Source organism: Cololabis saira, chromosome 22 (assembly GCF_033807715.1).
Source record: "Cololabis saira isolate AMF1-May2022 chromosome 22, fColSai1.1, whole genome shotgun sequence".
In the NCBI taxonomy this organism is placed as follows: domain Eukaryota; kingdom Metazoa; phylum Chordata; class Actinopteri; order Beloniformes; family Belonidae; genus Cololabis; species Cololabis saira.
The window spans coordinates 17,437,582-17,581,760 of NC_084608.1; the positions used below are offsets into that span (position 1 = coordinate 17,437,582).

Sequence of the window (144,179 nt, forward strand, 5' to 3'; positions counted from 1 at the left end):
AGCAGCATCTTGACGCAATTGTATGAATCACCTCAGGCTATGCACACTCTGCTCATGGTAAGTTAGTCTCCTGTTCCTTCTGCCCTGCTAAAAAGTCACTGCCAACTTTGTCCACCCAGAGGCTTAGCGCTAAACGTGCCATACCACAAGACTCAGTCAGGAACATCTCTGCATACGTTGAGTCTCAGTTGAGCATTTGAGCTGCATCCTGCTGTATTGGTGTAATTATGTATTTTTGACACAACATGACACAAAGATATGGCTGCACATGTAGTAAAAAAATTCAAAAATGTGTCAAAAGGCTTTTAAGAAGTCAGGGACCCCTTTTTCTATATATTTCTATTCATAATACATTTAGGTTTTTCCATTTCATCCCCAGCATCATTGTAAGATGAAGCTACAGTATATTGATTAAATTATTATAAGAATTATTATTATTTATCTATTTTATTTCATTTTTCACATTTTTGAAATTCCTCAGGTTTATTTTTCAGAAAAATAATATTTGTACAAACTTGAGCATCCTGAAGTGTGAAAACTTTCAGCTCAGCATAAGTGAAAGACTGGTGTTGCGTCTCTTTTCAAATCCCTCATCTAATTAATGTTACATAAGTGCAGGTAATGCAATTCATGCCTGCTGATGTTGAGAGGGTTCAAGGAGCTCGGGGAAGCCCATCTGAGTTGCTGCCGTCGTCGGGCTGTGTGGGCGTCGTGTGCACAGACCAGTGAACTGGACACATCAGGAGGGACGGAGAATAAAAAACAAACAAAAAACAACCTAATTACAAAGCACTGGTCAGAGAGCAATGTGGTAGTCAAACGGATAATAGTGAACAAATAGACTATTATAAAGTTTGTGAAATACTTAAAAACTTCTAGAAAGGATTGAGGATATTTGCTTGCCACATCCACTCTAATATAATTAGCAATAAAATTAATTTGCATTGAGATAAGTATGATAAAAAAACAACTTAAACCCTGAAGCTAAGTAATTAAACAAGCATTAGTGATTCCAAACAACAATTATCTCAAATGAAGGTGCTCAAATATAATATCCAAGGATTAAATAATTTTCTTCTTTTTACGGGACCTTACAGCTAGTTGCGTGAAAACCTCACGCAACTAGCTGTCTATTGCACGGCAACCTTTACCCCTTGTGACGTGAGTTATTTTCATTTTGTTTTTAAGGAAACCAATTAGGCAAACATTGTCTCCACCATCTAAATGAATGTTATTTCACTTCATATGAAGTAATTAAAGGATAATAATAATGAGAAATTCACATACAGTATCAATGAAAAATATTTTATAAGAGTAACACTTTTAATTTGACTTGAGAATAGTGCTACATCAAAGTATGAAGTTAAAGAAAAAAACACTTTTGGGACTATACCCCCCCCCCCCCCCCCCTGTATTCTTACTCATGACCTAATCTCACAACAAATCATACAGCAGGGATATTAGCCCACTGGCCAGGCACAAAAATCATACAATTGTCCATTTCACTTTATCAGTTTACACTGGTGACCTGCACTTTATGCACACCATGTTGTCTCTTTCTGTCTTTGTTATTTTTTGTTGTGTACTGCGATGTGCAGTATTCCCTTTGTCCAAGACAAATTTCTCCCAAAGGAGAAAGATAAAGTTAGAAATTAAAATGAAATGATTTCATTTCAGTTTAAACCAATTTTATTTATACAGCATCTATTGTCTCTCCGCACTTTTCAGCAGTGGCAGAACCAGGCAGTTTTCAATGGGGTGGCCAGGGTGGGGCCAGTCGAAATTTTAGGGTGGCAAAGAAACACCTTCATATTGAAGTGAAGATGTGTGTTACCATAATATTACCATGTGAAAAACGTCTCCGCAGACCCTTCATGGGATACAGGACAGGGCATAAGTGTGTGCTTCCTTAAAATACGTCTTGCTTGCACCTTGCTGCTGAAAACAAAAGGATTCTGCCTCCCCGAAAAGAAAAAGAAAGTCATTGCATGCGGGGGGGCCAGTATGGTGGCTAGACACGCACTCTGGTTGGCCACTCCCAAAAGTGAGGCTGACAAAACCTGCATCCGAACAAATCACAAGCCTTTGGAACAACATCCTTGAAAAAGATGAGACCAAAGTGGAGATGTTTTATGTTTATTCCCTACACCTTATTTCGCACAACCAAACCCTAAGCTAAAGCTTGACTGAAACTGAGTCATGCAAAAGGACTATGTCTTTCGAAACACACAAGCAAATCTATAACAGAATGACTGAAAAATTAAAGAAGGGGGTACTTGAAATGGCCAGGTCAAAGTAAAGACCTCAATATAATGTTGTAGCAAACAAGACAGCAGTGATTGATTGATGGATAAAATCCTCATGAATGTTTTAAGATGGCCAGAATTCATCCAGAAAGATTTCAGAGACTGAGAGTCTTATTGGAAATTACTACTTCAAGTTATTGCTGTAAAGGGTGGATCCACAGGCTACTGAACTATGGGGATACTTAGTATTGCCTGCATAATTTTTCCATTTTGACTTTAGATATTTTCAATACTTTTTAATATACTTATTGCACACATAATGGCACTTGAAAATGAGACAAATATTTGATGTTTATCTGAAGTTACATTTACCTAAGACCACTACGATCATCCATCAACGCATTATCTCCATCCTTTAATTCTTATTCGGAGTTACGGGGTTCTGTTGGAACGATCTGTTGGAATCTCATCTCTCCTCAGGTGAATACAAAATTCAAATTTAAAAACACTTCTTTAATCCTGGAAGGGAAAATTATTTTTGCAGTATTATTCATGATTTAAGTCTCTTCAGAGATTCATCATAGAGGTGCATTGCTGTGGGCAGAAAGGATCTCCTGTAGCGGTTTGTGTGGCAGCAGATCTGAAGAAGCCTCTGTTGCTGAATCACTAAAGTGAAGCTCAGGGTTGTCAATGGTCTTCTTCATTTTATGAAGTATCCTTCTTTTCACAATCAGCATCAGAGGCCCAAGAACAGCGCCAATCTTTTTATCAGCGTGTTCGGTTTCTTTAAGTCACCGGCTCTCATACTGCTGCCCCAACAGATGACTGATTGCACTCTTGACAGACTTGGCCTCATTAAAATCAGATGAGTTTAATTAGGTTCTTCACACATTAAAAGAAAGGGTTCAAACTTTTGTGCATGACTGTATGTCGTCCTTTTTCCGTTGCCAACTGATGAAAATGCAGTGACATTTATCTGTAACGTATTTCTGCACCACAACAACAACCTTCACCTGTGACTTTCACTTTATGGCACTTACACAAATTGTAGACTGATCTTTTTGTCCCCTCTTTTTGATTAGGAGTAAAATCCCATGTTAAAGGTTAAAATTGATTTGGGTTAGAAAAATAAACATGGTTATACAAAGAAGCATACATAGGGGATCACATATTTCACTGTTTATAAATCCCAGTGACTGTGATCTCATGTGAACGCTACCCTACAAAATACAGTATGGTGCCACCATGATCTTTTCTCCTAAATCTTGAACCCGATATTGTTTTGAACATGTGGATAAATGTGCTGTACCTATGACATGTTTAAGTAAGTAAGTAAGGGCTCATACATTTTTGTGGACGCTCCAAAGTACCCCCCCACCCCCAAGTATTAGGAAATCAATATTTTGGGTATCTTTCAGAAAACAGCAGATTTATGCGTCGGAGCAAGTTGTGGTAAGCGGCTTAGACTAAATGCAGGGGGCAGTGTTAGCTAGCAAATTGACATGCTAAATCTAAAGATAGAGGCTTCTTAACTCTCCCACAAGATTCAAAAGTACATAAGATGTCTAAGATGAGGCAAAAAGTAGGATGTGCAGTGATTAAAAATAGATCCTGAAAGAGCCAGCTTAGCATTAAGGTTCAGTGCACGGACTAAATTAATCACAATGGGATGGCAGAGGTTTCAAGGAGAAGACCTTGTCAAGCTTGTACTGATCTGTGTGACGATCAGCGTCTGGGATTAGACAGTAGTATTTAAATGTTCATCTATCCATTCATTCCTTTTTTTGCCATTTCTCCAGCACAAGGTCACATGGGCAGCAGCCTGAAACAGAGATCCCCAGAGCTCCACTCTCCTCCTTCAGCTGTCCCCCGCAGACAGAGGGACACCGAGATGTTCCCAAGCCAGCCATGCGGTAAACATTTCTCCGGAAGTGGATCTGCCTTGAGGCCTCCTCCCGGTGAAACGCATCCAATACACCGCCCCCGTAAGGCGTCTGGAAGGCATCCAGATCAGCGGCTCAAACCACCTCAGCCGGCTGCCTTTAATGTGGACGGGCAGTGACTACTTTGAGCCACTCCTGGATGACTGAGCACCTCACACTTTCCCTAAGGGTGATCCCAGCCACCCTCTGGAACAAGCTCCTTTCCGTCGCTTGCATTTGTGACCTCAGTCTTCCGGTCCCAGAGGCAGGATGACATGGTGATCAGCACCGTCACAGTGTCCAGGGTTATTTGTTAACTCTTAACTGACTGTAAGAGTTGATATGGGGGGCCTCGGGTTGGCCTGATCGCGCTGAACTGGTGACCTGTCTGATGTACCCTTCCTTTATCTCCCCTGCAAATTCTGCAAATTATTGTGTAATATGGAATATAAACAACAAGGAAAGTTGGATGCCCCAGTTCTTTCTAGCTTCAAAGAATATATTGACATTTTGTTGAATCATTGCACCTGCACAGTAAGTTGTGAGCTTCTGCAAGCGGCAGGCTAGCATAGCTTACCCACTGGTGATAAAATCTCACGATTAGCAGATCTTTGGTGACATTTTCAAAGCAGTAGATGTTAGACAAGCCTGGCTTTGAACTATGGGTGGGGATGAATCTAGGGTTGCCACCTTTCAGAAATAGAAATAAGGGACGCCCTGATTTCAGCAGCGCAGGAGCCAAAAAAAAAGCCCTAAAACTTCTAAACTGAATAAAAATGTGTTTATTTTATATGAAAAACAAAATGCTTTGATTTAAAGTTTGAAATGCTTTAATAGCATTGAACTTTCATGACTGTAGAGACAGCCAACCATATAGCAACTGAAATAGCCTCCTATGCTACGTATGTCCACATCAGCCCAGATGTATAATATACATACAGGTGAAGAATATGGTGTAAAAGTTAATTTATTTCAATAATTCAACTAGAATATGGTGTAAAAGTTAACTTATTTCAATAATTCAACTAGAATATGGTGTAAAAGTTAATTTATTTCAATAATTCAACTAGAATATGGTGTAAAAGTTAACTTATTTCAATAATTCAACTAGAATATGGTGTAAAAGTTAATTTATTTCAATAATTCAACTAGAATATGGTGTAAAAGTTAATTTATTTCAATAATTCAACTAGAATATGGTGTAAAAGTTCATTTATTTCAATAATTCAACTAGAATATGGTGTAAAAATTAATGAAAATACGGGACAAATCGCGTCCCATATTAGTTCAATACGGGACGCAACATTTTTTTCTCAAATAAAGGACAATTCCGTATTTTACGGGACGGGTGGCAACCCTAGATGAATCTCCACTCGTCTGGTGACTGGCTGGTACGTTTTGGTGTTAATTCTGCCAGCCTTTGTTAGTTCCCATGATGCCAAGCGGCTGTTGCTCAAAATGTTGAAAACATTACAAATCCTACATACATCTGGTTTTTGGGTTTGTCTTCATTCATTGCTCCCAACACAAGACCTGTCTATTGCTAAATGCTGGGATGACCTCTCATCCGTGCTGAATAAAGGGGAAAGAGTGAAGGACAGTCTCGAAATATCTCCCCAGGCCTCACAATCTCTTTTGCAATATTCATCCTAAGAAATGGTTCAAGCTGGCAATCACTCAAACTGATGAATTTCCGAGATGGGATCAGCTTTCATGATGATCTGCCCACCACTCGGTACCCGCATCTTCCTGCTCTCCATCTCCCACGTACGTCCCCGCTTCATCTCTGACCGCAAAGGCCCCCCCACTGTGTTTTCACTCACCTTTCCTCAGGACGTTTAACCCCGTTGCTGAAGGGTGTTCTCCAGATTAATGTGCATATCTCTGTTGATTGATTCATTACATTAGTTGTATTCAACTGGTACTGCAGATTGATGCTGAAGTCTGGAGGCTTTTAAATTACGGCCACTCAACTGAATTAATCACAAAGAACAAAGTTCATGCCTGCAATGATGTCCTGACACAGTTAATGCTCTCAAAAGAACAGCGCGTTTATTAAAAACATGCAATTAATTACACAGGAATAAATATGAATTTGCATTTTTCAGGCTGATTTCCTGGTCTCGTCAGTTTGGTGTAGACTGGATGGACATCTTCTTCCGAATGTTGCTTGCCTGGTGTGATTTGCTCATCTTTGACGTTGGTTTGCTGCCGTTGTGTGATGAGAGCCTGTTAGCGCCTCATTCAGGATCAGAGAGAAACCAAAAGGGGAACAGTGACATCTACACAAACACAAGACGTAGGCTTCACAAGTTGCTGTAGCTTCAGATTTCAACCAGATAAAAGGAAAAAACAAAGTATGAGTCATTCAGTTTACTCAAGAGTAAAAAAAAAGAAATGCATTTTGAAGGTTAATTATGTACGGTATAACAGGCCTTCTTTGGAAAGACACTTAATAATAAACATCCAAATCAAAAGCTTTGCTGAGTTTCTCCTGACACTATTTTAAATACAATCTTGGACACACAAGAGTGCATCTTGTCTTATTCAATCACCGCAGACTTCATCGCATCTTCACTGGCCTGCATCTCATCTAATGTAACGGTGGACATCCATTATTATTTGTTCTACAAGGCAAGTACACAGCATGATGATCAGAGAGCCCCCGGGGCTTTGTGCTCACGACATGAAGAGGAAGCAGGACGCCCCCTGCTAGCGTTCATTCACATACACTGAGAACAAGGCTCATTTGGAAACTTAGTCAGCTCGATGAAGCCTTAACTACCGAGAATATTAATGCAAAAACTTTGATCTTTTGCAGACAAAAGCTGAGAAGCAGACTCATTGATATCCAATTGTCGTTTTGAAGAGTTTCAACTAAAGCAGTTCTGATTGTGTTGTGATAAACGTGCTGACTTTTGTCTCGTTAAACCATAATTTACAATATATTATTTAGTCTTAAAATAAAAACAAACTTAATTAAAAACCATATTCCTTAAATGTTCCTCAGGAAACACAATAATATCTTTATAAAAAGGAGCAGGCAGTCCCTTTGAATCTGCACACTGGCAACTTTCTTGCTCTGCTGAACTTTTCCTTGCCTTTTATATAAACGTGCTTGAGTTCAGCACAGATCGCTGTGAGACAGACCAGAGTGACAAACATTCACAACGACAGGAGGAAACCTGTTAAGTCATTTCAGCCTTTGTGTGTCTGATTGTTACACACTACAAGGCTGTTTTAGGAAGAAGAATTTTTAGAGCCGCTGACGCTCAAAGACAACCCCGAGTTGACTTAAGCGTCTATTTTCTCTGGTTGTCCTCTGTCACTTTGATTCATATTGTAGCATGTAGCATGTCAAAAGCAGTCATTCTGAATAGAGAAACAACTCAATTTCAATGTTCTGTAGCACTGGTAGCACTTTACTGCTGCAAAAAGATTTGATAAAATTACTTTATTTATAAATTAAACAAATGTTGTCTTGAGAGTACAATGGAAAAGCAGTATCAGCAATATATGTTGGGATTACGGAGCTCCAAATAGAGTGTTACGTGGAAAATGCATTATCAAACAGTAGCAAACTGGGTTACAATCTTTGTAGAAAAGCTTTGGCCTAGATTTCTCTGGAGACTTTTTTTTTTTTTTTGTAAATCACAATGAACCAGTCTAAAATTGTGCATTTTTCTGCCTGAAGGTTATGCACAGCTGGAATTAAATATCCCTTAATCACATGAAGTAATGCACAGAAGCACAACATTTAGTGCTTCCTAATAGAGAGGAAGCCCCTTTAAATATTTATAATTTTTTGGGCATCGCATAATAAGGATAAAGTAGAGAAAATGAACTTGGCCCCACAGAGGACCAAAGATCTTCAATATAGATTAATCAGGTGAGGTAGAGAGAATAAATGATCCAAACAGACATAACTGGAAATATCACATTCAGACACCGTGATACAAAGTTGCTGCCCAATGGGATTAGGAAAAGGAATGGTTAAACAGCCATCCATCCATGATCTGTACCTGCTTCCTCCTGTTTAGGATCTACTCGAGCCTATCCCAGTCAGACCTGCGGGCAAATCTGAATCACCAGGTGACATACATGAGTTTGGACTGCTGGAGGAGACCAGATTTCCCAAAGGAAACCAACCTAATCATGGAGAAAACATACAAATTCCACACAAACAAGAGATCTGTTTCTGAAAATCAGGGGGGAAAAAATTATATATTCTGGTGAGACAAACCTAAATTCAAATTTAAAATTGCCATGACAACAGTTTCTCCCGTTCAGACCCAAGGATGAGGCTGATGATATTCTATATTTTCCTCATCTTCAATTATTTTGTGAAAGGCCAACAATAAACCAGTCATCCTCACAAATGCCCCTTATTTTTCTAAAACTGCTGCTGTTTGTCTTGTAGAAAACCATAAAGCCTCACTTTTGCACTTCCCTAACGCGCTCTCTCCTAAAATCAAACCTGGCATTTACCACAGTCACCGTCGTGATGCTGTAAACCAGCAACCATCAAATCAAATAAAATCTCCAACAAAAGCAACATTTGCTCAAGTTTAAGTAACCTTTGATCAAAATTACAGTACCCAGCTGCTGTAGAAAATCACTGAGGCCTTTATAAAAAATGAAACCATCTATTTCAGAGATGTTTTAAAGGATTTTCATCCTCATAGGAACAAACAGGCACACGTTGGACTGATGACACAGACAGGGTGGCAGATAGTGATGTCAGACAGGAAACAACACGTACATGGGTGGATTTATTGATGTTTTCATGTGATTTACTGTAAAAGAAGAAAGATTTTGACACAACTTCAAAATAGTATACCTCAAATAACACGTTGTTAGATTTAAGCACCACTTTAGACTCAGATACAAATTATGTTTTATCACTTTTTGTTGAAAATAGTGGCTTCATTTCTAATTCACATTTAAAAACAGGAATTTCTTGTAGGAAAAATAGAAAGAAGAAGAATTGAAAGAAATTAAAAAGAAATAGGCAAGTCTGGTATGTAAGCTCAGGTGTCGAACCTTGGCTGTTCTCCTTATCTTATTTTTACATAACATCATTGTTAAAACCTTTCATTTAAACTTCCTGTTGGTATTCTGTTGTTACTGACATGTTCTCCTTAATTTTGTTTTCTTTCAATGCACCTGCATTTAAATAAAAGTAGAAAAACCAACGTGTTTTTTTTATTTATATATAAAAGGATTCAAACATTGAAATTAGACTTTCAGTCATAGTTTGTATGATCCTTTAATTTTACAACCCCTGTATGTTAACGCAAAGCATTAGGGAACTTATAACATCAAGCAGCCACATTTAAAACAGAAAATGCAATTTCTTGCTTTTTCTTTTCTTTTTTTGTAGGATTAAAAGACCAGACTCTGACATCTTCGAGCTGTTTTTACAGCAGCTTATATCACTGGGCCATAAACCAGAAGGACACCTGAGCTAGGACGCTGAGCACAGGTGCTGGTCTTACTCGAACATCGGAAAATGATAAAAAACAACCCAAAAAACACACACACGCACACACGCACGCACACACACGCACACACGCACGCACTCATGCATGCATGCACATGCACACACACATAACTCAGTGATTTCCATGTGACTTCATGTGAAAGCCACTTGTTCCCTGCTTGTGAAATAGGAACAGATCAATTAATGAACGTCCCGCTGCAGAAAACGTGTTCTTGTTGTATTTGTCTCGATACATTTAAAGCAAGCTGCTGTGTCTGTTGTGAAAATTTGACTTTTGACTTTTTTCCACCTGCATTTCAGAAAGAGAGGTCACAGAATCATTAAATCTTTATTTTAATCATCTAAACAACCTACTTTAATTGAGGAAACACGGGGATATAAAAATGAAAATTAAAATTAAGCCCAAATTTCCGGTGTGGCGTCACAGGAGTGGATTTCTCCCACAGTGATCTCTTTGGAGACAGTGATTTGAAAATGAGGTGACGTGCATTGTCCACGAGCAGTCACTCATCTCATCTGGTGGGTTTTTCTATTTGTGTCAGGCAACATGTGTTTCTCATGATGGGACCTGACACCTCCCCTGCAGCAGCACGGAGCATTAGGAGCAACAAAGTGAAGAGGTCGTAGGAGAAGCAGTTTTCCCCTGACTCCAAATTACGCTCTAATCCACACAGATTCCTTATATGTGACTTCTTGAAGATGGTACTTATTCTGGGGGGAAAAAAGTCTCGCCTTGTACTCTATGACTACATTTATAAAATCAAACTTTCATTTCTGCTCCTTACTCAGATTGGTTGTTTTTACTTGAGTGCACAGAGTCCCTTTAATTTCTGCATATTGCACGTCTGGAACATACTTTTTCTACTTCCCAAGTGTTGGTAAAATGCATTAACTGATTAGGATTAATGGGAGGGGTTATTTCACCCTGTTAAGAAAGTGATTTAACAAATATGCTGAGGTTTTGCTGAAGTGAGAAAAGTACCAACTTTTTCTTTTCATCAACATGTGAGCTGACAGTCATCCCTATTAGGAATCAGACATCACTTTATGGTATTACACAGTAATTGGAGTGAGGGTGGAACGGACAGAAACTGAAAAGTTAAAGATTCAAACTGATTTAAATTGTAATGGACTATCTGACAGTGGGTTATTATCTCCATCACAAAGCATGAGCTGGAGGCGAGCCCATGTGAAACAAGGTGACCAAAGTAACCCGTGGGCAAATGCGCAGCACCAATGAATCACTGGGAGACATTGCCTCTCATCCTGAGCCTGAGGTGTTTGCAAATTGACATTTAAGATCAAATGCAGTGCTGCTTCTCAGTCATGACTGATTATATGTGTGTAAATAAGGTCAGTTCTGTGGATTGCATTAAAATGCACCTGCTTCCCTGCAGGTATCCATTCCCAATATGTAGCCAATTTTTATAAAACATCTGTTAAGGAAAAGCAAATACTTGGACATATCATTTGTAAATTGAGCTGTGAATGCACACTTAAAAGAAATAAAGGAAGGCTCCTTAGAATCCAGGAGCCCTGCCATTGTATCCAAGTAACTCATTCATGTGAAAAATGCCGGCAGGTGTGGCAATAGGCCTATTCAGAGAGCACCCAAGTGGACGCTTGTGCACCCGCACGCACGCTCACATATGACTCATCTCATCTAAACTAAAGCACTTTGTCAGAGGCGTCCATTCACGTTACACCCATGCAAGAACGCGCAGACTCATTCTCAGCTTGAAGCGGGCGCTCATAGTGAGGCTGGCTATATAAGTCCATTCAGCGTCCAGCCTTTAAGTAACAATACTCATTTCTCCAAAGAGGTGAAGGAGGGCGGCATCTCGCCAACTACCTGGCAACTTACACGGCTGTCCTGGACTTCCTGCACTAAAGGTATGAAATGCTTCATGTAGTTTATCCATGTTTAGAGTTTGCCATGGTTCCAACTCTCATCATTTCGGTCCGATTTTCTACTTTTTCTAAAGAAAAAGAACAACAAAAAAACGTTTGGTTTTTTTTTTGCAAAACTTTACTAAAATGAGATTTTAAAAGATAAACTAATGTTTATTTGTTTTTATTTCTGCAATCATATTCTTCTCTTTGTGCTGATCTTATTTTGTAGTAAGGGAGAAAACAATGCATCCATATAGAGATACAAGTCCGAGTTTGTAATTACGCGCTGATATTGGTCCAATCCCAGTGTACTCATTGAAATTATCAATAAGAAAATAATGGATTAAGAAAATATCTTAAAATACTAAATAAACGATAACGCCAATACATACAAGTCAGTTACGACGGTGCAACGCGTTTTTGTCTGTGCGTAAATGCCTGTTTACGCACTATATTTCACACTTGGGAAAGGGAAATATTGATCTGAAATGTTGCTCCTTTTTTTCCTCAGATTCCAGCTGATATCTTGACATGAAGCTCAATTTACTTGGTACCACCGTGATTCTGCTTGTTGCCTTTTTGCCGCGCCTAGAATGTCGGGCTATTGAGAGCCCCGGCGGTCCCCTGCGCGTCCCCGCTCCCCAAACCCAAAACTCCCAGCAGCAGCAGCAGCATTCTGGCCCCATTCTGGAGCGACTCGGGGAGGAGTATTTCATCCGACTGGGAAACGGGGACTCGAACTCTTTCCCATCAGCGCCCTTGTACTCCGTCGGATCGCCTGCCCTCTACAACAGAGCGCTGCAGCTGACGCGGCGTCTCTTACAGGGGAAAGTTGGGAACATCAGGGCGCTGCTGGACGGCTTCGGAGACCGCGGGGACGAGTCGATGGAGCGGGGAAGGAGGTCCGAGGACCCGCCGATATCTCTGGATCTGACCTTCCACCTGCTCCGTGAGATGATGGAGATGTCCAAGGCGGAACAGCTGGCCCAGCAGGCGCAAAATAACAGAAGAATGATGGAGCTCTTTGGGAAATGAAAACCTCTCTCCACCCGCCAAAGATCTCAGTTCTCTTTGTTTTTTTCTTTTTCTTCAGCATTTTTAACCATCAGCACAAATATGCTCTGTGCGATAGTGCTGCTTTATCACTCTATTATTTAGAGCTTTAACCTCAAATTATGGAGCGTAAACGGGCTTGTATGAGCCGATTGTACCTTTGCCATTTTATTGTTGGTGTCAGATCTGTAGTTTTACGCAGTTTCTTCATATTTGAGATGACACACTTTTGGTTAACACATGGATTTCACTGAAATAATTTGTATTTTGTTTTAAATTATGAATCATTGTATTTATGATATTTATGTTTGTTAATAAAATCATGAGCAACCAGTCATTTTCTGTTGTGCAGCAGGACGTCTTATATCTATAATTTTTAATAAAAACAGACTAAAAGCAATGCTTACACTTTTCTGTTGATATCCTTATGACTCAATAACTTTTTTTTTTTAGTAATTTAAATTACTTTAAATCCCTTATGTTACTTGATATGCACATTTTTAAAAAAAAGTAAAGATACTTTTAGGCAAAAAAACTAAAGAAAAATTTTGACTATAGAAGCCACAAAGTTCCCCCTGTGACAAAAATACTGGTTTATGGATAATGCAACATATATAAGCCCATTGTTCTGCAGATTGTATGTATCAACAACACACATGCACAAAGACAAATGCTAGGAAAACTTTGCCGATATGAGCATGTTGCAGGAGCACCTGCAACTGTTCAGGTGAAGGGTCAAACAGCATCCGTTTCTTCTGCAACTTTAATGTTTAAAAGGCAGTTCTCATTATACCTGGAAGAGACACCCTAAGTCAGTTCTAAGATGCTCCACAAATAACTGAGAGTGACATACCGTGTCTGTTTATGTTGATCTCTGACTTATAATATCAAGGTGTATGAAACAAGAACTGTGGCAGTGAGTCATCCTTTTCCCTTTTCTCACATATTCAACTTGAGGTGTAATTCTGGATTGAGTGAAATTGCAAAGAACTCAGCAGCGAAGTTGAAAGACTTCTGGAAAAAGGATAGAGTTAGGGTTTATTCAAATGTTTTTAAAGTCACATAACAAAGAAAATATGCCCTCAAATGGCAAAAAAAATATCTAAAAAATGGGTCGTAATAGGAAAATATACTTGTTTAACACGATAGGAAACAACACATTATACAGATAGTTAGAAAAGGGTACCGCACTCAAAAAAGTCCACGACGTCCACTTTTTACGCAGTCTAATGATGTAGTTTAAGCAGTGAGTTGCAAAAGGTCAGTGCCATGAAAAATGTATGAGTACAACTGAATTCTGGAAGAAAACCACAAGACATTAACGGCAGTCTTTTTGCCACTGATTATATCTAAAATGAAAAGGAGGAATCAAACAATATTCAGTCAAATGAAAAGAAATAACAACAATAGGTATCGCTGTCTTCTTTCAGATCTACCTTCCATCCAGTTCTGTGCATATCTACATTTCACTTAGCCTACGTTTCTTTCGGTTCTCTGTGTGAAAATGCATCAGAAGAGATCTGAACTCAATATCAAAGAGCAACAGTTCTACTGCCCTTGGTTTGGGCATCGTCTTGAACAGCAGATGATGTCTAGCTGGAGGGAGTGATCCTGGTTGCATCAGGTGAGGAGCTTACGTTCAGGGGTGCAGGAGGCTGGTTGGGGCTGGCTAACACTTCACTGCCAGCAGAAACAGTCTGTGCCCCTTCCGTCTCCTCAGCACCTGCCTCTGCATCCTCATCCTCTCCATCCTCCTCCTCATCTAATGAAAACAGTCGCAGGGACATAAAAGTCAGACAGCTATAGAAGTCATGTATTAGCAGCACATTTAAGCCATTTCAAATCTCCACCTTGCATGAAGTCGATGCTGCAAAGGGCCTGGCTCTCTTTCTTGAATTCCACGCTGTAGTGATCCATACTCTCATAGCCAAGTTCAACTTTATCCAAGTGTGCTGTACTGGATGCTTCTGCAATCCTGAGTACAGGATGTAAAAATAGCATATTTGTGAGGGAAATCAAGTCTCACATAGTCAAGATAACACTTCGTAAATATATTTATACATCTGTGTTGCTGAGCACATTCCACAAGTTATTTCAGGATTCCTCAGCTGAAGACAGTGATTTGCAACGTTTCAAAGACACTTCTCACAGCCACCAGAAAAGGTGCGATCTTGCTGTGTCAGAGTTGTGGCCTTATGTATGCTGGTTAATTTGTTAAATAATTCACAAGAATATTAAAAGAGGGGAAAAAAATCCAGAAAACTGCAAAAGAAATCAAAAATGAGTATAGCTATGTCCATTTTCTTTAACACTGATAAGCGAGAGAGGATTGTGACCCTACAGTTATCTCTGTTTTTCAGTGTCTTTATTTCAATGTCTTTATAAATGTACTAAGGATTAATAAAAACATGTACTCACTTTTTTAAGAGTGGCTTTGTGTTCTGAAAGAGACAAGAAAAAAGACCAATTTGTGTGAGGAAGATAGTCAGATTTGGGGGGGTTTATTTTTAAACCCTACATTATAATTTGAAACTCCATTCAGCATTAACTGTGACCTGAAGGAATAAAGCCATTTCTGGCTCCTCCATAGTCTGAATCCCCATCTCCACAATCTTGCAGCTCTCCTCCAGATGGTCGCCGTATTTCCTTGTCAGGCTTCGGATATAGTTCACCTTTTCTTCTTGTTCGGCTGTCACCTTCTGACTCATTGCCCTTTTCTTCTCCTCCAGGACGGAGTACAGCTGGTCAAACTTCTCGCACACCACAGTCTTCTGTCTCCGGCTATTCTCCTGTACGTGCAGAAGATGGTAAATTTAGAAAGGCAGTCCGCATTAATGATTTACAATGGAGGTCTCGGGGTGAGAGCCATTCCTAATGAGGAGTTAGCAGTCTCCACAAGAAAAGACAATGGTTGTTTTTGTAACTTAACCTACAAATGCTGCCGTTGGTCTGTCTTCTTCCACAATTGCTATTACAGCAAGGAAGCAAGTAATGCTCCTTATTGCCTCCCCCTTTTTTTGTAATCAAGGAAGATATATATATATATATATGTGTGTGTGTGTGTGTGAGAGTGTGTGTGTGTGTGTGTGTGTAAGCGTATAATTTGCTGTAGAGGAAGTTGTTTTCTGATTACATAATGCCTAAACTTTCTAAGCAAAAAACAAATGATGAATTGGGTCCTCTTACACCTGGGGAGGCAGGGAAACACTGTGAGAGTTTTTGATTTCGCCAGCACTTATCCAGCCAAGACTCCTGATGGATGTGCCGCGGCGCCCTGACATCACCGCCTAGATCCTGGACCAGCACAGCAGAGTGAAAGGCTGCGTCTATGAGGTGGTTGCAACCAGATGCCAGAGCATCCCAGCGAACTGCTCTGGTTCCATTTCTCTTCACTCGCTACACTTCAGACTTAAAGGAGCTGTATGTAAGAGCAATAATAAAACGAATCATAAAATGACCCCGATATGTCAACAGACATTTAAAAATCATGTTCATTTCAAATACTTATGTCACTGACAACAGCACTCAAGCCAGGATATTCCAGTTTAAAAAGAGGAGTTGCAGCCCTCAACTGATGTTTATGTTGTCATTTTTTGTTTTGGCCTGAAGCTCCACCCTCCACCTATCTCCCAATCACCAAGTCAGTATTGTTTCTGAAGCTCCACCCTCCACCTATCTCCCAATCACGAGGGTCAGTAATGTTTCGGCATCCGGGTTGCCAGCTCGGCTCTAATTATCGCAGCCATGGCAGCCTACGTTCCTGCTGCATTCTGCAGCCTACCTGGCAACCTCTGGTCGGGGGGAGGAGGGGGAGGGTACACGCCGCTCAACAATATTTTTAAAGTGACTGCAGTACCAGTTTTGGCCATTTCTTACAGACGGCTCCTTTAAACTCTGGCTCGCATCACTTCCAGAAGTTCCAAGGCAATTCTTCTTTGACTGAGAGCATCAGCAAAGATAATGAGCAACTCTTCATAGGGCTGAGAGAAAGCTCAACCAGCACCTGAAGCTCAGGATCAGCAAGACCTGAGAGGTTTTGGTGGACCACCTCCTGCCCTAGTCATCATCCAGGAGGAGGAAACGGAGAGGGTGGACTTATACAAGTATCTCGTGCTCCATATCAACAATAAACTGGACTGATCTCACAACACAGGTGACCTCTTGAGGACAGGACAGAGCAGGCTGTTCTTCCTGACGAGACTCAAATTGTTCAGCATCTGCAGCAGGATTCTGAAAAGCTTCTTTCAGCCTGTGGAGGCCAGTGAGAGACTCGTACAAGTGATTAAAGACTAAAGAAACTAAAAAAAGAGAGGGACTTAACTGTTGCAAACAATCCAGTTGCCTATTTTTTTTTCTCTATGTAAGCATTGCAGACTGAAATGAAGAAAGCAGAGAGAGTGGTCGTGGCAAGGACACATTAGAGCAGTTTGTAACTGTACAGGTGGGTTAACATGTAGAAACGGTTCTTGCCATGTGAGGAAGGAGCCAGGCACCGTTTCAGCCGGACACTGACCTCTATGACACGACAGGCTTCATCTAGCTGACTGATTATGCCTTGTATCCTGTCATTGCTGCCGACGATCATGGCAATCCCATCACTCAGCTCCGTCTGGAGACAAAGGTACAGGAGAGTCTTATAAATCCAGTCGTAACTGTGATGAAATATGTTTACCTACTGACGGATTATATTATCACTTATCAATAATAGTTTTTACGATCTCCATGAGGTTTTCAGGCCTTCACCTTCTTTGTCTGGTAGATGCTGCTGATGGGCTCCACCTGACAGTCTTTGTGGGCTCCGAAAACCTTACACATGGAGCAAGTGGGCACGCTGTGGGTCACACAGAAAATGTTGAGCTTCTCCTCCTTGTGGACATCACAGATGGGCGTTTCCTCCTTTTTCTCTGGTGCTGGCTTGTTGCTGAAAGCAGAAGTGTCCTCCTCGTCATTTCAGTGCATACTGATGTGACATGTAACATTATCTGTTTGATAATGTCACTGTTATACACCTCAGTAATGTATTGATAGTCTACCAGACTCGCCTCGCTACACACATGTATGATGAGCATGGCAATCAATACATCAACATTACGCCAAATACATACATAGGGATACAAGTTGTTTTTTTCAATTGCCATAAGTTAATTTTGTTATGGTCTAATACTTACCATAACAGGCAAAGCCAGCATTACTCAAGTACATTTTTAATAAAACAAGGCCACAAAGTCTTCTTAAACTTCTTGAGTGCATGCAGCTTATAGTTTAAGCCAAACAAGTCTTTTGGCCATCCAGTCATTCACTGGATAAATCATTTGTACTGTGTCTGGTACTACAAACACCCTGTCATCCGTTCCAGCGATTGATTCAGAAGCCACCGTTCATCCCCTCTTGTCATTTACTATCTCTGTTCAATAGACGTAACAGTCGATCAATACAAAGTGGAACACGTGAGTGCTGCCATTTTACATCAAATGTCCAAGGTTTTTAATTGTCAGGTAATATTTGTGGAGTTGCAGCTCAAGAAACCACGACACTCCCTGAAAATGTCTTTTGAACAGATGAGACCAGCGTGGAGATGTTTGGCCATAATGGACAGTACAGTTATACAAAACCAAACCAGCACATAAACTTCAACTACCAAGCATTGGGATGCAGGTGTGATTGTTTTGTGGGCTTGTTTTGCAGCCGCAGGACACTCAGATCAATACAGGGCATCATATCTATAGTGCAACAGAATGTCGGAGAAAACCATTAATAAATCAGGGAGTAGCGATGATCTAGTGAAAATCCAAAATGCTGAAAAATTGAAATGTGAAACCTGAAGAATATTAAGCGATTTTAAAGATCCTGTCCAATGAGTTATTACTTTAAGCTGTTTCTGCATTTTCTCTTTTATGCCATGAATAATAACAGTGTAATAAGGCACCTGTTTTTGTTGCTCTGATGTTGTAATAACTTAATTATAAGACATGGTAGGGACCATATTTATTATATCCTGATGGACCCAGGATGTTTAAAGGATGTTTTCTTTTTTACATGACCATACTTCCGATCAGCCTCACCTAGTGGACTCCTTGAACATATCAATGATATTCTCAACCAGCAGGTTCCTCTGCAGGCCGTAAACGCCATGCCTGTCCAGGACCACCTCATGTCGGCAGGACGGGCATCGGAAACGGCCACCGGATGTCAGCGAGCCACTTCTTGTCGTAAGGTATGGGTTTGAAGACTGAAAGCAAAAACAATTCAGAGGAAATGTGGTCTGATGACATGATTGTGATGATAGACTGATCTCCAGCACAAATTGATGAAATGGTTTCACTCAGCAATTATGAAATATTAATCCAACGGATTAACTGTCCATAACACAACAGATGGACCCCATTTTTGAAACTCTAAATTTGTTCTCAGTAGTTTGGATGGGTGTAAATAGAGGGCCTAAAAGTAAAGAATAGTTCAATCCAAATGTGAATTAATTCATTAATACATATTTTGCAACAGAACCTGTAAATTGTTTGTTTATCCTCTCCCAAATACAACATTAGATGAAAATATTAATTCAAATAACAAAGAGTGAATTTGAGATACAGATAAACATCTGTGTTCCTTGAAATTGTGGATGGTCTTCGCTTGTTATGAGAGAAATCAATAATATCTGTTAGGTTACTTACCTGGAAAACATCATTGGCACATTTTCTGCAGAGGTTGTGTTGACAGGGTAGAATGACAACCGGCTTTGTAAATATTTCCAGGCATATAGGACAAATCAGCTGCTTCTCCAGGTTTTCCATGGTTCTAGATTTGAACAAGCAACTTTAAACTCCACCAAAACTTTATATGATAAGACACGTAAAGCTGAAGCTTTAGTGAGGACTCGGTTTGTGAAAGTAGCACACAGTGGGTCTACAGTCACGAGGTAAAGAGTAGGCTCGCAGCTCTTAGTCTGAGGGTGTAGGGTCCTATCTTGTTTGTCAGTTCTTTTTTTAGCAGCTACCACCGTCACGTCAAAGACTGCCATTTTTACCTTGCCCTTATTTGAAATTGAGCAAGGCTATACATAACAGCTGCCTACTGGCCTCCAGACCACTATCTATGTCCTCCAGGGGGTGACAAAGGGCTAAGATATCTGAATTTACGTAAACTTTCTTTCAGCTCCTCTAAAATGTACATTTTAAAATGTGAATTGATATCAATAGCGTTGCTCAACCACTAAGAAGTAAAATCTATGAGCAACACCTGCTTAAAAATATTTAGATTTAGATTATAACATCAAGTCAGTTCAATTTCAAGTCAATTTATATTGGCTTCATTGTTAAAAAAAGAAAGAAAGAAAAGTGCTCAAATATGCTCCTTAATTATAATATTACAGTAATACATTACAATAATACAGTAGGCTATATGCCCTTACTTTGACCTGGGGCTTACTTTTGACCAATCATATGTGACATATAAACATTTAAAAATATCACCTGACATGCAATAATTATGTGCACATTTTGAGCGAAGCATTGCTGTTAGCTGGAGTAGTGTCATGATAGACATTCAAATATTGGCATTTCATGTTTTTAAAAATGTAACTAGGTACTATCTAAAGCGACTTACATCTGAGAGAACAACACAAGCACAAAATCACATAGCAGGGTACAGCTGGATCAGTGCTGGTCAGACTGCTGTGAGTCCAGTTGGACACAGGTGCTGCCATACCAGTGCTAGAATATATATATATATATATATATATATATATATATATATATATATATATATATATATATATATATATATATATATATACACATATACGTATATATATATATATATATATATATATATACACACACACACAGTGGGGAGAACAAGTATTTGATACACTGCCGATTAGAAGTCTGTAATTTTTATCATAGGTACTCTTCAACTGTGAGTGACAGAATCTAAAAAAAAAAATCCAGAAAATCACATTGTATGATTTTTAAGTAATTAATTTGCATTTTATTGCATGACTTAAGTATTTGATCACCTGTCAACCAGTAAGACTTCCGGCTCTCACAGACCTGTTAGTTCTTCTTTAAGAAGCCCTCCTGTTCTCCACTCATTACCTGTATTAACTGCACCTGTTTGAACTCGTTACCTGTATAAAAGACACCTGTCCACACACTCAATCAAACAAACTCCAACCTCTCCACAATGGCCAAGACCAGAGAGCTGTGTAAGGACATCAGGGATAAAATTGTAGACCTGCACAAGGCTGGGATGGGCTACAGGACAATAGGCAAGCGGCTTGGTGAGAAGGCAACAACTGTTGGCACAATTATTAGAAAATGGAAGAAGTTCAAGATGACGGTCAATCTCCCTCGGTCTGGGGCTCCATGCAAAATCTCACCTGGTGGGGCATCAATGATCATGAGGAAGGTGAGGGATCAGCCCAGAACTACATGGCAGGACCTGGTCAATGACCTGAAGAGAGCTGGGACCACAGTCTCAAAGAAAACCATTAGTAACACACTACGCCGTCATGGATTAAAATCCTGCAGCGCACGCAAGGTCCCCCTGCTCAAGCCAGTGCATGTCAAGGCCCGTCTGAAGTTTGCCAATGACCATCTGGATGATCCAGAGGAGGAATGGGAGAAGGTCATGTGGTCTGATGACACTAAAATAGAGCTTTTTGGTCTAAACTCCATTCGCCGTGTTTGGAGGAAGAAGAAGGATGAGTACAACCCCAAGAACACCATCCCAACCGTGAAGCATGGAGGTGGAAACATCATTCTTTGGCGATGCTTTTCTGCAAAGGGGACAGGACGACTGCACGTATTGAGGGGAGGATGGATGGGGCCATGTATCGCGAGATCTTGGCCAACAACCTCCTTCCCTCAGTAAGAGCATTGAAGATGGGTCGTGGCTGGGTCTTCCAGCATGACAACGACCCGAAACACACAGCCAGGGCAACTAAGGAGTGGCTCCGTAAGAAGCATTTCAAGGTCCTGGAGTGGCCTAGCCAGTCTCCAGACCTGAACCCAATAGAACATCTTTGGAGGGAGCTGAAAGTCCGTATTGCCCAGCGACAGCCCCGAAACCTGAAGGATCTGGAGAAGATCTGTATGGAGGAGTGGGCCAAAATCCCTGCTGCAGTGTGTGCAAACCTGGTCAAGAACTACAGGAAACGTCTGATCTCTGTAATTGCAAACAAAGGTTTCTGTACCAAATATTAAGTTCTGTTTTTCTGATGTATCAAATACTTATGTCATGCAATAAAATGCAAATTAATTACTTAAAAAACATACAATGTGATTTTCTGGATTTTTTTTTTTTTTTTTTTAGATTCTGTCACTCACAGTTGAAGAGTACCTATGATAAAAAATTAGACTTCTACATGCTTTTCAAGTGGGAAAACCTGCAAAATCGGCAGTGTATCAAATACTTGTTCTCCCCACTGTATATATATACACACACATACATACAGGACTGTCTCAGAAATTTTGAATATTGTGATAAAGTCCTTTATTTTCTGTAATGCAAAAATGTCATACATTCTGGATTCATTACAAATCAACTGAAATATTGCCAGCCTTTTATTATTTTAGTATTGCTGATCATGGCTTACAGTTTAAGAAAACTCAAATATCCTATCTCAAAAAATGAAAGATGACTCTGCTAAGGATGTCTCAAAACTTGTGACAGCAAAACTGCCTTTTTGTGTTATGTGTGTTGGGTTTAAATGATTTAGGTTTGGATATGTTTTGTTTTGGATTAGCTTCCTACCACTCCAAGTGGTAGAAGGCTAACCCAAAACATAAGATAAATCATTCAAACCCAACACAAATGGCTCTTACAGGTACCTTTCAGATGACTATAAGTAACAGTACGTTTCTTATTTCCATTCAGAAAATGTATGCCTATGCAGTTTTTTATGGCCAGTCAACCAGACACTGTCGGAGGAGGCAAAGAGTCTTAAAAATGTTGGGTCTGGAAAGCTAAACCGGAAGAGGAGGTGTTGGCAGAGGCCAGTACTTTTATCACTGGCCAAGCTGCCAAGCCCGTATTACTGGCTCATGATGCGCAGAGATTTAGATGGTTCCTTGAGGAAAAGTTTTGGCTATGCACTATAGTTAGCACATAATATTTCAGAGGAAAGAGCACAGGCAACCCCTCCGTCAGAAAAATGAACAGCTGTTGGTGCAGTGCACTTCCCCACATCAGAGAGTGACGGACAAATAAGTTTAGGAAGAAGAAGGAAATAGAGGCTAAAGCGTGGGAAACTGGAGACCCGGGATGTTTGATGGTGGACTTTGTAGTTTCCTCCAGCGTCTCCATCTGCAGCCTCCAGCGTCTCCATCTGCAGCTCCATCTGCATCTTCCAACTTCTCCATCTGCAGCCTAGAGCGTCTCCATCTGCAGCTCCAGCGTCTCCATCTGCAGCTCCATCTGCAGCTCCAGCAGCTCCATCTGCAGCTCCAGCGTCTCCATCTGCAGCTCCAGCGGTTCCATCTGCAGCTCCATCTGCAGCCTCCAGCATCTCTGCACCTTCACTAAGAATCCAAACTGGCGCATGAAAGCACCGTTGGCGTGTGAAAAACATTTGTCAGCAGTTAACATTTATAACTTCATCACTTTACCTGACCACACAGACTTGTCCACTTTTTTTCAGCTCCAGCACCACAGTGCTGGCAGGTAAGCCTGGCCGAACAGCAGCTTTCCCCTTCTGGTATGTTTGCACCATCTTGAGCACATTTGTCTCCGTGTGTTGTTAACAGTAGGCTCCGGCTAATAATTTTAACTTTTGTTCTCCGGGCACTTCTGAGGATGATGATGAGGAACTGGCATCTGCTGCATCGCAATGTAAAGCACAGCTAAATACAGGTGTGGAAGATGACACAAATGCAAATATTGTGAGAATGTTAAGTGACAACATTAAAAAGTATCACTTTGTGGAAGATTTATATGTTTTAAATATATTTTTCATTCACAATACTGAAATATCACATCAACTGGTGTTGTGACTTTACTTGATTTGACTCAAGCAAACAAGAAAAAAAGCTACAAGTCCCACCGGTAACAGATGACGCGTCTCCTTGGGCAGCATGTCAGCGAATGATTGTCCATAAACATCCTCTGTGATGCTCAAAAAGGGTATTTATTTGTACACAGGAGCTCCTTTCTATACAACGAACTACATGCACTTATGAAGCTATAACTTTCATGAAACCAGTAAAACTGTAAGACCAAAAACAATGCGACGCCAAAGTTAAGACGTTCAAAAAACTGTGTGCCCAGCACACCTCCCCATGATGAGCCTCACCTTTATGAACCCTATCCCCCCAAACTCCATGTACCACCTACTGTGCAAAAATGGCACTACAACATACCTGTCAAATCTCCCGTTTTGGCCGGGAAACAACCGTATTTTACCCCTCTTCCTCGCCGTCCTCCCGTATTAAAATTTTCCTGTAAATTTCCCGTTTTATAATATAATAATTTTTAAACTGCAAACTGAATTGCCACAAGCCTCGCGAGAACTGCCCCCTGCTGTACCCTGGGTGGCAGTTCTCGCGAGGTTAGCGGCGACACGGGAGCAACAACAAATCAGAGATGGATGTTCAGATAAAAAAAATAAACATTTAAGTCTCAGCATGTGAATCTTTTAAAAAAATCTCCATATGGTCCAATAGTCTTTAAGACACATTTTATTGTTATTATCATTATATTAACACAAACTAATCATCATACAAGTCATTGCCTGAGCGAATTCCCCTTGAAATACGTTCGTAGGGACAAATTAAATCATGTAATGGGCAAAGTCAGCTATAGCGTGTCATTATTAGGCTTGAAATAACTTATACAATAAAGAGCATAGCGTCAATTTATCTTTCCTCTTTCGTGAAGTAGTTCATCTGAAGCTAACCTACTTCAACATTACATTATATGCAATAAAATGGGTGTGATTCACACGCCAAATAAGACGTTTCTTCATATCCCTGTGAGGTGAATTACATAAAAGTATACCAATGAAATCAACAATATTTTGAAACAGTGATCGGTTCCTTGTTTAGTTTTAAAAAGGCCACATCCGGCGGTGGGAGTACGTCCCTTCGATAGCTCAGTTGGTAGAGCGGAGGACTGTAGTGGTCTTAACAGGCATCCTTAGGTCGCTGGTTCGAATCCGGCTCGAAGGAGATATGGTTTTTTTTCTTCCGGCCTCCTTTATTTTTCTCTACAACTTTATATTCATTCGTAACGGAGTGTTACTTTACTATCTTGACAATATACATAATCTGCCTTTAGAAAACGTGGTTTACTCTCATAACCATTTTAATAATTATACTTACTGCCAGGCTTTTGATTTCTACTTTCTGCAGACTTTTATATTATATTTTAATACTAATTAAATGTTTTTGCTAAGTCAAAAGGTGATAATTTAGTATCTGATTTGCTTAATACCAGTGATGAAAAGAGGCATTAAATGATGGATGATTCAGTGTTGATAATTAGCAGTTATTCAGGGGACTGAAACAAGCTTATACTGTCACAATCTTTGTTCATAAACCCAATATAGTTCTTTCTGTTGTTGCAGACCTTTTATTTGGCCATAAATCAATTTAAATTATAAATTAAAATGCCTGTAGTGCTCAGCAATATGAATCTTTATGAACTCATGGACATGTAGCCTATACCAGCATTCCTAGTTTATTGTAAATGTATTTCACTAGATTTGTGGAAGATAACGCAACAAAGCAACCACAATTATTTAATGCCCATGGTTATATTTACATACAGTTTTCCAGTAATGAGCCTCTCAGCCTGTTAATGTATTAAACATAATTTGATTACATATGTATGTTTCTTTTGGCGATAAACTTTTTATATTCTTCAAATATTCAAACAAAGTCTAATATTCAATGCCTTCTAAAGTATGATTAACAAAACAGTAAATGAATAATATCAAAGCCAAAATGACAGAGTAGCCCTGACCCATCTTTGCATCTGACTTATACAAGATGACATCTCTATCTTGCACCTCTGTTCCCTTTATAGCACGGCCACATGGAAATGCATGCGGTGCTTTTCACACAGGCACATCAGAGTCAGTGAGTCATGTTTAAACATTTTAGACAGATGTTGCTGCTGAAAATAATGAATGTTCTCCTGCCCCTGTGTAATTTGTCTCTCTTTGTTGTCATTAGTCCTTCCACGGACACCAGAAAGCCGGTTTTGAACCACAGCTGCAAAATAAAAACTTGAAAAATAAAAAACATCAACATCTTTAGATCCTACTTATTAGTATAAAGCTGCTTCCGCGCATAAATTGCGACTCTAGAAATGCAGAATATCAGACATTTTAATTTTTGTCTTTAAGTATACGCATGTGTGTTTCACATAACCCTGCTTCTGCTTAAGTGCTTTTCCTGTAATGCATTACGAATATTTTATTTTATTTTTTGGGTGATTTCATGATGTTGTGAAACAGCCACTTAATTCAGCTTTATGATTCGTTTTTAAAAATAGACGAATTAAGATGATTACATATTCATTAACAAGTGAGGACTTCTCTGATGCTCACCATTTAGATGACGCCTAAAAGTGAATTCAAATTAGATCAATTAAGAGGTTCTGCTTTATGTTTCTGTAACTGAATACATAATTTTAACTCTATTACCAACTGACTCATAACATTGCAGCAACTTTTCAAAAACCCAATAGAGACTGAAAAATTATGAGCATTGCTTTTATTAAGAGATAAAAGGCCAGTATTAATGCAAGGTCATCCTGCCTTTGAGGTTAAAAGATACCACTTTAAACAGCACGTATCAAACTAGTTTCTTAGTGCTGGTATGCAGCACTTAGTTTATGTACAGTGAAAGAGTCTGGAGGCACATCCAAGATTCACAAGAGGAAGTTTATGCATGCATGTGGCTCTACAATTTCAGAAGCAAAATAAAAGTGTATAAGTGAGCAGAACAAAGGGTGCCATCTGTTCACTTGTATGGGTATTTCATTTAGGTGGAAGTCAAATGGAAGGTAGTCCCTGTGAATTGAAAGAAAACCTACAAAAATATAAAATGTGTAGCTCAGCCTCTACTATATACAGTATGTAAGCCATTAATTGTACCCCGGAAGTAGAAGTTTTCATCTCAAAACATCACATACAATTAAATCAGTGTATGAAAAAGCATCTGATCAGTTCCAGTATTAATAAGGTAGTATTTTGGCTCATCCTTGGAGGTATATCAGAGGTCAGCATCAGAGGGCTTCTGTTAAACTGCTAAAGTTTTCTCCCAGTTTTGGGCTCACAACCCCAAGTACTCTTAATACTGCTGGCATGGCTGTTATCATTACTTTCCACCTCTTTTATATCTCTTCTTTCTTGATTTTGCTGTTTCTCTGGACTGTTAAATTTATCACATGGACTTTTTTTTGCCGTTCATCAAGCGCCACAATGTTCAGTTCACCAGTTTATCGTCAGTTTATTAGTCTAGATTAGTTTTATTAGTCTAGATTTGAAAGTTTTTCTTTGTGTCAGCTTTTCATATATACATAGATATATAGCAAGAGAAAAATCAAGCAGTGCATGTTTATTATAGACAGGATAGGGATATAAATCTGCAAAGTAATCTATATCATACACATCATACAAAACCAAGAATTAATGCTGTTAATTTCAGCAAAGATAGAAAAGAAATAATATGATGACATAACTAAACAGAAATCTTACAATCCTATTATCCAAAGAGCATGACAGAAGAGTGGCTGTGAAAATCCATTGTTTCTGCGATAACCCGGTTTAAGTATAAAAGGATGCAAAGATTGATTTGCATGATGGATGTAACACGAGTTGACCGACTTTTTGTGAATAATGAACATCACATTTCACATCTACTTGCTAGATTCATAAATAAAACGGAGACAAACTTGCATTGTCAGATTTCCATATGCAAATTTATGTAGCGTTGTCTCCCTTACAATGACGTAAAAGAGACGTCAGTCTGTCTTAACAAGCCTCTGTGCTGCTTGTGATTATGAGAAACTGAGATGCACTCAGTATTCAAGCGTACGCCTTAGCCTGGATTAAAATCTCAAACCCTCTGAACCACAAAAAAGTGCAGTCCGCTTTCTTTATTTCAGAGTCAAGTGAGGCAGGGTGGTTTTGAACATACAGTACTGGATGTTCTTATAGGGAAATATGCCTGCAAAGACCAGATAAGGCCTCAGGCGTAGTAAACAATTCGTCCAAATAGTTGCACATTTGAAGTTAACTTTAATACATGATTAACTGTGTAACTTATGAACACAGTAGATACACTGATGCTACCATTCACAATGTTGAAGATTTCTACAACAGAACCAGTTTTCTACCATGAAAATCTGTGACAGTGACTGACTTTTTGTCTTTTTGTCTCCATAAGTGTTAGAAATTCATAGTTTACAACAAACTAGATATTCTCCACATACATATCTTTACAATCCTTAGTGCCAATTTATCCACTGGTCCATTTTGTGTACAAGCTTTCCGATTCTGCAAAAGTCGGTAGCCTGTTACACAGCAAAAGGGTGCTATCTAGTGGCAGAAAAAGGGCAATCTATGTCAAGCTTCACATCAACATCACTGCAGATGTCAAATTGGAAGATGCTTTCGACTCAGTGTTAGGCATGAGAATATATATATATATATATATATATATATATATATATATATATATATATATATATATATATATATATATATATATATATATATATATATATATATCACTGGTTGACTTGAGTTCTGTATTTCACCTTGCAGCAATGATATAATACACATGTCATCAAGCAGTTTTGTTGTGAGTTAAGAGTAGTTTCAGAGCATAATACTATCATTCTACACAAATAGTGCCTTCTTTTCTCAAACCTTGCAAAAGCACTACTATTTCAAAGTTTCTCAATCGACAAGCACACTGGCATTGTAAGAGCTCGTCTTCTCCACAAGATGGCGCTATATTCGTGGAGGAATACTGCTGTCGGTTGAAATATTTTATCATACTAAAAGTTGTTTTTTTTTCTTCAGCAGCACAAATGTTTTGCATGTACTTGTCACGAATTGTAGATATATTAAAACATGCATGTGTACATGCACACTGTTTACTGATATACACAAAGATAATTCCCCAGGGGAGAACTATATGTGTAAAACTGCTGCATAGTTAATGAAGGAAAAATAATAATTACTCCAGTGACGCTCACAGTGTCGTCATAGAGTGCACGGTAAATCAATTAGTGTGCATTGCAATCTGTCTCCAGTGAGTTTACAGCAGCAATAGAGCCCAGAGGAGTGAGACACAAGGGGATCTCACGATCATGTTCTACACCTGTAAGCCTAAGGGAAATAAGCAGGTATGCAGCTCAACTGTCTACCCTTGAGACTGACATTAGAGCACTCAGACGCTTGCTTCAAAGGTGTGTCTCAATAAGCTTGTTTGTGTTAGTTTACATGTAGACTGTGTGGCTTGAAAAAAAAGAGAAAGAAATTAATTAGAGGAAATGCAGCTTCCTGAATCCCTGCTCCACATGCACAAACACTTAAACTAGTCAGTGTGAAATATAGACTGCCATGAGCACACAACTGATGTGCCAAAAGCCAGGTCTTGTAACTCTCAGGCAGCAACACACGTTTGTAAATTCAGTGTGTAAGAACCAATCCCTGTTGTGTTCATTATTTTCACCAAGTTTAATACCACATGAAATACCATCAGTTTACATTTAATTGTCTAATTTTATCTTCTTCCTCAACCCTATGGTGGTCCACCTTCAACACTGTAAACTAATCGGGTAAAAGTGCAGGTATTTTCTGTAGGGTTTTAAATAAAACGTTATGAACGATCAACGTTCATAACATTGCAAAGATTGTGTGTTTTCACTGAGCATCTTCAGGTTTCCAAAGGGCAGGGTTGGTGTGGAAGCTGGAGTTGTGGGGAATTCAGGAGGATATTAAGTGGAAGCTTTACATATCCTCTCTTCCTTCAGAGCAAATCCTCAGAAGATTTAGTACTTTGGGAGATATCAGTAAATTAGTTCAGGTTTGCCTGGTATGGAGTTGTGAATTATCATCAGATTAAACACTGTATCTGTTCACTGTTTATGTTAAACATAAAAAATGGTTCATTTGGGCTCCCATAAATATAGTTATTAGAAAAAATGTCTAATAGACAAAGGGCCTCTTGTTGTGCGGCTGTCATGACGGGGAACCACATTCAAGCCCATAGAAATGGGGAGTGAGGGGATTAACCGTGCCATTGGTCCAGGGCTGACTGTTGCCATGGTTCACTCTCTGTCCCCCAACACATGGGGATGGAATGAGAAACCTCCACTGAAAATGTTCATAATCTGCATGCCTGGAGTAGTTTCAGTGGCACTCAGCTGAAGCAGCTGTCGTTTTGGCCTACTGACAAACAAACAAAAAAAATGAAAATGAAAAAGAGAAAAAAAAGCTAGTAAAGTGAGTAACAACGGTTGAATTCTACTGTTGTATCATTACCAGGGGCGAAAATCCCGGGGGGGACAGGGGGGACAAGTCCCCCCCATTAGTAAAGCTGTCCCCCCCATAGAATAATTTGAGACAGAATTAATAATTTTGGAACAATGCAGTAGTATTTAGTAGTGATGCACCAAAATGAAAATTTGTGGCCGAAACCGAAATCGAAAATAATAAAACAGTAAAATCTCATTAAACTTAAAACAGGAAAAATCTGCCAGTGGAACAAGATTTATCTTCTCATTACAAGCAAAAAAATCTTGTTCCATTGGCAGATTTTTCTACCTATTTTAAGTGAAAATCTACTTGAAACAAGTGAAAATTGTTGTTTTTTTTCCAGTGATGAGTCTTGTTTTAAGTGTAATGAGATTTTTTTAACTAAAAATTACTTGATTTTAACTAGAAATAAGACAAATATTCTTGTTAAATTTGGGGTTTTTGCAGTGTATTATGTCAGATGTGCCATATTATTGCCACCTTCCACCTAATACCATTGTTTTGTATTGCTCTAAGAAAGGTCTTCTGCCTGTTTGCGAGATAGAGATGAAAATGTCAAAATGCTGTATTATAGGAAGGCTAAAACTTTTATTCCTTGTCCCCCACTGGATTTGAACTCTAAAATTTTACTGTTTATTGTCCCCCCCAACTATGAAACGGGATTTTCGCCCCTGATCATTACTCACAACGTGCAAACAAATGGAAAAATGATCAGTGCTTAGCAGAAATGCAACATTTCGAAGTGCTTCCTGTGCTAAATTTCAAACTGCGGGTAAGTCTGAGCTCCAGAGTTGTATGAGTCATGAGAGGAAGGTAATCACAGGCAGTGATGTGGACCGCTGCAGGGCAAGCCCCGTTGTGAAGGAATACCCTTGAGAAAGTCCACGCCGTCTGCAAACGCCTGCAAAACGCCTGCAAACGTCTATGGGTCGTCCTGGCCCCCTCAACCAATCACACGTCTCCTTTCAAACCGGTTAAGCGTGTCGTCCAATCAAATCGCAGCTCACATTCGCAGCCTCCCCCTCATTGGTTGATCGTAGACAACAGCGTTTTTTCTCCCCCTGTCGCTCCAACAGCACCATCTCTGGCAGGTGGTGAGCGCTTTAAAAGCATACATAGGCTAATGTTTAGGACCATACGCAGGTAGCTGTAGGGGGAAATACACACTTTAGGACTTTATTTTTGTGTTTTTTTTTGTTTTTGTTTTGTGGTTCATAGTGTTGCGTTGCGTGCATGCAGTTTTTTTCCCCAACAAAGCCTCTGGAGTCGCGGCTATAATGAGATAAGCGTCGGGGTTCCCCTCTCTGTTTTATACGACCAGCGGTGAATTAGACAAACTGCTCCTTCTTCATTTAGCTGCACGAAAAGACTGGGGAGGGGGGAGAAAGAGACACAGAGAGAGAGAGAGAGAAAGCCCTACATGTTGATTATGCTGAAGCCTGAATAAGGTCTCCACATCCTGGAGCCTGCTGGCTCCATCCGCCGCTGATGCGCTCCTGCCTTTTGTTTTCATATGCGGAGCCGCAAACGCCACGAAACCTAAACGAGGGGACGGGTTTTTTTCTCCCTCTCTCTCTCTCTTTCTCTCCCCCCACCTCTCTCTCTCCCTCTCTGTGTGTGTGTGCTTTTGAAAATGAGGAAGCGATTTCATAAAGACCCAGAAAATGGCAAGAAGGTCTCGTTGTCCGTGGGCCCGGATTTGAGCAAAATGAGAAGGAAAGGGGCAAATGCAAACGCGACCGCGGCGTGAAAACCGTTCCCCCACAATGACACTGGAGGCAGAAGAGACGCTGCATCGATGAGGAGCGATCTGGACAAGTTTTGGAGTCGCTCATAATGAATAGAAATACTTTACAGCTTCGTATCAGATCGTTTTCACTATATTGAAAAATATTTTCGCCTTTTTTTGGGGGTGGGTGGGGGGGGTCCTAATTCACCAGTCATTGTTTTTCGCATTGCATCTACTACTACTATAACTACTACTACTATTATTATTTTTTTTTATTTTTTATTTTTGATCCGGATCCTGCCCTGGCTGTTCAATGGAAGTATGTTATCAGCTGCCGGTGTTGCCTCTGGACAGGCCGGTTCCCAAGCATGTCCTCAGCCGCAGAGGGGCCATCAGTTTCAGCTCCAGCTCTTCTCTGTTCGGGGCTCCTGATCCCAGGCAGCTGTCACAGGTAACTCACAATGCTTTACATCCACCTCTGTGTCTTTAACCTGCTAAAACTCTGTGTTTTTTATGCTTTTGGTGATCACACAAGTCTTAAACTGTGTGATACATGAAATAATCCAGAGGAATCTTGCAGGTGGTTACTGATATTTAGGCCTAGGGCTGTTCGATTTTGCCCAAAAATAAAATCTCGATTTTTTTTCTCTCAAAATCCGATTTTCGATTACGATTACGATTATTTTGTGAATTGACAAAAGGCAAAGAAATGATTTCAAATATGCTGTTTTTTTATTGAACATTTGCCCCATCGGGCTTTAAGTGCAAACTTTGCTCTTATTAAACCAAAAATGAATGAATAAAGTGCAAAACTCTGTAAAATAAGTTGAAAAAAAGTTTTAAAAAATATAATAAAATATAAAGTTTTATCTCTGGGAAAAAAAAAATCAGCAAATCAGCACTTGCAAACATACAGTAAGTTATATTTCCAATTAAATAAAACAAGACATTTTCTAATTAAACTAAACTGGGTCTTTGCATGATAAATAATAATGCAACCCATGAAGGAGGTAGAGGTGTGTAATGTCAGTCATTACATTTGCTATTCACATTTGCAAGTTTTTTGCAAGGAACACGAGCCGGTCTAGCGCATCTGGCTTGAGGGATGCCCGGTGGCATGTTACAACGCCCCCTCCTACACTAAAGAGCCTCTCCGATGGGGCACTTGTCGCAGGTATTGAGAGGTATTTCCATCAATCATTAATATGTGTGCAGACAAGGTAAAAAAAAAAAATCGATTTTCACGTTTTAACATCGTTCTAATTACATAATCGCGATTACGATTTAAAATCGATTAATCGAACAGCCCTATTTAGGCCCCATCACAAACACACACAGCGGACCACTCACTTGCACAGAAGCCCTAACCGTATCCTTATCTCGTTGACCTAAAGCACTCACAACAAGTAATCAGCCAACTTTGTGTTTGTGTATGTTGCCCTCAGATAAAGGCTCTGCTGGTTTACACTTTAGCACCTTGGTCTTCTCCTGGGATTTGTCAGAAAGGAACCCACCGCTCTGTTATTTATGTTAACATCCATTGACACACTAGCACAACATAAAGCACTGAGTCATACTTGAACTTCCTGCTTTCTTGTAATCTCTTGAAAAATATCCCTCTGGTGAGCATTGGCTTTATTTGTTTCAGCTGCTGTGTGAAGGATAAAAGGTGGGCAGCAACAAGAGTCTTCATGCTGTGAGGTCACATTTCTGCTTGACTTTCATGCACACGGAAATACTAGCACGGCAGTGTAGTGCATTTACAATGCATTAGCCTATTGAGTCATTTTTTTGGAGCATTTATCTGATTTACTATCCATGAAACAGTTTCTCAGACTGTAAAATGTGTGCCTGCAATAGTTGCTCAGGGAGAAGTTGCTCATCAAGTCATGGGCCAAGTATATTCTTCCCCAGAGTCTTACAACTTTTTTAGGCATCCTCACTTCAGCTGCAGTGTTTTTGGTTAAAAGCAGCTGACTGTAATCTTGTGTCACATCCTCCTTGCTGCTCATGAAGAGAACAGCGTTGGATGATATCTTTAAACCATCTCTTTTCTTCCTCCTAACTATTAAGTCACTGTATTTCGTATGAGCGTCCTCTTCAACTGGATGTCCCGTAGTGTTTCGTGCTGGCCCCTGCTCCACGTAACCATCCATGTGTGTCTGCTTTGAATTTGTCACCCCTGGTCATAAGCAGGCCCTAACAAGCAGATTTTATTTTGTTTAGTACTGATGAGTTGGTCGGACCCTCTCCTGTGCGTTCATCCGTCATGATTTTAAAACTTTCAATAAGACTCGATCGTAACTCTCCGTCTCAGCTAGGAGAAGTGTAAGTGTAAGTGTCCTGGTTCCTGAAACCTGACTGTCAGAGCGAAGCCAAAGGAGAGGAAGTCTCCCTCCATGAGCAAATCTACCGCATCATGATTCAGAATTGTTCATCTGATGCATATAAACAGAAGTAGTGTAGAGTGATGGCGTCACAGTCTCTATGAAAGAACAGGTTCGTTTGCAATCAGCAGGGCAACATATAGTGTTAAAAAAAGATAAAAAAATACCTGTCAACTTTGTGGTGAACTCATATAATCATAAGTTGGCACGTGCTTCATGCACAGTGTAGAAATTGAACATAGGCAGCGAGGCAGTATTTGGGATGAGATACTTGCAGTAATTTCACTTTTCTTCAGTCTGAACTTTGGCAGATTTGCAGGAATATGCATCTGAGTATTCATCAGCGTCCCTCAGCGTGATTTTGCCCAGCATTTAGACTATCCAAATATTGTGTTCCTGCCCTTATTTCTGACCATATGGGTGCGTTTGTCCTTGGTGGCTGCTGTGTGTTTGCGCGTGGTTCCACAAGCCCCTTGTTGTGGAGGCTGGGCTGGACTGCCATTGCAGAAAGAGGCAGTTAGGCATGTGCCGGGCTCTGTGGGCAGTGGTTTGGCCCGCAGCCAGACTCACAGATGGCCGGAGTCTCAGTCTTTTTCTTTTTTTCTCTCTGGCTATCTTGTTCCACTCACTCACAAGCTCCCTCTCTTTTCTTTCTCTTTCTCTTCTATCCCCCTCCTCCACCCCTTGCCTCACAGATAACGACATTTCCTCTGGTAAACAGAGGACGAAAGAGTAGGCTTGAAGACGTGAGTGAGTCTCAGAAGAATATGTCACTCTGTGGTTGTGGAATGCTTCTCTGGCTGGGTGTAAATATGCTGCTAAAGAGGCGTTCAAAACTGCATCAAACAAATGGGCTCTCTTATCCATTACAATGCCCAATGTGTTTTTTAGTATTGACTGATTCCCAAATTGATCTGGAGGTTGAGTTAGACAGTTGTTGGAATGCTTTGAAGGATGCCAGCCACGTCTTGTGCTTCTTGAAGAATTGAAGGGTAAACGCAGGAGTCGGACGGATTTGACTGGTGCGATTTGAAAGGACCGCAGGAGCAGCAGACAAGGGACAGGACAGGACGTAGAGACCAGTCATGTGGTTCTCGCCTAAGCCATAAAATACACATGGATTTGCACAGCTTGGCATGGCTGCACACTGTTTTAGAGATGATGCCTTGTGGTTGGTGATCATAGTTTGGCACCAGTAAAACACACACACACACTCGCACAGTCACATGGTTGTGATGTGGTTATGCAGTTTACGCCTCTCCAAAATAGGAGCGAAGAAAGAGGCAGACATAAAAATGTCAATAAGCAAATGCCTTATATTGATGTGACCTGCACGGTCGCGTGCCTTTTTAGTGATAATGGGTGGAAAGCAGCTTAGATTAAAAACACTGATCTGCAATCACCTCGGTCTTTTAGTCCGCAGACGGACATACCATCAAAAGTATAATGTATACAACACTGATCCTAGATCAACCCTTTTTAAAATTTGAGATGTTTAGGAGAGATGATGATAAGCGTCTGCATTAGGGTGGATCATTTCAGTGCTTGTTCCAGCCACACCATTGATGATCCTTTGCACAGTCGGATAAGGGAATAAAGCACCACGCTTCTCTGTGGGAGTAACTTTGTTGATTTTTGAACTGCCATCAGATTGACGTTGTGTCAGGATGTGGTAAGAATACTGAAGGAGCCTTTATGACGCATTGCAAAGTGTTTTGCAACCTTTTGCAAAAACTTTAAGCACTATGCCACAAAAAGTTGTTGTTTTTTTTTGTTTGTTGCTATAGGGTAATATTCAGCATTTATTAGATAAAAACCACCCTGTCTTCCCTGCAGTGTATGAGCTCCCCATGTTTCTCTGCACGTTCTGCCCGTCTCAGTAAGGGGCCCCTCTTATCACATGACCGTGATGCTTTTTGTGCTGCAGTATCGAGTGCAGTCAGCCGTAAGAATGTGGCTCCACATGTCAACACACTGCCAGACGCATCTGCAGCTGCTTTGTCTGAATCACACATCCGTCTATATTTTATTTATTTTTCCAACCCACCTGTCTCGTTTTTAATTCATAGAGCAGACAAGTTGGTGACCTGGGTTTTGTTTTGCCCTCCTCAGAAGATTCCAAGGAAGCTCCAGGAAGCAATTAGAGCCTGGGGATGATGTTTGAGATGAAGGAAATTCCTGCACTGGGTAGACGGAATGCTGTGAGAATATGAAGCAATGCTTAGTTGATACAGTAGTTGCTAAAAGCTCATGCATACAATGCCCACTTAAAAAAGGCCCTTTATCATTTTATGATACTATAAAAACAGTACACAGGTTGCAGATATAGCTCTGCCTGACAGGCATGTAGTAGTTGCTCATTGATAAGTCTCATTGTCATTTGCTCGCTGAGGCATCGGGCCAGTTCCCCCTTCCATCCCTCCTCACAGTCCTCTTTTCAAACCAGCAGCCTTCGCTCACAATTCACTGCAGCTCGAGTGTGTCACAGCGGACAGTGTGCTCATAAAACACTCCTCCAACAGGTACACTCTATGTAGTGCTTTTGTGTATGCAACGGCTGGTTCTCAAACACACAGAGCCACTCACTCACTCCAAACCCGCTTGTGTTTATGGCTTAGCACTCAGTTACTGGAATGTGGCAACCCACACAGCAGAGTGCTGCAAGGGGTCATAACTCAGGAGGAAGCTTTCAGTTTATGAAATGGCACTGGATCCAGCTGCTTTTATCTCCAGAATTTACATGTACGCGAGCGCTGGGTTTGGTTCCTGATAACGGCAGTTTGTTGGAATACCGCTGGCGCTCGTTTGCTTAACCCCAGCTGACTTGCACGCAGCTTTGGGCCTGTTATTGATTAAACCCCATTTTAAGAACGCAATTACTCGTAAACAGCCAAGTTTTACACCTGTGTTTGAAACAAATGAGCGTAAGAATGCAGCGGAGTTCACTAGGCTGTTGAATGCTGTTCAAAGGGCACTTTTGCTGTTATTAGAATGTTAATCACAATCCTGTGATGACAGAAAAACCCACAAAACTGTTTTCATGCAAGGGTTTTATGGTTTGAACATGACTTCATTGATATCCTTTTCTTTTAAAGAAAATATATGGGAATATAGGAGTAGAAATAAAGATTTTCCATCCACCTTCACAGGCAGAATCCAACCCAGCTCCGTAAAGGTCTTTGAAGTCCATGTTTGTGAATCCTTGAGATATTATTAGTATCCACTGTGCTAAATAAAACTACAGAAAGTGATAAACACACAAGCCCTGGGGGGGATACTCACTCAGTCAAGAATTTTGTCATCAGGTCCTGACCTCAGAAACCTGAGTGGTACGACCTGAGGCAGCGAGATTAAGCTCAGATAAGACACAAAGCCATATGTAAACGAGCTTACATGCAATTGCACGAAACACAAAAAGCAGGCTGTTGCGCTCGCAGCAAATTCCAAACAAAACAGAATTTGGCTTGTTTTTGGAAAGCTGCAAGCAAACACCAACTAGGGGCAAACCGTTTGGTCAAATGCATAAAATTGTAGATTCATGACTAAAAGTGCTCGAAAGCAGAAATAGTACATAAATCTTATGTCCAATCCCATATTTTTCCATGATTTCTTTAAACAATTTATTCATCCATTATCTGCACCTGCTTCATCCAGTTCAGGTTTGTGAAGGGCTGGATCGCTTCCCAGCTGTCCCTTATTTATTTACTGCTAAACTGAAGCTGTATTTACTACAAGATCTGAAACTAAAGTGAACCTCAAAGTGGCTCAATTGGAAGCCAGCGTTCCACACTAGTTGGTAACACGACATTGCTTTCTGTTAACTGCCACATAAACTGTGCTGTTATTTAGTAAGCCAAAACGATACCCTTCTGACCTTTCTACATAGTGCTTTTCTCTGCTTTGTTTTGTTGCTGTTACTGCCACAGCTGCACTTCGTTGGGAAGACACGCAATACACAACTTTATAGTTGAAAAATGTGATATCGATATGACTTGTGCTATAGAAAAGTGTAAAGAGTCAGTCTTTTTGCTTTGTAGCTAAAATTGATGGTAAATAGGCGATGAAGACAAAAAAATAAATTGTATTGTTTCCATAACAGTAAAATGGTTTTCTTAAAAGTAAATGAATGAGTAGAAAACTGCTCCCTGCAACAGTTGCAACACCAAAAAATGTATACTTATACTAATTTAAAAGCTATTTTCATGTAAACTGTGTGAATTCATAGTTTTGAGTGTGAAATTGAGGGTAAATGCATAGAATTTGGAAAATAAGGCTACTGTTTTATTGCAATTGTTTTTGTTTTGTCTTTGCAATATTGATAATGCAGTAATGACACATTTTTTTTATTATATTGTGGAGCCCAAGTGATCTCCCTGAGATCCCTGATCTCCCCCGCCTCGGGGTCAAAAGCAGAATATTGGTGTGACAGTCCTGCCTTAAAAGTAGTGGATGTTAACTTAGAAATCTACACTGACAAAGTAAATTTGCTTTGCAGATGCGTCTAGCTACCATCTGTTGGAGCTCATTAATTATGCTCAAAAGTCATGGGGAGCTGATTAAATCACCCTATCTTTGTGGAGAGAGTCTCTGGGTGGGCCCAAACGATAACAGAGCGACAATGTAATCTGGATGTAAACAGGGTAGATGATTAGGGGTGCAATGATTAGTCAATGTTGTCGTCAAAAATAAATAATTAAAAATAGTTGTTAACAAATTTAATTATCAACTTTGTTGGCCCCAAAAAATGTCATCAGAGTGAAGCAGCTTCCTTCCTATCTCTGCTGAGAATTATGCACAATAGTGTTCAGGTGCTATTGTCACCACAAGGGTTTTTGAAAAGAGTGAGGCATCTTCCTCCTTCCTATCTCTGTTAAGAGTTGCACATGCGCAATAGAGTACAGCACCAGGTAAACAATATGGCTGCAGCCGATGCAACACCATGGCAACTGACAGCAAAGTTCATTAAAATAAGTATTTTTAAATGAAGTGTCCATCTTTCTTCTATTTTATTTTTAATTAAAACATCCTGATAGTCGACTAGATGACTAATCAGAATAATTGTTAGTTGCAGCCCTATAGATGAGCACAGCTGAGGATTAAAGGTGGTTTTTATTCAGGCCTTTTCTTTGAAAATTGAACAGAAGACTGTACTAAAATCAGTCTTTTGCCAGGTTGATGTATTTTCTATTTTGCTCACAAGCTACGGCAAAAGTTTGATTTACTCTTCTACACAAGAAGCTCTCCCATTGAATCGTTTCCGTTGCTCAGGATAAGCCACCTCATTCCTTGTTCTGATAACCACAACAAAGGATCCCTGCTGGGGCTTATTGTATGTAAACAATTATTTAAAAGAAAGTATTTAGATTATGCTGATAAGAAGAAATCTAGTTGGCTATATATTTGATGTCTTCTTCTTTCTAGAGAAATTTTAGATTTCTATTTAAACTTCTCAGGATTGGCTCGATTTGGAAAAACTGTTTGCTACTTTTAAATGCAACAAAAGTGTACGTGTCTTGACAGGCTGGTTGAACTCTTGGTTTCCACATTTTGTGGTTTTAATTCCAGTAATTTATCTACAATTAAGATATTAGTTAGTTTTACAAAATAATCTTCATAATATTTAACAGGAGGTATATTTAGAAATTTTACCAATTTTCTTACTTTTTCTGCTGTTCATCTTGACAGGTATATTAGGTGGACGATAATATTGATTGAATTTGACTGGACTAATTATAAAGTGAAGCTTTTAGTGTCTTTATGTCCCCCAAGAAGACTTGCTGTATTTCTGAAGTTGCTTCTTCAAGATTATTGTCATTATTACATCAGAGATGGATGAAAAATCATTGCTTCAGAGCTCACCGCCCAGTGACATTTCTTTCTTCACACCTCTGGTTAGCATAAGACAAATTAAAAAATATAAAAGGTCCACAAAAGAAAAAAAACACCAATTTAGTCTTCATAATACATGGGAAAATGTTGATCCTATTTAAAAAAAAAAAAAAAAAAAAAAGAAAAGATATCAGCTTCTATCTGAACTCAAATGTCACAATTTTAATCTGGTGCTTTTATGTCTCTTTATACAGAAATGGACAACAGATTCAAGTCTTGCAAACATGCATTAATCAAAGGCATGGTTGTAGTATTTATAAAAAATGACAAAGAAGTTGTCACATTTCTCTTAGAAAAACATGTATATTTTATCTCTCTTTTCTGTCATCGTCCTTTGACCTCTGGTCATCTGGCAGATCTCCATGAAGCTGGATACCTTCGCTATGACGCACCTGAGAGCGTCATTGATCAAAACATCTGAAATAGATACGCTACAACCCGTGTTTTTAGTTTGGAGGTTGAACAGCTTTAAGAGGGAAAGTCCCAGATCTCTTATAAACGTAGCTTTATCAAACAAAAAGTGAGCAAATAGTTGGAAGTTTCAGTATTTATTTGGCCCTTGGACGGCTTTTCCTGTTAAGCAGTTGTACAAAGTGTTAAGCTCTCCTTAGTTTCTTGCATAATACATTACTGTTTAGCCTTAATGAAAATGCTCTAACCCCACAAAACCACCATTTATGTAACTCAAGAGAGCTCTCTGACTTAGAGGGCAAAACATGATCTTACTTGCTAAGTGATGCAAACGTGTAAAATGCAGTGTTTTAAACAGTCGGGCAGCACCTCTTTGCCACATTTGCTTTCAAATGACTGAGATCTGCCAATTCAGAAAACAACTGCAAATTCTTTTTAACAAATGTTTATATTTCCAATAGATGGATTGTACATCCGTGACCTTGAGCTCAAGTTCTGCTTCTGACAGCCTCCATAACTCGTCGCCTAACGCTGTGAAGCGTGATTGGCAGAAACACAATGCTCGACGACATTCAAGTTCTTGCTGGACTGTGACAGAAGAACTTGGGTGAATGGTTTCGTTTGTTTATGAGCTGCGAGGTGTGGCAGGGGCGTGTGCGGTTTGGTGCCCATTTCCAGGGAAAAACAGGGCTTTCTCTCCGCGTTCACGGACACACGGAGAGAAAACGCCAACTTTTTACCAGGTTACAAGGAAAAAACCAACGCCTTGAAGAGCCAAGTGGTGGTTGCCGCCTTTTTATATGTGAGTGAGCGTATTTCCAGCTTACTCTGGCCCATAAAGTTGCTTCAGTATTTGCAGGGCTGGTCACTCTTCATTCCTGGCAGTGCAGCCGGCGTTATACAGCTCTCATGCATCTTCCAGCTAATACCACACCCTTACACATTCACACACACACATGCAGCCCAAGCATACAAGCACACAATCTATAATGCTCACACTAAACACCGGTGCCATGTGTAAACACGGAGTCCTGTTGACACTAAAATACAGCTCTGCACACTACCCACCCTGAGTCAAGCTGTTTGCTAGCTGGTAAAATATTAGCCTGGGATTGGCGGCTGTCATCGGCTTAGGGGACAGAAATTGTCAGGTGTGTATGCTTACTGTGTGAAGTAGATTCATGGTAATCCTGAAGATATGAAGTAATACCTACATTAGCTACTACTTTTGTGTTTGCATGTGCACGTATTTGTGGTGTAACCAGATGGTTGTCATTAAATAATCCCCGATTTATCAAGGCATCACTGCACTTCATTGGAGCTGAGGTTTCAGAGTTTTTTTTCTACTTGTAGAGGATTTAAATTGTATTTAATTTTTATTCAAGAAGGGATGTTAACAGAGCCTTTCAGCTAGAATTAAAAAAAGAATGAATAAGCTCAACAGACCCTTAATATTTAGTCCATCAAACAGTCAAAAGTGTGATCATTAATTGGAAAAAAAAAGGTATTCCCTGTAAGTCTTTCCTGTCAGCCTCCGTCCTCACTCTGGAATGGGTAATCCTAGACGAGGGAAGCCCCAGAAAGCAGCGTGGAGAGATGGCCTGGAGGGTGGCCTGGATGTGTAGAGTACATAGTGGGGAGAGCCAACACCTGAGCAGCTGTCTGTCGACAGAGCAAATATGCAGTTATCACAGTGGAGCCTGGACTGGGGGAGAGACGCTGCTGCAGCTGCCGCTCGCTCGGGTTATTGCTGCAGAAATGCAGTAAGTGTTTTGCTGGATTTCCTCTTATCTATATCTATAGTTTTGTGCCTCTTTCCAAGGTTTCCCCAAGGCGCTAATCATTTATTCAAATAATCCATCACCCCATATTCTATACCTGCTTGCTTCTGTTCTGGGTTGTGGGGTGGGGATGCTCACGCTCAAACCGACGGACGATTTACACTATGGCTGCAACGATTCCTCGACTAACTTGATTACAAAAAATAATCGAGGAATTTTCTCTGCGTCGAAGCCTCGTTTTAATTAAAAATTTAAATTTAAAGTTCACATTTTGCACGGATTCCTTTTAAGTGTGACTCAAAGACGGCGGGCTTTTCGTGATGTGTGTGAACAGTTTAGCTGTAGGCTACAGACGCCAGCCCGGGACCGAAAACAGTGACAGCGACGATGAGCAAACGCATCAAAGCGAGAGTAATAAGAGATGAAGAGACAGAAGATGATGAAGGTGCGGCGTCATTTTAAATTAAAAATGAAGGTCCCGGTACACAACCAAGCACTGCCGTTTAAATGTTGCACAATTTAAAGGCAGCGTTTAAGAATATTTTTTTATTTTATTAGATAAACAAACGAACAATTGTTTCCCACTTATTTTTTCCGTCTAAGGAAATGTTAAGTTTGAAGTACCAAAATATTTGATAGCTGCACCCTAATTTACAGTCACAAATTCAAGGTAACATGGAACACACCCATGCAGGAGAGGGGAAAACATGAGAACTACAAAGAGACGGGATAAAAACCAGGAACTTTCATGTTGTAAGGCAACAGTTGTCTAACCACTACACCTGCTCTTATTTAAATCATTAAATATCAGTTAAAAAAAAAAAAATGTTGGGATCATTTTTATCTCTGGCAGAAAAGGGTAGATTCTGCACTAGGTATTCAGGTCCATGACTAACTTAAAGCTTGCAGGTGGGGGACAGTGATTAAAGTCACACAATGTCCGCGTTAAATTGCCTGCTTAAGTGCGTTTTGTTGTAAAGGTTTCTGTGATAAGTTATAAATGCGTGTGAGGATGAAGAGATGCAGCCAGAACTGCTCTTCTTCCATTTTCTACATTACTACAGTGGCCAGTTCTTCCTGTACGATCAGGTGCCTGATAAGGGGAGACGGTGACGTCACTCGTGCATTTCTGAAGAGCTCAGATACGGTCTACGAGAAACAGTTGGTGCAGACACACAGACGAGAACAGAGTGTTATGGGGGAAAAAAAAAAAAAAACTGTGATGCTGGGTGTAATGGTTTTTATGTGGGTGTCTGGTTTAACTTTGATCTTCAGGAATCATTGGGAAGAAAAAATGCCAGTGGTCTGAACTGGTGTATCTGTAATATTTTTTTTTTTTTTCAATTGCTGGTACCTTTTTTAAAACCATATATATTGTGGATATATCAAAAGCAATGGAGATCTTTGTGCACTATTTGCCAGTTTAAGGCCTTAATATTTAATAAAATCCAAAACAGCCACATTAAATGTTAAATATTCATATGATTTTACTATATAAAATTGCAAGACAGCACAAATTGCCTTTTATTTATTTCAAATTATGTTTTATTAGATTAAAAAAAGTACCCTAACTACAGTATTGCCTCTGAGATTTCTTGTTTTTTAGATGTTGTAGTGTGTTGCCTTGGTGACTTGGCTCGCTCACATCCCTCCCGGTTGTGGCCCATCACAGTCCACCAAATGAGTGCAAACTTGTTTTCAGACTGGTGAAGCCCCAGAACGAGTCCTAAAACAGAATAAGCACGACTTGGATGCCCGCCTTCAGAGCTTAATAATATCTGCTCATTCTGCTCATTCTGCAGTTGCCTCGTATGTGATGGCTGAGAAGATTTGAGGGGGGAAAAAAAACAAATCTAAAACGTCCAACTCAGGATTTAGATCAGCTTTTATTAAATAAACAGCCAGCAGATGGTCAATAAGCCAGGTGGAGTTTTACTTTTGGACAAGATCTTCTTGTTATTCAGCTACCAGACATTTTAAAGTGTAAATTATAAGAGTAAACTTCTCTATTGTAACTGTCAGTTGTCAGTTCCTCCAGAGTATATTTAAATACAAATTCAAATGCATTCAAATAACATAACCAACTGACGTCAGCACAGGGAAGTTTTTTTTTTTTTTTTTTATCTATACTTTTTGATCTTTCTGCTCTTCTGACTTAACGTTTTAAGGGACGTAAACATCAGAAACAATTGTCTTGGGTGGGGTCAGATTTGGATCGGACATGATAGCCTCTATTGTGGGAATCATCGAGTGCGTTCGTGTGCGTACTTGTACGCGTGTTTGTGTCAACATTGTACATGTGTGTCCCACATGACTGATAGTGGCGCTGTATCGGGCCGGCGATACGGAGCTGGAACATGTTTATCAGTGTAACAGAAGTCTGTGCACACTCGCTAAGACTCGTTGCAGATTAGAGTCAGCAGTCGCAGTATTATGCCACCCTCTACTTGTCAAAGACTGCGTATACATTCAATTCACATTCAGATTCAAAGAAATTATGCCTGTATTTGTGTTTGGGGGAGATTAGGTAATAAAACCATCTGTATCGGGATTAAATGACAACATTAAAGTGATGCAAATCTGAAACAGTTGTTATCTTTCTTTTTTAGAGACGAGGGGCCATCTCCTATGACAGCTCTGATCAGACTGCCCTCTACATTCGTATGCTCGGTAAGTGTTTCCCTGCTCTCAGTGCATACCACCATGCAACATCAGTAAACGCACATGAACACTCTTCAGACATCAGGGTCATCCCCTCCACGATCATGTCCATTTCTTAATATGCAACGGATTAAAAAAAAACAAAACAACCAGTGAGATGAAAACTGGATTCAGAGATTATGAAGAGAAGAAGTGAGGTGCACATGTTAAATGTTCTCAATCCCCGGTCCTTTTTCTAATCATTGAATCGCAGCAGGCTTAAGACTGCGTGTATCTGAAAGAATTATGAGCCTTTGAAGTTTGGTCGGATTTGTACCAGATTTCATTTAAATCCTAAACAGAATGAAGGCTGATGTGCAGAGTTCATTTCTGTGTTCATGCCCTTGTGTCTTTGTGTACATACCGCACGCACACGCATGTGTGTGTTTGTGTTTGTGTTTCCATTTGCCCTCAGCAACTCCAAAGAGAGTAAGCAGTTTAGAAAATGGATGAGAGGATGAAGGGCTCATTGCCATGCCAGTCAGACGGAGTCAGTCGCATCCGGGAAGCAGTCAGTTTGGCCGTGGCTTCCTGATCAATAAGGTTATTGGGGATAGATGTTATTAGAGTTTGGTAAGACCCCTGAGATCTATCTACTTATGTGGATAAGCCCTTGCCTGCAGCTTTTGTCATTTAGTGCAATAGTTTTATCATTTTTATCGAGAGATGTCATTCCTTCAACATGGTTTGCATAGGTATCAATCAGTGGGGGTTGGTTTAAAGTTCATGAGGTACATTTGAGCTTTATGACTTTTGTTATTTGAGTTTCATATAACGGTTATACTTTTGTTTTATTCCCAGCTTGACCATGAGCAGGCTGCGTGTGTCTCATCACAGCAACAGAGTTTTGTTGAGCCGACTGAAGGAGCTTTAGCGCTTTAATCATTTTAGTTAGCTAAGTATGATGGCAGTCTCATACGTCACTGGCATAAACCATCTGTGTCTGTACGTTTTATAACAAATTGAGTGTGAGGAGGGGAGGGACGCTAATGCTGACGGGTTTTTGCAGGGCCAGGCTTCAGTCTGCCAACTTAATGCTGATGTGCTTTCAACTAGCAGGACTCTGAGCTTTTGCCACATCAGTTATAATGACATGACCTACATCCAACCCAGAGCGCCAGCACTAATGCACCAGGGGAAACATGGACCCTGTGACTCTTTAAAAACACACTAATCATGAACACACGTGCTTAGCCCGAGCACATGTATCGGCAGATGTGACAGATGTGTGGATACATGAGGGCAAAAACTCACTACCCAGAATTGTATGCGTTGTTTATGTAATGTTTTTTTTGTTGTTGCATGGTTTCACTCCACATTGTCAAAACTTTACAAACTGCTTTTCAAAATAATGTTTAGCAGCTTTTTGGTTTAAATTTTTATTTTCTTGTATTGTAATTCTTAGTTTTTGGTGTTTTTGATAGGAGCTTGTGTAGTATTCAAACAGCTGTTTGCAAGTAAGTAACATGCTGGTGATGGAGACCACACCTGGGTGGTTTTTGCTTTTAGACCTGATGCACAGATGGCACGATCTGAGGTGCCATGCTGGAAATTGCTGTTGCACTATTTAGCACCTTTTTTTTTATTTTTTATATATGTATATTTCCATCAAGTTTGCCTGAAACTACACACTTTCTAGCATTTTGCAGCATCATTCTGTCACTTCACCACGCTATGACACTGCTCCCGACTGCACTCTGCAACCAAGCCGGCCGCCGTCTGGGGGGGGTCCAAGAGATCCATCATTCTGCCTGACTACTAAAAACCGTCATAGATCTACTCTAAATCATTCTTCGTGGCTCTGAGTACTAATAGTAGAGCAGACTGTCCTGACATGGCATTGCATGCTCAGCTGTTCACTTCTTTGTCCGTTTCCTCTTCTGGGACGTAAAAGTGTGTGTTTGTTCCTGCACATGGATAGTACACACCAGGCCTGGGTCAAATTCTGTTTTCAAAATTGCAGCTTTTTGCTTGTTTTAGTTTGCTGGCGATACTAAAGTGATGGGTTTTACCATATTAGAGAGTTTACTACTTGTTTAGATTTATTACGGTGCTTAGTTTAAGATGGATTATTTTTTGTCACTGCCCCAAAGTACAACAAATCTGCATGAACTACAGTTTTGTTTGGATTCATTGTCTACAGCTGCCAAGAGGCAGTGAGAGCAATGTTCTCTTTAAAACACAGGATGTTTTGCTGTTGACTTTTAGATGCTCTTTCAACTTTTACAAAGCGATACTGCATTAAAGAGGAAAGATCATGCTTTTTTTTTTTTTTGCATGTAAAGTGTCTGAGAGCTCACAAAGCCCACAGTCCTCACCTGAGGGTGTAATGGTCTCCCACAGGAAACACTGCTCATAAACCGCCCTGAAACGTCTCATTTCTTCTCTACCCGAAGTTTACAACTTCACCGCGAGCTAAATTTGCATTGTTCTCAGTTTGGCACATCTTAAACAAACAACGGACAGCTCTTGCACTCCACCATTTATGAAAAACAATCTGATGCGTAGGAGCTGGCGCTGGCTTCAGGGATGGGAAGGTTTCAGATAAAAGGAGACGTGCAGTATAAGAGTATTTTAGATGCCCTTCACTGAATGAAATCAGGAACTTACAAGTGAATGCATGCTCTTTAAAAGGATTTAACGACAAATATAAAACGGGTCAAATGGCAACATGCACAGAGGCGACAAAATCCAGTTCATTAAGAACATTTAAAATAAGTAAAAATGAGTAAAAAAGAAGAAAAGGCCAAAATGGATTTGCACATTGGCTAAAACTCAACCAGTTTTAGCTGTTGTAGCGAAGTAGCTCGCATAGAGGAGGCTTGCTTGTTTTCCTGCTCATCGCCGTATGGTAAAGCCCATCCTCTCAGCACTTACAGCGGGATGGATATCAGCGTAGCCCGTTAAATCAAAAACAGCTATGTATTATTTGTTCGAGAACAGTCACACATTTTTCTCTTTGTGTCGTGTGAATCTTGAGGAAATAAGTGTCGATTTGTTTTTCTAGGAGATGTGAGAGTGAGAAGTCAGGTTGGATTTGAACCAGAACGAAGAAGCTCCCACCCGTACCATTGCATTGATTTCCGAACACTTCATAGTAAGTATGATGACTAATTACTCTTTAATGCATTCAGAGCCAGTTCAGCACAGCGTTTTTCTTCTCATAAAAGCCGTGGCCTTTGTTCATGCTGCTTCGGGTACCAGGACTTTATAAGACACAGACCTTCATTTGTAATTTTTATTTTTATTAGGATTACTTCTCATTCTTTTGAATTTATTTTGATACCTCAAAACAAAATGTGGAGTGTTGCCCATGAAGATAATGTGCGATTGCATGCGAATCAGCTCGCTGTCCATTCATCGCTATGGAAATCCCTGTAATCTCCAACAGATGTGCAAAACTCCGGTGGATTTCAGAGAGGCTGCACTTTGCCAACGTTGGATAAATGAATTAGCGACCAGGCTAACAAGCTACAAGGAAGTTGTGTATTGTGCAAAGTGCTCCATATATCTTTTTTTTTTTTACAGTATCATTATATAAAAAAACAAAAAGTGACCATTCACCAGATGGATAAAACCTCCTAATGAGCTTCTCTCTTTGTGTTGCTCCTACAGGAAGATTTTACTGTGTGCTTCCTGCAGTGTATCAAATTGAAATCCTTTCTCAATTTAATTGGATAGAAACCCATGTGTTCTTACAGGATCCTGTCACTCTGACAAATACTTAATCCAGTACAACTAAATGTTAAAATACTCCATAATAATTTGATTTATTTGATTAGTTAAAAGTAGTAAAAATTAAAAAATGCTTAACGTTAACATGCGGGGCCTGTATTGAGGGCCGGCACCCTCTACTCTTATAAAACTTTTAATTGAATCCTGGTTTTTTGCTTGAGGAGGTATGTCTTTACATCCTTTTAAGACCTCTTGAGATCATCCTGTCGCATTTCATCAGTTGTAATATAAAACATGAATTTTATTAAAAGTAGAAATCTGGTTTTAAGAGGGGAAAAATGCAACAATTTCAACTCGTCTTAAAGGGGATATGCTCAAATATGTTGCAGCCAGACTTGATGACTAAACTCAACAGCCTTTTTGATGACAATCTGACATTTTGTTCCTGTTCTGGAGATGTCGCAGATTTTTATCCACTGCTTTTTACACTGTTGCTCATTCTCCTGAAGGCTGAAGTATATCTTTGTGTCGAGCTTTTATCTAAGCTTTACGAAAAGGTGGGCGATTAAAAATGACTGCTTTTATACTCAATGAAAGGTTTATGGAAACAATCGACTGCAGAAAAGTACTTTGTGTTGACTTTTTGACCTAAAAGTAATCTTTGCCTCATATTCCAGATTGCAGTTAAAGTTTATGCAGCAACAGTGTGTGTGCGTGTGTCTATATGTATGTATGTGTGTGTGTCTCTATGTGTGTGTGTGTGTGTGCGTGTGTGCATGCGTGTGTTTTTGGGCAAAAGAGACCACTGACAAAGCATGTCTGCTGTGTGATCCCAGACGACAAGCTCCTGAGTGGGCGGCTGTGTCAGCAGCGGCTGTTTGTACACGGCTGCGTTGGTGTCGGATCCCCGCCGAGCTTGACCGAGCCAAATTATTCTCCAAGCCTAATGAGCGTCTAGGATAAACATGCCCTCAAAATGATCCTATATTTCGTTTGTCGCATCGTTTTTGTAAATTCTTTCATCTGTGTTTGTGTTCGCAGCACGACTGGGTTGTGGCGCCTCGGCTACCAGCTCTGAAAAGACTGAAAAGAGGGTTCACAGACTTCTCAGCTTCCAGAGATACCTGCACTCGTCCCGCCTGCTGCGGGGAATCCCCCAGCAGATCCCCCTCCACATCCTCGATGAAGACTACACTGGACAGGCTAGAGTAAGACGGCCACATTTAGTGAAACAACACATTAAAATGCACAGAAATGTTCCTTTTTTTAACATTTGATTTCATATTTATAACTATGTCTGCTTTCTCTCTTCTAGTGCATGCTGGAAAAAGTTGGCAACTGGAATTTTGATGTTTTCCTCTTTGATAAGTTGACAAACGGTAGGTAAGAAATGAGTGACTTGCTGTTCAGCAGCTGTTTTAAATGTCGCAACAGTTTAATTTATGCAGAAAACTCATCAACTGCGCTCTCGAGTTGAAGGGTTGCTGCTGGTGCCGACTGTTAGACGTCCCAACAGAATAAAGGTTATTCCGTGAATGAGTCGATGCGACATAACGACATATAGCTCACAGAGCAAATATTCCAAGGATCAGACCTGATGGAGTAGATAAAGTCAAGGGCTGATAAAAGTGTAGTTTTGGGGGGAGTTCCTCGTGTTGATGTAATAAGATATATATGCACATATGTCTATATTTTGATTTAGATTTTTTTTTTCTTTTTCTATAGAAACAGAAAGAGCAGGGTTAATAACCGACAAGCTAATAGCTATCAAAAAGATCAATATGTTTTAGATTGAAAACTTGCTCGCTCCAAGATCGTGGCATTTCATCAGCCTGTTTAAGTTATGCAATACGCTATATTGATGCGTTCTGTGATGGAAAAAACAACAATCATGAAACTCTGTCTTTACGTAACCAGCAGTATGATAATGGAACAATCCTTTGAGATTTGATCTGTTTTCTTTTCAAATTTGTGCTTAGAAGTTCAAGTAATTTGAGCCATCTGTGTTAGGGTTTAAAAAAACAAACTCTAAATTACTGAAGAAAATCTGTTGTGCTGTTTGTTTGCACAACTTTTTGGGCAGTCGGCCTCTCTGAGAGCCTTTACTGTGGGGGAAACGTAAACACTTGACCACATAAAGAGCTGCAGCTCTTTCTAGCAGCAGTTTATAGCCAACATGATGCGGTAATTACTCTTATGTGCATTAGAGACAACGTGAAAGGGTCTAATTCTCAAATGATTCCTGCTTTAGGCAACAGTCTGGTCACCCTGACTTTCCATCTGTTGAACCACTATGACCTGGTGGAGCTCTTCCAGCTGGATATGGTCAAACTGTGGAGGTTTCTGGTCCTGGTTCAGGAGGATTACCACAATGACAACCCGTACCACAACGCTGTCCACGCTGCAGATGTCACGCAGGCCATGCACTGCTACCTGCAGGAGCCCATGGTGAGAGAGGCCCGGATACTGGCTGTTGGGGTTTTTCTAAAACCTTCTGTGTCATCTCTTGGAAAAGGTCTTGTGTTAGTAGTCCACACTGCAAAGTTTACTGTAGTGGGAATTGTTTTTACATTCAGCTTAACCGATGAATACTAATGTGAAGATGCAGGTTTAGTCACACTAGGGCTGGGCGATATGGACCAAAAGTCATATCTCGATATTTTCTAGCTAAATGGCGATACTCGATATATATCTCGATATTTTTTCTGTGCCTTAATTGGGATTTCCCCCAAAGCATTATAGCATAGCATCTCTGTTAGCTTCATTTTTTTCTGAGGCAAACCCTTAAAAAAAACATACATCAAAATGTATAAAACAAATGAAATAAAAATAAACTGCCTGCATATATAGAATAAAAATGCTTCTTGAATAAAATAAAACAAATATCCCTTTCCTGCATAACAATTCAATAAAAATACACTGTGCAATTAATACAATGTAGACAGTAACAGGCAGACTTTTCCACTGAGGTTGACAGTTGTGCAAATAACAAAACATTTGTGCAAATCTCAAATAAAACATTCAAGTCAATTTGTCACAAAATAAGCTATATCAAAATCATTTAAAAAAAATATATATATATTTTTTTTTTAAATCGATATAAACGATATTGTCTCGTACCATATCGTGTTTGAAAATATATCGATATATATTAAAATCTCGATATATCGCCCAGCCCTAAGTCACACCTATATCCGGTCCGAGTATATCTAAGAAGATCTTTGCAACTATTGTGTGTGTTAATATGTAACTTGAAAAAGTGCAACGGGTTTACAGAAGATGTTTTGGAATATCCAGTCCTCATGATCTCTGTCTCCTGTTGTTGTGAATGCAGCTTGCAAAGTCTTTGACCTCCTTCGACATCCTCCTGGGTATCCTAGCAGCTGCCACACATGACCTGGGCCATCCTGGTGTCAACCAGCCTTTCCTCATAAAGACTGATCACTATCTAGCCAAACTCTATAAAGTAAGACAACATAATGGTCTGCTGTGGTGTATGGCATCATGGTATGTATTAAATGCAATTTTCCATTTTTTCCAAACACCCAGAATACCTCAGTTTTGGAAAACCACCACTGGAAGTCAGCAGTGGGTCTCCTCAGAGAGACTGGACTGTTCTCCCATTTGCCTCCTGAGGACAGGTAAGGAAATAAAACGCTTAAAACCGTGCTACCTGCACATTCACTCATCTCTACACAGAAACCACACACAAAGCGATCTGTCTTTGCTTTCTCCTGGTCATTTTGGTCAATTTTGTTTCATGACACATTAGTCTGAACATGGAGAGGGAATTGGGCTCCTTGATTCTGGCCACGGACATCAGCAGACAGAATGACTACCTGTCCAGGTTTCGCACGCACCTGGACAAGGACAGCCTGTGCTTGAGGAACGCCAGCCACCGTCACTTCATCCTGCAGGTCAGGCACTTCCTCTTCTCCCATTCACACAAAAAAACCCACTAAACTCCAGCATGTCAGTAAAACAGTTGGAGTCTGATTTTGGTTTTGTCTCCACCCTGTACAGATGACGCTAAAGTGTGCAGACATCTGCAACCCCTGCAGACCCTGGGAGCTGAGCAAACAGTGGAGTGAGAAAGTGACGGCGGAGTTCTTCCAACAAGGTTGTCTGTCTTCTGCTTGTTAATTTAATGTTTGGTTATTTGTGTTGCACCTTTTTTTATTTGTGGTTTCCTTTATTCATGCAGGAGATATTGAGAAGGAGCACAAGCTTGAAGTTAGCCCATTTTGTGACAGAGAGAAGAACACGGTCGGCAACATTCAGATAGGTAAGTATGGTAGGATAGACGTCTGCTGTTATTTATAGCTTCTAACTAATACTTCACCCAATCTATGTCTACTGCATCTCACCCCCCCCCCCCCCCCCCCCCCCTCCAGGCTTTATGACGTATGTGGCAGAGCCGCTGTTTGGAGAGTGGGCCCGTTTCTCCGACACACGTCTGTCCCAGACCATGTTAGGCCACATGGGGCTGAACAAAGCCAGCTGGGGCAGCTTGCTGCAGGAACAAAGCCCCATCTCCGAGGAGGCAGAGCCCGCCGCAGCCGGCACGGACACGAAAGATGTCGCCGCAGGAGGAACCAGCTCCAAAGAAATACCTCAGGGAAGCAAAGAATCCTGACACTCCTCGTGTGCCCTTTCACCTCAGCCTCCTGTACCCCTGATCCACGCGCCAGGGCTTCACCACACCGTGAGGGGACGGGTCTGCGGCCCTGCCCCACCTCACCCTAACACTTTTTTTTTTTTCGTTGCTTCGGCCTCCCATCTTGATAAACCACTGATTCTATTTAATTTATTTAATTTTTAATTCCTTTTTTTGGCATAGAGCAATACATAGATACCTCATTTGGCTACTGCTGTATTTTCTTTGATTTGCTCTTGTTCTATTTATTTGTTCCACTGTAGATTTGCCATTACTGACTAAACAAGCCACTTTTTTCTTTTTTTTTTTTTTTGGTGAACCTTAAAGGGGAAGCAGGATAAAAACTGAAAGACAATTTTTTTTTCTGGTATTTTGAAGTGCCATTTGAAAACAAAGATTTGAAGAATGATTTCAACTGAGTTGAGCTTTGACAACTGGAGTATTCAGACATGAAACCCTCCGGAGACTTGTGAGTAATGCCGTGTTGCATTGATATTGAAGATTCTTCCTCATGTAAAAACGATAACCGCAGAAAAAAAAAAAAATGTGACAAGCCCAGTCGTTCTGCTGCCTCTCTGAAGACTGTTTACACATCTGTTTGTTGTATCTTTCTTTCCTTGAACTGAACTGAATTATGTCGGCTCCACAGTTTGCCTTCGAAGCACAGATGTGAAGAACCACTTGTTTGAACTCTCATCCCACTGATGAAGCCATGAGCGGAACCTTATTCAAACACAGCAGATGCCATAAATGACTCCACCTGTGCTACCATTTGTTCTTGCACTCCAAATGATGATGTTGGACGTGCGGCTTTGTCTCCATGGCCTCTCAAAGACATCCTGTGAAGGGTATTATTAGAGAAAATCAGTCCTTTTTTCCAACGATGTTTCTGCATCATCCAGTTCTGGTTGCGCTTGGGGAGCTTCCCTTGCAGACGGGAGACTGGTCAGTCACTGCAACTGCACCTCACCTGGAACTCCACTCCATGCAATTCAACTCGCTCAGGGTTCTGCCAGTCTCTTCTTAGGAGAGGGGGAGGAGGTGACTACGGAGGATGCAAGGTTGCTTTTGTTTTGTTTTGTTGTTGGCTCAGATCAACTGAAGGAGCCTCCCACTCCATAGAATGTTTCTACAGCCACAAGAAAACTAAAGGACTGCTCGACCGATGCCTTATAACTATGCACAAACTATGCTAAGTGACCAAACCAACTCCTGTTCCCATCAAGTGCATGGTGTGCTTGTCTTTGAATGCACTGTCCAATCTCTTTGCCTTTTTGTTAAGGAACAACTCCAGCTGTTTTCTTTTTTTTTTTTTGTATGGAAACAAAATGGTCGAGTGAAAATGAACATTCCACTTCTTCGTTTGGTTCGTCTGATCCGATTCTGTATAGTGACACAGATTGTGTTGGTGTTGAAACATTTTGAACGATAACAGGTGCTTTTCTTACTTTAGCTGATTTGTATTTTGCTGTAAGTGCTGTAAGACTGTTGATAAAACTGTTTACAATTTGTTGCGACAGCCATTTTTGGGAAGACTTAAGTGTCGAGCCAGGTTTTGTAAAGGCTTTGCTGTATTGAACTTTTTGATACATGCCTGTTGCAGATAAAATTTGGATAATAAAACCTGTTGACTTTCATGAATGAGTATGCAGTGTAATACCTGAACTACGATTGATAGAAATTATGAAAATGGTAGCATGTTACACACTTCAATTCTAGTGATGGTATATGAATAATTTGGGGGACTTTTACCTTTGATTAGATTTGAGTTTTTATTGGGTTGGGTTTTTCTTCCCTTCAAGTTGATTAATTCTCATTTCTTCCCAGCAACACCAAATATTGAAATGGCATATTTGAAGCTATAAAAAGGTGTTAAACTAAATCTCACAAAAAAAAAAAAAGAATTCCAGAATGACAAATAGACTTTTATTAAGACTGTAAGACATCAAGTTTAACAACTCTAAGTTAAAATCAAGATTGCCATTACTGACACACCCAGTCCCTCTTCCCTTTTAAAAAAAAAAAGGCAACTGTGTTAACTTGAAGCAGCAACTAAATCACACAAGGTACAAATGTGCAGCCAATCAATTTGAACAACAAATGCCTCAACATGACTTGATTCCGGATGGATTGTAGTGACATGAACATGTGAAGGATACTGATGACAGTGGATTTGTCAATGTCCATTATGATATGGAAGGCAAAAGCTAACTCGAGCAGAGGTAGGTACTGGTAAATCAACTAAACACTATCTTTAAAGAATTACAGGTTTTCCAAAAGAGTTGTTTTTCCTCAATATTCAGGAATGATTTCAATTGGAAAACAGAAATTTACAAGGCATTAGTGGAATGTTTTTGACTCTTTATGGGCAAATCACACCAAGAGTTATCTAAAACAGAGCAAGACTGGCAACTAGAACTCAACTTGTACGGATAAAATATTTTCAAATGTCAGCTTTAAGACTTGACCGAGACCCCCTGGAATTAGAAGCGGGCAACTCGATGACACTATTCAAATGTTAAAAACGAAATGCTGTAATTCAACGCAAACATAAATAAAGCATCCCAATCATACATTGGTCTACAATTTCTAGATTTAAACATTAGAGCATAAAATGGTAGAAGAGCTGTCATCCTTCAAAACGCGGATGTACAACTGAACAGCCGTACCATGTGCAACAAGTCGAGCATTAATTGATGATTGAAAAACAAAACTAATAGTTAATACTACCTTAGTGTTGTCATTAACTTACATCATACTCAGAGGGGGGAGGGGGAATCATACTCTTAAAACATTAAAGCTGATAAGTTATAAAAGTGCAAAAACACAGTCAGGATGATCACAACATGCAATGCTTCAACATGGCTGATGGGCAAGATCCCTCCTCATCCCATAAAGACTTCTGATGTTAAAATGTGAAAACACTTCCAAGTGTCCACAAAACACGTGCGTCCCAGGTTCCCCTGATCAGAGGAATCTTCTTCCAGTTGATTTCAACATGTGCTGCCCAAACTGTGAAGACAAGAGATCATGAACCTGCTACAATAAATGTTATATTTAAAAACGAAATTAAAAAGAAAAAGAGTAATTAATTTATGTCCATAAATACAGCGGGTAGATTTTATTTTCCTCACCATGGGTGATTCTGTTGGAGGCTGCACTTCAGGAACAGGAAGGTTGAATTCTTCCTTGTCCTCCTGTATACTGTTGGTTCGATAGCGATGGGCAAACTTGCGTTTCAGGGCTTCAGCGATGAGAGTAGCAGCATCCACTGGCTCCTTGGACTTCATTTTGGCATCGTCTTCCACTGGACGACTATGAAGATGTAATAAGAGTATTTACAAACTCTTAGGAATTGATGAGAAGAAAGAAAGAAAATGCTTTGGACTGTATCTGACCGATTCTTTTTAAGTCGAGACGAACCTTCTCACAGAACGGAGCTTTACTTTGTTTATGTCCTTCAGGACGTCCAGCATGCTGGGGATTTCGGCCGGTCGTGAATCTAGACCCGTTTGCCCGTCTGTCTTCTTTCCTCTGCGCTCTTTTATCAAATCAATGGCTGAAAATGTCCGCTGTAGACCTGGGGGTGGTGGTGGTGGGGGTGGGGGTGGCGGGGGAGGAGCCAGGATGCCAGGAGGTGGAGGAGGAGGAGGAGGTGCTCCTGTGGTAGCAGCTGGTGTGAAACAAAGGCAAGAAAAAGCATAGAAGACATGTCATGTAAAGCTCTGCTTCCATCTAGAGGAGATGTTGTGGCATAACATCAAAACAAAAAAGAGAAAAAAGTCTAAATGAACTGAATGAATCTGGTACCCGACTGTGCAGCCTTTTCCTGCGCCAGGACAATTTGAGCTATCTGAAGTCTGAGTTTGGAAAGTTCAGTCTCCAGTGCACTGATCTTCTGAATGGCTTCATTATTAGCGACTGCTGGCCCCTGTGGGTCCGGAGCCTCCTGGTGCAGGCTGGGTAGTGATCTCTGACGCGTTAAGGGCCTTCTCTGAGGATGAGGCTGTTGGGCTCGAAACATGAACCCTGGTGGGATCCTTGACCTTAAATGAGGAACACATGGGTGTTACAGATGTGTTGTCTCTTTCAAAACACTTCACATAGGAGCATTTGGTTTGTGTTCTCACCCGGATCTGTCAGAGTAGCCATCATCATCCTCCTTCTCATCCCCGTCAATCCAGGCAACATCGGCCAGAGAGGCCACCAGGCCACTCGGCCTCCTAGCGCCGATTAAGACACCCGCATTATCTGTGTAAGGGTAAAGCTGTCAGACAAGGAGAAAAGAAAAACACATTAAATATTTTGATGAAATTTTGAGAACCGAGCACATATACACCAATTCACATGACGACAAGAGTTCAACTACAATCTAAAAAAATAAAAATACAGGGACATACATGAAAACACAATGTAAATATCTGAAACTAATTTATACCCTAATCTTGGATGAAAATTGTACAAAGACAACATAATAAAACGTTGAAACTACATTTTTCATTGAACCACATATGACAACGTGGAATTCGATAATGGCAAAACCAGCAAACTCGACAGACTAAATGGTAGATCAATCAGTAACGTTCATTTGTATAAGAGAAGGATTCTGCAGATGTAGTGAAAATCATTTATAGCACCCAGGAACAAATCTGGAAACAATTATTAGTGAACATTATCACTGCATTGACAGATGCAATCCAGTTTGGCAGCAGCTCACAGTTTTCAAACAGCAGCATATCTGATGCTGGAACATGTTTGTCCACATGAAATCAAGTGTGGACATCTGAAATGGCTCTATTAACGACTATATGTTGCTATCCACACAAATTATTTTTTTGAAACCCTTATTTATGTCACCAAGACATATCAAACTACATTTTGCATGACTTACACAACACCAGTATATCTTTATTCAAGAGCCTGGGTAATATACTGGTAAGGTGCTGAGCTAATGAAATTCAATACTCCTCAGTTCCCAGCATGTACTGAGCATTGTTAAAGAAGCAATGCAACACATGGGTAAGAAAAATGAAAGTTTTTGTTCAATGTGTAGTTTGGATAACATTCAAAGTGATCATAAATGTTTCAAAAACAAACAAGAACAAGCCCTATCAATTTCAACATTTTTGTTGTCTCTGTTATTTTCAACTGCATCTGCAGGGTTTGAATTACTTAATTTGTTGAAAATTGAAGGAAACATATTTTTGGTGAGAGGGTTATATGATACAATAAAAAAAAAGGTTAGAACATGCAGGAAATGTGTCGGTTTAGACTCTCAGTCATCCAGGTCATATTAACTCTCAAAGACTTGAATACAGGCAATTTGACTTCCTTTTCTCTTGTTTTTAAAGACATTTCAAAATCAAACTGGGATGTCTCCTGGAAGGACAATGAGTTGTTTTAAAGAATATAAGTAAAGGAAATCCATTAGTCTTAATTCAAGCCTCTGGGGTGAAGGTGTAGGGAAGATACACACACACTGCAAATTAAATTAATCTAGTGCAGGTAGTCTTTAATCAGCTCAAGGTTGTTGAAGACAGCTGAGCCAACTGACCTAAAGCAGACAAACTGTGTTCCTCATAGCGAGGGAGGGCAGCTGGAAACAGGAGAAAAACAGAAGAAAGAGTGTTGAAGACAAGAGAATTTTTTTTTTTTTTTTAAAAAGCAGATTTTTCACATCAGATGCGAGTGAACAGCAATCTTTCAAAGAGGGAGCCTAAAATCTGAACACAGCAACACAAAGCATTCTTATAAGAAAATACTGTAGCTCCTTTGTTATGACTGTACTCACTGTGTTTATGTTTCAAAAATGAAAACAGAAGAATTGGTAAACTAATGTTGAAGAGGGTGCGCAATTTGTTTAAACATAGCTTTGATTTTAAAAGATAGGAGAGATGAGCAGAAGAAAAGATCAAGACACCAGAATAAATCACCCATGCACCCAGCATTTATCTTAACATACACACTTTTATTACCATGAAGTTACCCGTCACTCACCTGAAAATGGACCCTTGGACAGGGATTAATGGGAAGACATGTCCCAATTCTCCTTATAATGCTTCTTGAGGAACCATAGGGCTTGGTTGATCCAGAAGCCTGCAAAAACAAAGGATTTGGCTCTAAATTTACTTTATAGTGAGAAAAAAAAATGCATCCGCTTAGTTACAGTAAATGCATTTTAATCAGGATGCATGAGCACCATATAATTACTCAAATCAAGTTGCATCCTATTATCTGTGTAAAACTTAAAATATAGAAATTCAGATGTGAATATTAAATGTATGAATCATCAAATGCAAAGAAATACATATTGAAAGCCATCGTTACATACCATGTCCATTTCACTTTCTGCATGTTCTTTATTCATTTCTGTCACCGAGATTCACATGGACAGATAGCCATATGCACCAAGAGGAACATGACCATTAAATGAAATCTAGAACAAAACAAAAGGATTAACAAACAAAAAAAGACAAACCCAAATAATGTGACACACAAAAGCTCTATAGTCTCAAAAATACACTCACTTGGATATTGCATCAGTCCTAGGCTATGATAACCAATATTCACTTTAACAAGCAACACGATGCAACTGCAATATTGTCCTAAATGTACATATTTGAAGTAAGAAAGCACAATTTCTCTGTAATTTCTTCTTAAAGTTGAGGTATAGGCCGTCTACCTTATACAGGTCATGCCTTATTACACCGGTCATGAAATCACTACACTGGCTTCCAGTGAGTCAAAGGATAGAGTTTAAAATCTTACTGCTGGTCTACAAAGACCTGAATGGTCTTGGACCAAAATACATGCTGGATCTGTTAGTTCCTATGAAGCTCCCAGACCCCTGAGGTTCATCTGGATCTGGTTTGTTGTGGTTCCAGAACCAGAACCAAGCAAGGTGAGGCAGCGTTCAGTTATTCTGCTCCTCACCGGTGGAACAAACTTCCTGTAGACCTGAGGTCTGCTCCAACTGTAGATCCTTTAAATCAGGCCTAAAAACATTACTGTTTACTGAAGCGTACTCTTAAATTAAATACTTACCTGCTGTACTCTACTGCCCTTACTTTTAACAACTTGTGCTGTTTATTATTTGACCCCTTTTCTTATCATTTTATTTGTTATTCACTGTTTAATTGTGTCATGCTGCTTTTAATGTTGATGTAAAGCACTTTGAATTACCTTGCTTTGGATTGTGCTATACAAATAAACTTGCCTTTGCCTTACAGTCTCTTTATGCAGTGTATGGTCTACAGAAGTTGGTAGACATTGAAAACCGAAACCAACATAAAATTTATCGTAGTATTTTTTTAAATAGGTAACTTTAACGTTACCATTGAAGCTTGATCTGCGTTTTTTGTAACTTCAGTGCTGTCACAGAGTTTATTTTCCAATATAACTATTCCTCCGCATAAATGTATCATTGCACCATGTTTTCTAGCCACGATTACTTTTTATAACCAAGCTCTAACTCCAAAAGTCCTGGTCCCGCCAACCATTACTTGCATCCCACTGGATACAAACGACTTTATTGTCTGAAACGACTTCAATCGTGACTTTTATCATCTGGGGTCATTGGAGAAAGAAGCTAACTGATGCTAGCTCGATGCAAATGTACACAAATACATGTTTTAGGATTTATATTCGGGGGGGAATGGTGGTAGCTCGGAATATAATCACGTCCCTCTAACAGTATTTGTTACATTCGTAGTTGAAAATCGAGTAAACATCCCTCACCACAGAGTCCAACTCACCACACTCACGCAAGATGACACTTTTCCAGAGTTTAGCCACGAACCATGTGAACAGTTGTGTGGGAAGAGCTTTGGAAAGCATTTTGAGCCAATTGGATTATAGGAATTACAGCGCATAAGGCATGCCTATGTAACAATACTATTGGCTCTTTAAATTAATTGACGGCCAGAGTGTCCAACACGTGTTCCTCCCTTAAACAAGAGCCGTCTACTGATTGGTCCTTACTGCCGTCAATCAGGATCTACTGTCCAATCATAAGCCAGGAACCGGTGGTGCGTTTGTTATACTATCCGGCGTTCCCCGACAGCGAACTCGCGCACGGTTTGCCGCGATGTCGGTGAAAGACTGGGATGTCCTTGATAACAAAACAGGCGCACCCTTAAACCCAAAACACCGTGCACAGTTGCTAGCTCAGGGAAACGCAGGGAAGAAAGAGGCCCGGGCCCAGCTCCTGCGGGATCCTTTCTGTCATATCTGTCCTTATTAACGTGGCACACGAACCACATTAGTGGTTCTCACACCATTTTGAAGCCGTTGCGACTAAAAAAGAGAGCAGGTTTTGGCTTGACGTTTTCTTGAGAGCTGACACAAAGGTATGCTACAGTAACATTGTGTCGCCTAGCCTAGCAGGGCGTGATTGAGGTGAAGCTGGGGGTCGTGACAATGTTTCATCCTAAACCTAAAAGATTACAGTTAAACAAACCTTACTCTACGGACTACGTAATAGCATACCTGTACAAACGTCATTATTGTAAGATATAATTACAATGGGATCTCAAGCTGCTATACGTTTCATTTGAAACTAGTTTTTATCAATGTTTGTCAATCAAACCAGTAATCTAATCATTTACCAGTGATGTAGTTTTGTACCACATTGTCATAGGTTGAAGATGATATAAATCCCACCCCTGTATAATAACATGTAATATGATATACCAGTTTGCAGCTTATGACGTGTAATGTTCATACGTGGTCAATACTTTTCCTGCACTACTCTGGTATAAAGTAAGTTTCACATAAATACACTTAAGTCAATCTAACAATTAACATTCAAATGACATATGAGGAATGAAAACCACATTTTTTTTCTCTTCAGGTTGTATTTATGTTATAGTAACTGTCAGCATTGACCTGAAAATCAACCTACTAATTGATATTGTTTAATATAATAATTCTAGACTTTCTTAAATAATGTAAACATCTTGATTTATTACCGTCTTGTATTTCCAGTCTGGACAACAGGTTGGGTTGATGCACATGTCATCAGAACAAGAGGCGCCATGAGTGCGGAGTTGGATGCACTGACTGTGGTGAACCAGCTGAGAGATTTGGCCGCGGACCCGCTGAACCGAAGAGCCATAGTCGAAGATCAAGGCTGTTTACCAGGTCTCATCCTCTTCTTTGACCATCCCAACCCTCAGGTTGTCTACTCTGCGCTATTGGTAAGCAACATCCATTTTTTTTCTTTTCTCTTACAAAAAGAACACCTGGTGATTCAAAGAGTAGATAGTTTGATTGTTCACCACTCTATTGTCCACAAACGTCAGAGCAGATTTCAGTGAAGGCAGCAGTCTTTGGTCACTGTGTCTGCCCTGCGCTGCCACAGCATAACGTGGTGGCATTACAACAGCTATAGAGTTTTACAATAGTGACATCTGCTGTCTGTCACGGTGTAAGCACAATACAGGCTCTTGATAAGGCTTCCCCTCCCCACTTTCTCCACCCCCTTTTGATCAGTACTTAACTTGTTCTGTGAGTACACTTTTAAGGGGCTTTATGTAATAGTTGCTCCTTACCAAAAACCTGTGAAGTGTAAACACAAAGCCAGTGCATGTGTATTTTTAGTGCTTACATAATGTGTTTACCCATACACATGCACGCCTGTTTTAAAAGGCCTCTGTGCTCTAATATCACAAAGAGATAATGGTGGCTCTTCTCCTTGCAGGCCGTGCGATACCTGGCAGAATGTCGAGCCAACAGGGAGAAGATGAAGGGCGAGCTGGGCATGATGCTGAGCTTGCAGAATGTCATGCAGAAGCAAGTCCCCACCATCACATCACATCATATCATACCCATGCTCCCATTGCACTTTCATTTTTACAATACCTCAACCTTTTTTTGTTGTTAGTTTGTATCGCATGGACAATGTTTGGTGGTCTGCAAAATTTTCCTGGCAAGACAGCATACTTCCACTTTGCCATGTCAGAGTGAATGTGATTAAAGTTGAATTAGCATAGGATGGCAATAACTTGAAATGCTGTTTGTGCATGGTATCAACATTAGCTCATCTTTTCAGCTTGTTTTAATGGAGGTTGACATGTATACATTTAAAGGCATTTATTTTAATTTGCAAGCATTTCAAAAGATCTGATTCATATTGTGATGAGTGTTTTTGTAAAAAAGATGATCAAATCTCATGCTGCAGCGTAGTCTAGTGTGAGGAGGCTTCATACTTCACAGAGCTAACCAGTTTTACCCAGTCTGATTGAAGATCTCCTACCCTGTGGTGATACAGGCCCTGAAATAAATCAGTCACTTCTGTTAGTCAGGGTTTGGCAATAAGAGGAGGCCTGCAGGAGCAGCAGCAACTTTTAATACCCAGAGTCCTGTCTGTTTGACTTTGGATAGAGGTCGATTGTAGCTTTGCATAGTGGGAACACATGGCTAAGGGCCAGTGTCAAGCATAACTTCACAAAACAGGTGTGAATATAATTATTAATCCATCACCTCCTCAAGATGCAGTATTTGAAAATATGTCGCCTCTTCTGTGCAGGGAGTGTTAAATAGACGCATCTACTGAGCAGAATATTTGTTTTGCCGTGAGGCTGACATGCTTCCATATAGCTGTAGTGGGAATGTGGTGTGCAGCGCTGGTCATCACCAGGCTGCCAGAGGGCAGCTGTGGCAGACAGCTAATGTCGTATGCGGTTACTGTAGAGGTAATGATGTCTTGGTGACAGATGAAGCAGGCTAGCCTGCAGGGGTATCCCAGTATCCCTCATAAAATATAAATTGTTGCTTTACTGCTGTAACTGACTGCATGTTTGCCCCTAGAAAAGCTGCTGCACTCTTAAAAAAAATTCTGCCCTGCTGTTGCTTTTACTAAAATGCAGAATTTGAGGGTGGATTTTGGTTAGACTAAATAGTTTAACAATAGAAACTGAAATAGACAAATGCAATGATTGACGACATATATGAAACTATTCATGTCACATACTGTACATTTAAACTTAAAAAAGAGCTTGAATAATTATTTTAAGCTTTAAGCTTTACCATTCCCCCCCCCCCCCAATAAATGTCCACATCTTTGGCTGTTATTTACTTTTGCTTTCTCCCACCCTGAAGGAGTACATCACCTGGGGAAACCAAACTGCTAGCCTCTGAGATCTATGAGATTTTGCAGGCAGCTGGTAAAGAAGAAGCTGAGCAGGCCGAGGCAGCTGCTGCCTCCTGCCGGCGTAAAGCCCAGTTCTTCCTCGGCTCCAACAACAAGAGGGCCAAAACTGTAGTGTTGCACATTGACGGCCTGGACGACTCAGTAAGTGCCTATGAGAACATTCAGACCTTTACATGGCATATTGGCACACATCTGTCCTGTCTGAACACACACTCCAGACATCTAATGATAAGCAAAAATCTCACTAACATGTTTGATGCCGTCATAACCACAGAGTGTTACCAAAGCATTTCAGGGGTGTCTATCTAGCGCCTGATAGGAGGGTGCAGGGTTCATGTTGTAAATGTCAGCCATTGAACAGCAGGGTGTTGAGATTGAACCTGAGTGCTGCTCTGCAGGAAGCCAGTACCTAGCCAGATTACATTACTGCAGACAGATGACCTGTGATAAGCTGCAGGAACTCTCAATACTGTGGCAGATAGGAACCATAGATGTAGAAACTGGATTTTTTTTTAAAACAAGAAAGAATAAAAGTACTTTCATGTAGCACTCATATTGTTTATATTTTAGGTGCAGATTTAACAGAATTTAGACTGCTCTTGAGATTACATCATTCATATTTACTAACGTTTAGTTGAACTTTTGGTTGCTATTGCTTTTGAATTCTAACAGCCATGTCATTTTTATGTATCTGTTCTGATGTCTTTTGCTTCCTACTTTCCTGTTGTCAGACTCGAAGGAGTCTGTGCGAGGAGGCCTTGTTAAAGATTCGAGGAGTCATCAGTTTCACCTTCCAGATGGCCGTTAAGCGATGTGTCGTCAGGATCCGATCAGACCTTAAAGCAGAGGTTAGCATCTCGACTCAAAACTGAAAACAACTTGACTCTGTTTTCACATTGTGGTATACATTGAGCTTTATGTATTGAAATATTCATTACATTTTTTGATATTGATAAAATTATCACTTACACTTACAATTAATGACAAGTGGTTGTATGTAGCATTAACATTACATTTCTTCAAATGAAAACGAATTTCTTCCCCCAGGCTTTGGGAACAGCAATCAACTCCACCAAAGTAATGACTGCTCAGCAGGTGGTGAAGACAGAGAATGGAGGAGAGGTAAAGACATTTTAAAGAAAGAAATAATTATTGGTATTGCAAAATATACCTTAAACTGCTGTACATAAAGCAACATTTCCCTCAGAGAAAGTAGGGTGAGGTCTTTGTGCGTGCTGTGTTTTGTATCTGTGAACAGGAAGTGTCCCCCCACCCCCGCCTGTGGCTGATACTTATTCACAATGACGTGATTAGCTAGTCACATCTCTGCCTCAGCCTGTAGGCTAGCTGCTTTTTGCCAGAAACATAAGTCCTAGTTGCACATTTATTTTTTTTTACCACATGACCCATGTGAAAAAGATGCTGCAAACATTATAGCAGCCCATCACTTACATATCCTGATTTAAACAACAAATGAGATTTGAGTCGTGAATAAGTAAACACTGTTGCCTGTATAATTGAGAGAAACAAAGGCAACACTAGTAGTAATATATGATATGACCAGCAGGGGTCAGACCTACCTCAGTCATGTATTGTCATTTATTTAGCTCTGAGAAACATCCAAGCTTTTGTTTAAAACAAAGAATCATTATTACGTAAATTACTCAAATATGTGGTTTAAAAAGTGATATGTGTATACTCAACTCCTTTTTTTTTTTTCTTGTCTTTGTGCAGCTGATTGTACCATTCCAGGAGGACTCAACAGTGGAGGTAGAGGAGAACACAGACATCCCAGATTATCTGCCTGAAGACGAGAGTCCGTCCCAGGAGCAGGACAAGGCTGTCACACGCGTGGGGTCTATCACAGACGGCATGGGCTGGCTCAGCACGGCCGCCAACTTTCTGACACGCTCTTTCTACTGGTGACAGCTTCCTGCGTGTCTCTGTTTGCTTGCTAATAATGTCAAAGTACCTTCCAGCTGCAGGTTTAGCACCTCTCAGCCTTGTCCCGGACTAAGCCCTGCCTCACTAGTCTAGTCTCCTCTCTCTCCAGAGCACACAGAGGTCGGCCTGAGGTGTGCAATTTGCTGGACTGCAAAGTGGAACCTACAGTAACTTTAACTTGTGTATATAATGAGCTTCAAGTCCCACTTCTGGCTATTTGTGCACATCTATATACACGCTGAATATGTATTAAAAAGACATAGCCAGAGGACTTAACAGCAAACAGAACCAAATAGCTTTCTGGAAATCTGTATCACTACTTTGACTGAGTCCAGCATTTAATTCTTATGAGTGAAAATTGGGAATTTAATTTTTTTGTACACATCTTTGGTTGCTGCTTCTCCTCATTTGTTCCCAACCTATATATGTACATGTATGTATTTATATAATATATATATATATATGTATATATATCTTTTTCCCATTAATTAATCTCCAAACTGTATGTGGTTTACCTTCCTCCTTAGTTATTTTTAAAGCATGCTATAACTTTTTTTTTGTGCCAATCTTGCCTGTTGCCGACATCCATGATTAATGTGTGTGCCTTTCTGTGATTTTGTTGTAATTATTTATTAGTCATTCATTCAAATGGTTTGAGAGCTGTGAGCATGTGTAATGTTTGTGTCCTTTCCTAGTAGCAGCTGGCCTCAGCGAGCTAAAAGCTCGCTGAGAGACTTCCCTTCAGTAGGAATACTAGACACCAGCAAGACACTGCAGCTTGTTCAGCTACTGGCTCAGACCGAATTGTGACCTGAAAGAGGTCACAATTTGTCCCAGTCAACCAACAAGGCCCACTTGTTGGGCCTTGTTGGCTGATTGATAGAGTGACAGTCAATGTGTTAGGTTGTTTTGTCAAAAAAAAAATCAGGGCCCCTGTGATTTATAATAATGCAGAAAAAAAAGAGGCAAAGTGTGAGCCCTGTGGTTGGTAAGAGGCAACGACAGCTCTTTGTGTTAACTGCACAGAATTAAGGCTACCTCTGTTTTCAGCCTCCTATCTCACATTAGCTGTGTGGTAAAGTTAGTGAAACATCAGCATGGTGAAGACAAACCTGTTTGTAGCTTGTCAAATACTTCCCAGTGTTACATGGAATTCCACTGACATTTTTGCAGTATTGTTTCAGCTTCTGTTCAATTTAAATTTCAGTGAAGCCAGCAGTGTCCTTAAAGCAATGATCACATTGACACACACTGCGGACGAGTCACTCTTTTCTAAAAGCAGTAGAGGAACAGCTATGTAGAGTTTGTAAATGGTGCCTCATTCCCTAAAATCTAAGACCCGATGTGAAGGATTTTTTTTTCTCCCAATTTTAGTACAGTAATGGTTATTTTTACATTTTAAGTCGCAATTTTTTGACAGGAGGTTGTAGCTGTTAAATCTTTTAGTGAGGTTTTTACAGATTTTTTTATTTAGTTTTTCAAATTCCTACAACCTTGAGTCTCTGCAGGTTTCATTATTCTGATGTGTGTCATTAACAGTTATTGCATATATGGCTGACCAGGCAACTTATTCTTTTGTGGTGTAGAGATGTCACACTTGGTTGAAGTCAAACAGAGGGAATGGTAAAGAATAGCCTGAACTGATGGTCAATATCTTCTAGAAAAGCAATAATTAATGCATTAATTGTAGTCATCGTGGCTCAGCAGCCTTTAGAATAATGTTTTTGTTAAAATGTTTTGAGTTGAAAGTCGGAAATGTCAGCAGTATTACAATTTTTTTCCTTGTCCATTTTTTTTTTTTACAGTTAGTCTTGCATCATGTAGTCTTTCCTCATACGGCAAAGAAATACTTGAACATTGATCAAAAAAGCTTTTTTTTGTGTTCACAGTTAGTCATTTACAGCAACACTAAGAAAAAACAAAATGTCACAAAGTCCTCAAAAGTGTAACATCTTGTGTACAGACATCAACCCTCGGCAGATGTAATATAATGTGTGTAGATCTTAAAATTGTAGATTCCCATGCACTGTGGATGCAAATGATAAATTTGAAAAACTAATTTGGTCTTTTGCTTGTTATTTTTACCATATTTTTCTCTCAGTTGTAAGTGTTGACCTTTCATTTCTTGGTACTGTGTATCTTTCATCCTCATGGCATGCAGCGCCCTCACATCACTGATCCAGATCTTACTTTGACACATCAGATTGCTGAGGGCAGCAAACATTCTTAGCCCAGAAAGAGAGGCAAGAGTCCATCTTCTTTACTGGTGCATAAGCAAGGTGCCTCGGGGCGATCCTGTGGCCTGCCCACCATTTCCCCCTGCGCTGGGGCTGGTAGGCAGAGGCAGCAGCCAGCCCCAGCTGGAAGCCCTGGAGCCACTGATGCTGCTGATGCTGCTGATGCCGAGCCTTCAATGAAATGCTTTGCCAAAGTGTGGACATGGTCTTCACTTATCTGCTACAATCATCCACATGGATTGTGATGAGAAATAATGTTTAATGTTAATGCTGAGAAAACGCTTTGAATTCCCCAAGGCCGCTTTAATATCAAATCTTTGGATATGCTGGGAAATTTCCATGACAAAGTTCAGAATGAATCCATTTGTGACTCTGGGTAGAGTTGGTGTCTACACTGACATGAATGTCAATTCATGAATGTTTTTTTTAATAACATTTGTATTTCAAAGTTGAATTAGATATTTTTTCATTAGTAATTTTAACTCACTTATTGTAAACTGGCCTTCATAACCCTGAGCATACTTCCATCATTTTTTCTTCTAATTACAGTCAATAATATAAGACACAGATCATTAAATGTGGCAAATCTATGGAAATACAATTGAAATACTCATTTTTATAAGATATCATGTGACAAATAAAGCTGTACAAGCTGGGTGCACCTTTGTTTAACCTGCTGGCTTTCAGTAACCATCAAAGTCCACTGAAATGTACAACTGCACACTCAAGTGAACCACTTACTAGTTAAGTCTGTGGCCTTCATGCTTGCACGAATGCTGAAGTGCATTCACACTGATCAAACACATGATGTGTGGATCTGCAGTTTGTCAGTGTAAATAGCCTGAGTGCTCAAACTCCTGTTTCAACACATTACCACTAGAGTGAGTCAGTAAGCCTGACAGAGACACCAAAAGAGAAAATGTGTGGTCCACGCACTATAATCTCATCACATCTGAAAACACTTGTTTTTAATTAGATGACCCAAGATGATTATTGAGAGGCCCATGCTGAAACTACATTTCCATCTGTTGGGTTTGAACTTGAGGAAAAATTATCATAACCATTAACAGACTGCAGCCGTTAACATGCTTTCTACACCCCAGTCAGCCCTAACGGGACTAATATAGCCATAAGGTTGTTTTTAGTGGTTAATATAGTGCCCACGTTTCTCCACAGTATCTGATCGCTGATGCTCTGCAGTTTTCACTTTCAAATTATTTTCTTCAAGGGTTCATATGCTGCCTTATTATGGTATTACTCCCCTCGGAGATGTTTGGACCTATAATTTTACTCTCCTCAGTTCTGGGATAAACCATGATGCAACCCCTCCCTCCCCCCATCTGATAAAACACAATCAGACTGTCTTGTACGCAGTCCTCTTCCCCATATCAGCCAGTTGCATACATGTGCATAAACGTATTCGTGGTATCACCCTCCCACCTGTGCATATTTGCATGGTTAATCTCAGCTGGAGAAGATGGCCTGATGGGAGTAGATAGGTGCATCTCAATGCGGCCCCACTGGCTCCAGGGGAACTTTATTGGAGGTTCAGCTCCCAGTCAATGGGATCAGCTGTAAATCCCGCTCAGAGTGTGGCAGGAAATGATGTGACTCCGGCAATTTATGTCAAATAACTTTGGAGGATGTGTGAGTGTAGCGATCAGCGCTACCGGGGCGGCGATAACTCTTCGGTGGGGGGCCCCAGTGAAGATTTAATTGAGACATTTTTCTTTATCTGGAGCAAAGCGCCGGGCCGTGTTGTTGTGTAACGAGATGTAATGTCTCTCTTTATACAGGGGTCAACATCCAGGATGAGGGAAGGTCACAGACTGACTGTTTGAGCAGCCAATTTACTCACGTAATGCTCGCTCTACAGGGAGCTGGCGAAAGAGTATAAGTTATAGGACAGAGCTCCCCGAGCAGACAGACCGGTGGGCCCAGTGCACTCTGGGACTTTAATGCACCTGTGTGGGTTCACACGTAGCCTTTGGAAATTTGGCACAAAATGTCCAAACAATGTGCAGTTGCTGAATCCACTTTACAGTAGACACCTAGCGTGACTATTAAAAAAAAAATCATTATTGAATGCTTTTGTCCTTAGCTATATAGTATTGTCCTTCTGAGATGAATAGATTTTTTAGGAGTTTAGGTTTTCATTCTCTAATAAGAGATTGCATATGTAGACTTAGACTACAACAGCAACCTGGCATGGATTATCATTGCCATAAAGTATTCATATAAGCTATAATACACAATAGTAAACCTGTTACATCTTCTAGTTTCTTTATGTTCCTTTGCTAGATAAATGGCATGTTATTTTTATTCTTCACTAAAGCAAAATTACAACTCCTTATATCATCTTGTACATCAACATATAACATAAATTATAACATCTTAAAATTTGCTAAAATTAAAGTCAAACTAGTGTTTGACTTCTGCCAATGTTAGTTTTAGTGAATAATCAAATGTAATCAATTTAAACAGCATATTATATTGGTGAATTTATGGCTAAGCAGCCATATTTTGCAAAACATGAACGTATATGGCCATCCTATGTTTTCCATGCTTTCATTTGCAGCTATACTTTATAAATAATCAGGAGCCAATAAAATATAAACACAGAAAAACAGAATTATAAATTGCAAGTATACATCCCACATCAACTTTAAGCACAACAAGTGAAGCTAATTATCACAAAATGGACAAGCCCCGGGAGTTGTTACAGTATCAGAAATTATAATACTTTATTATACTGCACTAATTTGAATGCACTATTAGGTGTTAATCAAGTTTTAAAGTCTTACATAGCTCACTGTGAGATAATATGAAGTGCATATCATAAATGTATTATGGGCTTTATATAATTCAAATAATAATCAAAGCCATGAAATTAATGTTCAAGCCTAAATGTAAAGCTGTAGAAGAGCTTTATAAAACAACATGCAATCAAACTTGTGTAAAGTGTTCAACTTTCCAGCATTATTTAATCTCTTTCTGCATCTGTCAAATTATACTAATGCATCAAAAGTAAAATATTTTCTGTAAAAGTGTAATATGTGACTGATACAATAAGTAGACCTACCCTCTTCCTGACATATTACGTCAAATCTGTAATATTAAATATGCAGCCCATAAAGTCTGATGTATATTCTTTGCATTTTGCATCTCTGCGTGCATCCCCCTCCTGCGGCAGCTTGCATCCAAGGGCCTTGATGAGATGCATGCGCACACAGGCGGCTCATAATTGTGGCTATAGCTCATTATAGTCCTCGGGATGATTTGGATCCGCCGGGGGGGTGAGGAGGAGGAGGAGGTGGAGGAGAGGAGGAGGAGGAGAGGAGGAGGAGGAGGAGGAGGAGGAGAGGAGAGGAGCAGAGCGGGGGGCTGCCTCGTCCTCTGACACCACCGCGTCCGCACCGCGACAACCACTCCAGGCACTGATTGGTGGGATGAAATATTGCCGGCGAAAATTAAAAGGTCCCAGTGTCAAAATAATTCATGATATGCAGATCTTCGCCACTTGATGAAATCGCTGATATCTGGATTAGACGGATAATAAAAAGCTTTCAGGCTCCAGTGAAACTGTTTGAGCAGCAGCAGCGGGGGTGAAGCAGCTTCTCCGTGTCAAGAGAGGTGGATTGCAGGGTCAAGATACAACAAGTGTGGGCTTTCACGCGCATGTACACCGTGGGTCAAACCTCTGTCAGGCCGTGCACACCCAGATCTCTGATTTGAATATCCGCTGTAATTTTCCCAAAACGGCTCATCAGTGGATCTGCCTGCTGCCATTAGGGCCCAACAAAATGGTGTGACATTCAAATCCCCCCTCAATGACAGGTTATTAAGGCCCCAAGCAGCCTGCACATAATTAAGCACCACCACGCTGACCTGTAATATGAAGCGATGGCTCAGATGTATAGTGGGCGAGAATGAAATGGGTGCTTTGTTAAAACACGGAGGAACTGCTTGATTTTTCTAACGTGGAGCGAAGTAATAATAAAAACAGGAAAGCTGTCAATTATTGAGGCAAATAACACAGAATATGATTCCAGAAGAAACAACATGCCAGATGCCATGGCAACTGTAGTCAGACTTCAAGATGAAATCATATAATTTATAATGTAAAATGTAGCTTAAAAATCTATATTTTATGGCTGTAAGATTCAACCATGTGAGCAATTCTCTGAGTCCAGAGAAAAAGAGGGAAAAAAAACAACCTGCAAAAAAAAAAGAGCAAATGTGTGACATTACAAGCGTATTACACAACTTAAGACTGTTTGAGCCCTCCCTGCTTTTAGAACAAGTGGACATTGTGATGAGCAATGGATCCATCTGCTGTGCCCTCTCCTCCAAATGGTGTGTGAATATGATTTATTCTGTAGGTGCCATTTTAAAACTGGAATATAAAAAGTTAAACCAACACGGACAGTATTGCAGAGAGAAAAAAAACAACATTGGTTTTTGTGGTATCTGACAACGAGGGCCTTATCATGCCTCTGCATATCCAAGCTCGTAGTTTAATGTGCACTTGAATCCTGTTAAAGAAAGAGTTTTACGACCTATCCTTTTATGGATCCAAAGCTCACCTTCTCGCACGGGAATAAAGCAAATCTTTATGTTAAACTGAAAGCCAGAGGCCTGTGTAATGGTGGATCTGTGGCAGGACTGCCGAACAGAAGGTCTACACTACACTCCCTCCCTTTCTATCTCTCTGTAAGCCCCCCCGTCCCACCGCCGCCCCCACCCCCCCACCCCACCCTGCTTCATAAGGGTGGCAGATGGCTGCAGATGAATCCCTCATAATCATGTCAGGACGGCTCCTCCGATCCCAATTCATCTCTTTAAACACATTTCATCAGGCGGAGAATTACACAAAGATAAAGGCGGCCGGCAGACAACAAAAGCACACAAAGATTGTCCTTGCAAACAAGTGTTCCCAGTCCCTAACACCACTTAATCATTTGTGCTCCTGTTATTGCTCCTCACCCTGTGTGCAATCAACTCTACCCCATTTTCCTCCTCTGTCTCTCACTCTTTCACTCTTTATTTATATTTTTCCATTCTGTTAATTATCTCCATCCCCAGCTATGGTCTATCCTTGTTAAGAGTAAATCTTTCTACACTTCGTTGCCACTCTCTTGAAAAAAAAAGAAAGAAATGATAAAAAAAAAGACTGGTGTGTAAAATCCTTTCCTCTCTTCATTGATTCCCACTTTCCGATGGCTGCTCCTTTTTGAGGGGTGATAATTTCCACAAAGTGAATTGTGCTTTTTTGCCTGCCCCTCCTCCTCTTTCCCACCCTTGCTGTGACTCTGTGTCACCCATCCGCATGATGCTGTTAATTGTGGATCAGGTGAAGTTTGTCTCACCTCATTTCAGGGCCATGCTCTGCTAGGACCATTTTCCTCACTCAAAGGCCACATAATTTCACAGCCTCCTACTTCTCATTAATCCCTCCTGAGTGGCTGCTCTCTGAGTTCCAGATCACAGATTTGTTTTGCTCTTGTTTTCTGACTCGCTGCCCTTCCTGCCCCACCCACTCACCCCCCCACATACACACATACAGACACACACACACTTTCATTTTAAGCAACTCTCCTCCTGCATGTCTGGGAGAGTTCACTTTTTCATATTTCCTAAATCCTCATATTTTTTACACAATTGAAAACAGATGAAAAATCTGTCTATTTTTTTATAAACGGAGCCAACTTTCCTCGTTTATAGCAAAAAGGTGGGTTAGCGTTGACTCTACTTTTTGCACATAATGGCAGCTACTCGTATCATTTCTTCTGCAGAGACACCAGCTGCCCTGCAACTCCAACTATAAAACTACAAAAACCTGTCATTTACAGCGAAATAGAGCGACAAAAAAAAAAACAAGAAAAAAATGTGCAGCAAATCTGTACATTTGCGCTGTTCACACATGGGCATTTGTCTGATCAACAAAACAGCCTAATTTCTTCCCAAACCATTTAGCTTTCATAAATTACTGATGAGAAAAAAGCTGAAGATCTCTAATTAACATGAAATAACAGTTTTCTAATTTATGGAAACTCCTAATTACTTGCCTCATTTACCATGACTATATTAAATATTCATAAATATGTGATTATTTCTTCAATTTGACTGTTACTTAGATTGATCTGATAGTTTTACTAAACAATAGTCCTCGACAATGAAACACAAATGATGTGTATGATAACGATGATTCGCTTCAACTTCTATTTTACATTGTACATATCTGTTGGTTATTATTTTATCTGATGATTGACTTGAACTTTTTTGATGTCTCGGTTCATGTAAACTGATCTATTTTGAATGCTGAATGTTCAAAAGGAAAATCTCTTAAAATGCGAGTTGAAATAACCATGTGAATAGTTTGAGTTGAAAGCGTTCCTATGCATGTAGTTAAACACTTTCACTGAGTCAGTAATAGTCATAAATGTTCAAAAAGAGCAAAAACATTGGACCCACAAAAGATTGTAAGTTATTGTGTAGATGCAGCTTAATTTCATTGCATGTCAAAATCAAAAATGCATTCATTCATCTGGCTCCCATCCAGAACTAATCATTTTGATTTCCATTGTGTTGCCTGGAAGCCTGTTTCACTCCAGGAAATTTTCAATTTAGTCAAAGAGACTGATTTGAAAGCAATAAAAAGAATCTTTCTCTGAATATTTGGTCATGTATTTAATGTAGCAAACAGTTGTCAGAGGCAGCATCGGCCAAGTTCTTGTGAGAAAGAGTCTCGGATCCCATCTGGGACATCTAGATGAGGTCTCTTGCTGTCATAGCGTCTGTTGTCAAGGCTGCGTTTAACCTCAAATTTATGGCTTTGTTATATCAGAATTAATTACAGATATTTCTCCCCAAAGTGAGTGACGTTGACGAAAATGCTAAACACGGGTAATTTAGCTCTATTTGCAGATTAATTTGGGCCCACCTGTGATGCTTGGTGTGCTAAGTAGGTGCATCAGTTTTAATTAAAGACCTCACAGAGTGGGTTTAGTGAAATTACAGTATTAATTATCACATTTACCAGATATCAGAGTGACAAACGGTTGTGGTGAAGCACTTTTCTCGAGCCTCCTGTTTCTCCAGACAATGGCCCCACTCTTGTCCTTCAGGCAACCTTCAGACAGGTTGGATATTATGAAAGATTTCTGAAAGACAAGCGTTTACTCTGATTTTCCATCTTCAATTAACTACCAAGGATGTCACGCCTGAACTTTTATTGCCACATGGTAAAAGGAAACTAAAAACCTGGGAAAAAAACAGAAAACAAAATAGTTACTGGTACTATAAAAGACAATAGGTGTCCTATGTGCACATCGTTGCCTTCTTCAATCACTCATTAATCTCCTCAAGGATAACATGATTTGTGTTTGACTGTGCCTCATCAGTCTGTATCTGAAAGAGGAAATAGTGACCTTTGACCTGTGGGATCATTGCAAATAGAGGATTGTATAAGCGATAAATTTGACACATTAATCTTCATGTTCACTTGACTTTATAGTCCCCAAAGCAGCGATGGAAACACTGGCAGCTTTGTGAAGTGGCTGCAGTGATTTTGATTTCATATAAATAATAAATATTGATTTTCCTAACGAGGAAGAACATCATGAGCGTATGTAGTTTTACATTTGTGCTCATAAATATCTACAAGCATAATTCTGTTTCAAACAAAACCGTTTAGATTAGGATTTAAAGGTTAAAGGCTGCTGTGACGAGTATTTTATACCACTGGATCTGCCGGGCAATGCCGTCTAGACCATGCCAGCTGTAGACAACTTTGTAGTTTCCTTACATTGCTATAAAAATTGATTTAGGCGGAAAATTGATGCACGAGAGGAAATCGTTTAAGTACAACATCTCACACATCCAAGAGGGGCTACTAACCAGAGTTAACGTACCACCATCAAATACAAAGTTAAAGCAGCGGAGAGGGATTTTTGCAGGTTATGGCTCTTTGAGACTTTCTGTACATGTGGCGGTTAACTCACTTTTTTGCTGCTTTGATTTACGTTAGCTTGGTTGTTCTTTCATTTTCTCTTACCGTAATTGAATATTGTCTTGAGTCAGTTGCTTCCTGATATCCAACTGCACCTCTGTGAGCTAATTTCATTGATGCTAGTGCTGTACATTATGCTTTGAAATAATATCCAGTTGTCTCACTAGGAGCCCATAGTTACTTTGGTCAGTTTCTCCTAAAAGCAGGAATCTGCTACAGGGAGACAACGCTTCCAAAAAGCAAGTAAAATATCCCGAATTGAAAATTATATTTTACCAGAAACAAAAGTCCTTTGTGCGACTTGAATACACTGTTTTCATTTTACATTCAGTTATTGTGTCAAGTAAAATGTGTACAGTTCTGTCATCGTTCACTCCAAATGTCATATACATTTCAGGGATAATAAACTTCAACCTTATAATACTTCCAGGGACGATTACAGTTCAGGGGGAAGGGCTCCAGTGGGGATTGGCCTCAGCTGAAATCATGATTGGGCTCATGAAGTGACCCCATCCTGTCTCTTTTTTGTCCTTTGTCTGAGAACGAAGACCAGATTTATATGTGGATGCAGTTTCATACCTAGTTAGTTTCCAAATAGGAACATCAACAGTCAAAAAAAGAAAAAAAAAAGAACCTTTCTAGCATGACGTATTGCAATGAAATGGTGCGACCAAGGGCCAACCATCTAATTTCCAGGTTGAATCTCAGTAATATTTGTTGCAGTTCCTCAACTGGCTATTAAAAGTGAGACAGTCTCCATTGACTCCCATGTTAAAATGTCAATCTTTAGAGCAGAAATACACATATTTACAGTATGGTTCAAAAATCCATTATGGTCTCAATCATTTGATTGCACACCCATGACAACTCTGAGAGGGGTGAATTTTTTTGTATGATGCCATGAGGGTTTATATAAAGCAATACATTTATTTTTAATATGATTGATTGACAGTCCAGTCGGCCAATGGCTAAGCTCTTGTAACTTCCTAGTGTGTAATAATATTCAAATAAAGAAATACAGGCTTTTGATGGGCCCTTACTTTGAAAACTGTTAGATCTGCACTGACTAGCAATTGTGAAGGGAGTGAACATTGAGTAAAGGGAAACATAAACTGGTGACGCCAAAGCATTCTTGAGTCAGAGTAAGATTACTAAGGACATCTAAGATTTGAAACTGGTTGATGAAGGAAGTTCAAAAGCAAAGACACAAACCTCAAATTTGGGGAAGAAACCGAAATATTGTTCATATTTGTCAATAACAGAAATGTAAGAAGATATAGTTTTTTCCTGGCAAATAGGTTATTGTACAGTGATTGAGCTGACGAGCTGGCTGTGCTTTGAAACCAGGAAAACAGCATATAGCTGCAAACCGAACAATGTTCTTCTCATGAGTAATGCTTGCCAATCTCATTTGGTTACGATCAGTTAAATTTTACTTTTTTTTCCCCTCAGAGGCGTTTATGTGGTTGAGTTGTTGTGAGCCGCACCGACATGTTGCATATCTCACGAGGAGCCTGTAAGGCTGCTGGAAAAGCTTATGGTGTAGTCCATAACAGCTATGGATCTGCATTGATCTTATGTTCAAGAGTGATTCCTGTTGCGACATCAGCACAGGCGCCATTCGAGTTTTCATGCTTGATTTGTGACCTCATTGATTACAGTCGCCACCTTTCTTAAAAAATACAAAAAACAACCTGTATCAGTTGTTAATTTATCAGATACTTAAACCACTTTGGTTAGTTTGCTGATGTTCCAACCACTTCTGGCATAAGTTGCATAATTTGGGTGGTTGTAGACCACGTAATTGACTTTATGCCATTACAATTCAACATTCCTTCTAAAAACTGTAGGTCCAACATTTTGATCCTGATTTAAACAGATCCTTTAAAGTACAATGGGGACAAATACAGTTCATGATGTACAGAAAACTTCACAGCCACTGTCTGAGATAAGAGACCAATGCATGTGTTGCCCAAGGGGCAGATGTGAAACATGTCCAGCACCGGTGGTGGAGAGAGGAAGTCCATATTTAGCTGTTGGCTGATGTTCTCTCCCATCAAAGTACCTTATTAATCATAATCACACAACACCATTAGACTATGTCATTCTATTAAAGAAATCACATTATCATACATTTCATTAATTAAACTCAAACCTAGGCCTTTCACAGACAGAGAGGGGAGGTGAGTGTGTGGGGGGTCAGAGGGCAGGACACTTCACCAATCCACTCATCGTCTCTCCAAAGTGAAATCAAGGGGAAATATTTGCATGTGATGGGTTCCTGTGGCGAGGTAGGACTGAGGGCTTAGACAATAGCAGCCGATAAGGATGGAGGTGAAGTGGAGACTGTGAGGAGCAGAAATATCCTTCTGAAAAGTGGAGAAAAGCCACAGAAGAGGAATTGGAGATGAGCAGAGGAACTCTGTCCTCAAATGGTAATCAGTGGTGGGGTCATAGGTCATCCTCTGCAACATGATCGGGATGTGTTTTTTCTTTTCTGACACAAACAAACTTCAAGTAGCTGTGAAAAGACACTCGTCCCTAATACAGTTCAGGTGAGGAGATGTATGCCCAGGATCCTACAAAAGCCCTTTTTTTTTATAAATGAGTTATTTGGTTGTAGAAATTACCAACAGATAAATTACTGGCAGAGATGAGCAATCACATGCAAATGCAGTGAAAGATCAAAGTTTTTCAGTTTTTTTATTTTTTCTCAACCACTTGCTCATATTCTGTGGCATCTTTACCTATGAGTCTTCTTAATCCTTCTTTTTATTCTGCACTTCACAGTGCCTCCATCTGCACATCTCTGCTGCTCCCCGTCTCAGTCTCCCTGGGTCTGATTAGCATGTGTAGTGTATGTTCCGTCACGCTGTAGTGTTGACCTGTGCTGTCATCTCCCTGATTACCTCCCTGATTCACTTTCCTTGTTTAGGAATGTGCAATCAATCATAATCAATTAGCCAAAATGTTGAATCATTAAAACCATTATCATTAATTAAAATAATTATCACTTTCTGCCAATGCTTCATTACCAGTGTTGTCTAATGTGTCTGCTGCACCCCACACTTTCCTGCTGCTGCTCGTTTCAAAAGAAGTCAGGTTTGTAAAGTTTTTATTTTTGATGCTCTGTTGAAAATGAAAACAGTTATTAACTTAGTTACATTTCATGATTTTAATTTTGTTGATTTGTCCAGTATACTTTTCTGAAAAAGCGGCAAATGCTAAGCATTAAAGAAAATAATACAGTATGTAATGGCAAAAATATATGGCACTGTAGGACTTTATTTTTTTTAAACAAGTCTCAAGTTTGTTTAAAAAAACGTTCTTATACCACATAAGCAGTTAAAAAGCAAGTTAACTTTCTAACAGCATTGTCTCATCTGCTGCCTCCTTTCTCTCACGCTTGCCCAGAGGCTCGAACCTACTGCATCCCAACTCGGTACAGCAGAAGAACTAGGATGAGACAGGAAAACTTTAATGATGTGTAAACATCTAGGGGATAGGCTTGCCCCAAAAAGCCCAGAGGGAGAAAAAGAAAGGCGGACAGACCAGTTAGTCCGAGGCGCTGGTAATTCCACGTGACTGTTGGCTCGCTTCTCCTTTGTAGGCCAGTTGAAACCTGGAATAGACCTGTCAGTCCCTAACGCTCAATAATTGCCTGCGTCAAAATTTCCTTGAAAGACGGTTGGACCCCCCACCACACACACATACACACATACACACACACAGGTTGTAAAGGGTGCAAGTGAGTGTGTTTGCAAGAGACATGTCTGTGTGGGCGTCTGCTTTTTCCAGCCCAACCCACTGGGCAAAAAGGGGTCTCCTCGCTCCCCTGCCCCTACACTGTGGAAGAGCATCGCTCACTGCCACCTGGGGAAAGCAGGCGTCTCATTGGGGTCATGCCATCCCCAGTGGAATGTGAGTCAAAAGGAAATGGGCCTGAACATTGCACAGTATCCCCAGTCAGAGCTTCATTAAGCCAGGCATGCTCACTCTGCGATGGATGTCCATTATTACACACTGCACAACGACCATCCATTGAGCTTGTAGACACTCATATCTGCCTCATATCTAACGTCAGTACTGGAGAAGAAGGACAGTGGATATGGAATAATGCAATATGTCTTCTCCTTGGGATTTTCCAGTTCTTGAACAAATAAAACTAATACTAAACAGAATAAAACCATGCACTAATTAGTCCATGTTTTACTCTGCGTGGATTTCTCTATTTCACTCAGCTCTATTGATGCCCGTGGCATTCTCTGTCATGAAGGGGGGTCCTGCAGAGAGGAACCACAGAAAACAGGCCGTGAGGGAGGAGTAGGGGGGGTGGCATGTGGCATCCCTTTCTTCCTCCACCAAGAGGCCCTCTAATCCTTCACTGGAGCCAATCATACCCACCTGATTGCATCATTCACAAATGGTATCCAGAAATGAATGTAGCTGTGTCTCATTAAGGGATTTGAAGTGTGACATGAAAAGACTACCAAGGGAAGGGAGACAAATGTTTTCAAATGCATCACATGTACATTTTTGAACCCATGGACAGAATACTTGACCTGATGATGAAAATGTGTGTTTATTATTTTGTTGTACACAGTTATGCTTTGATGTAACCACAATGCCCTGCACATGGCATCTGGTGAAATAGTCTAATAGGAACAAGCATCTAGAAATAAACAAAAAGGACCCTATTTAGCCCCAGTTGCCTCCATCTCTGCCTGTTTATGATGAAGGGGCTCTTCTTGGTGTGACAGCGAAAGAGACAGGATGGGCGGGCTGTCATGTTATAAAGGATGCACTCAGAGAGAGCAGACATGATTTCATGGCTAATGATTCCTGCACTAATATCAGTGTGGGCTGCAGAGGGGATAACCAAGTTGAGCTGTCTTAGCTCAAATGATTCAATTAGGCCAGCTGTCCCTATTTGTCATGGCTCAACTGGCTTCTAGATTACCTTTCCAGAGTGCAGACGTGCCTCTGCCTGAACTTACCAGCTCAACAGTTTCACAAAAAAAAAAAAAAAAGAAGAAGAAGCTAAGTGTAGAGAGGAAGAAAAAAGCGGTGGAGGGGAAGGAATGAAAGAAAAATGCAGTAATAACCACATTATCCACTTAAACACTGAGGCCTATTATGGAGATAAAAGTGTTTTTTTCGTGTTTTTTTTGGTGAAAGAGCCGTGTGAATTCAAAGTAGATCTATAGACCATGCTAGATAGACGTGAGAGATGCTATTTGTGCAAATCTGATTTGCTCAACAGCGTGAGAGACAACAGCAGAGACGATGTGAAGGTCAAGAAATAAATGGACTGATTAAAAAGCAAAAACAAAAACTGCAACAGAAAAAAGTGCCAGTGCAGAATCTCTTCATCTTCCTTCCTAGTTGAGCCTCAATTAGAGGTGAGTTAAGCATTAAATTCAAAGAAACATTAGAGTCATTAGCGTTGATTGAGTTGATGACTCCAAGGGTGATGTCTTCTTCCTTTTCACTGTGACGTTGTTAAATGTAAATTTGTGCTAACTAACCTCATCAGATGTAATTAACACTATTGTCAGTTTTGGGTCAGTGAATTGAAGACAAGGATCAGCATGGTAAAAAGGTAAAATATCTAATTTATTAAAGCCAATTTGTTATGTAAGACTTATTAATGCTATCACTTTTGCCTTAATATGTCAGCTGTAAAGGAACGCTACTGTATCCTTGCACCACATATAGTGCAGTGTGCAGTAGAGCTCGATTAGGCATGCCCTTTTACACCTCAAACAAATAAAATCCCATTAAATGCAGGAACATAACATGCTATGTGAGTAGTGTTTTCATAGCTTACGTGGCCATGGAAGCACAGATTATGTTTCATTTTTCACTTCTTCATGGCTAAACACCATCACATTATTGTACTTCACAGATACAACATTAGTACAAGAAATACAGGATTTTAACCTTGCAGAGGCATCTTGGCATCTCTCTGTAGTTCCACTGTGCTGCTTATGGTCTGATGAAATGACAGTGGGGCTAATAAGAAAATACAGCTACATGCATCACTGTAACTTCTCATCCTTGAAACAAAAGGATGATGTGATTCTTGTGGGCAAATATAGACAGTCTTTCAGTATCACCACAATATATATCAAAATTCCTGGTTAATCATAAATCAAATGCACAGGGGTTTGATAAAAATAATACAATTTTTTAGAAAAGTTGCAAAATTAAAATGAATACAAGATTGTTTAGTTGCACTTTATCTGTCTATCCATGATCTTTATGATACGATTTTTTAAAGCCAAGACTTTAAACTTGCTCATCTTTATTAGGGATGCCAGGGATTGTTTTTTTTGTGTTCCTGAGTTATTCCAAAGAATTATGTCCAAACGTGTGTTTACAGAACAGTGTGAAAATACTGTTAATCTTCTGGATTAAAAAAGGCTGTTCAGACCTGGTATTATCATCTTGGATTATCTGATCGCAAGTGGTAAGTACATGTGCTTACACCTGGTAAACTGGCATGTGGACTCTCAGGCATCCAGATCATGGTAATCCTGAAAGGCTTGAATCAAAGAAATATTACTTCTCTCATAAAATGTGGTCCTTTAATCCTGAATCCTCCCACTAGTCAAGTAGAACTGATTATCCATTCTGGGTGGAAGGTGAAACATCTTCCAGAACCAAGGAAAAAGAAAACTGAGTTGCTTTAATACAAGCTTTTGTAATACATGCTTGTTGACACTTCTTTTGTCACATCTCACTTCTCTGTCTGTTCTATATACAAACATGTAACTTACATCACACATAGCCAGCTGTGGGCAATAGACAGAAAATAAAAGTCAGCCTACGAATGTTTCTGCTAAATCCCAATTTACAATTGATGACCTTACTGACAGCATCATAGATTCACCCATTAAAACAAGTTGCCCAAGTTATCTTGAATGTTGACTTACTTATGAAAGAATAGTAAAAGGAGCAATATATATATACATATATATATATATATATATATATATATATATATATATATATATATATATATGTATATATATATATATATATATATATATATATATATATATATATATATATGATGATAAAATTTGTTGTGTTGAAGAAGCTCGTGTCAGTGCATCTCAGCTGACGAAGGTAACTGAATAAATGCTTTTGCTGTTATCTTTCTGCATCCATTTTTGATTTGAAATCTGAGGAAAGGCTATTCTACCATCGACTAAGACTGGCTTGTAATGCAAACCATTACCATCCCAACTTCCCTGAGTACTGACAATCCATTATTTTGTTCCCTCTATATAAACATTATGTAGGCTAAGTGTTTAAATGTATATTTAAGTCATATTATATTTATGAGACGGACAGACATCCAAAGACATAATGCTCTCAGCCACAGACATAAAATGTGAAATGATTAATACACAAAGGGTTTTTAGATGTGATGTTTCCTATATTAATGTGATCTAATTGTTTTTATACTACATGTTTTTACAATTTTCTTTTGGTATGTAAAGGATATATAATATTTCAAAGCCTATAAGGGGAGAGCAAAGGAAGTTATTCAGACACAGAAAAAAGACAGCAACATATTGTCTCTGTTACAGATGAATGATACATACTTACATAATATCTGATTAGTAAGTTTAGCCATCAATGATGAGCTTTTTTAGCACTTAGCTTTACAGTAATCACTCACTATTAATTCTGCCAGCTAAACACCTAGAGATTTAGTGTAGATGTATAGACCAGTTATAGCAGACCAGGAGAGTCTTTACAAAAAAGCAACAATTACATTTAAATTGGTTCCCATTTTCTGATTATTTTATTTTGTCTACTTTAGTAATAGTTCTGTGTACACTTTATTTTTTTAAATTCCACATTTTGAAGCAAATGAAGGCATCTTCAGTTTGGGTCGTGATTCAAACACCTAGATCTTTGCAAGTATTGCTTAACATTTTTTATGAGCTTTAATAAGCACAAAGCAGGTATTTAATTTTCACTGTATCTCAGATAACTGCTGAGTTGTATAGAGTTTGTGGCGCATTTGTAGATGGACTGCGGTTTGTTAACTCAATCACCGCGTCGCCTTTTGGAGTAAAGAATGAGGACAGCCTCATCTCTGAGCTGTCAAAGCTCTGACTGGGATCAGCCTTATTACAATGATTGAGGGAACAGGCCTTTGCAGCAGAAATACAATTCGAAGAGACTACAAAGACTAAATTCATACAACTGAGTTAATGCATTTGTCTTCGTTATTCCAATTCTGTTCTCTTTTGTCATTTTCTCAATTGAACAGTTACACAGTCATGCCTTCAGTAAAGACATTAAATAAAAAGATATCAGTCAGAGGTTGCAGAAATGATGCAGTAAATGGGAGTGTTTTGTGCTGTTAAACAAAATTCTCTCTGGTGCTTTTGTTATTGACCTTTTTTCACACCAAGAATGATATTGCAGAGGCACTTTCTATCTGTGTGCTATTGGTTAGCACTTTTTAGTCCAAACCTTTTCATTTCCTGAAATCTTCAAATGTACGTTAATCTTTTATGTCTTTTTCTCTTTGCTGTCCGTCATATTTTCTTTCCTAAAGGAAGACGGCTCAAAGCTGAAAGATTTCTCATTAATTAACCATATGTTGTCAGCATATATAATTGGCTGTTGAGATCTTTGCCACTCGGGCCAAATAGTGACTAACATAATGCTCAATAAGACAGAGCATTCCAAACGTCATAACCGCCTTATCTTTAGAGATGCAGCGAGGTGTCAACGAGACTTCTGCAGTACGAAGGCAGCAGCTGAGCTGTGAGATGTCCTGGCACACAACGCAGTCTTCCTGGCCAAAGCTCTGCAGCCAAACACCTAGAATCTTTTTTTTTCTTTTTTAAAGATTTTGTGGCTTTATCGGCCTCTATTGTAAGTGGTGGGGTGCCTGCTCATCCAAGTGAGTTATCTGGTGCCCATCGAACTGTTAAAAGAGAAGCTCACAGACACTTAAACATGTCTACTAGAGACGTGCAACCGACCAAAATAGCAATCCATGTTCTGTCCGAAGCAGTGACACCTTTCCTAAAGAAAACGTTTTGGAAATCTGTACAAATTGATCAGAAATCACAGTCTGCCATTACTTATCAGGGATAACTTCAAGCTTTATGGAACTACTGTCAGGTTTAGTCGATCCAATGGCCAAGACGCCACATTTTTATAAGTGGAATTAGAGGTGGTGGTTTCAAGATTTTTCTCTACTGGAAAAACCCAACTAGTTTTCCCCCGTTCAGTCTTATATCTACTAGCCTGATCAGTTATTTGCTGTAATTTTATCACGCAACAGTGCGGCCACATGTTAATCCTCATAGAGCTATTTCAGTGTGCTCAGTTAGAAAGCTGAGAATATTCCTGATCCTGTGACATCTGAAGAATACACTGACAATATTATAGAAAGAAATCCATGTTCAATGTTTCTAACAGCAGTAGAGGAGAGTGAAATTATAGATATTGTTGATAACTGTAGTAATAAAATGTCCACTGACTGTAATGATATAGATATGAAACTAGTAAAGAAGATAATCAGAGGGATTTCTAAACCATTAACATACATTTGCAATTTATCATTTCAAACCGGTAAATTTCCTGATGGCATGAAAATAGCTAAAGTGATACCAATATTTAAAGCTGGGGACAGACACAACTTCACGAATTATAGACCTGTTTCTTTACTTCCTCAAGTCTCCAAAATTTTAGAAAAACTTTTCAACAATAGATTAGATGCATTCATTGAAAAACACTGTCTACTCAGTGACAGTCAATACGGATTTAGAGCAAACAGATCAACAGCTATGGCATTGATGGATTCTATTGAGGAAATAACGAATTCTATAGATGCATATAATTATGTAGCTGGGGTATTTATAGATCTTAAAAAAGCATTTGATACTATTAATCATGATATATTATTTAATAAATTAGAACGATATGGGATTAGAGGAATAGTGTTAAATTGGGTGCAAAGCTATTTAAGTGATAGGAAACAATTTGTGAAGTTGGGTGAGTCTGTGTCTACATGCTTGAGCATTGCTTGTGGGGTCCCACAGGGGTCAGTACTGGGTCCGAAATTGTTTATTTTGTATATAAATGATATGTGTGATGTATCTAATATCTTCAAAATGGTAGTTTTTGCAGATGACACAAATATATTTTGTTCTGGAAAAAACTTACAGGAGCTATTGGACAAGGTTACATCTGAATTATATAAGTTAAAAAGGTGGTTTGATAAAAATAAATTGTCGTTAAATCTGGCTAAAACTAAACTAATGTTATTTAGTAATTATAAGATAGATAATCAGGTAAAAATACAGCTAGATGGTGTTGAAATTGAGAGAGTTTCAGAAAACAAATTTCTTGGGGTAATAATTGATGATAAAATTAGCTGGAAATCTCATATAAAATATATACATAATAAATTATCTAGAAGTGTCTCAGTTTTAAATAAAGCTAAGCACTTATTAAATTATAACTCACTACGCATGCTATACTGTTCCCTGGTTTTGCCATACTTGAACTACTGTACAGAGGTCTGGGGAAATACTTATAAATCATCACTGAAAGTATTAACTATACTCCAAAAACGAGCTATAAGAATAATACATAATTCTGGATATAGAGATCATACTAATAGATTATTTTCAAATTCATATCTTTTAAAATTTAAAGATATTATTGAATATAAAACTGCCTTGACAATGTATAAAGCAAGACACAATCAACTCCCTAGGAATATTCAGGGGATGTTCTCTGATAGAGAAGGGGGGTATAATTTAAGGGGGGAATTAAATCTAAAAACCAGAGTGGCTCGGACAACACTTAAAACCTTCTGTATTTCAGTATGCGGAGTCAAGCTATGGAACAGTATTCATGTAGAACTCAAGCAATGCTCAAGTATGAACCAGTTCAAAAAAAGATATAAAGAATGCATTATTATGAGATATAGACAGGAAGAGTTACATTAAAAAATAGCGTGTTAGATAATTGAATTTGTATGATGTATGTATGGACCAGTATATGATATATGCCAAAGGAAGGCTCTATTTAAATGTATAATATATAAAGTATAATGTATTGCTCCATGGTGTATATTGAGTATTATAATGTATGGAGAATATGAATATGTGTATGTGCATATGTGTATGTATGTATGTATGTATGTATGTATGTATGTATGTATGTATGTATGTATGTATGTATGTATGTATGTATGTATGTATGTATGTATGTATGTATGTATGTATGTATGTATGTATGTATGTATATGTATACGGCTTAATTTCGGGTGGCAAATTATATTTTGTGTTGTAAATAACTGGGGCAGGGCTAAATAAGTTTTTTAACTTCTCCCTGCTCCATTTCGAGCATGCAAAAAAAGGAAGAAAAAGAAAAAGAAAAAAAAAAGCCAGTGAGGCATGTTTTTGTTTATGATTGTTATGATTTGTATTATACTGTATTTATCATGATTATTATTTAACTATTGTTCTTTGGTTTAAATATATATTTTTTAGCATGTTCGAAATAAAGTTTTTCATTCATTCATTCATTCAAAGCAGAAGCTCTAACATGTTTGATTTAAAATAAAAAAATAAAAAACATGACTAGTGTGTCAATTCATTGCTCAGCATCCTGATATCAAATCAAATCAAATCAATCTTAATTTGTATAGCGCTTTTCATGCATGTATAAAATGCAACACAAAGTGCTTTCCATAAAACACAGAACATACTGTATTAATGCCCCCCCCCCCCCCCCCCACACACACACACACACACACACACACACACACACACACACACACGCACACAGACAGACCAAATCCAAATGAATGGATATGTAAAAATGCATTCATTTTGAGAAAAATCACATTGTTATATGGTCAGAAAGAAAGCAAAAAGGTGTGATCACAACTTATTAAATCTATCTCTTCACATTGACCAAAGGCCAATTCAGTTTTAAAAATTGTGAGCTCCAGTTTACTCTTTGTTTCTTCCGTTTGAACAACTTTAATTATGTTATTCTGATATATGTATATAAAAAGTGGCTTGATGAAAGGAACACTCACTGTACAGTATGTTACTTTTAGATTTAGAGTTCTTTGCTTATATCCTGATTTTTTCTAATAATTACAAATAAAGCAATTTAGTCAAATTGATAATCTGAGCAATATTCCTATCATTTATATAAATCATCTTATCAGTTATGCCCTTTTGTCATCAAATGCTAAAGACAAAACAAGACTACAACCTCCAACAATTACATTTCAAAAAGGAGATATAATATTCTGATGTAATCTTTGTTCAGGCTCTCAATGCTTTCACAGAATTCATGAATTTGTTGTCTGAGCATCCTGCCTGGATCAAGAGCGTGAGACACAGGACACAGTAAAACCTTTTCACCTGCTCCCTTCACCCCTCCTCCATGTGTACCTGCGATACATGGCTGCACTGCATTACGGGTGCAGCTGAGGCCATGCCAAAACCCAATTTGGAACATGTCCAGCACTTCATTGGAAAGTAATGGTTTTTACTGAACTGAGTTATGACCAGCTGTTTGCAGACAGTCTGTGACATACTGATGGAGCAGAACACCGTATGTTGCTTTCCAAATCAAATGATACAAGGAGTGTGACAGTGTGGAGAAACATCTGTCATTAGCAATTTTCAGCACGCTCTACTAATTCTGGACAAAATACGCCTAATGAAGTTACTGCTGGAAACTTCAAATATTGTCTGTGCAACAAGGCCACAAGAAAGCCTGAGCTCACCAAGGCCTTAATGTGGTTTGTTCATCGTTCGAAAAATACAGAACAAGGAGGGTAATTGTTTTTGATCATGAGTTTTTAAAATGCAAATTGCAAATGTTCTTCTTTAATCCCAGAACAAAAACCCAGGAAATCAAGGACAACAGGGTGGCTGGCTCCTCTTTATTGATGTCCCCTCCCTTGTAGTGGTGCTTTATAGATGGAGTTTCCATATGGGAGCACACAAACGCTTTGATGAGCCTGGCTATCATGTTCAGTCACCATATATTCATAAAACCTGTGATATCCTCTATGATGTCATCTACGAAATACATGTCTGTGTTCACAGACAAATAAATCAGGTTTTCTTGAAAATGTATCTCTGAGGTTGATTTCTCAATGAATGTGACACTTTGAATTAAAAGGGAAGTAAAAGGCTATGTGTTCTTCATGTATCTACCTGGGTTTTGGAGGATACAGGTGGATGGGAGACTTCTGAAGTGACCTCCCAATGATGGATATGATGTCATCACTGTAATTGCTGTCAGGAGACCAATACACTGTCAATGCATACATGATGCACTCTTAAGATTTCAACCGGTTTCTTACCTCATGTCTAATTTAAAGTAATGTAAATCTTTGGATTTTACTCAAATATTATTGATTCTAATTCATTTCAGTTGTAGTCCATGTAAGACATCGATTTTACCTGGCGTTGTGGATAAGCTGAGTAATCAAAATGTATGCCGTACACATTAATAATATTATCTAATGGATGCATAAAAAGAAAGAAGTGAGAACTCTGCAGAACATCATAACCACTTCTCTTTAGTGATGAAAAGTAATCATTTACATAAACAAATTTGAATCCACTTGATAAATATGACTTAAAGGAGACCTATTATGGCATTTAATGTATATTTAAAACAGGCCTTGAATGTCTTAAAAACAATCAAAAGCTTGTTTTTTCTACATAAATCAGAAATTCAGCCTGTGGGCCATGTTTTCATTTTTACCGCTTCTAACCTCCTTCTCTATGAGGGATTCTGAGGGGAGGGGAGGATATGATAATGAGGCTCTGTGCTGATTGGCTGCTTGAATGACGTGTAGCAGGGGAGGGAACAAAGCCTCTCCGGGCAGAAGAGCAGCGGCTGCGTACACAAAGCGTGTCCCATGCGAGGGAGCTTCTGCAACAAAATCAATTCCATTGCTTTATTTTTTTTGTATTGGACTCTCCTAACTGGCCGTGAGTTTAACGGTTTCAGTGTGGACAGAGAGCGTCTGATGTCACGCAGCTCGACGCGATAGCCGGACGCTCGCATTCAGGTACACGGATCTTAAAGCCTGAATTACGGTTCTGCGTTAAATCGACGCGTACCCTACGCCGTAGGCTCTGCGTTGGTGTAACACAGAACCATAAATCAGCCTTTAGTCACACTAATTCACACAGGAAGATTTAATTGAATTCTAAACAGGTACACCAAAGTTCTTTACTCCGATTCCTCATCATTTCAATTCTTATGTTACAAGACAAATGAATCATGTTAACTGTAAAGAAATCACAACACTGAATTTTCACAAATGGCAACTTTTTAAAACATAAGTTGTATATAAATAACATTTATGCACTATTGCTGGCTCAAGGAAGGACCGTGCATCTTCTGAAGGTGTCGTTGAACAGTTTCAGGTGCATTGCTTGGAAGATCTGAAACCATAAACAGAAAAAAATGTATTACGGTACTAATAGAGCTCCATAACACGGAGTAACACCAGAGCTAAGCTAAATACTTAGCCCATGCAAAGATCATACTTGTAAACAAATATAAATAACATAAAAAAATAACGTCCCTTACCGCTGACTCGTGTGCAGTTGCCGGGTCCGTACTGATCCTTTTATGAGGGTAAGTGTCGATGCAAAACCTAAATTCTACTTTTACCTTTGTTGCTCAAACAGCCACACGAACACGATACACTTATACGCTTCCAAACAATGGCGGACGCTCCGACCGGCGGAGTTAATTGTGGGCGTGGTTTCAGCAGCGGAGGACGACCTATGGAAATCCGCTCCTGTCGTGACGTCACGACGGGAGCAGATTCTGAACGGCTCGTAGAAGTCACATGACACTGGAAGGATCCTCCGGGCGGGGTATACAGACCCTGCAGAATTTGGTTGCTTTCCTCCTTCTCTGAGTTGTCAGGGTGAGGGGAGACCACTTTATATATGTTAAAGCAAGAAAAAACGTGTTTTTCATAATAGTTCCCCTTTAAACTCGGCTCACATAGTCCCCCTAAGCCAATGAATTTGTTTAAGCTTCGGTAGAACGCGGTGATCCACTGTATCAAATGCAGCTCTAACATCTAATATGACAATCAATTTTCTCCTAGTTATAAAAACGTTCAGAATTAAAGGTAATGTTCCTTTAATGGGCTTACAACAATCAAAACAGGTGGAGTAAAGGTCGATTACCATCAATATTAATTTAGTTTTTCTGTGTTTCCATTTTTCCATTTTCCAAGAGCTGTTCCCAGTTAATGCAGACTTTGCTGTGATGATAAGAGGGCTTGTGACAGGCAGCTCTGCTGAAAGTGGTTCTCTCCTCCAGAACAGTTGTTATAGTAAGAAGCATTAGAGACGGGTGGGCGTCTGGACGCAAGTATGCTGCTCAAACACGAGGCCTGTGTCTATCTGGCAGCCGTCTCCTGCCGGCAGAAGGGCCATAAACCCGCGTGTGTTAATTCTGCCGTAATTATCATGGGTGCCACATGTTATGCAGGATGCCCTACCGCTGCAGATCCACTCCAAAGTTTGCAGTGAAATCCTTCCACACTGCTGCTTAAAGCTGTGGCAGACGAGCGGAAAAATTGGGTGACAGTTGGCCGTTGTGATTAGAAAGGCCTGCTCCTGGAGCCCTGCCCCACATCTCATTTCCTGTTGCGGCTCTTTGTAATTATATGTTTTATGCGGTGCATGTTGGTGAATAACTAGCTGCACTGAGATGACAATAATCACCCATTATGCCCAAGGGGGGGAGGTGGCCTCTCTCAGGGACAATATTGATCATAAATATGCAAAATAGCTCCTGTCCTTTACTCACGCTTTCAGTAAAATATCGCTCCAACTGTATGCATGTGAAATAGAATAATATGGTTTTGTTTCTCTTAGCAGTTGAACATTTGCTCAACCTTAGATAAGTTGTTATATTATCATTACCCAACACGTTGAGCCTTACTCATACTCTTAGCTTATGCTTCAGCCCATGATCGCATCTTGAGCCTCTGTATCCCCCAAAGGCAGCCCTTCTCAGACTGCCTGCACCCTGCTTTGGCAAAACTAGATACTCCAACACCCGAAGAAATCACTCACTCTCAGTGTCGGAAGGCTTTGTGTCTTTCCCATCTTGACCTTCTCCCACTCCTGCACTCCTGTCATCCATCTGTCAGAGAAAGCGCTCTTCCTGTTGTCCTGCGATTCTGACACGATCACCCACATGCTCTCATCTTGTTATCTCTTCACAGGGACACCCATTGTTCCTTTCACTACAGTAAACTGATTATCACCACTCTTTCATATATTTGCATGAACACATACAGTACATAATCAAACTGTATAGGCTCCTGTCTGGCCGGTAATAGCAAACACTCTATTATCTGCGATAGTAAAATGAATCCCTCTGTTATATCCTCTCATTACTCTAATCAGAATTAACACACCATCCTGTTTCCGAGGCTCTCAGCAGTGTGAGCAGGGCAGTGACATCTAGACATGTCTGTCAGGTTAGTGGATGCCTTCCTGCCTAAATCTGCTGACGTTGATTTGTGAGCATAATGCCTGATTATAGGATGGTTGACAGACAAATTTCATCAAAATTAAGGCACAATTAAACATTTCATCTTTGCTAATTACTGGCTGTAGATTTGGCGAGATGACCATGTGCTGTAGGAAATCAGCAACCATAACACATTTTAATGGGGCACAGCTGTCTTACAGCTTGGTAATATTTGCACAGTGCACCAGAACTGTAATTTATGAGACATAAAGAGGGAGAAAATCTGCACTGGATTGAGTGCCAGAGAAGATATTGAATTTATATTCTTTAATGAGGTTTGGATTTGCTGCTGATGGTTATTCTGCATTAAAGATCCGCAATGAAGTGCAGGGGTGTCTTGGAAAAGACTGCTGGTGTTTGAAAGTGCTAAAGGGATTGTATCTGGTGACTTTGCGCTTGTGACACTTAGATTCCTTTAAGAGACTCAAGGTAGCAGGTTGTTGAGGATGCAAACTGGGCAGACTTGATGGGTTCACGCTAAAGTAATCAGCCCCAGTGTCCATGTCTGCCAAGGAATAAAGCCTGGGAAATTCACCAAAATGTGGGAACAGCTTGGGAACAGATTGATGCAGAAGGGTGAAAAAGGCTGAGAGTGATTGTGTGCTCAAATGGGTGTGTATGTGTGTATGCGCGCTAAGAGTTGATTCCAATGCAAACAAGAGGAAGCTTCATCTAAGTAACTTAGCTCTGGTGTTCTCCAATGGCATATCTCTGCTGGGTGTAGCAATGCCTCTTCAATTACATGAAGGTTTGGCCACCAAATCCCAATAAGACATCCTGGTAGTTGATGTTTTGTGTGGACTATGATTTTGTATTCTTTTCATAATGAATGGATTTTTGTCCATTTAAAAATGGCAGTTCATGTAGAAATGTTCTCTTTAGCAGGTCCTGGAGGAACAAATGTTGCAACCATGAGTAAAACACATATTTTTCCACTTCAGTATTCATTATTGTGTACATTTAGCTTCCTCGGGAAATAAAACACAAAAACAAAAAAAAACCACCAAAGCATCATAATATATGCAATATATAGCCACCATAGGCTGCATCCTTTGACTTGAGTAAAATAATTGCTCCAGGGTGACTTTATTTTATATCCGTCTCACATTACAAACATTGTCACTTTCCTTCCTTTCCTTGTTCAGTGGACCGGGCAGAGACTGAACAGGACTCGGCTGGACTCTGCTGGCTTTGTAGGCTGTTTTTGGTGGGAGCCCGCAGAGGTTAATTTAACTGCTGTTTTCTGGGTGACACCTTCAGTCGGTAACACGCTTGCCAGGGTCAGATGCTTGTGGCACTTTGCATGATACCCCACTGACTTGCAGTTGGGTCCTGTTCAGGTGCTCCTCAGTACAGTACACCCCCTGAAGGCCCCATTGACCTTCTTTCACGAGTGATCATGTTCATGTTTAGTGGGGTCTTATAGTGGGTGATATCACTTGGCTCAGCAGACGACTGATGTCTTTGATAGGCTTGTGGCAGGAAGTTGTCTTTCTTCTTTTCTTTTATCACAGAACTGCAATTGGTAACATGTATGCAGAGGCTTATACTCTATAAATGGAAGCACATTTTTGGGATAAATGAAGGTTGATAGGTTGCATTGGTTGTTCACAAAGCGTTTTAAGGTTGGCTCGTCTTGGTTTGATCAAAGTCATGTCGCAGTCTGTGACCGTGGCGTGTTTCTGCTTTGCTCTGAGCTAAAATATGACCACAGGCTGGCATACAGTATGTCACTTTGTGCACCGTGCAAGAGACTGACGAGGGGGCTCACCCTCACAGATAGCCGGCTGTTGTCCTAAAAGTGCAGCACATTGTCGTATTGCTCCAGGACAGAAAATCAGGGACAGCAAAGGACAATAGAGAGCATACTTCATATTCTGCTGGCATCTCTTTTAACAAACAAGCAGTGAATTACATGATTATTGTTCCAGTTTTCTGTTCTTTTTTTAAGGTTAATTCTTAATGTATTTGTTTCATCGTAGTGGCTATGCAACAATGGAGATTTGGAGACATTTCTTATGCACTGAGGTGTCTCATTCAGTCATTAGGTCAGCTATGAACTTGAATAGTGCATCTTTGCTGAGGCATCCCAAGCATTAGATTAGATGTAATTGAGAGAAATGAAGCCATGCTTCAAGAAGCTAAGCTTTTTGCATTAAAGCACAAACTGAAATCCTCTTTGTTAATCTGCGATCAAGGGGGATATTACCTCTCATGGAGAGCTTAGCAGTACTCATTAAGGCATTACACAGTAAATGCTTCAATAATTATCAATTCCATTTAGGCTAACTATAAAATCACCCAGTTTACCAAACAGTGAATGGCATAAAAGTGAATGAACTTTGGGTCTCTAAAGGAGCATAACAAATGCGTGGTGACGTTACACATGTCACTTTTTAATCCTGAACATACTCTTCAACCTCCTGGTCATGGAGTACATATGTCAGGGATAGGGACAACAGCCTCCTGCCAACGTCTCATACCAGGCTGAATCTGTTTGAATCAGACTCACGCATGAATGGACATTTGTACACACCGAAACTTGCACAGAAAAGTGCGCTGATTATTTTGTTACATTTTTTGTGCACATACGCCGATGCCACTATAGAAGCGTTCATTGTGGGCTCATGCAGCCACACAGCTTTTGCCGTGATCCTGCGGGTTGCTGCCCTAATATGTAAAGGTGTGACATTCCCACCATGTGTCAATAGTCTTACATGCCGCGTGTCAAATGATGATGTCCACGACAGTTTGTTTCCATGACGACCAATGTCACTAACATCATCCCCACCTATCATGTTGGCACATGCTGTATTCTGCCATTATTTATATTCAAAAACAGGTGTTTGCATATGTGTACAGGTGTATGAACACAACTCTCACATGCCCTAAGTAGATCTGTGTTCTTTTTTTACTATTTTTCCTAGGTCCTGTCTGCTTGCCTGTGTGTGTGTGTGTGTGTGCATATGTGTGTGTGTATTGTTGCAGGCCAGTGACAGCTGAAGAAGAGGACTGTATTTGCGGAGGAACAGCATGGCTACAGAGAGGAGTGGAGATCCTGAGGGAGGCCTAATGGTTCCACTCCTTCCTGCACAGAGATAAAGACTCATAATAAGCGTGTATGCTCACCATCTGGCCCTGTGCATGTGGCCCTTATGGAGGCGAAAGCAGCACAATCTGTAAACGATCAGGAGCCATGGCGCTCCCCCTAGAGAGGCCGCCATGCAATCAAGGTGACAGATGGCGGAACCACTGCTGTGGCCTCATGGAGGAGATCAAAATCACCTTCAATAAACTCTGACTGGAATGGGCACAGGCCCCTCAAAAAGTCAGTTTGTCAGTCAAACTGTGGCAGCTTGCTGAAACAGGGAGAACACACAGCGGTCCGTCCGTCCACTGCCTGATTTCCATATTTTCCATCTGACTGAGCCTGAACTGTGATCTTTTTCCAGTCGTCCTCTCGACTCTTGCCTGCGTGGGCAGGTTGACTGCCAGGACAAGCAATGCTGCTGGGGGGAAATTGAGAACATGATGCTGCTAATGTGGGGCAATATAAGTGGATGATGGTAGAAAGACATTGAATAACCAACTGGTACTCTGTTTTTGATGTGACAGGACCCCCATGATTTGCCTCTCTTTGTGTATTTCATTACACACGAACACCAGCATGTGCAACCTCACTAAACCTGACACATCTGCATGGTATATATCATCCAACTCATCACAATAAAAACGCTATACATTTAATAGAGAGTCTGTACAGCATCTCCTGCTTATGATATTTTTTTGTTTTAACATCTGATGGAGCAGCATGGTCCAGCCTCCGCACCATGTCTCTCTGAGTGTTTGTGTCCTGAGCATGGAGACAGAAATGCTTGGGAATGCTATTTCACACATCCCCTTCATCTGATGCGCAGCTTCTGTCAACGATGTGAGAAAAAACAGTCTGACTCTCCAAGCCTTTTTTTGCACCAGTGCAAAAGTTCAAAATTGAAATGCCATCTGTTCAATAAAACTAATTGAGGCAGGGAGAGCCGCTTCCAAGGTTGTTCTGATTGGAAGTGTTTCTCTTCTTTGAACTTCTTACCCCAAGGTCTCTAATCAGCCCAGGATATTGTCATTTGCAAAAGATGACGCATTTATATTGATGAGCATGCTTTCTATTCTTCTTTGCTAACACATCTTTCTTAATTGTCCGCTGTACATTCCTCTATGCCCGTATTTAATGTTGTAAACTGCAGGCATTTTTATTATATGTTGTATATCTGGATTCAGCCTCTTGACCATCTTCACTCTTGAGTTCTAATAAATTGAGAGGCCATTTGTAGTTCCAGAGAAAATCGATTATCTTTTTTTTTTTCACTACACCCCATAAGCGCTCACTTAGTTAATTGCCACACTTATTTGATTAATTGGACAAGTTCCATTGTGCTATCTCTTTAACTCACATGTTTTATAGAGGTGTTTCTGAGTACTCTTAATCATCCACTTCTAAACATTTTTACAAATGTTAAATATGTGCACTTTAAGTAATAATTAGATCAATTACACTGATTACTTTCATAAGCTGAAATTGAAAAAGTAAAGTGGCTTTTAGGTGTAATGTCTAGGGTGTACTGTCATTGTGACAACAGCTTCTTAAATCTGTGACCACTGGCCATCTGGATGTTCTGCAAGGACATCGAGGCTCCGGTGGTTACCCATGAGGTTAAAATAATAGTCCTTAAATTCACCCAGATTAAATTGGTTTTATTTACCCCTTAAGAGTCATAAGACCAAGGCCACCCCATAACTAGAATTGATATATGAGGACTTTCAATTATCAGCCTGGGCTGAATTGGAGCAGCTCATTTTAACCATGTGGTTTTTCATAATTTACTTTCAAATGGCTGTAGCTGTTTATTTGTTTGTTTCTTGTTTCAAAATGAACTGAATACTTTCTGTTAAACCATGAGGAATTACTTTAAATTAGTAACAACTAATAAATACTTGTAGAAAAGAGCATCAGTTTGATAATTAAATGGCAGTTTTTATAAATGCCTTACATTCAGACTCCGTTGTGAAATACTAATTTGATTGATCTCATTGCAGTCGAAACCCAAAGATGAACATCCTAAGATCGAATAATATAAGTTGTAGAGCCAGAAACCAAAGGGACAAAATGCCTTTTTTTCACTCTTGAAGAGACAGTGAAGTGAAGGCATTTAGCGAGGGAGGGTGGATTTGGGTTAACTGGAGATACAGAGTTGGGTGTTATCCATATAGCAATGAAAATAGATGTCATATTTACAGAAAATGTTGTCAGGAGGAAGGAAGTAGGCGATGAATAGAAGAGGCCCCAGGACAGGACCCTGCAGCACACCAGTGGCGAAGGGGCATGGCTGGGAACTGAAAGAGATCAGTTGGTCCAACTGACAAACTGAGATAATATTTAAAGCATTTTAGAGGCACTTGAATGATAGCAATGGAGATTAGTCATTACCTGGGAGTTTGCAAAAATAGAGTAATGTTTTTAATGCATCATTATTTATTCTGCTCTGTTACCAGTTTTCAGCTACGCTTGTCATATTCTGATTTGGCCTTCATGTTTTAGGACTACCTCTCTGTGAAGAGCCTGTAGTTGATGATTAAAGTTTGTTTTCACATCTACCTGAGTCCTGTGACTGTCCACATTTGGGACCACCACCACTGCAAATTTTCAGAATTTGTCACCCAGCCACAATATTCGGCCTTTTCAAATACTGTTCATTTTCTGTAAATGCTTCATCCCGTGAAACCTATGTGCACAATTTCATTATTTATTATTAATTTAAAATACCAAACAGCAAGCCAGATCCCAGAATAGCAACAAAGAAAGGCAGCAGTTATTTCTATGATAAATACAATCCAAGAATAGTTTCATTCCACATATAAGTTTTGATCTTAAATATTAAGTTGAGTTATACAACTTAATTGTTATGACATTCGTTGATACTTTTGGCTTATAACAGGCAGGGATTTTACTCTCATATGTTAATGCTGAGCATCGTCATCTGAGAGAATTAGGGAGAGTGTTGTTTTATATTATGCCCTTCCCTGGATTTCATATTAAATAATAAATCAAATAGTAAATTCAACATAATTTCTAACTGCTTATTAATTTCCAGCTTTGCTGTCTACAACTACAAGTATGTAAGGTTTATTTGAAACTATGTAGTTGTGTGTTAAATAAAGAAACAATAAATTATCATTTTTTGATATGCTATCAGTTTAAGACCAAGATTAAATCACATTTTTTGGCAAATGAATGCCCTCACCATCTGGCCCTGAAAGGAATGTAAACAACAAACAAACATATTTATGTGTCGTTATTTCACTATTTTCAATTAAATGTTGGCTTAAAAATATTTGCACATCACTGCATTTAGTTTAGTTTTAAATTTGTTTGCACAATATTTCAACCATAAAGAAAAAAAGGGATTTAGAGTTAGCACTAGCTGGGTTCTTCTGGCTGCACTGCAGAGTTGAATACAATGCAACCAGCTGATGAAATATGGCTCAGATTTACTGTTTATAGTTATAGTTTATAGTATATAGTAGAGTTCTGTCTTTTTTTTTATTTGCATGAAGTCAGACATGCATTTGTTTTGTTACATTTTTTATCAATGGATATGTTACTATGCTGTCTGTAAGTGCTTAACACTGTGCAAAGCTTTTGTTATGAACATGTGTTGCTAACAATAGCTAACAGCAGCAACGACTAATCCGACATTTACCATGTTCATTTTCCCGCCTTTGCAACTGGAAAGAGGTCAACTTGGATTTTGATGTCATTCCCAGCTCTGACAGCCAACTTCTTAAAAGGCAACATAATGATATGACATTCTGCTGGAATAAAAGTAAGGACTTAGCACTTAGTAGCCTATGAAATGCACCCTTTAAGATTTAATGACAAAATATGCAGAAGGGCATTATAGTTGACTCTTGATGGAAATGTTGGCTTTGGAGCCTCATGTAGTGGTATTAAATCACACAAATCATAACTGAGCCAGCACATTTCCCATTGCTTTGTCAGATGAGGATTTTAATTTGAACCTTACCTGATGGATGCTTTTAATTTATGGTGATTAGAAATAAAGCATCGCACTGTATTTTCCTTTATCTTCCCTCACTCATCTGAACAGAAGAAGGGTATAGGGAGAACAGTTGATTAGTTGTAATGTGACTGCTGTACCCTACAGGCTGAAATTTATGTCCTTCATTTGAACTGCGACTGCATTTGCTGTATACATCAGGTTTGTTAATGAAATATGTCACCAGAAGGGGGCTGGTGGCTGCAATCACTCAGTGCTTTGATACATAATTGTGGGAAGTCTTCCAAATGTAGGCATACATGACTTTATTTGAAGTTTTGTTATAATCTGAAACAACAAAAATGTTTTCTTTGTACTACTAAATGCTTTCAGACCATTAATAAACTGTTAAGAATCAAATTGCGCTTTAGCGTTTGTGCGTCTCCTTACATGGCGTACAGTCATAATGGAAGACAGTTTTGCTTATAGAGCATGCTGGCAGCACCAGCATATCGCAGCACGACTGTACCTGCTGTGTGTGTGCTGCAGCGAGTTTAGTGTTCTGCTGTAACATGTGGAGCTGTGTACGCTGCTGTCCTCTCCATCCCATCTGGAAGTGACTGACAGGTGTCAGGCTTGTCATAGCCTTCGAGGCCGCTGAGGGTGATGGTGGATGTTTGGGGACGGGGAGAGATAGAAGCAAGGGATGGAGATGGATGGTGAGGGAAGCTGTCATTTCATTTAGGCTTTTTTCTTTATAATGCACATCCTCCCCCCCGTATTGTCCATCTCCATCAGCAGATGACCAACAAATGAACTGCTCAGTCTTGGACAGATATTTATCAGAACTTTGTGCAGTGTGTGACTTTAAACTGCATGCATTTGCAAGCTTTTAAGTACACACACACACACACACACACAAAACTATATGAATCTTCCACTTTATAAGATTAGAATATTCTCAGGTAGGATCAGATCTTGGAGTGTTAACAAGAAGCAGCAAATGACTGAGTCTGATGCCTCTTTGCTGCCCTCTCCGCTTCTCTCTCGCTCTGTGGCTTCAGTCAGGCCATCAAAACGCTGACGGCTTTCCAAAAACTTGATTTCACAAATGGAGAAACAGCATCTGCTTTCCTACAGTCTTGCATATGGCAGCCATAGCTGCCTATATGAGCTGAAGCAGGTAAGCAGGACAGGAGGGGCTTGGCCCCTGGAGACCTTAAACAGAGGGCCTGGCCCTGGGGATGTTTGGGCCACTTTACAGTGAGAGCCACTGCTGCGTTGAGCAGGATGAACTTGCATATGAAATGAGGCCACCGAGAGGAAACAACTGAGGTCGCTGCATCTGTTATATGGCTGTTAAAAAGGCAAACACTTATAAGAACTAAATGAACTTCAATCAATTGTTGCAGTCTTCAGTATTCAAAATAATGTTTTTGATAACAGTAATAAAAACCAATACATTTGCATGCTAAAGGTCCCAGAACAAATCATGAATGTGGTTAAGACTGACTGACTGATTTGAAAGCCACCAGTCGTTCAAGAATGACTGAAAAAAAGGTGTTTGCTGGATTTCTTTTTTACATTTTAAGCTCAGATGATCTCTGTATAGACTTGGAGGTTAAGTTTTTTTGACACTGTCTGAAGGCTCTTTCACGCAGATATTGTACTCTGAAGACGCACCAGTGATCTCATCATTTCCTCCTCTCTCCAGTCGTGCATTCACAGTGATCTCACGAAGGTGCAACATTCACTCCCAGCATGAATTTTCACAAAACATTACTGTGTTCTCCAAAGGAAAGACAATCCCTTTTCCTCTAGTCAGTCAACAGCCAGCAACAAGTCCCTAACGTGCCTGGTCACTAACTGGCTAATTAAAAAAAAAAGGTATCCGTGTTAATCATGGTAGCAGTGACAAGGATCATATCACGGCCTGTCCGGTCATCTCTGCCTTTTTGGCTGCTTATTTTAAGTAGCATTCTTGTAATTTCAACATGTCCTTCTGCCACTATCTTTATATAGTAGTAGTATAATAGTAGTATGTTTACATTTGCTACTAAACAGGGACGTTCTTACTCATTCCCCACACGTTTTACTAATATCACTGTGACACTGTTTTGCAGGTATTTGTTTGTCTAGGTTGATCAACACTGTTGGAGCATTTTTCTTCGCAGGCAGAACACTGTTGATATGGAACCAGGTTTGTTTTAGATTGTATTCTAAATTCTGACATTGATTTAGTAGTTTCTAATGACTGAGTCAATTTCTCATTCATTTATAGTATGAATGAGGTTCAATGAGATGAAACTGAGTTTTTCAATCCAGTTTGAACGATAGTGAGGGCCTGATCTCAGAGAAAAAGCTTTATTCATTCTTGTTTTCTTGGCTGCAATTAGTAAAAATATAGCCAAAAACAGCCAAGCATTTTAAGCTTTTCAAAAACTTTCTCTTTGCAGCCTCTTAGACACATTAATGCCCACAGTTGGTTTACAACCTATTTTCTGGCTTCTGCTGTCTTTTGCCACACAGAATAAATACACTTCTCATGGGATTTGAATGATGCGTCAATGCCATGATGAGAAGTATACCTTAAGGCCATTTTTATTTTTGCATGAACATTTAAAGCTATATTTGATGTGAAATTAGATTTTCAGATTTTCAACAGGTAAAATTAAAAAACGATACCACCAGAAGTCAGATTTCCTTCTTTTGTAACTGCAATAATGTTTCTCTACACCAATTTTGACATTTACCTGTTACTTATAAAGTCAAATAATAAAACAACAACAACAAAAACCCTAATTAATTTGTAATTTGTTATTCACTATCAAATATAATTCTATACAACATGCCATTTTCTCAATTTTTATTTATTTTATTAATTACATGTCTATTGACAAGTATTAATTGTTAATGGAGAAAGAAAAGCTCTTTTTTTCCATATTTTATACATCAAGCACTGAGGTCAAAAATGACTCACAAATTGAGATTTAACCACCTCTTCCAAAGTACGTTATATGTAGGATTACTCTCTCAGGTGTAACCAATTCTGTTTTAGGTGTAATAATATTATCTGTTTTCCCTCTCTACTCTTCCCCGCCTCCCATCTCTGTCTCCCGGTGGCTTTATTGGTGATCACAGCGTGACAGACAGTCCCTGGGGAGTCATGGGCATGATTAAAGGCTCTTTTGCTGCCAGTACCACCTATCTGCTCCAATTTCCACCTTATCGTGGTCCCATCTAAGTTTAATTGTACTTTTACGTGCTGGCTGCATATACACAGATATTTTTATTATATACCAAGATGTAATGAAGAATTAAACTGGCACAGAATTTAGTCTTGTGTAGATTTCACCCGTTCACAGGGACTCGTCATGAATTAGCGATTAAATGCATCGGTAAATCGTTACCAGTATTGGCCCGTGGGCAGCTCTGATTGGAAATGTTGCGATGATTGCTAATTGCCTTATTAGAATAAAGACAGAGCAACATTTTTTTCCCTGTGCTGAAGGGCTAAATTATCAGAAAACAAACAAGTGGAGGGAAACATAGGAATGAGGATGTTTTTACACGAGCATCTGTGGATACAGCTGCTGCTCGCTGTGACCATCATGCCTCTTCCTCTCTGCCTCTGTCAGGCTCAAAAAAACAAAGTTAAACAACAGAACATCTTCATGTGCTTGCATAGTTTTGTCTTTCTTCCAAGCAAATAAGACCTGTGTTTGTCTACCTCCTTGAATTAGCAAGGTAAATTGCTGCTTGTGTATCCTCGTATACTGATGATGACAAATTGCACCTGTTGGCTCCCTCTACGGTTATTGCAAGTTTAAGAGCAGCTGGCATCTTATAAAAACAAGTGTTCACTCTCTTTCGTGGTCTATATTTTACTCTATCTCTTCCTCGTGCCTCTCTCCATCCCCAGAGAAGTGTGTTTACCTCAGCAGTCGCCTGCCACTAAGGGAACTGAAATGAGATTCAGAGGCCTTTGTCCCAATCAGCTTTTCCTATCACACTAAATAGTCTCTGGAGACTGGGCTTATTACCTGACACAATTCTCAGAGTAGATAAATGGCCACTCGTGTCACAAGCCTCTTTATTTGGGCGGTGGGGGGGGGGCACACAGCTTTGGGCCCAGGAGATGAAGGGATCCCACAGCCTTATTGACGTTTTAATCAAAAACAGTTAGCTTTGAATGAGTCTGTTTGCAGGCAGCAATGCAGGGAGGCTTTTTATTTGTGCCTACTGAAAATATGCAAGGACTGATGCAGACCTTGGTGACACACAATTTACCTGCTGTCAGTCCGTACGGGTCTGTTTTATCATGAGTGGTTGTTTAGATGTCCCTCACTCTAACTCTAACTGGTCATTTTCTGTCACCTGTTCCAACCTTTGCTTATAAAAATTATATTTACAAAAGGTTGTTTAGGTTGATGGGCATAAGGAGAGGCTAATCTGAGGTCAGGGAGCTGTAATGTGATAAACAAATTCAATCAATACTCTGCCATTGTCTGATGACAGAATTGATTTGTACTTGCTGAAACCAGTGGAATTCAATTTGGTTTCTTACAGACCAGTAAGGTGTTGCTTCAAAAGTAAACCAATATCTATAGACCCTCACGTCAAAATGTAAAACTTTACTGACAAAATAATTATATTTACAGCCTGGTTCAAAAACAATATTTTGTTACCAGGGATAGATTTCACATGACAACTTCACTGGGGTGTTTTTAAACTTATATGAGGAAACACACTTACCTATAATTAGGGGTGTGGTCTTTTGATCGACAATGGCAATAGCCAGCTGTCATCACTTGAGCAACTAAAAGTCGGTCCTCGAGGGCCGCGGTCCTGCATGTTTTAGTTGTTTCCCTGCATCAACACACCTGATTCTAATTAACGGTCATCACCACCTTGTCATCAAAGTCTGGATAGTTCTGTTGATGACCAAGCTCCTTGTATCACGGTTTGATTAAAAAAGGGACACATCTATGGAGCCAAATCAAGGCCAAAAGTTTTGCTAATTTGAAAATAAAATTTGAACCTGAAAATTCTTTTTTACTGTTTCAATTTTATTTTTTTCAGTATCAGATCTTTTTTTCAGTTTCAAATCTTTTTATTTCAGTTTCACTTCTTTTTTTTTTCAGGTTCAGACTTTTGGCCCCGATCTGGCGTGGGGGGCGTGGCATCAACTGAGAGGGGCGTGGCATCATGAGTGACAGCAGAAGACGTTTCTCAGTCATGTTGCCTTCAGGAAACGTAGGTTGCAGAAGTTATCAGTAGAAGTATGATTCAACACTGTATATACACCATATTCACGTGATTAGCAGTGGAAAAAACTGATATTAGTGACACATTTCTGTTTAAAAAGCTGTTTTAGACCGTACTTGGCACCAATCGCAGTATAAAAGCAATAAACTATGCCAGACTGTACAGTTCAACAGCCACACTTTAAAGTTTGACATTTCCCACTTCCACATACTACCAAGTACAGTGATACTGATACTGAAAAAAATAAAATTGAAACTGTGAAAAAGAATTTTCAGGTTCAAATTTTATTTTCAAATTAGCAAAACTTTTGGCCTTGATTTGGCTCCATACACATCTAAAACATGCAGGACACCGGCCCTCGAGGATCGACTTTGGACACCCGTGAGCTAAGCACTGATGTTGCTTGATTTCTGAGTTGTGAATGAAGATCAAACAGAGCAGTCATTTTTATTTCAAAGATAACATTCTTTTGTTGTGCTGTTGTACTAAGAAATCACTGCAGCTGGTTTTGTGCTGGCCTGGAAAAGTTTGGAGGTGAAGCAAAATTGTCTGAAATAGGAAGCTTCAGCCTTGGTGGAAAGCTTCTAACCAGAGGACACCAACTGGTCTGTTTCTCTTGCATCTTGGCTTCTACCTCTTGCAGCAGCTGGGTCCTCTGGTTGAGCTACTTTTGCCTCAGATCATTTCAGGAGCGTTCCAAGTTGACTAACGGGACCACCAGCCAACAACATCTGAAACAATTGCTGCCAGAGCTGAAACAAGAAGTAGCAAGGCTCCAGTGGGACCTGCAGTCACTTGGCTCCTGACGTCTTACAGGCTTGCACAGGTAGGCTTGCCAGACCAGCAGGTGACTGGCCCAGCTCGGACCCATGAGGTTCCTTCCTTCAGCTCTGGCAACATTTGTTTCAGATGTTATTTCAGTAGAAACATTTAAAAAGGGATATTTGGAAAGATTTTATCAGAATTAAATTATAAAAAAAAAAAAGTCATATCAATTAGTGTCATAGGTCAGCGTAAGATAGACAGCCAAGCTAAAATATCTAACTTGTGGTGACTGAGTGACCCAGCCAACATCCAGGCTTGCTTGTTCCAGCCATTTCCAACATATCGTTATGCAAGTACAAGGGATAAAGAAGCTTCAAAAGCGCTCTTCAGAAAACCTATGGATCACAGGGGTTTTATCCAGTTATTCTTATACAGTCTATGGCTTTAATGTAAAAAATACAAATCATAAGAGGTTATATTGTAATTCTTATACTCTTATTTTAATATTCCTGCAAACATAATATTTCAGTTATTTAGGTGATCATGCAAACCTGAGTTCAGATTTAAATCGAGTGGTTCTTTGCTATGGGCTTATACAAATATTTAGTTTTTGTTGGCTCAATACTCACTGTTGTGTTTTCATTCATACATTAAAACATTTCTTTTATATGATTTCATCTACTGTAAGTAGGACTGCATACTTTGTGCTGATTAAATTATTCAAATGTCAGAACATTCAGCTTTTTGAGAACAATCCTGCTTGTATTTTTATTCTTGATAAAAATATACATATCAAGCTTCTTTCAACAGACTTTTACGTAAATCTTCATTCATGTGAAATGAGAAATGTTGATACACTGCTAACTTTGTTCATTCAGAGTTGCTTGATCAACATTTAACTGAAAGACATTGAGAGACGAGATAGTGTGCCAATACGGATCCCTCTGAGAGTATATTCATAATATGTGCAAATAAATCCCCAGGAGTGCGTTCTACAATGAAGGATTTGTGGCAGTTGTAACATATTATATTAATGGAAAGTGTAGATCTCCTGTTATAGAAACTGGGCATTCTTTATGTTGCTTGTATTTCTCATTCTTGCTAAATAGTATTTCTTAAAGATGAAATGCAGCTAAAGAGGAAAGTTTGAATGTACTCAAATTGTCCATGATGCAATAGCAAAACAGTATTGGGTTTTGTGTGTATCAGTCGTAGAGGACTATACGGTTTGATTTATCTCAGTGTTAATCCCACAGAAACAATACTTGAAGCTCAATCAAATCGAGAGCACCAATTTTTGGGGGTCTTGATCTTGATTTTCACTTCTTCACAGGCTAATTCAGCTCCCAACCCCATCACCTTGGAGCGCCTCTGTGAGAAATTCAATTTACTATAATTTCAGTTGGACTGAAGATTGACTTCACTCAAACCTTAATATTTTTATTCCTTTAAATTTGTTAACTTATTCTTCAAACCTAACCACCTTGTACAGTGTGTTGATAGAAGTTACTCAATATAAATAATGTCAGCATACTAATCAGACTTGATTAATAATACTTGACACGTTACTTTAAAATGTATTCTGATTATTTTTAATTAAACATTCATGTACTTTAATTTTAATTATTCAATGTTGCATGCATGTTGATATTTTGTATGTTGCATCACAGTATAAGATGGTTTTTACTGTAGGTGTTTGCTGAATACTATGGGTCTCTTCCATGATGTTAGCCTGGTTATGGCTTTGAGTTTCAATGCAGTAAACAGTTATCCACACTCAGAACTACACAACTGATTTTTAAATACACTGTACTGGGTTTCAAAAACATTGTTGCAGACCTCTTATTGTAGTAATAATATGAGCTAAACTACTTCAAGTAGTTTGCTCTATCTTTTATAGGAAAACAAATCAAAACAAAAAAAAACACTAAATTAACACTAATCATGAATTACCATATGATAACAGAAGGAAGAGCAAGTCTCTGGTTCCTTGCCAGTCATAAATTGATCATCGTAAGCTCTGAGCTGCAGGTATGCAATGACAGCTGCTTAATGTGGTTTTGTCACCAGGGTGGCTTAATCCTGTAGCGGGCACCAGTGACAGCGGCCTCACAGTCGACCGAAAGAACAGCTCTCTAGTTGCCCATTTACAGAAGCAGCAATAGAAACCAAGGTCACTTTAATTAACTGCCAAATTACAATTTAAATGATAATACTAATCACTCACTTTTGCTCAAGCAATAAGCCACTGGCTGTCATGTTAATTTAAGGCTGTGGGGAAAAATGCCCTACAGTATGTCTGAGTGTGTGTGCTGCCCTGTTTTCCTTTGCCCTATGTGTTGGTACTTTGCCAGATCAGGCCTGGCGTGACCTAACTTGTCTCTACAGCGTTTCCTTACTTTAGTCTCTGTTGCAGCATCCACATTTCTATCCCTCTGATAGTTGTTTTTACCGTTGTTTCTTTACTTTTTCAATTTGTCTGAAGGATTTCAACTGGATGTGACTGATGACTTCATCAGTCAGAGTATCATACAATGAAAATCTGCCAGACCTTTTGAAAATGTAATTTCTTTACATACACTCATCATTATGTGACCACTTGTTTTACGTCTACATTTTCCACCCTTGAGTCTTGACCTTTCTATTGTCATGGACTCTGTTGTGTAGCCTATAGATGACTGTAGACCCTTGATAAGCTCCAGACTGTGGGACATTTATTGAAGCCAGCCTCCACCCCATTACAGTTACTGCCCATCTGCCACTGCTGCCACTCAGAGCCCTCCTAAAGGTTACTCATTTACATATGTGGGAGGGAAAAAAAGCATCTAATGATAAGAGTTACAATCAATCAGTGCTTCATGATTAGGATTAGTCTGTGTAAAAACCCAGCAGTTGGTCAGAATTCAGCCTTCTTGTCTTGCTGCCACTTTTCAAATGAGGTCCTGGAATGTTACGATAACGAACTGGAAAGAACAGGATGGAAAATTTCATAATTTCCCAGATAAATTATGACACTATGTCTCAGACTGATTTATTATTGTGATCGTTAGCCATATGGCACAGTCGGCTTCTCCCCCTCCAAACACTCCAAAATCTGTGATTACAGGGCCAGGTCAGTTCAACCTCTACCACCGCACAAATGAATCACAGTCTAATCTGAAGAGGACAACACAGAAATTAACTTGTATTTCTTAAGGTTACATTTGTACAGAACAAGAAAAAGATGAGAGAATAAATACCATGAGACTGTAGGGGTTTTAAGGTGAAGAATGCTTATTTTTTCAGATTTAATGATCGGTTTAATGCTGTTAAAGAAAGTATAATCCTTTGTGACAGAAACTAAACTAATATAGAATAATAATTATGATAAAGGGCAGTGCCGTTGCAATAAATAAAGTTTAATAGGGAACTTGCAACATTTATTTTAGATTGGTAAGTAAACCACTGGTGAGTTTTGTTTCGCTAAGCATTTTTGATGGCAGAGTAAGTCAAATTACTATGTCATTAATTAATCGGCAAGTGTATTGACGTGGACTATGTTCCACCTGCCTGCAGTAGATGGGCACAGCACATTGATTTTACTTGTTTCAGAAATGCAATTGTAGGAAGAGAAACCGTAACCGAGAAAGACGGCTCAGAAACAGAGATTGTGCAACTGAGGAAAACGATTGCACTTGTTGGAGATTTTGATTTCTTGGTTAAAGATTCTTAAAGATTCTTGAATCTTAGATTTTGAGTTTTGATTTGCAATACATTTGGCGCTGAATTGACGTCGTATTTGATGGGGAGAGACTGTGTATTTTCTCGTTTCTTACATGATGGTAGACCAACTCACTTATACTGCCCTCATTTGGATTGAGGTGTTTGAGTGTGGAGTACGAATTTACATTTTTGGCTCCACAATACACATTGCTCCTTTAAACTTAGTTAAATATCTAAATCATGACAGCCCAGTCCAGGGTGCCTGTCTTTCCCTTTGTTGAACTCAACCACCATGTTACGATATTTGCCAATAAGAACAGACCAAACTCTGTCACAATTGTACCACCACATGTCCACAGGTACTTTAATGTGTTGTTGCTGTTGCTGTTCTCTACTCTTCCCCGTCCTCTCAGACTGGCTATGGATGGCTGCCCTTCCAGAGTCTGGTTCTGCCAGAGGTTTCTTGCTGTTTAACGGGAGATTTTTCTTTCCACAATCGTCTGGTGATTGGTCAGGACTGGGTGATTGTATCGAACAGACATTTTGGTGCAATCTGTTGGTTTCCTCCGCAATTATTGTTACTTTTATTGACTTTGTATTAATTGGAATAATCTGGAATGAGTTGAATTGGATTCTTGAAGTGATTCAACATTACATTTGTTCTGATTTGGGACTATTTGAATGAAGCTGAAATATATATATATATATATATATATATATATATATATATATATATATATATATATATAACATGTGAAAAATTAACATGAGTTCATGTTTTGGCTAAAATGAAAGCAAAAGTCATCTCTCTTTCTCTTAGGGGGAGGAATAATTGACATTTCTCAATTTTCTTCATATTTTATTAATGGAATGTGTTTTGTTCTGGACTATCATTATCCTATCAGTGTGCCGTACTGGGTTCTTCATATTGAAAAAGCAATCATATGAAAAGTTTAGCCCTTAGGAAGAAATTTCTTATTTGTAATTTTTTTGCATGTGACCTGCCAGCATTTACATTATCTTCCCTGTCTGGTAATAATTGCCTGGTCCTCCCATTTGCTTAGGGCAATGTTGCATTAAATTGTAATCTCCAACACTGTTTCCTGACACAAACTTGATGTGCCACCATGATTGGCATGGAGGAGATGACATGACAGAGCTGGTTTTGTAGGACTGACAGATATTTGGCAGGTTAAGGCTCCCCTGTTGGGAGCTGTGCTGCCTCAGGACAGTCACCTGTCAACTCAGGTGAAGGCTCGTCATAGCTGATGACTGGGAGCAGCAGAGTGGATATAATGGGATGAGCAGACTGACACAGACGTAGTGCAGGACTCCCTTTGTCTGTTGGCGAAGGAGTAGACCTTGATTCAGTCAAGTGTGCCACCATGCTGAATAAAGAGTATGGAGAGTTTTAGCACTGTGAGTGATGTGGTGGCAGTGATGGTCTGAGTGTTCATTTGATCTGAATTATGTCCAGTGTTGTGATGTTAAACGTTTATAGTCTGCTGTACATTTATTTTTTCACTCCAATTGAATAGCACCACTTCTTTCTGCATTGATCAAGTAATTATTAATGATTAACTTGTATGCTTGATGGTGTACACATGGTTTTTTTTTATCATTGTTTGGACCAAATACAAAGTAGTTGGCAAACAGTCTTGTTTTTGTTCCATTTTCCCCATCAGCCATCATTGACAAATTATCTTAAACAATAAGAAACCTTTAGAGACTGATGGTACATCGTACCATAGTTCATTATGAGCCATTAAGTGGTGCAGGAAAAGTTGGACCAACTATGACGACATAGGTCCCGGATTTGAAAAACAATTTTGTTTGAAGGGGATTTGGGTTGTAGCTGCGTGCCGACCTAGTCACCGTTGCCGTTTTTGTAGAGTTTTGTCCGAAGACCGTACTGCCAAGTACAGAGGGAGCATGTGTCTATCAAAGTCAGGCTGATATGAGGTGTGAGGGCTGAGGCCTGCTCCAGAGATGGACGGATGGGGCTGACTCATCCACAAGCTCAACAATCAGACTGTCACTCTCAGCGCAGCACATTGCCACCACGTATCAGCCAACACTGAGGCAATGTGGAAACTTCTGCATCACATTCAAATACAGTATGTGGCGGCATAATGTGATGAGCTTGGAAAATATCTGGTGATTGTAAATAGCAATATACAGTTTAAGATTTCACTTAATTGATATTTCAGTGACTTCTTACATATGTGTGTATACAATCTGAACATATAGCAGTTAAAGTTCCTATATGGAAGAATTACACTTAACATTTATTTATTCATTTATTGAGCGTCTTTCACAGACACCAGTCACAAAGTGCTTTAAAATAAAAACATAATAATAAAAGCATGATAGTGATGGAAAAAAGCAATAAAAAAAACTCCAACGTAAAATAAAACAACATAAAACACAACTAAAAAGCCTGTTTGAGTAAAAGTATTTCCCGCTGTTTTTTAAAAGTGTCCTCTGAGACTATAAAATGGAAATAAGTCTCAGTACCACCACCCCAAAAGCTCGATCACGGCAGGTTTTTAAGTGAGAACGAGGCCCTGGCAGCAATCTCTCCTCAGATGACCTCAGAGACTGACCAGAGTACGGGCCCAGGAGCTTAGAGATATACTGGGGTGTCGTTACATTTGGAGCTTTGAATATTAACAAATTTTGAAATTGATCATAAAACTGATTGAAAGTCAAAGTCAGAGTAATGTGGTCTCTCTTCCTGGAGCTGGATGAAGGGCCTGCAGCTGCATTTTGAACAGACTGCAGCTGATTCAGGGATCTTTTATTCAGACAAGTAAAAACAACGTTACAGTAATTCATCTGATTTAAAAATTAACCCACAAAGCTGTCAACCTCTTTGCACCAGTGTTTCTTTCTGTTTTACACGGAGAAATAAACAGTTTGTGTTTGTGGATGGTAATGCCTCTTTTCCTGTGTGCATTTTGTTGACAAAATGTTGTTTGGAGACCAGTTGGGTGACTGAGTTGATATCAGATCGTACAGCTTTGTGTTGCTTGTGACTTGTATTTGATGGTTGAACGTCCTCTGGATTTCGTGAGTTTCCTTTTGTGTGCTTGGGTTTATAGTTGGGTTTTGTTGAACATTTTCTTTTCCACTTCATGTATGTGAGGGTCTCATGTGTGTGGTGTTCCACTCTCCAGATTCCAGATTTTTTTTAATGATCTCACCAATAAAATAGTTAATATTTAACTAATTAATGAGATAAATTACAGACTTTTTTTGTCGTGAGCTTCCTTTTTTCAAAATGTCACCAGCTAGTGCTCACCTGCCCACGGCCACCTATTCAGTAGTAGCAGCTCTCTATATCTTCCTGTCAAATCATCTGCTCAGTCCCAAAGGCCCTGAGCGTCCATCAAAAAGGCCTGTCAGTTATGAGCTCTGATATGTATTCATAACTTCCTGTCAAAGCGGTGCCATTCAGCCTGACCCGTCAGTCGGTGTGCGGAGCATGAGCATCAGCAGTGCTCAGTAACCTGGACGTAATCTCCGTAACCTGCTTGAATTATGTGGCTACATGGCAAGATACAGAGGTATGTCATGAACTAACTGCTGTTAAAGCGGCCTCCTGAGTCACGCCTGAGCCTGAGACTGAACTATTGATGTTCCCTGGTCTTGTTCATTCATTTGTCACAAACTGATGGATTGTTTTCCCCTCAAAATCTTGGGATCATGACATAATACAGAAACAGCGGCTGTTAAACGTTAAAAAGTGAGCACCGTGGGATAAAAAAAGTAGCTGTAATATCATTTTGACCAGACCGCACTTCTTGTAATGTATTAATCCTAAGAGCTCATGGATAAAATAGCAATAAATGCTGCAGAAATATAAACAACAATGAAGACTCCAGTTCTGTTTAGATGTGAACTTCAAAGAGGACACTGGGAATGTGAAAGATTAGATTTTTTTGATTTTTTTAGTTGCAACCTATAATTAAACCTGCCACAGAAAAACTACTGCAGCACATATGCTGTAAGGGCCAACCACAATTGATCATTCACCCCAAGGGGCATCATTTAAAAAGTACACAGTAGCCTTGCAAAATAAAAACTTCAAGCCAAAACTTTACAGGGAGCGTTTCAATCGTACGCGCCTCAGGGTGTTGCTGAGTATTTATTGGTCATTTTGTGTAGAGCGGTGTTGTTTTTTTTGTTTGTTTGTCTTGATCGCAGACCCAAGCAGGGGCATATTAATTCTCTAAATGACTTTTTAAGTAGTGCCCCTGCTCTGCATGACCCTGCTGAGGGACAGGCTATACTAATCCTTTCTCACGGGGGGAAACGGCCATTGTAGACGCCTCTGGTCAGTTTGTTTTGCCACATCCCACAACATATGGCATTCAACCCTCTCATTATTAAGTCACTGAGGCCAAAGTGCCAAAATGTGAAGCTGTGGGTTGGCACCGAGCGACACTTTTGGAAGGTAGGTTTTTAGCAACCCCTGTCATTTATTTCAGCAACTATTTCCAAATGTAAAATGGTTTGAATTAACACACAATATAAATAAGTGAACATTATTTATGTTGCAAAGTCCATTTTAATCAAATACGCACAAAAATAGGAAAAATAAAATCAGCACAGTGGAAGTAATCACACCAAAAATAACATATAATAAGGAAGACTCGTGACGGAGACCTGGTCTGTCGTGTATTTGTAGTATTTTCGAACCAACTGGGTGAAGGATACTCAGCCTGCTTCCCCACCCAAACTCTTGGTCCCATCTGCTCACAGAAAGGCACAACATTTGTCAAAGTAGACTGGATAATGGCTTTGGCATCCTTATTATAATCTCAGCATAATCTTCATTTGTTCACTTTTGGCATCGGGACACTTCTGGGTTTGGGAAATCGGTCAAGACTCTTAAGTGTCCTCATTTCGTTTTCATTAGCTCAAATCTAGGCATAAAAGCTCATTTAATTCCAATTTAAAACGTGATTCTTCGTTTTTTGGAGGAACATAGAGAACTGACGTAGATTTGCTCTCCTGTTGTGGTTAGCCAAAATAAACCTCCCCTACAGCAAAGTGGTCACAGAAATAAAGCCTCATCAGTTTGTAAATCAGATCAGTCGGGGCTGCTGTCCTGACCAGGGCTTTTTTTCTGACAAAATGTAAGCATTTACTGGAGCACCACGGAGAAGGCATCAGATTCAAATCAGACCTGTGAACCACTGGGCTACAATGAACAATTATAATTAGATAATAGTGCAACAGTTATCGAGTCACTTGGGTTGTATTCCTTTCATGTGTGAATAATTATGACAAGAGAAGAAAGCAGAATACAAGCAAAAACCCAACTAAAGAAGACTTTATTGTTGACTTCAGGCTTGTAAAGACAATAGGGGGACAAACTTTGTATCATGTTTAGCTATTCTTCATTAAGATTGTGGCTCTCTGTTGACTACTGCTCCCCCTGTATGTGGGTCACACACACCGTTCCCAGCTGTGTAGCTCAGTCAGCTGTGCCTTTCGCCATGCCCGCCAACATCTGCTCCACAAAAACAATATCCAGCTTTTAGCACTCAAATGGAGGTTACACCATATGCCAGTAAGCCACTTAGTTTCTGCCAGGGGAGCTGGGGCCTGGACGCACTCATCGAGGTAATAATGAAGGAGAGTGGCGCTGGGATGTGAAGGAGACTTCTTCTCTTTTTTTTTACCCCTTTTACTTAAGATGAAAGAATTGTCTTTCTTTCTTACTTTTATCAGGTTTCAGTTTCCTCTCCTGTTATTTGGGATGTATCTTTTGTGTTTGTGTGTATACTCTCACAGTGCTTTGGCAGCATCACCATTTGGATATTTATTTGCCACCTCCGCAGAAGGTCTATTGCCTTGTGTGTCAATTTATTCTGATGCATAAGAATGGTTGGTCATAATACTTATAGCTTTTTTCCCCTTTTCAATAAATCATAATGAACCAGAATTCAAACTGTTTGCAAGACTTTCTTTGTATTTTTGAGAAAACTGGAAGACTGATTACAAGCAAAAGCTATTTAGCCATTTAAGACCAATTAGGAATCCAGATCTGAATAGTGTGAGCTGAAGCGCTGCTCACAATGCTGAGAGGTGATAATGGATTTTTAATTAAATGTGGGAACCAAAGGTCCCAGAATGGGGCTTACAGCTAACCAAGCAGTAGCCATTTGGTGACTGTACAGATAAGATCCATTATTGTCTCTCTGGCCTTGAGTCTCCTCGTTTTCTGTGGTTCAGCCCCTGTCCAATCTGTCATGATACCACAGGATCCTCTTAATGATCACCGAACATGTGCATTTGAAAGCAGTCCCATAAAATGCACAATTAATGTTTGTGATGTGCAGTCATTTGAATACATTCAAATTCATATCTCTTGATTATAAACAACCTCACATTTTGGGATATAGCACCAGTTTGACTATCTTATTCATCGCATGAAGCTCTTGCCCTTGCTCGGAGCACGGAGGCGGTTACACCGGAGGACGACAGCCGAGCGGCATGCTTTGGGGGGGCGGGGTGGATCCACCAAGAGGCTCTGGGGCAGCAGGTCGGGGCTGCCTTCTGCAGGTCATGGTTTCACTTGTGGGTTTTAATTTGAGAGGGACAAGCACACAACAGCTGTGTGTGTATTGTGTGCGTGTGTGTGTGCGTGTGTGTGTGTGTGTGTGTGTGTGTGTGTGTGTGTGTGTGTGTGTGTGTGTGTGTGTGTGTGTGTGTGTGTGTGTGTGTGTGTGTGTGTGTGTGTGTGTGTGTGTGTGTGTGTGTGTGTGTGTGTGTGTGTGTGTGCGTGTAAATCTGTGCGAGTGGGAAGGCCATGGTGAGGAGCAAGAAATCACCTTGACAGGGACTGTGCTGTATATCATACTTAGCACTGATGCCACTCACGAATGTTGATTAGAGTCTGCCCGGAGTTTAATTATCTGCTGCTTCAATGCAGAAGAGCAGTTTCTGCTGTCTTTGAAAAAGATGAAGAATGTGTCCTCACTGGCAGGGAAACAACATTGAGTATCATCAAGTTACCAGCTGGTTGAGCTTAAAATGACAACAACACAAATAAAACATGTTTTACTGTTGAAAGATAACTTTGAGTGTATCATAGCAACACATGTGACTTATTTTCCAAGTTATTTATATCCACCTCTAGTTTGTACTTATTTTTATTCTGACTGCTATTTTTTTATTTATTTATTTTTTGTCCAGATTTACACGTTTGTCACATTTATTAGATCAAATCTCGTCCATCTGAGAGTCACCGCTTGTGTCGTTGTAATGCCAGCACTTTTGGCAACAGCAATAGATTTCTGTCAGCGTCTATCTTTGAACACCTCCCACATCATGTTCTGAGGAAGTGATTCCTGGTTGGTGCCAAAGGGGTGCAGTCCAACAACAAATGGCACTGGAGACGGGGGCTAGGATGGGGAGGGGGTCCTCTCATCCACCTACTGCTCCCTACAAAAGGAATGGATCGGATCTTAAAGTCCTCTTTGCTCTGGAGAATGTGATGTCCTGGAGTGAGTTGTGCTGATTTTAACTCCCTGTATGCACTTCCTTGGATGGTCAGATGAGGGCAGTGCTTATGTGGAAACAAAGCAGAAGATGTCAGTGTACAATCGGCGTCCTAAGTGTAAAGATATGTGTACTTATGCAAAGGTGTCATGTGCATCCCTGTTTATGTTCTGCGAGTCGTGCGGGCCTCTCACAGGTCAGGATGAGTGTGTGGTTTTTTATTATCTACAGTGTGTAACATGCTGTTGGGTGTCTGCGTTGTGCTATACATTACAATAAGTAACATGGACAAACTAGCACAGAAATTATGCTAATGATGACAATGATTATGTTAATTTGGCTCTACCAGTCCAGTGCAATGATGCTGAGCTCCCACGATTATTAATAGGATCACAACATGTTAGATCAGAAAATGGTTAAGATATGCTCTAGTCTTGAACTGTTTAGTCTTTGAACTGTCTATAGCAGTTTTATCACAATAACATCTTAGTGTCCCTATTTTGAAGGGATTTCTAGCATTTTTCTTTGTTTAGTTAATAAATATACTTCAAATATTTTTTGAATGTGGATAGTTTATCTGCAAAACTAATAGAATTGAAGCTGGACATAATGTTTCTGTCATGTTAAGAAGAAAGTAGCTTCTGACTCTGCTGCAGCTGTGGCTTCTCCTACAGACAACTTTTTAAGGCCATAGCATGACTGGAGCTATGGATGAGAGTGATACCTCAACAAATGTGTTCAGTCAGCAACCACATCTGGGTGTGATGCATCACGAAGGCATGTCAAAAAACTGTGATCCTGATCAGTGTGAAAAGTGTAGACAAGGATGTAATATTGAACGTCCAGATGGTTTCCAGGCAGAGACAGACGTGCGGTGGCTTGGCATTATCTTTAATTCATATCTGCTCAGCCGTTCTTCCTGCGCTGTTAGGCCCTGTCTCTGGGCACCGCAAGATATGCAACTAATTTAATACAGAGGAACAAACAAACTAAGTTTAGTCAGTGTCACTTTGGCTGGCACTTATTATAATTTGTGTAAATAGTGTTGCGTATGATATAGTGCAACATGGTGAATATTTTCTCTTACAATTGGAAATGACTTTTGGGATGTGTTGCCAACAGCTTGATGGTGATGCTCAGAAGCCCAGTATGGTTCACGCCTCACTGCTTCGAAGCAGTTGTTAAGCTCTTTTAATGACACACACCCTCATTGTGGCTGACTTAGTCTCGTATACTGATTATATCTAGTTATGTCTAGATTATGTCTAGTTAAAACTTCTATTTGTTATTTTCGCACTGCCTTTTATTTCTTATTTACACACTGCCAAAGGATAGAATACCAAAATACTGAACATTTCGACTTTTAATTTGCCTTTTGCCGGTTTCTGGAGTATAATCCCCACTTGTCGGTCCGTATTTTGTAACTTGAGACAATGACTTTCAAGATGAAGAAACAAAGCTTTACATACCCAGTCAGAAAATACAGAGTCTGGTGCCCATTTTCCTGGTGCCACAATTGAGCTGCAGTAGACAGGCTTGAAAGAGCAGAAGAGGTGAAAGATTCTTACATGGGTTATGTTTCTCTGCTATATTGCAGATGTGTCTGGATTTGATGTGGTGTGAGTGACAGGAGAAACTCAAGGGTAGGGAACAGTTTGCGTTACTTATCTCAACAGAGTACGAATGCGTACATGCATGCATTCCGGTCGCAGGTTGTAAATTTATGCGTTACTTAAAGGAGTTCATTAGGATTTTGTTAGTTCCAAACATCTTTTTTCAATATAGTCACACAATTTCTGTTCCCATATACTGTAGACCGGATGCTGCAAAGAAGAACTTTCTCTCCTTGGAGGATAGCTGGCTTCCAAAATACAATACATCTGCTTTTTCAGAAGCCACTTACAAATGTATGTTAATGTGTTGGCAGCATTTAAAAAGTGAAATGAGGCAGCCCATCTTTTCAGATCAGTCATGTGTCACAAAGCCAGATCTCTAGCTCTTTCCCCTTCCTCCACGGGGCTGGGATGACCTCAGTAATTAAGGGACAATTTTAAAATGCATTTCTAATTTTCTACCAGACTGAAAAGCTTTATCACGGAATAGATGACAAAAACCCTCCCCTTGAATGGGGGGTGACTCCTGGGCTTCCACTAAACTGGTCATGAATGCACAAACCATCTGTTTTTCTGGCCGTTTGTCAGTGTGAGCGTGGCGGAGGCAGCTGTCGGAGTGGCCCTGGTTTGAATGATGGAGCACACAACCTTTGTTTCCCTCAGCAGTGGCTTTGTGAGCTCTGGCTCATCCCGCTCATGGTGCCCTGCAACGGAACAAGCCAGGAGATGGTTTCTGTTGGCGCCGCGGCAGTAACCACCAAAGTTGCCAGAAAGACAGGCAGTGCAGAAGACGTAGACTTGGAGAGAGCTGGAGGAAATTAACTGAATGAAGAGAATAAAAAAGAAGGAGAGAAAAATGAGAGAATGGACAGTAGGGGATGTACTGAAAGACTTCTCCTATTTTTAATTCTATTTTTTTTTTCAAGAAAGGAAGGTGTATGGCCGGTGTGGATTGTGTTAGTGAATGAAGATCTGGGGCATTGTGAGCCAGCCAATCTGTAGCTCAGTGGGTGAGGTTGTCAAGAGCCTGAGCCAAAAATGAGGGCCAGAGGCCCAGGAGAGAGAGGTGAAAGCAACCAGCAGGTCTGAGGTACTGCAGCAAAGGGTGGAAGTATGAAAAAAAAAAAAATTATACTGGAGCAAAGACAAGAAACCATGGCAGGTAAAATAAAAGGACTCAAGATCATTTGTGATAGTTTAAACCACATCTGTTTGCCTCTGCCCCTCCACTTCCCCCAACCAAGCTCTCTATATATATGTGTGTGTATATATATATATATATATATATATATATATATATATATATATATATATATAGATATACAGTATATATATACTGACTAAACTGATATGTATAGGCGGTCAATATACCATTTGATGCTACTTAATCTTCAAAGTATATGGCATACACTTCAAAATTTACAAAATGGGAAAAATGTTTATCTCTGATTTCTAGAAAAAAAAGGTGACTGGGTGTATGGGATCTTTTGTTCAAAGAGGGGTAATATCTTATCACAGAATAATTCTGTTCATGTCATGCACATTATTCACTATTTTTCCAATGCCTAATGCTTATCTGTCACTTTGTTTATTAAGATTATTCCCTCAGACAGTTTTACCCCCAACCCGATGGGATTTTACTGTTATTTAAAATCGACAATGACTTTTATCCCGTGTGGCCAGCCTGACCTAATTGCATATATTGGCCTTGCTGATGCACTTGACCGGAAGAGAGCAACTGTGATTTTTAGGATACAGGGTCAGTGTGTGTGGGGGGTTAAGCAGTGAACAATGCATGTGTGTATCTTATGTAATCTGACATTAGACCAGTCTGCAGACCAGTGACACATTTTAGAAAGAACTAAAGTGTAGAGATGCAACTGTGGTTCTTCCACGCAGCTCGGGGTGACTTAGAAAGAGGATATGTTTTTGGGAAACGGATTGCAGGTCCCTCACTAAAGATTTAAAATTGGGTTGTATTTCAGTCAAAACTGTGACATTTTAATTTAGATGTATGAGAAAGTCACTGTTGAATGTGATCGTCATGATTTTTTGTGATCTTGAAGGAAAAAAACCGAGGAGGAACTCTGTCTCACGTCATTACAGAGATGAACGTAAATTTGAAAATTCATTGCTGTAAAAAGAACACGCAGAGCTCTACAGTGATGTGGAAAAAAGGTGATATGGCCTGATTACTCATCCTTCATCATACACTCGACTATAGTGTTCAAGATCGTATGTGGTAAAAGCCTCGAAAAGGGTACAAGAACGATATGTGTATAAGTGAATATAATGGATATTGATTTTATTGCTCTTTCTGAATCCCGTGCCTTTGTACTGGCTCAGTGATGTAGGCTGTGGGCTGGTAGAGCTTATGGTGGTAATGCAGAGTTTAGCAGGAAGCAGTTGTGTTCTCTCACACAGCAGTCTGAGCATGGCGTTTTTCTGTAGCCCCGGGGCACGCAGCCACCCCGCGCTCGCACTGCCCATGCCCGGCCCCTCCCCATCTGTGTGTCACAAGTCAGATCTCGTTAGGCATGACGGCTCTCTGATGTGGACAAATTGTCACTAAGGGGGGAACCTGGAGACTGAGAGACTCAGCTTTTGGTATTTTGTGGAGGGGAAAAAAAAAACTGCAGGGAGACTGCATGTTCAGAGTCATTCTGTCTTCTCCCCACTGAGAGGTGTAAGTGTCTCTGGGGTTTTGTCTAGCTGCTCTCTGTGCGCTTACACCAGTGAAGAGCTCCAGTTAGGTATTTAGTTGTATTTGATGCACAGGAGTAGGACAAACAATAGTCAGATTCCCCATGGCCTCATACCCCAGTTCATGAGTCCCTCCTTTGTATAGTCTTTTATAGTCAGTTAAAATGACAAAATATACTTTTCTTTTAATAAGGGAAACAAAGTAACCCCCCTTTCGCTTTCTAAATAGATGCTTAAATTGCTTCAGGTGCAGATTCTCATTTGAGTTTTGTGGAAACCTCCAATAGACTGCAAGGCAGTCATTCATGATCTCACACTTTTGTCTGTTAAGCTCAACAATGCGCGTTGCAGTGACAGAATGGCCCCTCTTTTAATGCTTAACGGGCCAAGAGTGGCTGAGCATCAACACCAGCCTTTTAGAGGTGGCTGGAGAAGCATATGGAGCTCTAAATAAAATTCAGATCAAGCACAATGATAGCTGAGGTCTGCTTTGTGTTTGGACAGCCTGGTGAAACAAGGGGGTGGAGTGGAAAGTTAGAGCCCCACAATAAGCTCGTGAAGCATGAGCAAATGAATGTATGGCTCGGTAATGCGGCATGCTTTTGAGTTTAGAGATAAGCTGCAGCAGTGGTATTATTAGGGACAATTTATTTCCAAACTCTCCTTTTTTTATTGCTCTTCAGCATTTGGCTTCAATGAAGCCCCATCATCAACCCGAAGGTCTGCTTCTCATCAATGGCTCTGACAGTTGACAGATTTTTTCCAGGCTTGCAGTTTTTGTCAGAAGCTCGTGACCTGAATGGTGGACGGACAATGAATGAGATGTTTAAAGCAGATAAATAAACCCTCCAAAACGCTGCAATCCCATGGGTGTGTGTGTGTGTGTGTGGATGTCTACTGGAGAGGAAAGGGTGTGAGGGGATTTTTCTCTTGTCTTTTTTTCCCTCTCTTTTTTCACACTTGCAGATTCTGCGGCCTTTGAAGGACTTGTGAAGCCGAAGGCATCCCGTTGCTCAATCAAACAGATTAAGTCAGTCAGACAAGCAGCGATCTGTCCCATTCAATAAAGTTACTTTTGTCATGCTGGATCTCAGAGGGCCTCATATATGCATAACACTCGGCTTAGACATGTCGCTGTTTTATCATACTGCAAGTGGGCTTTGGATGGATTTTAGCTGGCTGTGTGTTTTTTTTTTAATTCTGGGAAAAATAAACATTATAATCTTACCTTTTAAAAACTATGTAACTGTTTCACTAAGCCACTGGTCAAGTTTACTAGACCGTTTCATGCTTTTTAACCTAACAAAAAAAAGGAAAACTTGAAAATTAAGGAATAAAACCTGGAGATTTTCCTTTACCTTCTTACTGGTTAAAAGTTCATGATGTAGGGTTTCTAAAGCATGCAATGAGGCGGTAATGAATACATCTGTTTTCATATGGTCCTTGACACGTAGCACCAGAAATTTGATGGTGTCCTGTCCAAACCGGGACATGGCTGGCTGACAGCATGGCATCCTGTGATTGGTTCTGACAAGACAGTGACAGCTCTGGAGGTGAGGATGCATGACAAAGGGCAAGCAGAGGATGTGGGGGGACGATGTGGAGCTATAGTATATGTATGTCTGCCAGTCCTTTCTGCTCCCCCTGCCCACAACCGCCCTCAAAATCCCCACCCCCCCGCAACGAACTGTAATCAGCTGAATCCTCCACCCATGCTTAGAATTAAACCAAGACTTCTTTAAATGTTACTGCTCTTATATAAATATAAATAAGTGTAAAGACACCAAAACATACAATCTGTAACTTTGCATCAACAGGCAATTTATTTCTCTTACAGTCACTGAATTTTCCAACTTTCAGTAGGAATCTATCTTCTGTATAAAGTAAAACAAGGAGTCCTGCAGGTGTCGGTGTCCTACACGCAGTCCTGATTTCAATATTATCCAGTCTTTTTTATGTGAAGGGACAGACACAGAAAGTTTAAGGCAGCTGACATCCATAGATGATCTGTAGTTGCTTTTCGAAAAATAACTGGAACAAAATAAGTTACTTCTTAAACTTCATGCAACTTTATACTAGAAGACGTGATGCAGTGATGATCAAATCTTGATTTGATTTAGATCTTTCCTCTATTAAATAAAATGTTACTTTTTTGTATTTTATTGCTGACATCATGAGTTGATCTTGGGGCAGTATCCTTAAAACAAACAAACAAACAAAAAGCAAGGGGGAGAAAACATCTTCAATGACCTTTGATCTCTTTATAATTATTTTTCTTTCAACACCTTGAAAGTGGGTGAAGTCAAAATAGACAACATTCCCTAAGAGGCTATGGTGGAGACCACCATGTGATGGTCATGTATGGCTATTAATAGAAGGGGTTCTTATTGATCATGTAATTACCTTGTTTAAAAAATATAAGTAAGTGGCAATAGATAAAACAAGTATTAGCCCAAAATACATCCTGACTGCCCCCAAAAATCTTTAAGGCAAGCAACTGGAATTTTTCTTAAATTACTAAATTAGTCATCTGACCTCAATCCAATTATGTTACTAAAGATAAAAATAAACGAATGAAAGAAGCCGAAAAATCAAAGATGGGCAGAGTAAAGTCATGGCAAAGCGTCCCCACAGGACAATTGTGGCATTTGGTCAAATCTGTGGGCTCCAGACTGGACAGGATTTGAATCCAAGAATTACATGCAGTATAGTCTGTATAATTAGAATTGCTTGATCAATTATCCTTGAGTTTTGAAAGCTTAAGGATATACAGTATTTAAAAATGGTCCTAACTCCTAAACGGGTGAATTTACTTTTTTAGTCGCCTCAGTCCCATCAGGTTGAAGTTCACATCCATGGGGTTAAAATAAAAAGGAAATTCTTAAAATTTGCACTACTGTCCGAAGGCTTCTATCAACCACTGTGGTGTATTTCTGGCATTACAAGAAGGAAATAGTGAGACCAGGCTAGCAGAGTTGGAAGTGTTAGAGTCGGAGAGATTAAGATTTTCTTTAAGAGTGATGAGGATGGACAGGATTAGAAATTAGCACATCAGTGCACTTACAATTCATAAGCAATGCTCCACTCTTCCAGTAATGGACAAGGGAGAACTTTATTCTTCAGACACTTTACCCAAGTTCCCGCCATGATACATCAGAAGTTTGATTTTTCATTTTTCGTGAATTCCAAACAGAATTAATCAAATTTTCCTTGTTATGTGTCTAATTTGTCTCCTGTTTATGAGAGTTTAAAGCTGTGCCTTTGTTGGCACCGAAGACGGCTCTCCATCCTCTTTTTTGCCAAAAGCATGTCAACAAGTGTCCCATCACTTCCGGTGCGTCAACAAAATAAGAACCAATAAGTGTGTGAAGTGTGCAGCCCTCCACGCTCAATTTCTTTAACCATTTTGAGCGCACCATCTGGATACTGGCTGTGTTCTTCGTGAAGACGGTATTGTCAGTGTGAATGCAGTTATGCGCTCAAAAGTGTGAGCACACAAGTCCATGATTTGGAACAATATTAAACGTGTCTCGCTACTTTAAGGATGGCCACCTGGTATCATGAAAATCTGGGACTGCTATGCTTTGCTCATAGCTGAACACAGCGGAGGCCATTGAATCCCCGTTAACACTGAGTTTACATCATATGTTTGGAAGAGAAATCTACTTAAGTTTTCTTTTGCACTCCGAGAAACAAAGGGAATTCCCCTCTCTGAAAAAAGGGCCTTTTATTGCAGCTGCTGATCAAGAACAGTCCTGTTTAACACACTGGAATGCTATTGTACAGTAGGGCACGGTGACCACATCAGGAGTTTGTCTGCTGGGCTCACAAGGCAAATTGCAATCCTGTTTCCCCTCATGTGGCCAGTCTCCAGTGTGACCTTGCATTAGTGCATATGCTCACAGCAGGGTCACTGGTTGAGGGCATGATCTGTCAGCCTTTGTTTATGAAACGCAGACAGCACAAGCCTGTAAGATAACATATTTCATGCAATTAGTGCTCTGCTGCACCGTATGTGTGTACACAGCAACACGGTAAATATATATTAGCAATTAAGTGTAATCTTCTTTTAGATTTAAGTATTCATATATTTCAGTCGTGCAAGGATTCGGGAAAATCCTTATCAATTGATTGGCTTTGAAAGATCAACAATGCATCATAGAGTGAACAAGTAAAATTAAAATGATATAAATAGAGTCATCAATCAAGACTTCAATTGATGATTTACACCTTTGGTGAAATAATTGTAGAAATATCTCATAAAATATAAGAAAGATTATAGTTTGATTTATAGATATTATTAAACCATTATCATCATGTTTGTAATTCTACATTCTTTTCACCACCAAAATAATAGACAATTATTTTAGCATTTAACTTACCGGTAAACTCCAATCTGAGATTGTTAAAAGTTGTATACCATCATTTAGAGACTGTAATGGTCACACGCCTGCGTGGGAATCTTTGCCTTCAAATGGCTTCGATAAAGATGTCTAGAGCTTAGATATGTGCATATCTGAGACACACTGGTGTTTACATGATTGAGATGGCTTCGATATGATAGAGATAGGTTGACAGAGTCTGTCAGTGCCGAGCTGGCAGCAGCTCTGACAACAAGCGCCCTCTGACAGTCGCTCTATAAGGCTTGGTAACCAGCCTTTTTCCTGGGAGGTGTTCACTGTCACTATGCATCGTGGGTGCCTGGCAGCAGTGTTTCTCCAGGCTGTCAATCTCCACAGAATCTAACCTGCCATGTTAGATTTGACCTCCACAGGAGAGATTATTGTCTCCAAGCTTTGGAGGCATCCTTCATCTTTCCTCTGCTCTGTAAGGATACCTTGGAGAGATGGAACGAGAATGCTTAAAACCCTTACAATCAGCCTGAATTTCATGCAGACAATTCTTTATTGATGTGGTATTATAAGAGTGAATTGTAGAATTATAAAGCAACAATTTTCCATGACATGTTTTGCAAGTTTTTGTTTTTTTTGATGTGGAGATGAGTTTTGGACAAGGACACTGGCTGTGACTTCAATGCAATATGTGTGTGGGAGGCTTTAGAAATGCCTGTTAATTAATGCTGTTATATGATAACTCTCAGCACAACTTGTACAGGGACGAGATGAAAGAAGCCATCTGAAAATTGATGTATTTTGGGATGTGACTGTTTTGGCCTTGTGATTTTAGGGAAGTTTCTAGCAGTTGTGCTTTACTGTATATTTCAAAATGAAGCCAAAAAAGAAAAAAGAAAAAAAAAGATGGCAGTCTTGTAAAACAGGCTTCCAATAATATGTCAACACTTTTCTTTGACTCTGGACCAGCACCACAGTGGTCACCTACGAGTGTTACAACAGTTACCGTCACATCTGTTTGGTGAATATCAAAGTAAGAACTGCTTAAAGAGTTTATGTACAAAGACGATCAGGATTTTCCAACCTTATGCGCTTTGGGAAAATCTCTGAGCTTCCTGTCCCCCCTATCCATCTCAATCCAGCCAGATTTAAATATGAAATAATACAAACTGTTAAAATAATATTAATAATGACAATAATTTTGGTAAAGATTCTTGAGCTGTTTGAAAAGAAAATCTTCACTTTATTTTGCTATTTAATTTGACTGCAGCAGATAACACTGTTTATTTTAAAACTGGACAAATAACCTTCTCTTCTCTGACTGGTCATTACTGGTCGGACTCTGCTTTGAATACATGCTTGAAAAAATAAGAAAGTTGACAAAGAATGTTGTCACTTTATTCACTTATTGCTATAAGAATTGATTCAATGGGAGTAAGTTTATTAAAGAGAGCATGACTGAGAAATATTTGTAAAGCTAGAATGTTACATAGGACATTGATGAGATGAGAATAAAAAGCCCTGAAAAACACAAATACAAATGAATATAAGCTACATGCTTTTTTTTTTTTTTTTTTTTACAAAACAGGCTGGCCTCCACCATAAGCAGTATTAACTAAAAGCTACCTTATAAGTTTGGGAAAATGAGCAAGCCATAATCTGAACGGGAATTTAAAAAAAGGATGATTGAGTGAGTTTATGTTTTAATTAAAATATCCAAAGTGTGGCCCTTTGTCTACTTCTAATATGTGAACATGGCCTTATAGGGAATAACGCTGCACACATGTGGCTTAGTTCAATTTAAAAGCAACAAAATATTCCAAAATCATTTCTGTTTTAGATCATGTTAACTGACCACTTGTGATTATTTACAAGATACAATTTGATTTAGGGTGTTTGTGAGAGGGATATATTTCTCAGGGCTGTTTAAAAAAGGCATAGTAGAAAAAGGTAGATACTGAAAAAGTAGTTGTGGCAGGCTATTAGCTGACTTTCTGTCTGTGACAAGTTAATTTTAACCAATCAAATCAGCTAAACAATACAAAGAAAAAACTCTCCTCGTGTATGCTATAGCTCATGCTTTAACAGATTTTATTCCATCCTTGACCAAAACAATAAAATCCAAATAACGGTACAACCAATGTCCGTACTTAAAGTCCCTCTAAATACAAAGGAAAACCTCCAGCCTTCGTTAAGTTAATGAGCTGTAGCTTTGTATTAACTTGAGAGGTGTAGTGGTGTCGTTTTGTCACACTCCTACGCCAAAGAGCAAACCCGTTTCTTTCCTAAACTGTCAAATGGGACACCAGGTTTGATATTGTGTGAAAAAAAAAAAACTAGACTATACTCCATCTATTAAGATTGACTTTGTACCTTCCTGGTTTGATTGATTGATTGAAGATTGTGTCAGGCTAATAAAGGTTATTTCCTGTTTTTCTTGAACTAACCACACTGAGGACAAGTCGAGCAACTCTGAAACTATGTATTACTGGAACTTCATCTACGTATTTTACATAATATATTCACGTCAGTATTTATATCTTAATTTGAATTATTAGTTTTATGTTCAGATCATGTTCATTAATTCTGTAGATTTTGTTTCAGTCTTTTTTGGGGGATTGTAAATAACAGGTTGAAAGGTTTTGAATATTGAAAATTCAAATATTTTCTTACAGCAGGCTCAATTTCCCATCAAAAACTAGTTGGGATGATAATAATGTTGTTTAACATTGGCCATCACATAAATTTACAGCTCTCTCCATTCTTATCATAAATTGACTGCTGCGCTGGGAATGGGCTGTTATACAGTCGCATAAAACCTCCGTTATGGCCTGTGTTCTGTTTAGCTCTTGATAGAAACGTGTCGTTGCTTCCTGGTGTATTTCTGACCATGAAAATTATAATATGGAACAAAGATTAGAGTGGAATTATCGTGGCCGGAAGGCATTTACCCGCCTTGTTGAGGACCACCGTGCGGGGTTAGAAGAGAGGGGGGAAAAAAAATCTTGGTCCCCAAGAATAATGATAATACATTAGGCTGTGAGAGTGCTGGTATTATTGCTGTACATTATGTATGTTCCATTTATACTACCTCACACGGCCCGACCACTGCTGACAGATAGGCCATTACTCCCCGCACCGATGAACACTTATCAGGCCCCACTGCTGTTTATGGCCAGAATGAAGAGCACTTGTCAGTCAAGGTCACTGCTTTGTGTGTCCTCCTTAATTGTTCCTTCTTCACAGTTCTTGAACTTTGCACGCTGGCTTGGGCGCTCTTAAGTAGTGATAGAAAAAGGATCCACACTTTCTTATATTACACAGTATTGCCTATAGTAGATATTGTGGGGAATAGTCAGAGCAAAGGCGATTTTGTTTTTTCTTATGTGAGAAACATAAGCAGACGGAATGTAAAATTATGACATCTCTTTTTTTTCTTTATTTTTTTTTTAAAAGAAATGCACTGCAGCATGCAAGCTTCTTTTCCATGTCTGGTTGTGTGTTCATGTGTATGAGAGTATATGATAAGTTTGGGTGACAGGATGCTAAGAGCCTGCTCTAACTGGAGGGCCAATGCTAATGCATGGCTGGTTGCGTTACACCAGCTAGTGCAGAAATCAGAAGTGGCCCTCAGTGCAGTGCAGGCTTTGGCCCTGGGTCAAAAACAGATTTTTGTGGCCTTGGATTTCTTTTAGCCTTAAGTATCTAATATTTGCCATCACTGCACTCGTTGTATTGCTGTGTCTTGTAGCACTGTTGGCCGATACAAGCAAAGGCACTCACTTGTTATTCAGACTGTTAGGTAAAAAGGCTTGCCCCATGGTAACTGTCAATGTTATTTTATGTTGAGCTTTGATCCTGTTTTTTTTTCTGTACTTGTTTTCTCCTTCACAACAATGGCCACCACGTGATTTCTTTTAACACTTTTTTGTAGTAATAAAAAAAGTCATCTTGTACAATTTGCAGATCAGATTATAGCTTCAATTTTCATTTTTGTCATGCAAACGTTCAAATTTAGTACAGTGCTACACCAGTTCTCCCTACATCTAGGGAGAAAAAAAAGGAAAAAGCAAATGATGAAACTGGATTTCCTCAAAAGATGTGAGATGAAATCACAGGTGTTGCCACAGTGTTGCACCATGCAGGCAGCGCTGCTGCCAGTAAACTGACAGTCAGCTCATTTTTGCATGGATGTTGTCGTCTTTTGAGTAAAATAAACCCTTTGTCTCAAAAGTTTTTCTTCAGCTTCAGTCTGTCGCAGCCATTTTCTTTTCTTTTTTAACTCTCATGTCATAAATCCAATTGGGTGACCTTTGACAACGAGCTTTTTATTGTCATAATTTTTTCCCTCTAAGTCATCCAGCATTATTTACGGCACTCACCTTAGCGACCCTCCACAGTCCCGCTATCAGCTGTAGAAATGAACAGTTCCTGTTTCTCTGCGTTGACGCAATGATGACAGGAGTCACTTTGATATACTTGGGAGTATGAAATTTAGATCTGTCCTGTTATTTTTTTTCCCTCCCCCTTCCTCAGGCTTCATCTTTGCAGACATTGGGAGCTGTCATTTCGCAACACCCTGTGATGCGGGTGACACTCAGCCACAATGACAGGTGCTGGAGAGCAGCGGCACTCCTCGGTGAGCTGGCAACATTTCTTCAGGTAAGATGCTGAAACGTGTAATGCATTATCTTTAAATTCACCACTGTGTGATTATTTCATACATACTGTATGCAGTAAATGACTGACATCCAACAACAACAGCAGAAATCCTGCACGAACTTATTAAAGCTCATGGTATCTTTTTGTGCAATAGACCCACAATAATAATGATGTGAAAAGTTAATTCAGTTAATGCCAATTTTTAAAGATAATTCTTCATAATACCTACATAATCCAGTACATATCACAATCATAGAGTCACAATAATATAGACTAATGTTCTACTGCAAAAATAATAGTTCCGTTATTATCCGTAATTTAGATCTAATTTATCCTTCACAATAAAACTGACTTGCATAGTAAAATAAAGGAACTACTGTATCTACGCATGTTATCCTACTGTGATGTGTTTTATGAGTTTAAGATTTGACTGAAGGAACGGACACACTTGAGATGGAAGATTTGTTGAAGTGCCATACAGGGATCGAGGCTATGTAATCCACTGTGGGAGCCCACAGGGTGTGTGTTCACAGTGTTTCCTGGATTAGACACCTTGGTATGGCCTGTGGAGAGATGTTCATAGTCTGCTGTTCACACAATCTGTCTGCTGCAGCTGAGCTGCCCTTTGCCAACAGGCCTGAAGATAGGATGGATAGATTTAGACCCACATGTCACAGCTCTGCTTTTGCCGTCATTAGTTTTGTTTAGTTCGTGGAGTTAAAGGTGAGGGTCATGCTTTTTGAGGCAAATAACAGTGTGAGAGAAACCGCTTTCTTTTAACCAGTCTCCAAATAAACATTGCATTTATACATCTGATTCTATATAGCAAGAAATTACAGCAACTTTTCATTATCAGTTGGCTTTACACAGTGAATGCTTTCTGATATTTTAAATACCTGATCAGTTTCTTGCTAGACTGGTTCCTGGACAGCCTGGCATTTTGGTCCATAATAGCGCAGTTCACAGCTTAACAGATCTATTGTCTCGCCCAACACACACACACACACACACATACTCATACCCACAGACGCACACAGACACGTTGACATGCTCATCTGTCACTAGAAAAACTGCCACAGGCTGCGGCCTTGGCACAAAGACATCCTCGGAACTGAGTGAAGATGCTCGGAGCCAAGATGCAGCCAGTCAACATGTTAAGAATTTCACATGCCAGAATCGACAAGCGAAAGCGTTGATTTGAGGAGAAATGATTCTGAAGCAACTGCAACACTGCAGGTTTACATTACAAAGATGCAACGCATGACAGCTGTGAAAACTTCTGGTTAAAAACCAAGAAATTAATGATTTAAAAGCAAGTTTTAAATGTGTAAAACTGTTTTAAAATCACCTCACTGGCATTGCAGTTACAGTGTAATAACTCCTTGTTTCCTGCCCCTGACTGTGCCTGTCAAAAGTCGCTCTTGTGTCTAAAATTAAATCTTTCAAAAGAGCTGCAGCAGTGGAGAGTTAATGAGACACCATGTGCACAGGGTGTGGTCAAGACGGATTGTTTACTTCTAAGCAGGAGCTGTAAGTAGACATTATTATCATTATTTTGCATCTGCATTCGTTCAAGAAACAGCTGTTGAACTTTGAATGAGATATAAAGTGGCAGGGCCTGGAGTTGTTCTTGTTCATTCAGCTAACTTAGCTTTGACATGATGGCTTCTGGCAGAGTTTTGTGCTGAATTCAACATCTGTGACAACCATCAGCACCACTGACCAGTCCCCTCTCTGTCTCTCGCTCCCTTTTGTTTTTACATATTTCCACTCCTCCATCTTCCATGTTTCCCTGCCTTCCAGGATTGCCCAGTTTGGGGGGTAAAGACCAAGACAGGAAAAGTGGGAAAAATAGAAACCTCTGATGCTACCGTATCAGTTTCTTCTGCCAGTACCCATCTCCATCACTGCCACATAAGCTGGTCCCAAAGTTGTGAGGTCATCCAAGCATCTGGCTCCTCCGCCATGTTTTTAAGGTCAGTGGGTAGCATCTGTTATGGACACCGCCTACTTCAATGTTTTTGACAACAAAAACTATCCTGAGAAAACCAGAAAAAATTGTTATAATTATAACTGACAAATAGAGCTGATGAAATTAAATCAGCCACTGTAATATACCCTTGCATAATCACTGTTTTTCAAAAGATATAATTATATATGATCATATATTACTCAATCAGCACATTGAGTAATCCTGGTATGTTTTCAACTCTATAGCTCCGCCATGCTTCGCAATGAAAACCTCTTCTGAACTTGAAACAAAGTAAAATGCTTTGGTCTTCTTTTGATTGAATCTGTGTTTTTATGAATATTAAGGTTTTTATGGAATTACTGTTTAATTTTTATGTTTGTTGTATTGCTAAAGATTTAGGCTCCAATAGATAAAGTCATTCTAATAGTGACCTGCTGAATTTTCCGCACTATTAGGCGCACCTAAAAGCCTTTAATTTTCTCAAAAACCTGCAGTGCGCCTTATGTATGATCATTACGGTAATTTCTGTTACTGTAGTCAGGGGGATTATGGGTACTGTAGTTGGTTTCGCCGAAGTAACGACGCTAAAACCGGCAGACGTTACAGACGTTAAAGACAACAGCAGCGATGCCGACTCGCATAATGGCGACTGTGACGAGACGGAGCAAAGCTGGTTTTTATTTTGTTAATAAAGTTTGACTTTTATTCTTGTTTTTTTTTTTTTTTTTTTGCATTTGCTGTTGCATCTTGTAGCATTTCCTGTAGCGCAGCTCCATCAGGTAGATGCTAACTCAACCCCTGCCACTATAGTACGGTATCTTACCGTATATTCCATGCGCCTTATAGATGAAAAGGGTTTTGAAATAGGCCATTTATTGAAGGTGCGCCTTATAATACAGTATATTGAAATGGTTTTTATTGTTATAATTTTTTTTCTTTCAATTCTTTGGCTCCCTCAATAACCACACTGGAGTCACAATTTACATATCAATATATGCATCAATATACACATTTGTAGAAATTAATTGGAAGATGTTAAATCACAATTCAAAAGCAATCCCTGATTTTCATTAGTGAATTTTCAGTAAAAGATTAACTATTAATGCTTTTGTCAGTTTCAAGCTTTTCAGTGACTATTGTGGGTTTTTCTTTCTGTAATCCAAGGGTACCAACACAACTGATGCAGATAATAAGATCAGTTTTATCACCAAAAGACGGAGGGTTGGAAACCTGAAAAGCCCAGATTTGTCAAAACAGAACATTATGTCATGATGCCATCCATCCATCCATCCATCCATCCATCCATCCATCCATCCATCCATCCATCCATCCATCCATCCATCCATCCATCCATCCATCCATCCATCCATCCAAAGTCTCCTTAATGAAAGAAAAAAACCTCCCATGACGAGTGTCTGAAAGGCGTCTGAACCAAATGCTCAAACCACCTCAACTGGGTCCTTTCACCTGACCCTGGAAGGTCAATGTGAACAGTAGAAAAGAAGCGAGCTCCCATTAGTCTCCTGTGTTTGGCACCGCCAGAGGTAATGGTTGGAATGCGCCTCTACCGATGTAGAGGCAAAGTTACCTTTCATTTCACCACAGCAGACTGGTACAGCACTGGCCTGCTCACCTTCACCCATGCATCTTGTTCTCTGTTCTACTCCCTCTTTTTTACTTTTTTACTTTTTTCATATTTACAAGACACTAACACACCTCATTCCCAGAATTCCTTTCAGACTGAAGACCATGGCATCAGACTTGGAGATGGTACTTCCTATTAAAAATGCTTACCATTTACATCTCACATTGGCAATGTGGCGAAAACAAAGAGATGGGTTTCAAGTTGACTTTCCCATCTCCAACATCACTGATCTGTGTAGAGTAGATGAGCAAGCTCTGGGAGCTGCATGATTTGGTAACATTTGGGCACCTGTCCCTTTGTGTCTCGTCCAGTGAAGTTTGAGCAGCAGTCCGTGCTGTGATGTCGGGGCTCTTAGGGGTCTGGACAGGAATTATTGAACAGAGGGTGGCTGACAGAGGAACCTGGCACTGGGAGCAAACAGATGTTGCAATCATAAAGAAATACACAACATCTGAATTAAATATGAAGAGCAGGGGCAGGAGGATTGGAGGATGGGTCTGAACTTTGTCTCCGTCTTGTCCAACCACAGTGGCTTCTTGTTGCTTTGGAAATCGATGATTGCTCAATCGTTCTCACGACTACAACCAGGTAAATTACTTAAATTATGCAGATGTTTCTGAAAAATAACGTGAGAGACATAACCGAAAGCCTTGGAAAAAAAAAAGCATCTTGCAGGAGGACAGCTGTTCAGAACATACTGCAGATTCATTATTCACAAGTAGCCGGTCTCTGGACGCGGCATGTTATGTCAAAGGGTTTTAAAGCATTTACGCCACAACAGCTCAGCAATGAAATCTGTAAAAAAAACAGGAATCTGACAGAATGTCCTCAAAATGTTGTTTTACCACAAGTGTTTTGTTTTCCAGTCATTTTTACAGGGCTTCCCGCTCACAAGGAATTACAAGTCTGTCTGAATATTTGATGCCACGACAGACATGTTTTCACAGAGAAAATTGGGCCTCAGTGAGCCGGTATAAAGTTTCTCTACAAATAAATAAAAAGGGTAAAGTGGATCTGTTATTCATTCGCCCTTTTTAAAAAACAGGTTTAGCTTGAAGCCACTGTAAAGATCTATCAAACAGGACTCTTTGTTTGAGTTTTTAGGGTGTGTTTGACATGCAGCATGCAGCTAACATTATCAGTGTCTGTAATCTCTATATTAAAAGCATTGTATTGTGTAAAAAAAAAAAGTGCATTTAACAGAAGACACTCATTTTGGACACTTGTAGCTGTAGTCGCAAAGTTTTTGTCAACCTAAGCCTTGAAACGTAAAGGCTTGCTAAACTCTCTTTCATTTAAAGTCAGTCATCAAAACAAAACAATGAATACGTATAATCTCAACATATCGCAGCTAACACTACGTCATCATGGAGAGGTTGTCAACATTAAACATGCTAAGAGACTGGAAGAATTAACACTAACCCTTAATTCTGAGTTCAACTTCAGCCTTTCACACCTGTACATGGCCCTGAAAAACTGTCAGTATGTGATAACATATTGTTAGGTTACAGTAACTTTGGGATGTTATTGTCATGGTTTAGGATTTCTGTAAAATTTTGAGTTTCATTTGTTGAGTTTTTCTTGGTTCTTGTTTCCTGTTTTATTTTGAAAGTCTGTGTTATTGTGTTTAGTTTGAAGTACTTGGCTTCTATTTGTCCTAATCGTTTGCACCTGTGTCTCGTCAGCCCCAGTTTGTACATATATATATATATTTTTTTTGCTGTGGATGCATCGTTTGAGTTTTCTGGATTCCTGTGTAGCCGTATTTGTTTTTTTTTTGTTAATAAAAGGCGTTTTGTTTGTATTCCTTCAGCCTCATTCTCCTGCACTTGGGTCCTATAAACTGCAGCTCACAACAGTTCATCAGTTCATCACAACAGATCATGCTCATCTTTTCTTTCTAGTGAGAGAAACTGGCCAAAATGTACACCCCAAATATCCCAAATAACGCATTTTGCTTCAGCGTCCGTAGTTGGTACAGCTCAGCCTTCCCTTAAACCAAACACATTTGTTAAAAGAATTGAATTGGATGTTAACTGTACTTTTTTCAGGTATTTCAATGCCAGATACTGGTTGAATGATATACAAACAGAAACTTTCCTCAAACTTTCACATTTAGACTTAAACAATGGTCGAAATCCAGTATTTCACAGTAACAAACCACAGTCTGAGATTCATTTCTACTGATTTTCATGCCAATTAAATATCAACATCAAAGTAGAGACACTCAAAATGTGATGATTATTGTGTATCGGAGGCAGAGCCTTTGGATTGACAGACTGAGGTGGTGGGTCCCCTATTTTAAGGACGGCGTCTGGAAGGTGTCATGCAGTTACATGGGAGTCAGCCTGCCGGTAATGCCTCGCTATTGACTTGACTTTGACTATATCCTGACAGATTTGAGTTAGTGTACATTATATAGCTTTTAAAATTCACCCCTGCTGAGAGAGAATGGCTTCCTGCCAGTTGGGCCTTGCTCTGCGAGCTGCAGTATCAACACAGAACTGAGAAGGCCAGAGGGGTGATGTAAGTATTGATACACTCTTTGAAATCACTTTGTCAACCCCCCCAAGAGTTACCACGTTGCTAGGGACACAATAGCAGAGAGCTGATTGTGAATTCCTGGCAGAGGGACGAATGGCACCATTAAAAAGGCAAATGTGATTAATTTTTAGTGAGAATGCTCTCATGTTGGTGATTGTCAGTGAGGTTGGGCTAAAGGGATGTGACAAAGAAATTACTCTCCCACCCAGCTTCTAATGTGACTCGTCACTGTGAGGAAATATCGGGGAGACGGGGAGACTGACAAAAACACTCTCATCTAATTGAGTATTTGTCCAGGGCTCGTGGCAGGAATCTGGCTCCACAGCACAAAGTGATCTATTACTCAAACACCGAAGATCACTTTTAATTCCACACAAGTGCATTTTAAAACTGCACATCACACGTGTATGGGGAAGAAAAGGGAGGTGGAATAAACTTGTAATCAATGCTGTATATTTGATCCTTTTAAAAAAATATAAATTATCTGCACACATTTTTATTTATGTGTAGGTGTTTTTTTCTTTAAACTGTTTCGAAGTGAGACTCAGCCCCCTGCGGAGTGACATTTTCCAGGCAACACATTGGCACAAGCCGCACACAAGCCCTTCATAAACACGGCGGGACTGCAGCACGTCCACGGCTGCCTGTCTCTTTCTGTAGAAGTGCTAACAACAAAGGACAGGACCCAGGTCACACTAAAGGTTATGTCTTTATCCATTTCATAGACTTTTAGGGGAATACTTGCATCAAATTTCAAAAGCAGCAAATGTTGGCACAACTAATTAAACTACAAAAATATGACATATAACAAGGTATTAGCAATTTTTTTGTTCCAGGAATGTAGTTTATTGTACCATGTATTCAAACTTGAACCGTCATACTTTTTTTTTCTTCCACTGAATTCGTAAATCGCTAAAAGCGCTGTCAGTTATGAAATTAAACTAAGCATTGTCGCACCATATTATCCATCTCTTTTTAACTGTTAGCATGTAGTTTATAGAATGTTTAAGGGTTGTGGTAATGACTATCAAGACAAAAATTTAAATGCTTTTTTATTACATGTTTGTTTGTTTGGGGCATCAGTTGTGCACTTCCTCTGGAAGTAATGTGTTCTGTAAGATTCAATATGGTTCAATATGACTTTAACATTGATACTTGCATAGATATAAATATATTGAATTCTTATAAATTATAGAAATACATTTTTCACAATAAGTAACAATAACAGACAAATAATAATATTAACAGAGAAACATATTTTGCTTTGAACACTTTTTCTTCCTTCATTGTGAATGTTTATTGTGTGGTGTGTTCAGGAAAGACACAAGAAATTCTAATTTGTTTTTTGTGTTGCCAGCTTCAACCCATTTTTGTCTGTTATTGTAAGATAGGTTTACATTTTAAGAAGAATGATGCATTTTACCAGGTAATTGCAGAGGAGTTCATGTATTTTTATTGTGATTGCAGCTGAAAGGGCAACTGACTCTGTGACAGAAGGCGTTGCATTGCAGACATAGAGTTAAAAATAAGCGTTTCGTGGGTCTGTCCCATTATCCAATAGTGATTTATTTGTATATATATATATATATATATATATATATATATATATATATATATATCAAAATGTTCTAATTTCTGTTTTGAAGGATTTGCAGGTTTATTTCTTCGTGTGTGTGTGTGTGTGTGTGTGTGTGTGTGTGTGTGTGTGTGTGTGTGTGTGTGTGTGTGTGTGTGTGTGTGTGTGTGTGTGTGTGTGTGTGTGTGTGTGTGTGTGTGTGTGTGTGTGTGTGTGTGTGTGTGTGTGTGTGTGTGTACAGCTGCTTTAAGGGGGTGTCTATTTGGTATCTGCTTTTCCTCCTTACAAATCCCATTAAATGATTAAAAGAAATCTGAGTCTTTTGTCACTGTAGCGAGTGTGAACTGATTTCTTTATTGTAAAGCAGTTTTAATCTAGAAAAGAAAGAAGTCTAAAACTATCTAAAAACACAATTCTGTACTTTAAACATGTAAATTGTTCTCAAGTAGAAACTAACAATCTTCTGAGTGTCATTTTGATTTAAAAAAGTCATAAACCATCAGAGATCACAACTCCGTAATCCGTTTTCACTTGTAATCTTGGATTAGTCCCTGCTTTACACCTCCTCCTCAGAAAGAACAATCCCACTGCCACAGGCAGGGATGACAGTCTACCGCTCACAATGCTGTAGTTTACAAAGTGGTAAAGCTGCTCACATTCCTGTACCCCATTACCATGACCACCTTGAGATAAATGGCTCTTTCTCCCCTCTGCCATAAGGTTTTATATCAAATGACATGTGTTGAGTATCTGACTGCAGCTTATATTGTTGCCGTGCAAATAAAACAATCACTTTTGGAGTCTGGCGCCTGCCTTTAATGTGCAACTTCTGTCTGACCTATACGCATAGTGTTTATAGATGTAAAGAAAGGACGGTGGCAGATGACAGGTTAACTCTGCTGTGTAAACTCCTGGGCCGTGTATGATGTAGCCCGTGATCCTGCGGTCCTTGATTAGATCTGAGCTAGTAAATATCCTGTGATTAATCAAAATGGCTTGTTCTGCGTGTAGCGTCCCTGTGTCACCTTCACAGCTGGGCAGCAGGGCCGCCTTGTTTACCGCACGCCACTTCCATCTCTTTAGGCCCCAGCTTTATTTCATCAGAGCTCACACAGGACCGCTTTGATGGCTTCAGTAAAGGAAAAGGAAAAAAGTATGATATTATGGGTTGTTTTACTGGTATAATGAGTAAAATAAGTTCACCTTTAACTATACATATTAATAGTTTGCCCAACTTTTATTAAGTCTAGGATAAATATTGTGTTATAACGGTTATTATTTACTAATCAAACATAGGAGCCAATTTTCTACTGTTCCTTAGTCACATTTTTTGCTCTCAACAAAGAAAGAAAAATAAATGTAAAAAGCAGGGGCTTCTTTTTAAATTTAAGCTTTCTGTTGGAATAAATAACAGATGATGTAAAGGAGTCGAACAACATTTCATGGTATCCATTGATAATAAAAATAATATATATATATATATAATAAAACACCAGCTTTATCCTTTAATTACAACATAATTAGCACTCAAATGGAGAATATCCCCTAGAAACGGTGTCACTGTAGGCTCGTTACATCAATGAAACATGTTCAAATAAAGGGCAACATGATAATGGGTGATTAAAGTAATTAATAGACTGAACTAATTACTTTAGCCAGTTGACGTTCATTTAATGCTGAAGAGTAAGTGGTGTGTGTTTGAGCAGAGCTTGCCCAACTGAAACTGGCTCATTTCTAATTAACCATCCTGCTCTGCTTCCTTACAGCCGTCATGTCGTTGCCAAATAGCTGGTGTAATTTAACGTAACTCCGGCATGTTGGAGAGGAACATGTATCTTCTTAAATGTTTTTCTTTTCTTTAGCCCCAGAACAATTCATTTGGAAAATGGATTTGGATGTCTAGACTTGTCCAGTAGCACAATTTCCCCGATTTCTGTCCTCTTTCACTGATGACCCTTTGATTGTCATCTGAAGATGGTCTAAGGGACATGCATGTCACGTTAATAAAAGCATTAAAATGTGCGTATCCTTCCACCACAGAGCAAAGTCCGGACCTGTCCGGGAATATAGATTTCTAATTGCTTTTGTGGGGTGGTGTCGCAGAAGTGCGCTTCCCACTTGTCACATCTGCCAAACCCCAGCGCACATCAATGTCAATAAGCCTGAGAAATCTCCCTAACAAGCCTGCGATTACATAAATCTATAGCTGAACTAGCACCCAGGAGACTGAGCAACTTTCAAGGAGACTTCATCTTTGATGTATTGGAGCTTGATTGCTTAAAAAAAAAAAAAAAAAAAAAAGAGAGACCCAGTATATTGGGATTGTGTCCAAACAGTCTAGGTTTGCTGATTTTGTCATAGCCAATTTTACAGCGTGGACATGAGAGTGAATAACGACGAAATGAAGTTTCTGAGTGCATTGGAAAGGGGTGTGAGTGACTTTGACAGCCCAGTGAAATATGCTGCACTCTACCTTTTTTCATTACAGGAGCAGGGACCAAAAATGCAAATCTGAGGTCCTCTTTCAAGGGGTCATTAAGTACGTGACATCTCAAACAACCACATCCAAGTGGCAGGCAAAGCCCTCCATCAATACTTGATCCGTGCGTTCTTGTTTTGATCTCTAAATTATAACAACAGCTTTTCAAACTTGCGCTTTCATCTAAAAGAGCTGTTTTGCCTCAAGCTGCTCTCTCTGAAGTTTACATGGCCTCACTGTACACATCCATGATCATCAGAGCAGTAACAGCATCCTAACGAGAGTGACTGATAGACCAGATCTGTCTCATGGTCTTTTCTTAACAGGTGATGAATTGGCTTAATGGTGGGTAGACTACACAGCCACACCGGGGGAGGAGGAAGGAGTGGGGGTATTAAATGGCGTGGTTTTATAGCCTATCAGCATTGTCATACTGCTGCTGTGATTTTTATTCTGCACCATAAGGCTGGTTGGATATTAGGCCTAAGGCTTGGTTAAACACACTCATACATGATGCCTTATGGTGCCATGTGTCATCGCTGGGGTGGCGAAAAAAAAGTTTGTGGTATTTATTATTAGTATGTTTTTAATATGTTTAGAATAATGATTTTTGGTCTATATGTCCCCTTGTTGGTTGGTCAGTTAGTGGAGAGGCTGAAGGGTGACCCTAATTTCTTTTCTTTTCCCATCACAAGCGATACTTCAGTGCTACATTGTCATGAAATGGTATCTGCAAATTCCATCACCAGTTTTTACCCTAAATACATGAGCAAGTGCCTTCCCAGCATCACTTTTGCACCATTTTACATTTAAACACCTTATAGTCAAATGCTGTGATAACAAGCATGTTACATCCTCAGCTCAAAGCAGGAGTACCTCCATTTGTATAATTTGAAAACTGAATGGGTAATAAACTGTAGGAAACCGTTTACAATAGAGAGAAAATGCATTTGATAAAATGACGAACACCAGAAACTGTAAGCTGTGTAACAGGTAAGGCCCATTAGGACGCATTAACATCCGTGTTTTCGCCACAACTCATTATTTGTGATGAATTATCTGCCAGATTATTGCAGTGTTGTCATTCATAAATGAGTGTGGTGCACCTGCCACTAAGACTCATTCGCTAATAACGACCATCTCCTGAATAAGTTACGACCTCTTTAATTCCATTTGACTCCTTAACAGGCTGCTTTGTATTATTCTGCCATTTTCTTTAGCTGCAGATTGATTCCTCCTTTCAAACTGTGTTTATAGTCAACCCTCCTTCTGTATTTAGTTAGATTAGAGCCAAAACGACTCACAGATTGCCATTGTTTGTGAGTGAAATGTCAAATAATTCCATGATCCAGAATCCTGTTCATGTTAGCAAAGTGAGAAACTTTGGGCTGTGTGGTCTATTTTTTTTCCCTTTTTCCCTTTTAAACACAAAATTAACACGTGTTTCATTCATCCATGACTGCTTGTGGTGCTAACATGTTCTCTTTTCCTTCATTGTCCGAAATGCAGCTCACACATCTGCAAAATATGAACCCAAATATGAACAGTGAAAGCATGCAGTGGACCCCAAATCCATGTGTGAATAATTTTAAAGATTTCAGTGCCGATCATGGAACTGATGGAATTCATAAAGCTTTAGGGGAAAACCAGGAAATGGAGCAGTGGGCTGTTATTGCTGGTTGAGGGCATTGTCCCTTAACTTTACAATAGCCCCATCATTACACAAGGTACGAGGTATGTGACCTTCAGACATTTAACCAGGCTGTTAATTTCCTAATAATAAAATGTTTTTATTGTACAAATCCTGTTTTAGTGTAATTGAAATTCTCTCTGCTTTCCCTCACCTTATTTTTATTCCCGCCTTTTTTGCTGAGGCTGTGACTCTGTACTGTAACTGCCTGTAATGACAGTATAGGATTGCTTTCTCCATCCACTTATCTGTCTGCCTCCCCACTCGTCTCCCTGCAAACTTTACATTTAAACCACTCTCATTACAGCACAGATTACAGAAGCCTATTGGTCCTCATTAGCGCCCACTGATCCTTGGCTGGGCCCATGTCCTAACATCTTTTAATTAGCATTCTGGAAATCTAATCAATGTAATAACTCAGATTAATCTCCCCTTTTGCACTTATTTTCTCCCACTCTTTATTTCAGGATGTTCTTGGCTCGAGGGCTCAAAGGCTGTTAGAACATGGGCTGTTGTCTGAGGCTGCCAGGTATGTGACAAGAGGGAAGCGGAGACCTTGAGGAGCCTGTACTAGAAGGGCACGCAGGATCACAGATTGTACTAAATGGACATGAATCGAACTAAAAAAAAAATGACTCTGAGATGTGCCAATGCATATTTTAAATACATGGGTAATGGACATAAGATAGCTTAGTGTGAGTATTTTGTGTTGCCTGTTAAAGACAGACACGTTTCTTCGTCTCCAGGAGTTCTTCATGTAAATGCTCCTCGAAGTCTTTACTCTCCAGCCAGGCTATGTGGTGTGATATAAAGTGAAAGCCAAGGCGGGGTTTGGCACTGGACGGCCATTTTGTGTCTGGTCTGATGCAGGGTTTCGCTAGGTGTCACTTTGGCTACATATCACGGTCAGTGGCGAGCAAAGCTGCAGGTCTCATCAGAGCGGGTTTGCTGCTATAGTTGCAGGGTTTGCAGAGAAAAGAGGACCCTGCATGAAATTAAAGATGCATTTGCAGGGATTATGATGTTAAAAATTAAAAGTACCCATTATACTCTCATGTATCTGTTCATGACAAAGGAAAGGGCAATTGCAAATATGCCATTGTGGCTAACAACCACCATTTTCACCGTCCAGTGCTCACTCACCTCTGTGTGCAGGAAAGGGCTGCTTCTATGCCAGGTATCCAGGACAGACATATTGGCACAGTTTTGACCATGCAGACAAAACACTCTCTTGTGTGTGTGTGTGTGTGTGTGTGTGTGTGTATGTGTATGTGTGTGTGTGTGTGTGTGAGAGAGAGATGGGACACAGACCTGCCATTTCCCAGCAGCCCCAGCCTCCCCCTCAATGTAGAATG

General features: G+C 39.7%; 5 protein-coding genes and 1 non-coding gene across 15 annotated transcripts; 4 read left to right on the plus strand and 2 right to left on the minus strand.

Annotated features, from left to right (window-relative positions):
- The first annotated feature begins 11,437 nt into the window (after window positions 1–11,437).
- crhb (corticotropin releasing hormone b) lies at window positions 11,438–12,997 on the plus strand. The gene is made up of 2 exons (XM_061713315.1): window positions 11,438–11,564; window positions 12,076–12,997. The coding sequence occupies exon 2, from the start codon at window positions 12,096–12,098 to the stop codon at window positions 12,597–12,599; it is 504 nt and encodes a 167-aa protein (XP_061569299.1). The 5' UTR covers window positions 11,438–11,564; window positions 12,076–12,095; the 3' UTR covers window positions 12,600–12,997.
- Window positions 12,998–13,637: 640 nt separating this feature from the next.
- Window positions 13,638–19,567, minus strand: trim55b (tripartite motif containing 55b). 2 transcript variants are annotated; one of them, XM_061713650.1, is made up of 8 exons: window positions 19,289–19,567; window positions 18,680–18,846; window positions 17,361–17,538; window positions 17,131–17,226; window positions 15,290–15,406; window positions 15,036–15,058; window positions 14,468–14,592; window positions 13,638–14,379 (listed from the first exon to the last, which is right to left on the minus strand). In XM_061713650.1, exons 1-8 carry the CDS (start codon window positions 19,406–19,408, stop codon window positions 14,210–14,212), a joined length of 996 nt encoding a protein of 331 aa, XP_061569634.1. In that variant the 5' UTR covers window positions 19,409–19,567; the 3' UTR covers window positions 13,638–14,209. The 2 variants fall into 2 exon arrangements, with proteins under 2 accessions (XP_061569634.1, XP_061569633.1); XM_061713649.1 differs by having other exon boundaries at window positions 15,173–15,406.
- A 5,127-nt stretch (window positions 19,568–24,694) lies between these two features.
- trnay-gua (transfer RNA tyrosine (anticodon GUA)) lies at window positions 24,695–24,781 on the plus strand. Its single transcript is given in 2 exon segments — window positions 24,695–24,731; window positions 24,746–24,781. It is a non-coding gene; the product is annotated as a tRNA-Tyr (tRNA).
- Window positions 24,782–31,224: 6,443 nt separating this feature from the next.
- On the plus strand, window positions 31,225–54,977 carry pde7a (phosphodiesterase 7A). 8 transcript variants are annotated; one of them, XR_009770800.1, is made up of 15 exons: window positions 31,225–32,291; window positions 34,923–34,973; window positions 44,918–44,978; window positions 46,433–46,465; window positions 48,016–48,105; window positions 49,725–49,891; window positions 49,999–50,062; window positions 50,935–51,131; window positions 52,018–52,149; window positions 52,233–52,324; window positions 52,456–52,600; window positions 52,707–52,803; window positions 52,888–52,968; window positions 53,078–53,809; window positions 53,990–54,977. XR_009770800.1 is itself a non-coding variant. In XM_061713300.1 (14 exons), exons 1-14 carry the CDS (start codon window positions 32,154–32,156, stop codon window positions 53,317–53,319), a joined length of 1,590 nt encoding a protein of 529 aa, XP_061569284.1. In that variant the 5' UTR covers window positions 31,225–32,153; the 3' UTR covers window positions 53,320–54,977. The 8 variants fall into 8 exon arrangements, 7 of the variants coding, with proteins under 7 accessions (XP_061569284.1, XP_061569285.1, XP_061569286.1 ...); XM_061713300.1 differs by having other exon boundaries at window positions 53,078–54,977; XM_061713301.1 differs by lacking the exon at window positions 46,433–46,465 and having other exon boundaries at window positions 31,226–32,291; window positions 53,078–54,977.
- A 267-nt stretch (window positions 54,978–55,244) lies between these two features.
- mtfr1 (mitochondrial fission regulator 1) lies at window positions 55,245–61,156 on the minus strand. The gene is made up of 8 exons (XM_061713681.1): window positions 61,095–61,156; window positions 59,672–59,776; window positions 59,338–59,436; window positions 57,471–57,607; window positions 57,151–57,386; window positions 56,764–57,013; window positions 56,475–56,655; window positions 55,245–56,352 (listed from the first exon to the last, which is right to left on the minus strand). The coding sequence occupies exons 2-8, from the start codon at window positions 59,705–59,707 to the stop codon at window positions 56,308–56,310; spliced, it is 984 nt and encodes a 327-aa protein (XP_061569665.1). The 5' UTR covers window positions 59,708–59,776; window positions 61,095–61,156; the 3' UTR covers window positions 55,245–56,307.
- A 327-nt stretch (window positions 61,157–61,483) lies between these two features.
- On the plus strand, window positions 61,484–68,495 carry armc1 (armadillo repeat containing 1). 2 transcript variants are annotated; one of them, XM_061713223.1, is made up of 8 exons: window positions 61,484–61,688; window positions 62,035–62,100; window positions 62,326–62,537; window positions 63,041–63,132; window positions 64,441–64,633; window positions 65,224–65,340; window positions 65,540–65,614; window positions 66,227–68,495. In XM_061713223.1, the coding sequence occupies exons 3-8, from the start codon at window positions 62,376–62,378 to the stop codon at window positions 66,416–66,418; spliced, it is 831 nt and encodes a 276-aa protein (XP_061569207.1). In that variant the 5' UTR covers window positions 61,484–61,688; window positions 62,035–62,100; window positions 62,326–62,375; the 3' UTR covers window positions 66,419–68,495. The 2 variants fall into 2 exon arrangements, with proteins under 2 accessions (XP_061569207.1, XP_061569206.1); XM_061713222.1 differs by lacking the exon at window positions 62,035–62,100 and having other exon boundaries at window positions 61,485–61,688.
- Window positions 68,496–144,179: the final 75,684 nt, after the last annotated feature.

Coding starts and splice junctions, on each gene's coding strand:
- crhb (XM_061713315.1), top strand. CDS start 12,096: ATGAAGCTCAATTTACTTGGTACCACCGTGATTCTGCTTGTTGCCTTT.
- trim55b (XM_061713649.1), bottom strand. CDS start 19,408: ATGGAAAACCTGGAGAAGCAGCTGATTTGTCCTATATGCCTGGAAATA. Junction 17,227..17,360: donor GCATCTACCAGACAAAGAAG/GTGAAGGCCTGA, acceptor CTTTGTCTCCAG/ACGGAGCTGAGTGATGGGAT. Junction 15,407..17,130: donor AAGCCTGTCGTGTCATAGAG/GTCAGTGTCCGG, acceptor CTGCACGTACAG/GAGAATAGCCGGAGACAGAA.
- pde7a (XM_061713300.1), top strand. CDS start 32,154: ATGGAAGTATGTTATCAGCTGCCGGTGTTGCCTCTGGACAGGCCGGTT. Junction 51,132..52,017: donor GCTACCTGCAGGAGCCCATG/GTGAGAGAGGCC, acceptor TTGTGAATGCAG/CTTGCAAAGTCTTTGACCTC. Junction 52,150..52,232: donor ATCTAGCCAAACTCTATAAA/GTAAGACAACAT, acceptor CCAAACACCCAG/AATACCTCAGTTTTGGAAAA.
- mtfr1 (XM_061713681.1), bottom strand. CDS start 59,707: ATGAATAAAGAACATGCAGAAAGTGAAATGGACATG. Junction 59,437..59,671: donor CAGAAAGTGAAATGGACATG/GTATGTAACGAT, acceptor TTGTTTTTGCAG/GCTTCTGGATCAACCAAGCC. Junction 57,608..59,337: donor GTCCAAGGGTCCATTTTCAG/GTGAGTGACGGG, acceptor CTTGTCTGACAG/CTTTACCCTTACACAGATAA.
- armc1 (XM_061713223.1), top strand. CDS start 62,376: ATGAGTGCGGAGTTGGATGCACTGACTGTGGTGAACCAGCTGAGAGAT. Junction 62,538..63,040: donor TTGTCTACTCTGCGCTATTG/GTAAGCAACATC, acceptor TTCTCCTTGCAG/GCCGTGCGATACCTGGCAGA. Junction 65,615..66,226: donor AGACAGAGAATGGAGGAGAG/GTAAAGACATTT, acceptor GTCTTTGTGCAG/CTGATTGTACCATTCCAGGA.